General features: G+C 36.9%; 3 protein-coding genes across 6 annotated transcripts; 1 reads left to right on the forward strand and 2 right to left on the reverse strand.

Annotated features, from left to right (window-relative positions):
* The first annotated feature begins 3,259 nt into the window (after positions 1-3,259).
* LOC149776663 (transmembrane protein 106B-like) lies at positions 3,260-61,700 on the forward strand. Of its 2 annotated transcripts, XR_016416088.1 has the most exons (7): positions 3,260-3,562; positions 9,934-9,997; positions 14,478-14,643; positions 17,230-17,426; positions 19,965-20,018; positions 23,828-24,015; positions 61,189-61,700. XR_016416088.1 is itself a non-coding variant. In XM_089941204.1 (6 exons), exons 1-6 carry the CDS (start codon positions 3,376-3,378, stop codon positions 23,946-23,948), a joined length of 789 nt encoding a protein of 262 aa, XP_089797330.1. In that variant the 5' UTR covers positions 3,260-3,375; the 3' UTR covers positions 23,949-36,187. The 2 variants fall into 2 exon arrangements, 1 of the variants encoding a protein (XP_089797330.1); XM_089941204.1 differs by lacking the exon at positions 61,189-61,700 and having other exon boundaries at positions 23,828-36,187.
* LOC149776664 (sodium-dependent glucose transporter 1B-like) lies at positions 57,925-90,187 on the reverse strand. The gene is made up of 4 exons (XM_089941203.1): positions 90,044-90,187; positions 65,207-65,445; positions 64,551-64,836; positions 57,925-63,563 (listed from the first exon to the last, which is right to left on the reverse strand). The coding sequence occupies exons 1-4, from the start codon at positions 90,057-90,059 to the stop codon at positions 62,491-62,493; spliced, it is 1,614 nt and encodes a 537-aa protein (XP_089797329.1). The 5' UTR covers positions 90,060-90,187; the 3' UTR covers positions 57,925-62,490.
* Positions 90,188-110,927: 20,740 nt separating this feature from the next.
* LOC149776665 (A disintegrin and metalloproteinase with thrombospondin motifs like) lies at positions 110,928-139,690 on the reverse strand. 3 transcript variants are annotated; one of them, XM_089942506.1, is made up of 15 exons: positions 139,585-139,690; positions 137,164-137,197; positions 136,641-136,831; positions 134,534-134,611; positions 133,614-133,704; positions 132,916-133,085; positions 131,841-132,014; positions 131,213-131,296; positions 127,511-127,662; positions 121,215-121,249; positions 120,478-120,592; positions 119,205-119,348; positions 114,917-115,052; positions 112,838-112,957; positions 110,933-111,147 (listed from the first exon to the last, which is right to left on the reverse strand). In XM_089942506.1, exons 1-15 carry the CDS (start codon positions 139,630-139,632, stop codon positions 111,079-111,081), a joined length of 1,641 nt encoding a protein of 546 aa, XP_089798632.1. In that variant the 5' UTR covers positions 139,633-139,690; the 3' UTR covers positions 110,933-111,078. The 3 variants fall into 3 exon arrangements, 2 of the variants coding, with proteins under 2 accessions (XP_089798633.1, XP_089798632.1); XR_016416241.1 differs by lacking the exon at positions 114,917-115,052 and having other exon boundaries at positions 111,130-111,147; XM_089942507.1 differs by lacking the exons at positions 131,213-131,296; positions 131,841-132,014 and having other exon boundaries at positions 110,928-111,147.
* Between the last annotated feature and the right edge of the window lie 2,829 nt (positions 139,691-142,519).

The following is a 142,519-nucleotide window of genomic DNA, read 5'->3' on the forward strand; positions in this document are numbered from 1 at the left end:
CCCTGACAAATGTATTGTGTACGAAAACTGAATTTCGTTGGTCTGAAAAATGTCAGGAGGCTTTCCTGAAGTTAAAGGCCACTCTAAAGAGTGAACTAATTCTTTACGCTCCAAATTTCAGATAATCATTTTAAATGTATGCTGATACGAGTGATGTTGGATTGGTGCAGCATTGATTCAAGAAGAGAAAAAGTAATGTAGATAATCCAGTATGCAATGTTTCTAAGAAATGAAATCAGCACCAGAGAAACGAAAAAGAATTTTTGGCTTGATATTGGTTTTGCAACGTTTGGAAGTGTATATTCGTTCAGCTCCTTCTCAGATTATTGTATTTAGTGATCACAACCGACTAACTTTCATTGGCAAGATGAAAAACAAAAGTCAAAGATAGTAAAGATTGATGTTGTAAAATATACAATATTGATAGCAGGCACATCAAGTGAAAACACAATCTAATAACAGATGCGCTTTCACGTGTAAGGAAAATGTATATTGTTTCATGTATACTTTGTGTCATTCATTAGATTTAATTTTATCAAAATTGTATCACGTGTAAATTTGGCTAATAGTTAAGAAAAAATTATTGCATAAATCTTTGTTTTTCTTTATGAGGGAATATGTATTTGATGTCCATTGTTATTTATATAATGTTTTTCTAATTCTCTATATGCTATTGATCATTATGTCCAAAATCAAGTTCATTTTCTACCTGACCTGAATAATTGGTTTTGATTTTGTAAACGTGTTTTTCTCAATCTCAGTCCAGGACATTGGAAATTCCCCATGAAATGCCAGGTTCACCTGTTGTGTACCACACTTTATATTATAATATTAATAACAGACCTTTTAATTACAACTAAGAATATATTGACTAAACACCCCTAATGGGACCCCACAAGTTGATTTGACTATAAACACCTAATTGGACTCACACATTCTTTAAAAATGTTCTTTTTTATTCAATGGCTTTAGTCATATGACCAATTCATCTTCTTTTGTTCACATTGCGAAGTAGACAATTTGTTGACATTGTGCTAGGTCCGATATGTGATTGAAAAGTGAAACAATAAGGGACTGGCACTGGATAGGGTATGATTGGGATTCGGTCACCTCCTCAGATTTGTAAATGCAATGAAAGTTAACATTTCTCAATTTATTTTTAATTTACAACATTTTTTAAAATTATTTTAAAACCACGATTAGAGTTATTTTTTTTTTTAAATTGTGATCTTTACGGCTGTGTTAACGTCCTGACATCATGTGTATACGTAAATTACTAAGATGCGATACAAGATGACAGCGATGAATGACGCAGTAATATAACGTAAGCAGTATTTGAGGGTGGGTGAGGGTGGTGAGGTAACTATATATCTATTTGAAACAAGTATAGCAAATATCGTTAGACATATCAAATCTCCAGAAGAAGAAAAAAAAAAAAAACGATTTTACTAAAGGTTTTCAGATCACGTTTTGGTTGTGAGCGCTTTACACAATTTTTCCGCTCGTTGGAGGCCAGTATATCTGATGGAGGATGTACCCGAGAAGGCCAAGGAAAAGCCACCGACCCAAGGAAGCTAATGGCAAGCATACCCACATATCTACATAGACCGAACACTTAGCCTCGAACCCATGCGGACAGAGGTGAGAGGGCAGTGATCGTTAAAGTATAGCGTTTCGACCACTCGACAACCCAAATAACTTTTGTAACGTCGGGTACTTACATATCTCCAGTAATTAATTTGAAGAAAATAAAATGTATTATTTTTAGATAATTTAGTTAACAGATAAAGATATAAATATGCAGATTTAAATAAATAAATAAATAAATAAATAAATAAATAAATAAATAAATATGGTGTAAAGTTATAGATATAACCATAGTGCAAGCACATATTTATGTTATGAATGCGTGATGTAAGTGGGTGCATGTTTTTCTATTTTCTAGGTAAACTTATAGGGTATTGACCGTATTGTGACTATATCTATATCTATCTATCTATCTATCTATCTATCTATATATATATATATATATATATATATATATATATATATATATATATATATATATATATATATATATATATGTGTGTGTGTGTGTGTGTGTGTGTGTGTGTGTGTGTGTGTTATTAATAAGGGACGGGCGAATGTTCAGGGCGCAAAGCCAGGGGATGGGGACCGCTATATCGCAGATTTTTAGGTATTTAATTTTTACGTAATGGTTGACATATATAAAAGAGCAAAGTCGTTAACATGAACAGAGGGAGGGGATGCATCTTCGCTAGCCAAGGTATGTTAACCCTATCTACACCTTGGCGGATTGATCGTATATTTTCAATTCTTTGTCCTTTCGACATTTATTGGATTTCTTGAGTTGCCTCCCTTAGTATGTGATGTCAGCAAACCAATAGCGTGTAACACCGGTCAATTGTACATCGGCCGAAAATGCTGTAGGATGGAGGCAATTAACTTCAAAAGGATACATTCTAAGTTTAAGTTAGAAAGTATTACGGCATACCAGAGAGACAAAAATTGCATCTGTATTTGAGTATAAAGATATATTTTTACAAACACGGACAGGCAGTTGAAAAAATGTTAATTATGTGTCATTTAGACTTCTGCGCACACCTGGTATTGATCATGTTGGAACATTATTCAGATTTGAACAGCTTGATTTTGACTGGATGTGTGGTTTGCCGCAGCATCGAATGAAATTCACAGACCCCGAAGCACATAAACATTTGATCGATCCGCCAGTTGTAGATAAGGTTAACATATCCGAAACCTGACTGAAAGACCATTAATGCTGATCTTTAGTGCATTAGGCCCATTGATAATATCATTATCAATTGCGTATTGTTAAAAAAAAAAAAATCTTTCAGAAATTCATTAAACCTGCGATAGAAGGACCTATCTAAAATTGGAAAAAAAATAACACCTTTGGTGTCATATGGATCCCCACGTGACACTGATCCGGCTTACTATTTAACTCGTCTATTTATATATTAAAATCTCATCTTTGTGTATTAGATCTATATCAGAACACGTGTTGTTATGGTCATGGTGGTGGAAACTGTTGCAGAAGGTGGAATCAATTTTAGGGTAATTTCTTTGCAATTAAACAGATACAAAAAGATAAAAGAGTACACCCAAACGTTGATTGTCAATAATTAAAATATTCGTTTCGTAAATCAGACGATCCAACAGATGCTGAAGATAAAGTATTCGTTTCATGACACAGATCAATTTGGATATACAGACGCTCACATAAACATCAGTGACAAAGTGTCATGTGACCACGCTGGAGGCATTGACTCTGGACTGGGTTTTGCAAGCAGTCCATTTGTAAAATCTGATTAAGAATACTACTGTTTAGTTATGGGAGAAGAAAGGGACAGAGAAAGCTCCCGACTGCTGGAAGATATATCATCTGCGAGTTACGGTCCTATTAACATGTCATTTACAACGAATGGAGATAACACCAGTAATGACAGCGGGTACACGGAGTTATTACGAGGCAGTGTGCCTTGTCCCACATGCAGGGGATTGGGATACGTACCAAAAGGTACCATGCATAATATTTGATATGTTCGTAGTCACAGGTGCTCGACGCGAGCTTGAAGTTAAGAAAATAAAAATAAAAAACAATCATCTAAAGGAAAAAAATAATACAGAGTGACAAAAATACCTTTGATTACCCCGATGACCCGTTTTTGTCACTGTATGATTTTTTTCCTTTAGATGATTGTTTTTTCTTTCTTCTTAACATCAAGCTCGCATCGAGCACCTGTGTTCTTAGTCGAACACGAATTTAATCCTATGGCTTGGTCACGTTAGTCCTACAATGCAAGACATCAACCCTAATATTATGTTGTTTGTATTTTTTTGTTGGGGGTGGGGTAAATTGTAGGACTAATGGGCACATTTACTATTAAAAAAAATATTTATCCTTATTCTGAAACTTGAACGTAAAATAGTTTAACCTAGTACTAATATTAGTACCCTTACTCGTACCTCGTGGACAGGGTACTAACATGAGCATAAACGTGTTAATGGAACAAGCCGTGTGTGATTCACACCCGGCGCTCTTTTAACCTAATAATAACACTTTAAACATATTCCTTGCATATAATCCAATAAATTGGGTAGTCCTCTTATTCAATACCGGAAGTATCGAAAATCGTTCTAGAAATAGTTGTAAAATATCATTTACCTTTTTTAGCCGATATTTTTGTTTAGATTGTCCGCCATATTATTTCAAATAATGATTACTTCCATTCTCAGTCTCGTTTGTTTGTGTGCCATATAAGGACATTGATGCCTTATTTGGAAATGTAAACAAATCGTAGTAAAAATTTGGCGCCATTTGGGTCAGAAATTCAGTGCATTAAAAGTAAATACAGTTTATCTGCAACTTTGAAATTCCACCAAGAAGCGATTATTCGCACTTGATTGATAATAATATAGCGTAGAATATCCAAAATATGGTCTGGCAAGCCTTACATTAAAACGGGGTCATGGCGAGAGTCTCACGTTATCTGTCATGGCGGACAGGATACGGTTAGAGTAACCATGCCAATTTATTTTATCGTGTAAGGGCTTAATAAATTCAAAATAAGCCAAACTTCTTTCACAACATGATTATACTTATGTAGTTGATTTCTACACTGTTTGTTTTTCTCACTTTAGTGATGACTTTTTTTGCTCCATTACATGATAAGGGATCAGTTCGTAGCCTCAACCACAACAAATCAAGTTGAGGCTACGACATCGTAGCTAAGTTTAACCAGACTTAAGCCTTTTCAGTCCGCAATGTTGAATGAACTGCACTTAAATACCATCAAGTAATTTCAGGATGAAATAATTTTTTGTTGTTGCTTTTGGCTTCAGCAGTGAAGACTAGATCATATAGTATTCCCATACACTTCAGTTTCTTGTTGTTTTGGGTTTAATGTCACTTCCCAGCGCAGGATTTGTTATTCATGGCTGCTAGGATAACAGGGGGAGGAAGAAACTGCGGAAACCCCAATAAGATCTGCTGACCCATGAGAAGAAGCTTCTCACATAGTGACATACACACATTGGTCAAGCCTGAGACATGACTGATGCAGACAGGTGAGATGGCAGTTATGAATAATGGCGAGCACTTTAGACCATTCTGCCACCTGGGGCCCCTACATTTTGTACTTCTACCAATCTTAAAACCAAAGAGCATCAGGGATGTAAAAAAAATGCTCTAAACTTAGTCATTTCATTCATAACTTCTAACTTTGATTGCCTCCCGGGGGTCCCAGATGCTTTAAACTTCTTGGCATTTTGAATAAAACAGGAGATTCTTCAGTAATACTGTCATCATGTTTGAATGGATGAGTCTATGCATTCATGCAATAGACATAATATAATTCATTGTCTTGGATAATCCAAGGATGGCACTGAGCTTCACCAATGTCACAGATGACATTTTTTTAAATACTTATTGGCAAAAAATATGCCATCTGGCAATTTTTTGGGCAACAACAAAATTTGGCTGTGTAAACTAGTATAGACAAGTTTTGAGGTAGAGAAATTCAAAGGCACCATGAATGACATGACTATAAATATTGGACACATAGGTTTTTACTGAAATGGGCTGCTCTAGAAACTAATGAAACTAGTTTGTCATCTTGTTAATGACAAGAGTCTCCATTTGATTTGAAATGCTAACAAGTTAACTGCATTATAGACACCCTGGTAACAACCAGCATAAGAATTATAATTTGATGAATGAAATACGTTTTGTGATTTTTTAAAATATATTTTTGATGTTTATTTTCATTTCTTAAATCAGTATGGGGAGTACGAAGAAACTGGAGGTATGTGAATACTATAAACTATCAAGAAAAGAGGAATTAATAAATAACAGGATAGTGAGAATTTATTGCTTTCATTGTGACATCATAGCACTCAACAGTCAGTCCGGTTTGTACTGGATCACACATTTATGTTTACCTCGTACAAAATGTCCACGTAATTTAACATTGATTTTGACATTTTTTGATGTGTATGTTTACAGATATTGCTATAAAAGTCTGATAGCCCAATGCCCGGGACCCCTCTAATTTTATATCAGGCATGTCCTGTATTCTAAGTTAGGTGCCCATGAGGCTTATCAAAAACAATTTAATTTGCCTGAGGAAACTTGAGTTGCGCTGATGAAATGTGTAAATGTATTTTCAAGATGTTGACATACCTGCCATTACACGGCACAATCAAAAGCAGATAGCTGTCCTACGTGAAATTGAGATTTGATTTTAATCAATTGAAGCATCGCATGTCATGATAAAAATATGACTTTTTACTCCCAAAGCCCCTGACAGTTTTTCTTTGAGAAAACACAATTTTCAGTAATCATCATCAGAAAGAGAAAAAAGCAAAAAAAAAGACCTACCTTCATTATGTGCCTGTTACGCGTAGCATATTTAAACAGTAAACAGTTATGATTGGAGCTGAGGTAAAACTATCCGTTGGGCAGGTATAAACCACCAGTTCACATATTACTTCACTGGCTGGCTGCATTGGTGGCCTAGTTGTTAGAACATCCACTTTGGATGCACTAGGTTGCGGGCTCGTACCCTGGCCAAGTCATACTAATGACTTTAAAAAAATGGTACTAACAGCTGCCTGACTAGGTACTCAGCATTAAGTGATTACTGTTAGGACTGGTCATCCTGATGTCAGAATAATGTGACTGGGTATGATGCCCCAGTGCTAGACATCACTATAAACTGCCACACAGCAGACATCCTAGCGATATGACTGAAAAATTGTTAAAGCTCTGCTAAAAATCCAAATCACACATACACACACACACTTAATTGGCTGACAATAGCTAGTGAGATGCATTTGAAGGTTGCAGTGGGTGAGTGCATTGTGCTAATTTGCAAACATAGGATCAGTAAGTGGAACAACCCTTTATAACTAAATCAAAGAGCTGCTAGATGTGTGTACAATAACAAAAGTTATTAGATAGTGTTGCCTTGAAGGAGAATGTTTAAACCATATGTATTATATTTTTGAACAGTTTGTGAACAGTATCAGTTTTTATTATGTCAGATTATCCTGCATATATAGAATGCAAAGCATGATCATTTTAGTTGTCGGAATAGTGTTCAAGTGTAATTATTTTTTTAGGCCGTTTTAAGAAGCAATTAACTGTCAGCAGTGTCCAGCAAAATAAGATCAGAACTTTTGGAAGGTAGAGCTTTACTTTACCTTAGTCAAGTCCTACATCATTACATTTCTGATGCAGCCATTATTTGAAAAAAATTTCTAATGTGGCCATCCCATGGAAGAAATTTACCATATGTGGTTTAACTTACCATGCAAAGTTTTGTATTGTTACTTAGAACTAACCTTCAAATAATACATGCATTATATATATATATATATATATATATATATATATATATATATATATATATATATATATATATATATAAGCACTAGGGAGGACACCTACCTTTTCTCCAATGGCCTGTTTAAGACTACACGAACAACTCTAGCTACATGTATGAGGCAATCCTGTACATGTACCTTGTAATGGCACAGATAAAACTTATCAAAGACAAATAGATCACAAGTGAACTACCTAAGCAGAGTTAAGTTTTTCAGACAGTTTTGCTTATGATTAATTTACATGTACTAAGCCTCTGTGAGGTAAAATATATTCGTATGCTGACATCAATGATGACAGATAGTGCGAGATCCTCACTAATTTGATTTCCAAATAAGGCTTGCTATACCATATTTGGATAATATTTGATATGCTATTCAATACATGCCATATTTACCATGATATGTTTCATTTCTAATGAAGGATTAAATTCCTTTACACTGCATACTGAAAAACGAGGTTGAAAATGGAATTAATCATTAAACTAATATGGCAGATGATCCAACAGAAAATTTTATATGAAGAAGATAATGTTCTGTTGTGTTTCGTCATTGAAATTTGGCAATACTGGTATTAAATAAGTAGATTATTTGATTTGTTTCAGGACACATGGATTTTCTTCAAATGTTCTGACAATATACAAATACTCTTGACTGTACTTCATAATGCTTTTAGAATGAAATTTAGCATGGGTACACAAAAGATACACAATACTCATTCTATTAAACTGAATAATGTATCACTAATTCAGACTTTATGCAGATGAAGACTTCATTCGTGGTCCTCATCCTATTAAACTCACTAATATAACAATAAATCAGAATTTATTCCAATGAAGACTTAATTCGAAGTCATCGCTCTACTAAACTGAGTAATGTACATGTAACACTAATTCAAACTGAACCCACTGAACTGCGTAACAAACTGCCCAGCTCAAACCCTCCAGACTACACTCCTCATCTGATATTCCTTACTTCATCTTCACATTACCACACTGACTGATGAACAAATGGCTATCATTACATAATGAGCTATTGATCAGCTCAACATGGGAAGAAAGATTTACTCTGCTTCCTATGGGCTAGTTCCCAGTGTGTCTCCTGCCATATGCAGCCATATGACCTGAAGGTCCTGGCCAGTTCTCCACTTGCATTGTTCTGTCCTGTCTATCCCAGTGTCTCCTGCCATATGCAGCCATATGACCTGAAGGTCCTGGCCAGTTCTCCACTTGCATTGTTCTGTCCTGTCTATCCCAGTGTCTCCTGCCATATGCAGCCATATGACCTGAAGGTCCTGGCCAGTTCTCCACTTGCATTGTTCTGTCCTGTCTATCCCAGTGTCTCCTGCCATATGCAGCCATATGACCTGAAGGTCCTGGCCAGTTCTCCACTTGCATTGTTCTGTCCTGTCTATCCCAGTGTCTCCTGCCATATGCAGCCATATGACCTGAAGGTCCTGGCCAGTTCTCCACTTGCATTGTTCTGTCCTGTCTAGTACGTACACAGACACTTACATTTAGTACTGTTCTACTTGTAAGTTAGTATGGCACACATATAACACCTTATCATCTATAATACTGCATATGTAATAAGGTAGATATTTGGATCTTTATTTCCACAGGTGAAACGCATATATAAGTACCATGTAACCTGTAGCTAGAACTGCAATATTAATCATATTTTACATAACATATTTATGAATATTACTTGTATTTTGTAATTAATCATGTAGCTATGGCTTTCCCCAAAATACATTATGTGATAATTGCATTGCAATATAATTTTAAGTTTGGTTTAAATGAAAGAGGACAAACCATGGTAATGTGCAGATCAAGTTAGTCGAATAATGACATCAATAATTTATGGTGTTCTGTATAAACATTTACTCATCCTTTTATATATCTGGTATAAATCAGGCATTGTCTAGTTAATACACCTTACCATATGGTATTGTCCTGTGTCTGGTATACATCAGGCATTGTCTAGTTAGTACACATTACCATATGGTATTGTCCTGTGTCTGGTATAAATCAGGCATTGTCTAGTCAATACACCTGGCCATATGGTATCAACCTGTGTCTGGTATACATCAGGCATTTTCTAGTTAATACACCTGGCCATATGGTATCACCCTGTGTCTGGTATACATCAGGCATTTTCTAGTTAATACACCTGGCCATATGGTATCATCCTGTGTCTGGTATAAATCAGGCATTGTCTAGTTAATACACCTGGCCATATGGTATCATTCTGTGTCTTCTATACATTATGCATCATCTTGTGTCTATCTTCCATAAGCAATTTAAAATGTGCTTGTTTCTCAGAAAGCTTTTAGAGCGTATGAAAAAGATGGCCAATTTAGTTCATTAAGTAATTTGTATGGCTGTAGCAAATTGAAATGACTTGAGTCTCTATAGTTCATATTTTCACATACATGTATATAGGAATTATTATAACAGTAAGATACATTGCCATAGTTATTTCATTGTTGAATTTATATTTCAGAACAAGAGGGACAACTTATTGCATTGATTCCATTAAGAGACAAAAGACTTAAGCCCCGCAGAACGTAAGTTTGATACCTTTTTGCTAACCCCATTGGTAGATTTCCTTACTCTCAGAATGTGTCAGAGTCTGATTGGCACCTCTCAGTTACTGAATAGCACAAGAAAGTTAGAACTCTTGATGAGACTCTGTTGATGAATTCTATTTTTTTTAAATTGGTTTTTTATTTGAATAGTTTCCATCTCTCGAGTTTAATCTTCAGTCTTCAAGTGGATGACAGGTCAGATTTTATATATGAACTTTTTGCTCTTTCATTTAAGAATTTGAGAAATTAAATTTATCAATCAGCATTTCCATTCACACAAATCAGTGAAACAGCTTGTTTTATATGGTTTTTTAGTTTTCTTTTTATTGGCTTTACTGTTCTCTGTATTTGTTAGATTTTAGTTTATATTGTACAGATAAATGTATGTCATTAACAAAATATGAAAGAATTATGTTCAAGACACTTAAAATGCTTAAGTGACCCCACTGTCAGGGTTCTGAAAAGACACGCATCTTCTGGTTTTGACTCATGGAATTTAAATTTTACTCATTTGTGAAGCATGGAAAGCGTCATTTCCTGCTAAGTGTACATGACAAATTTACTGCATGCGCCAGTGACTGACATTTGCTAGACTACTGTTTACCCATTACATCCCCCCCATGTGAAATGGATATGGCCAACAGGTCACTGATGTCATGCCTAGGTGGACATAGCTGAATCAAGGTTATATTGTTTCTCATATTTGGCATTTTTGGTAGTGGAAGAGAAAATTAATTATGACTTGATTGCATTAACTTTTGAATCAAATATCGGTGTTTGTTAGATTGCCCATGAACCTGCGTGTAATTCTACCATTTTAATGGCCATCTTCTGCACGTATCATGTTTTAGTTACAATCTATCACTTTTGAAGAATAAAAAATAATTTTTCTATGACAAAAATAATCAGTATATTTGCATATCCGCTCCCCCCATATTACTGTAAAAAGTGAAAACCAGTGCTGGAGACTTGAAATATAATACCTGTGCAAATCAAATATATAGTAATTGGGTTACAAATCCTGACACGTGTACACAAAAATGTTAATTGATTGCCTGACTGTTTGACCTGGAGAGTTGAGGCCAAATACAGGATGATTTAAGAGGTGTTATAAGCAATACAGTAATCAATGGTTGTTTGTGAGGACTTTCAAGTCTTTTAATAAAAGTTAGCTTTCTTTGGTTTTGTATTGTAGAATTGCTTTTGCTTTGCTCCAGACACTTGTACAAGAATATTTAAGGGACCTGGAAGGTGATACATGTTTTAGTTCAGTTCTTTTCCAGATTCCTTAAATTATGCTTTCTCCAAATACCCAATAAAACCATTAAAAATGTAAATAAACACTACCTAAGAAATATAAAATTCAGGAATACATCTCTTGTCCAACTCCGAAATATTCACCTTAGGAGTATTAGAGAGCAGTCAGCAACTTAAAAAACCCTGCCAGAAAAACCTAGCATGGTTGTCATTGGCTTCGATGAGCATTAGAGAGCAGTCAGCAATCTAAAAACCTAGCATGGTTGTCATTACCACATTCTAATGCCGTCATTGGTCACCTGTCAATGATCTTCTGAATGAAATTTTAAAAAATTGTCGGTTATATTTAAAAAACATAGTTTGAACTACAAGATACACACTGTCCTTTATTAATATTTGTACACTGGCTCATATTAATGGATCACACTAGCCCAAGAAGTATCGGCCTCAGAAACGTCCTAACAGTGATGATCATTCCGACCCTCATGCTCCAGACAAACAGAAACTTAGTAATTATCGTGAGGACAATAAATCCCCATAAGTTGTAAGAATCCCCTAAAGTTGTAAGAATCCCCTTAAGTTGTCAGAAAACGTAACCATCATTTAAAAAATACTGTACAAGTATTTCCTTGTATTTAATGATCTTAAGCATTAACTTGTTCCATGAATAACAAACATTCCCAGCTACAAGATCATCACTCAAAACATACTGTGACTTTTTTGGTAAAGCACAAATCAAATACCTGTCAATGATCATTTGCTTACGCTCAAGATCAATGTGGGCCAACACAGTAATAAAGCAAATAACGTAATAGGTTATCAAAGTAAATATCATCACTTCCTTAAATCACTGGTCTTAAAACTGCACTCTCAGTTACTTTCTGATGACATGGCATTAACACAGTAGCTTAAAAGTTGTCAAATTCAGTTTAGATCCCTGTCAGTTTGAATGTCATTATTCCATATGTGAATCAAACACCAAACCATCTGCTCCATGCCAAATGCATTCAGCAAATAGCATCAGTATTTGAAGTGTTCAAAGCCAGTCAAAGTGCAAAGATGCTAAGGCTTCCTTGTGTACAAATCAACTTGACTCAATTACAAACATGTCTTGTGTACGAATCAACTTGACTGTATTACAAACTTCTGTATTGTGTACAAATCAACTTGACTGTATTACAAACAAGTTAATTCATGCTGAAGACAAAAGTGTGGCTCATGTAAAATGAGAGATCAGACTTAATTATATATGGTTTTGAGAATACTGGACTTGTTTGATTCAATAAATTTAGGATTATATACCTGTAAATAATTTTTCTATACCATAGGCTTGATGGAAATAATGTGGATTCAATTTTTGTCTAAGATCAGAAGTGTGTGCTTCAGTACTCTGCAGTAATTAGTGTATACAGACTGCTCTGGTGGCCTACGTGGTTAGAGCATCCACCTTGGATGTGGGAGGTCATGGGTTCAGACCCCAGCGAAGCCATACCAAAGACTTATAAAAATGGCACTATTAGCTGCCTTGCTTGGTGATCAGCATAAAGAGGTTAGTGTTAGGACTGCAGGTTGGCCTGGTGTCTGGATAATGTGACTGGGAGGGACATAATGTCACATGTCTGTGGCATGATGACCCAGCGCTAGATATCACTATAAATTGCAACACTGCAGTCATTGTAGTGATATGACTCAAATTGTTGAAAATGCTTTTAAACTCAAATTTATATACACACAGTTAGTATAAACATGGTCTTTTCATAGTAAATGTGCTTCAAGCAATAGTTTAGTATTATTTTTACTGTTCATTTGGATCAAGCAGCCATAGATAAAATGAGACATGCTTGCATGAGGATTTAAATTTCTTGACCTTTCACTTAAACAATTTTGAATAAATATTAAATATAATTTTCATATGCAGTATCATTTATTATTGTTTCCTTCATCTTCAGTTATACTAGCGTGTCAATACTTTTGTGCTCTTTAATTGGGGAGGGAGGCTTGTTTATTAAATGTGAATACATTTTACATTGGGTGTTTGAATTTGTGGTTCGAAGCAATGACAAACAACAGAATCCATGAAAATGTTTGATAGATAGTACATTATTTTGTATGCATATTTCTGTGCACTATAAAAACACATTCTTATTGTAACACCACTCATTATAAGGATGTGTTACTTATTACACTTTCTATTTGATCCCAAAAAGGGAGCACTATATATTTAGGTACATGAACACAGCAGCTAAAGTTCATATGTTACCATAGCAACTAAAACCTATTCATTACTGTACCACAGGAACCAATTCTGATACATTACTGTACCACAGCAACTAAACCAATACATTACTGTACCACAGCAACTAAAACCATTACATTACTGTACTACATCAGTTAGAACCAATACATTACCAAGGCAATTTATGCATTAACACAGCAAGTACAGCAAATACATTAACACAGCATGTAACTGCCATGTTAATGTAAATAACATGCTGTAATGCAAATACATTAACACAGCATTTAGGACAAATACATTAACTCAGCAGTTACAGCAAATGCATTACCTTCGTGTGTCAGATAGTGTTGTATTTGTTTATAAGCTTTTGCTAGATTTCATCTACCTGTACATGTATCAGGCTGTATTTCTGTGTTTGGTTTCATCTGCCTGTACATGTATCAGGTTGTATTTTTGTGTTTGGTTTCATCTGCCTGTACATGTATCAGGCTGTATTTCTGTGTTTGGTTTCATCTGCCTGTACATGTATCAGGTTGTATTTCTGTGTTTGGTTTTATCTGCCTGTACATGTATCAGGCTGAATTTCTGTTTGGTTTCATCTGCCTGTACAGGGATCAGGCTGTATTTCTGTGTTTGGTTCCTACCTGCTTATGTCAGATTGTGGTGCATTTGTTTGTCTTCTTTTGCTAAATTTCATCTACCTGTACACATGTTCCAGGCTGTATTTCTGTGTTTAGTTCCTAGTGCTACCTGCTTATGTCAGATTGTGATTGCTAAATTTCATATACCTGTAGACATGTTCCAGGCTGTATTTCTGTGTTTAGTTCCTAGTGCTACCTGCTTATGTCAGATTGTGGTTCCTAAATTTCATATACCTGTACATGTGCCAGGCTGTATTTCTGTGTTTAGGTCCTACCTGCTTATGTCAGACTGTGTTGTATTTATCAACTTCTTGTTATATTTCAGCTACCTGTACGTGTGCCTGGCAGTGTTTGTCTGTTTAGTGACAGCAGGACTACTTGTGTTTTTCATGTTTCCACGAGATGTTCAGTTGAAAAGTCAGAGTCCATACCTTCACCCAAGCCAGGTGTATGTTAATGTCTCAGAGAAATTTGTTTCCTTCTTTATAACGGTATGTACATGTAAGAACTGGTTGTAATTGTCAAACTATTGAATGTCATTAACATACATTTTCAGTCATTACAAAATAAGTACTATTTTCTTTGTCCAAATAATTTATGTGCTAATTATAATTATATTTTTACCAGAAAAATAAAATCTCTATTGTCAGGATCATGTGTTGATGTGCCAGGCAAATTAAATATGGGATGAAAATGGGCTAGGTAAGCTAGCTTGAATAAAATTCTATATTGCCAATAAAGAACACTTACATGATGGTGTTTAAATGATTTCTTTTACAAAATGAAGAGGTGAACTTGGTGGCCGAGTGGTGTAATGTGCTTGCCTTTACTGATCACTGCCATCTGATGGCAGTAAGCATGGGTTACAGTCTTTGGTTAGGCTAATGTGGGCAGTTGAGAAAACTTGCTAGTAATTTCCCATGGGTTGGTGTGTCTTACCAAGGCTTTCCTGGGTTCTTCCTCCAACAATTATTCTGGCCACCATGTATATATATCCTGTCTTGTGCTGAAAAATGACATTAAGCCCAAAATAACAACAAGAAAATCAAGAATTCTGGTTGCAGTTGTAGTAATTTTATTTTAATTTTTGTTTCTGTTGATTGGTTCATGTACAGATGTGGCAATTGATGATAACTCTCTTACATAGACCGTGTAATAAGAAAGCTGTTCTTTCTTATCCATGCCTCACATCTCTCTGATCTTTAGCAATGGTCAAAATTATGTCACATGAAATTTATGGATAAGGTTTAACTGTATGGTCAAATGTCTCCAACACAGAGAGGAACAGCTTTCATATTTTTTACTGCATACTATGGAAGCTCTGCCCTTTCACATTCATACATTCTATCCTTCCTCTGACCCATAGCAGAAGTAGTCCTTGCATTTTTACAACATTTGCCCTTGACCTTCTCAAACTTATGTCTTGCTAGCTGGAGTACATTTTCTCCATAACCCACTGTATTCATACGCAATGTTGAACCTTTGCAGTTTGTTTTTCTCCAAAACAATTTACCTGATGCATAGCCTGAACTCTTTGTAGTGAGAGTTCCTACCTTCCAGAACCTGCAATGTTTAGAGTTGTTTAAAGAAACTTTGTCCTGGACTCCCATTCTCAAATTCCTATAGAAAGTTACGCAAAGACTTTATTTCAGTTCAATATTTCTTTCTCAAACTGTAAAGTAAATGATCTAGGGGCTGGTATTGTTAGGGAATGTCCAGACTAGTTGAAAACTTTTGGCTAAGATTTTTTTTTTTTGGAGTTCTGTATGAACATCAGTCCCAACTGCTGAGCTATCCTGTTTGATTGTCAAATCAGGAAGCTCGTGCACCCCTAATGTCTAACCATTAGGCTGCAAAATCAGGAATTTCTGCATTAACATATTCATGCATCACATAATTCTAACCCAAAGTCTGGAAAATCAATACTTCTGCCTACACGTGTAACCCATCTTTGTTAGCCTTAGATCATAGAATTGGGTAGCTCTGACTTCACACATTCATGCATCCAAACTTACATACTCTTGAACTGTACAGGCAGGAAGCTCTAGCTTCACACATTCAAGTACCCACACCTTGTTAACCCTAGACTGCAGAAATAGGAAGCACCAGTTTGACACATTCAGGTACCCACACCATGTAACCCCTAGACTGTAGAAATAGGAAGATCTGCTTTTACATAAGCAAGCTAAGAAGCTATGTCTTCACACATTCATGTACCCATACCTTGTAAACTCTTATATTAGCACAATAGGAATTTCTGTCCTCACAGATTCATTGAACCATAGACTGTAGAAATAGGAAACTGTGCCTTCACACATTTATGTTCCTGTACCTTGTAACTCATAAACTGTAGAAATAGGAAGCACTAGCTTCACTTGTTCATGAATCCATACCTTCAAACCCATGGACTGTAGAAATAGGAAGCACTAGCTTCACATGTTCATGTATCCATACCTTCAAACCCATGGACTGTAGAAATAGGAAGCTCTAGCTTCACTTGTTCATGTATCCATACCTTCTAAACCATAGATTATAGAAATAGGAATCACCAGCTTCACACATTCATGTACTCATACCTTCAAACCCATGGACTGTAGAAAGTGCTTCATATGTTCACATAACCATACCTTGTAACTCTTAGATTAGGAAAACCGTCTTCATGTACTCATACCTTGTAACTCTTGGACTGTAGAAATAGGAATTTCTGCCTTCACACACTCATGTACCCATACCTTTTAACCCCTGGACTGTAGAAATAGGAAACTCTGCCTTCACACACTCATGTACCCATATCTTCAAACCCTTGGACAGAATCAAAATCATGTGAGAGTGAAAACATTTTTATCAGGCAGGAGAGCAAGCAAGATGTATGTTTCTTTTGAATTTTTTGCTGAGATGGCAAAGGCAGATTTGGAAATCATTCATCTCACTTGTAATTCTGTTTATGAATTTAAATACAATTTAAAATTCCAAAAATTGATATTTAAACCATTTCTGTTTGTGCCAGTTTTGGTGTTACTAAATATAAGTTTTTATTTAAATCAATACATGATTTGATTGCAACATTTTACTTCCAGAACTACTTCACTGTGATAAATGAGAACTACTTCCCAGTCTTGGTGACAGCTGTAGATATGTCAGTGCTGTATGACACACAGGTTATCAACTCAACAAAGAATCAGTCAAGCCTAAGTATTCCAATGCGTGAAAAGAGGGAGTATTATGTTCAAATCCAAATAACTTTCAACAACGTCGATCAGCTGGCATACATGGTGTAAGTGTTACTGATGTTTCGTTTTTGATTTTAAATCTGCAGTCCTTCCCAAACTGACTTCTTAAATAATATTTTTGTAGCAGCTAACTGTGTAAAACAATGGTCTGGCCATCAGAATCCATTAGATCATCCAGTTTGGCTTGTTTAAGGTTTATGTGACCTTCTTGATCATTACACCATGTAATTTGGCAATATGATTTCCAGTGAGCACAGCAGAAACTTCACATTGTAAGTAATTCTAAGAAGCTATGTTATAAGGGTACATGGATTGCATCAGTGTAATTACCAACAGGTATTAAATAATTAATCATCAGCCACTGGAACAAGCAGTTTATTTTTTCGCTTTCAAAAATAAACTAAAATTTGACTAAATCCAAAAGGTCAAGATTTTGATTTAAATTATCCCTGTGAACATGTTGTTAAATTGATGTTATTCATCCATAACATCATTGATCACTATTGTTTGAATGGATGAACTGTATGATGGGAAGACATCTGTGCATGTACTGTCATGCACATTTATAGGGTTTGCATTCAGATTGATTTCAAATGTGTTTGAGTGTCATTTTCTGGTAAAGTTTTAGAAAATAACAAAAGATAAACTGCTTGTTTAAGTCGTCATTGATTTAATATTTACCTATTTGTAATTTTAATACACTAATCTAGGTACTACAATCAGTTAAAACTATTTACAATGGATAATTTGATGTGCCGAATTTGAGTTATGTAAATGTTTTACTGACCAAGAAGCACACATAAAACTTAATTTATGGAAAATCCTTGTGTTGTAGTCTAAAATTAGTACTTTTTCCATGCAGTGATACAAGATTTTCATAATGAGATCAACTTTCACTACATTGTAAACAAGCACTGTGTACAGGTTGACATCTTGATATTGAATCTGTCTGCTAGATTTTATAGGTAGACCATATTTTAGATGAGGCACAACTTAACTTGACAGAGAGGTACCTGCTGTCTGTGCTTTGCTTTGCCATCCCAGGAGTTAATTATGGATTAATTGTGTATGCACCATGGCAATCTCATGACTGGTTTCTTGTCATCATAGTTTAAGTGTACAGGAACAATCTACTAGAAACATCCAACTTTGTTTGCCTGACATTTTCAGTCTCAGCTTGGATTCTCCCTTTTTCCTTGACTGTGGTGTACCTTTCTTCAAAATACTTTCATTACTGTTCATTGTGAGTTGCCATTGTTTGAATTTTCAGATTATGTTTGTGGGGAGGGCAATAAAATGCAGTTTAACACATTGCTCAGCTTCACTGTGATTATCAATGTTACGGTTTGTCTTTATTGTGATTGTCATGATAATAATAACTAAGATAATAGTCCTCGTCATCATATCATCATTGGCATCGTCCATCATCGTTATGAGTATTGAAAATCATAAAGATTGAGAGCGGTAACCAACCATTTAAGTACCATCAATTAAGTACCCTTTTATTCCATTAGAATGTCTTGTCTGGCACTGTATGCTAATTTTGATATATCAGCTACTCTCAGGTAATTATACTACTGGTCAGTGATTGTGTGTATTGCTGAGTAAGCATTTATGAAGCCATCTGTGAATCACTTGGAAATTTCTCAGGTTGCTCCTGCCTGTGGATATTTCTCAAAACAGTAACTTAAATAAAGCAGTAGGTAAAGAGTGTAAAAGTGATGTTAACTTGACTGTGGATTGTATGAGAAGAAACTAGCCTTGTTTTAACCATGAACATACTTTTAAAACTGTAAAGTATGACCCATGCATGCAGATGGATGTATGAAAAGCCATTTCTGGTTCTACTTGTCCTAGTCCAGAAAATCTTATCAGTTTATTATCACTGGATTGCCATGAAACTTTACTTACACGATCATCCCCAAGTCTGGTTTTTCCTAAATAAAAATGGTTCCTCTTGAACATATCCAACTCTGTGGTCATCTTGAAACCCATATAACTACTCCAGACTTCTAAATGGAAATCAATTCAGTATGAGGGTTTCACTAAAAGACTTTATGATATCTACAAAGCCCATTCATAAAAAATAGGCCCATTCATAAAAATGGTGCTGTCCAGACACCCATTATGGAGACCATGGCAGTGACCTTGAAAATCTCATTATTACTACTTCTTCTGAAAAGAAGGTCATCAACAGGGGATTTTCAACAGAAGACTAATTATAGTTTGTCTTGAGCAAATTCATGCCTATCCGAGCTAAAATGTGACTGCTGTGGTGAACATATTGCAAGTCATGTCATATGGTAATATGAGCATGGGCTTTTCATCAAAAATCTTTTTATCAATTAAAAATATTAGACGTGGTTCTAGCACATAGTAGTTAAAAAGAAGAAATGGTCTTTTTCTTGATCACCTGGAAATTTGTTTCAAACAGTAGAGCATCAGTTCTTTTGAATGACTTTTGTTACATGGTTCACATAGATGTCTGAATTTGAAAAACACCAGTGAATGCACAGTGGTTTAGTTATTATAAAGCAAATATGTGATTTTTAGTCTACATTGACCTTATTTTGTCATTACAGTGAAAGTTGCCTCAATCCTATAAGATGGGCCCATGAAATGGTCATGTTTTTCCAGTGAGTATAAAATATAAACAGCTGTTCGTAGCATGATTTGTCATGTTCAGATATTATTAGATTTGCTTTTAAAGGAAATATTTCTTACAGATTTAATAATTTAGGTTTTTATTGTGCATTGTACTGTTTTATTGGATATATTGTGACAAGATAAAATAAATTATGTTTTTTCATGTCCAATAACTTATGGTTAAACATCTTTTCCCCTGGATTTAATGTCCCAAAACTTACAGAAACAAAACAAAATTGTTTTTACTTTGCCACCCCCACTGCACATATTACAATAAAGTAGGTAAATGGAACATTTATTTGATAATACATTGAATGGAATTGACCTTGTACTGCTCCTATATATGTTTGTTCTTCACAAGCATTTTTTGAGCAAAAGACACAAATATATCAAAGATCCAAAATCCATGATTCATTTACATAAAGTAAAATTATTGACATTGTTCATTGATGTGAACATATATATAAACAAATCATGTTGGGTTGTCCTCACGAGTTTTAGTATTTATCGAACAGAAAATTGGATACAACAAAATCACAGATAAGATAGCAAGAGTGATAGAAAAACTGTAACAGATTACTACAAAGCACCAACAATTCATGCACAACATGGTGTGCGGTGCAAAATAACCAAGAGTGTATTATATCCAGCTTAACAAGAAAACTGTTTTAGAAATAAAAATCATCATTATTAAATACATTCACTGTGAGTGCAAATTACAGTAGTTTTGCTATCACTGTAAGTATGCTGATATTTTTATATACAAAGTAGGCAGGTTTCTTTTTACCAGTATTTACGTGGTGAATTTCAATAATAAATTAAAACAATGAAACAGTTGGGGATCTGTGAACTTGTGTGTGTGGTTTGGATTTTTTAACGTAGCTTTAACAATTTTTCAGTCATATTGCTACAATGTCTGCAGTGTGGCAGTTTATAGTGATGTCTAGCACTGCCGCAGACATGTAGTATGATGTCCCACCTAGTCACATTACCTGACACCAGCTGACCAGTCCTAACACTAACCTGTTAATGCTGAGCACCAAGCAATGCAGCTGTTAGTACCATTTTGTAAGTCTTTGGTATGACTTAGTCAGGGGATTGAACCCATGACCTCCCACATCTGAGGCGGATGCTCTAACCACTAGGCCACCAGAGCGGTACCTGTGAAATTTGTTAAAGCAAAAAATTTGTAACTGAATAGGTGTCTGTTGTGGAGCATGATCACAAGAAGTTCAATGAATATAGAACTCTGCTTAGCACTGAATAAGTATCAGACTGGTACCTCAATCAGAGGGCTGGGAAAACAAAGCAAGTGTGCTATGAAAGGCCCTTAAATTTGCATTGACGGATAACTAAGGATATATTACTTGGGAATTAGATCTGGCTAACAAAAAAGGTAATATAAATAAAATCAGAATTTTTATTGCACAAAACACAGTGTACAGCAAAACACAAATTATAATGCAAATACAAGTTCTTCTGAAAATGGAAGTAATATACTTACCATTAAACACTCAAGGGTAAACAACATTGATGGACACTTCGATCTGTGGTGAGTAATATTTAACGTAATATTTTCAGATTAATAGGGGGCCCCGAGTGGCCGAGTGGTCTAAAGTGCTCTCCGTTACAGATCACTGCCATCTCACCTCTGTCTGCGTGGGTTCGAGTCTAGGATTTGGCCAATGTGGGTATGTGAGAAAGCTTGCCAGTAGCTTCTCGTGGGTCGGTGGTTCTTCCCGGGGTTTTCCAGGGTTCTTCCTCCACCATTAATACTGGCCGCCATACATAGCCTATCATGTGCTGAAAAATGGCATTAAACCCCACAACAACAACAACAACAACAATCAAATTAATAAAAGCCCAAATGTAGATTTTAGTAGTGTGTGAAAATTCCATTATGAAACAGATAAACGCTGTGCATACTTTAACCTACATGCATTGCAGGCTTGGAATAAGGACATGAAAAGATCTATCACATTTTGTTCTTCAAAAGCTTGTAGTTAGGAAGAAATGTGTAAACAAACAACAATGTAAGGTTTTAATATTTTTAATAAAATTTGGTTTGCATGCATTTTCAGAGCTGAAAGCTTCAGATTATTCCATTTTCAAATACAACTACACATCAGTATTTTGATGGCAACGTGTACCAAAACTTATGACTCAATGTAAAGTCTTTGTCCCAAAACATCCTGTGCACAAGAAAAATACTTAAAAAATGTATTTATGGTGTCTCAATATACAAGGTAAATGCGGTATATTGAATTGTGTTATAAGTTAGAGTAAGAAAGATTAAATTTTATGCATTGTATGTCAGTTAAATCTTCCAGGAAAGGGGGATTACTCTGTCTACTGATTTGCATATCTTGAAAACATTCATTTTTAATTTTTTTAATAATATCACAGTTATTGCAAAAAAGACTCAAGTAATATTATGGTCTAGGATGACCACCTCAGAGTGGACATGGTCTTTATCAAATAGGCATGGTTGACTGTGTATGACCTTTGCAAGCATGCTCTTTAGAAGGTTCATAGGGAGAGAGAGGTGCCAATTTTGTCAGCATCATTATCAGATAAGATACATTTCCTAGTTCTAATAGATGTTATGTAATAGATATAATGCCAAATCAAATTTATATAATATTAACATAGTTGCAATGCTTCAAAAACTACTAATACTATTGCACATTTTTAATTTAGAAAAGGCTGATTGACACCTTTTGCAATAAGTTTATGCTTTTACGTTATTCAAAGAAATCTGAATAAACTTATACACTGACTTGATGAGACTTGCTGATCTTCTCTTGAACAGTGCAAAGTTATTTTACTGTTTAAACATGAAAAGTAATCCTCTGTGGTATGTACATTTAAATTCTCATTGATTGCCACGTTTGGTTTGAAAAAACCACCAACAAAACAGCAATGAATTTCAGTTCAATTCTGACTGCATTTATACTGTATATGGTGTCATTTAATTTATTCTTTCCCACTGAGGTAATTTTTATTCATTCATTCATAACAAATAAATTTGTTTCAAATAATATAACCCTTTGATAACTTAAAGGTGTTCCAAACTTTCAAAAGGATCCAGTATGTCTGTTTACTTAAAGTGTGAATAATATCCAGTAAACGTGTGCAAGAATAAAACGATGGTCAGATTTCAAGTGACTTTATGTTTGTGTGTTTATTTTCTTTGTAAGCAGGGGAGGGGGATTAATTTACACTGTTCGAGGGAACCTCAACAAGGTCACCGGGTAAGTTTTCTAAATGGACAAAATATAAAAGACTTTTAAAATTAATTTCTATTGTCCATATATATGATTGAAAGATCTCTGATTGCTTAAATCATATTTGATTGTTGATGTCAGTCTTTCCATGGTTAGTCGTCATTGAATGGCTGTTCAAAAGTCAATCAGTAATGCCGATCTGCCACTCTACAGTGGAGATGCCATCAGTATGCTGGCCAAAGAGCAGTGGTGATTTGTAAGTATTTTATTGCTCCGTCAATGAGCGAAGTGGATGGGATTAAGTTCCCACTGCGATGCATGTGAGTTGTACTGTAATAATAAATGGACTAGTATAGTACATCCTAATGTTTGGTTTTGATATACATCATGATCAGTCCTCTTGTATAGAAACCTTCAAACAAGAGCATTGAAAAACATTTCTACAGGAAGCCCCAAAAGTTAATCAAAAATGTTTTGGTCAGTCTACTTGCAACTTACTATTAGATGTCAGTCGAATGAGCCATGGGCCGTTTATCTTCTCAATTTATACATTTATGTATTTTTTAAAACAGATTAACAGCTTCATATACCTTCCTGGGACATACAGAACAGACAACCATGAATACATACCAGTTTGTCAGCTGCTACGGAGGGAATGAGTCCTACCCTGCCCTCCTGCCTGTTACTGGATAAGAAGTGTATTGCTGTGTATATCTGTCTGTGGAAGAGAAACTGACTAGAATTGTCCAAGCTCTGGCAGGTGATCAGTTGAAATACTGTGGCTGTATTTTGAGTCAATTCCTAGTTTATACCAATGGTGAGGTACCAGGAAATCACTGAAGTATCAGAATAATCTTCTTGACTACACACATTTTTGTGTTAAAATACTCGATGTTATCGAATCTGGATGATAGCAACTTTTCAGCAGGCATATATCACAAGCAACAAAGAAAAAAAAGTTTGTTACTGCATTAGATCTTTGGCTAAAATCCAAAGAAATGCTGAAATTTGAAATATGTTACTTGTATATCTGGGTTATCATGTATTTTTGTAAATATTCTTATGACTTAAGAATGTTATAGTCCAAGTCTTTGTCACAAATTAACACAAGTACAAATCAAACACTCTACACAAAAGATAATTATTAGAGGGTATGAAAAAAGAACCAGTCCAGTAATGCATCTTAATCAGTATAGAACAGTTTTTGTGAGTGCCTATTTTCTTTATAAATGTGACCAAATAATTGGCCCAGTGTGCTTTGTGTTGCTATAAATGTGACCAAATGCTTTCCAAAAATTTGATTTGTCTAGACTGAATTAACAAAAAATGAAATGGTGCTGTAATTTATACATTTGTCAAAATCGTAGAGACCCAGTAATACAGAGTGCTGTAATTTCTATAATTTATAGATTTATCCTAATGCCAGGGTGTTAGAAATTTATACATTTTTTGAAATAGGAAAAAAAAATCAAGGATATTTTCAATTTTCAGGAAAGTCAGGGAATAGCCTCGAAATTTTGATTTATATTCAAAATCATTTGAAATTTTACTCTATTTTCATGAAAGAGGGGGAATTTTGTACTCTCATTCAGGTCAGTTTTAATATAGATGAGTATGCAGGGTAACTTGTGTCCATGGTGAGGGTCATTTTCCAATTCATGATTTCAGTTTTGATTTAGTGCCCAATGTTTCAAATAACTTCTTGAGTTATTTGAAGGAAATAACACAATATTTTTTGTTTTTTTTTAAGTCCTGTTGACTTGTGATTAACTTGTACACCAATACTGCACAGTAAACAAAAAAAAACTGAACTGGGACCTTGCACCTTGCGTCTAAGCAATCATGCATAAAAGTACATGTGGATTCAGACTTAAATTTTAAACCATTTTTCACATATCTCGCATTTTTAAAATAAGGTTCAGTAAAAGTTGGGATGGGGTTTGTCTTGGGGGAGGTTGAGGGCATTTTTAATGATAGTATTTCTCCCATGATAAATACTGTATCAATAAAAGCATATTTGGGACCCAGGGAAGGCACTTTCAAGATGCATCATAGAAGTTTGTATCATTTTCATTAGACTCTTTAAGTAATCAGATTATACTGGTAGAAAACTGTTTTCCCTGATTATGTTTTATGCTTATCATTGAAGAAATATTTTCGATTTACACATGGGTTTATCATTGAAGAAATATGGTCAGTTTACACATGGGCTTATTGATATATGGTCAGTTTACACATGGACTTATTGATATGTGGTCAATTTACACATGGGTTTATAATTAAGGAAATATGGTTGGTTTACACATTGGTTATCATTGAAGAAATATGGTCAGCTTAGACATGGGTCTATCATTGAAAAATTATGGTCAGTTTGCACATGGGCTTATTGATATGTGGTCAGTTTACACATGGGCTTATTGATATATGGTCTGTTTACACATGGACTTATTGATATGTGGTCAGTTTACACATGGGCTTATAATTAAGGAAATATGGTTGGTTTACACATTGGTTATCAGGCCGAGTGGTCTAAAGCGCTCTTCGTTACGGATCACTGCCATCTCACCTCTGTCTGCGGCGGTTCGAGTCTAAGATTCAGCCAATGTGGGTATGTGAGAAAGCTTGCCAGTAGCTTCTCGAGGGTCGGTGGTTCTTTCCGGGGCTTTCCCGGGTTCTTCCTCCACCATTAATACTGGCCACCATGTATAGCCTATCGTGTGCTGAAAAATGGCGTTAAACCCCACAACAACAACAACAACAACACATTGGTTATCATTGAAGAAATATGGTCAGCTTACACATGGGTCTATCATTGAAAAATTATGGTCAGTTTGCACATGGGCTTATTGATATGTGGTCAGTTTACACATGGGCTTATTGATATATGGTCAGTTTACACATGGACTTATTGATATGTGGTCAATTTACACATGGGCTTATAATTAAGGAAATATGGTTCGTTTACACATTGGTTATCATTGAAGAAATATGGTCAGCTTAGACATGGGTCTGTCATTGAAAAAATATGGCATTTTTACACATGGGCTTATTGGTATATGGTCAGTTTACCCATAGGCTTATAATTGAAGAAATATAGTTGGTTTACACATTGGCTTATCATTGAAGAAACATGGTCAGTTTAGAGATGGGTCTGTCATTGAAAAAATATGGCCATTTTACACATGGAAATTATAATTGAAGAAATATGGACAGCATAAACATAGGCTTTTTGAAATAAGGTCAGTTTACACATGGGTTTCTCATCACAGAAGTATGGTGAGATTAGACTTGGGCTTTGAAGGAATATGATAAGTTTAGACATGGGCTTATCATTTAAGAAATATGGTCAATTTAGAACATGAGTTATCATTAAGGAAATATGATCAGATTAGAGAATGGGCTTTTCATTGAAGAAATACGGTCAGTGTAGTCCTGGGCTTATCTGCTTATGATTGAAATAATGTCAGTTTAGACATTGAATTTTCATTGAAGCAGTATGGTCAGTTTGGATGTGAGCTTATCAGTCAAGAAATATGGTCGATTTAGAGATGGGTGTTTTATTGAAGAAATATAGCCAGTTTAGACATGGGCTTTTCATTGAAGAAATATGGTCAGTTTGGATGTGGGCTTATCAGTCAAGAAATATGGTTGCTTTAGAGATGGATGTTTTATTGAAGAAATATGGCCAATTTAGACATGGACTTTTTTATTGAAGAAAGATTGTCAGTTTAGAGACAGGCTTATCATTGAAGAAATATGGTCAGTTTCTTTTGCTTTATGTGTTTAACAATGGAAAACATTTTTATGTTTGACATGAAACATATGGTTGGCAGATATTTGTCTTTGATCAGGGAAGTTGTTTTTATTAACCTTTGCGAACCTTACATCTATCCAAAAGACTTGTATCTTGCCTAACTAAAACTGTATAACTGCATTGATGAAATCTATTACATGACTTCTTTTATAGTAACAGTAAATTTGACATAGTGTACAATCAAACATTATTCAATTTTTCTGTTCTTTAATGAATTATTTACTGGTCAAAAGTTTGATACATTTTGGTGCACTGTTTGTCCCAAAAGCTGTAGGGCTACTCTTCAATATTCAGTTTAAATAAGAATTAAATTCAATCCCTCTGGCCGCACCAAATCATTCTTTGATAATCTCACTGTTACAATATGCAAGATAAGTAAAACAGTTTATAAACAGGCACACTTAATTTTTCCCATGTAGGAAGTACTAATTATTAAATATACAAAATAAAACAAAACAACCTGAAACAATTCATTGTGCCAGCACCCTCTTTTGAAGTATGGTAGGAAAACTAAACAAAATTACTGACAGTGCTAGATTAGCACTTGAGTGCTGTATACAGAACTGCCAACGCTTGCGAATTGACCACATGTTTTGCGGAAATGACCCTGAAGATACAGACTTATGAAATAGAAGAAACAATTACAGAAATGGTAATTGGTACCATTAATATCTGGATAGTGGCTTGTTTGATTTGGACCCAAGTTTCGTATTAGATTTAGTGAAGTTGGACAGTGAACCAGACTAACTTGACAGATGTACCTCATGCTTTATATTGCACATTGTTTTTCATGCAAAACATCTGAATGATTAAGCTGTTGGGTATAGAATTTTCATCTTAAGAAGCATTACAGAAGAATAAAATGGAATATTAAGATTGTTTGGAGAAAAAAGCAGGAGGGCAACTGTTATGTTTATTGGACATGTGTTGATTTTGAGTATGTCTGATTGTTGGAGATCTGATAGTCATTTTATGTGAAATTGATAAAAGCTATCCAAGAATTTTGTCAAGTTGTGAGACAGCAAGAAACTTTTAAGCTCCATAGGATCTGGAACTGCAGTTTGTGAAACTGAACTGATATTTTCATGGTCGAAGTGTAAATTACAAATGTTTCAGTTGAAAATAATGTTTATCGTCACTGCATCAATAGCAATATATGATAACAGCTTACTCAAAACTGTACTTTTGGGAAAAGATGACTGCCTTACTGAGAAGGTCTTGTTAGGATTGGCATGTCTGTTTATATACATGCTTAGAGATTGGTTCCTGCTACACAAACAACATAGAACCCGATCTGCTATCACATAATGTGCCACCAGATAATGGTCTATTCTGCTGATTAATCTTTGGGTGGCATAAACCCATGTCTGCTGGTGTGGTATGCAGCAGCAGGATCAGTGTATGTTCAGTTAGCAGTTGGATCTGACTTGTACTCCGGAATATACTGTATTTTTGACTTGTACTCAGGAATATACTGTATTTCTTGAAATTTATAAGAAAGTATGTGTGAATAATTTGCCTTGCCATACATTATGGAGGGTGGATAATAATATTGTTGATATCCATCTATCATGTCATGTCACATCCATCACAGATTTGTTTACATTTATAACGTGTGAAGAAATTCATGGATTGAAAACAACTCGTATAAATTGAATGACATAATGGATTGAACTCAGCTCTTGTAAATTGAAGGACTTGATGGATTTAAATCAACTCTTGTAAATTGAAGGATTTCTTGGATTGAAGTCAAATTTGGTATGAGGTTTTACAGTAGGAAGACCTAGGTAAAGCTCAATTTTTCCACAATTTTCTCCTTCAAATACATTCCCCAATTACAGTAATATTAATATTAGCCTGCTACCTCATGAATACTAAATGATGAAAATCATCTTTATCTCATATAGACAAAAGGCAATAACTCTTGCCTGTTACCTCCCTTTGCCACCACCAGGTGTCACATGGTTTTATTTAGCTTCACTGCTGTACTGATAACATCTGAAAATTTTTCCTCTAATAATCAAAGCCATCTTAGTGTTAAAATTGGACCATCCAACTTTAAATTTGGATTTATTGCATTGTTAGTTTTTCTTCTGCAGGTTCTATATATTCTTTTTACATTTTCTTCCAAATTTGAGTGACTTTGTCACCTTTGTGGACTTTGTCTATTTAGAACCATGTATCAACATGCTTTCGTTGAATTCATGTTGTCATTTACAAGTTAACCTAGTTATCTCCCTCTTGTATTAGGTATTTACTGCATCCGGTAGGTAATTAAGCCACTGGACAAGAAGATAGCTGCTATCATCACTAACGAATCTGTCTTTGCCAAGTGTTTTGTATTTAGTTATGTTAATCATGATGCATGAGTGATTTCTTGCCCCTCTCACAGTATACAATTACTATGGGGGAAAGGACTGGGGAACCACATCTGTATACAGTGATGAAATGAGGAAAATCTCTCTCTCTCTCTCTATATATATAATACTATGTACAAAAATGCCGGTCTCGTCACTGTTAGAAAATAATCACTAGACCAAAACTGGATAAACTTCACAACTTATGCTATTATACAACTATTATACCTTATATATTTTTTTTAACGCAAATAAACAAAGTAGAAAAAATGTAATGCAAATAAAAATATATAAAGTGGTCATTCCTAATACAAACACAGTATTACATGATTAAAACCATGTAGCATACACATATAACACACACAATACAACAGATTGATCCTCGGTCAAGATCACTAAAATTTAGGGACCATGATATAGAAACCAATTGCAAGACCTAGTGTCTGAGGAAGTATATGGCTCCAGGGACATTGTGAGTATGACGCATTGTAAAATAATAAAATGCAAATAGCAATGAGTAACCCCGGAACAAGAATAAAAAATACCTTGTTTCTTCAAAATCCTGTTTGATTTGTTACAGAAGGACAAACACCCACACTATGGGGGATACAGAAACTCATTAAAGCCTTTAAAGTGTCCACAAAAAAACAGTATACAACTCACCATTCGTAAGATAGCTCTGGTAAACGGTCTAGCTATTATGGAACATGATCAGTGGATTATAGATAGGTATGACTAAAATATGCAATCAAAATATTGAACGCAATGGAAATCAAATAAGCAATGAAAATTATTTCCAGATGCATACATATCTGTTCGAATTGCACAAGAGAAAATATAATTCATTTTCAAAACTGAAGATGATAATTGTTTGAAATGTGTGCCCTTTTGAGAAAGTATGCAATCATCGTAAACAAATGGAAGCTATCACATTAAATAATGTTCATTGCCAAATTATTTATTTTAGTTTTAAATGATTAAGGAAGGTTAACAGAATTATGTCATCATCAGGTGCAAATTCTAAACGGTTTGCATAACGTTGAACATCATCATGAATGAAGGTTCATAACTGACTTACTTAAATAAAATGCTACTTACAACATTCAGTTTAACTATTATTGGTTATTTGTTTTTATATGTTTGTGTTGTTATTGTTGTAGATTTGCCAAGTAATTGTGTGTTCATTACTTTTAATATTCCTAAATTGTCTTCATTTTTTAAAAACTTTGAGTTGCAATTACCTGCACAGGTTATCCACATACCCATTGATGTGATTTTATCCATTGTACCTAACAATTATTTGGTAATTAGTTTATCGCGCATTTATTTAGGGTGTCTAATTGGAAAGTTTGCCCAGATCTGTGCTGTTGTACATGAAGATCTGATGATGACCACTTAAGATTCATGTTCTGGTGACCTTTGAATAAGCCAATGGAAATGTGGCTTTCAGAAATCTGAAAGTGAATCAAATCATTCGGTAAAAAATTCACGCTCTTCATCCACAATGCTCTGTCTCTAAACGTGAAGATATAATACTGTGTCTGATTGGTTGATAAAATTAGTGATTATGGTAACAACAAAGGTTACCAGAACATGACCCCTGAACAGTCGCTGTCAGATCTTCATGTATAATAGTGGAGATCTGATTTTAATCAGATTGTCCTCTTGCAACAACCTGGCTTTGTAGACAGAAATAGGTTTCTGTCCATCAGCAAAGAGTCATCATTCACTCGCTCTCTTCAATAGGTCGAGAGCAGTGGCCAAGCAAGATCCTCAAGCACTACGTGAAACACACAGAGACATGACATGGCATGTGCAAGTGCCTTTTTCTTCTATTCAAAGCTGAGAAACAGGATAACACCCCTCAAGCCCTTGCTTAGTGGCTGAAATTGGTTGTATGTTCAGTGTACACAGAGGTATCACAAGATCCGAGTGGCTTTATGAAGATTACCACTCATGAGATTATAGTGATTTCTGTGAGCCTCACATTCAAACGTAATGTTTCATTCTGAGATGTAGTAGAAGCTGTGGGCTGGCTTGCACAGAGATGCCCATCATCCCGAATTTGACGTGAATATCGAGAATTAACAATCCTGTTCATGAATCATGCTACCATGTAAAAAATCATGATTTTTCATTTTAAAAAATTAGCCAAAAGAAAATTTTGGTGGAAGTTGAAGTCTTGGAAGTATTTTCGGCCCTTTCAAGTCTTTTCCATTAATTTGTAACATATCATCAGTTTGTCATACAACTTAAGTGTTTTCAGTACTTTCCGGCCTTAATGGTAATTTGCGACATAAGACCAGTTTTCGGCATATAACATGCCATTATTATGAGAACAGTTTGTTTCATTCTTTTCCACTCTTTTCTGATAACTCATATCATGATCACTTTTGCGCCATTATTCGAAACTCTTCATTTTGCTTGATTCTGTTTTCTTCATGATGTATTGTGTTATTTTTATTATACATAATTATATTTCTGTGAACTATATAATCAGCAGTGTTTCTGTAAACCTTTCGTGTGTGCCTTGACTTTAAAATGTCGGACAGTGAATTTAAGCCCATCCTGAAGGCTATATGGAATCAAATTTAATTAAATTCATTATCTTAAAGAAACAAATGTGTCTTTTATGTTTTAAAGATGCTAAAAATCCATCCAAATAATTGGAAGAGCTGAGAATGGAGCCATGTGCTGTGACACACATGGATCTGACCTTTGAATTTTGGAAGAACAATCTCTTGGCAAACCATAAAAGAACCAGTCTCAGTTTGGAGGACAGTTATAAGAACACAGAGCTGTGTACTGTAAATAGTGTTATATAACTGCTCATAGACACATTTTGTAATGTTTTTAAATGATTTTATTCTTCTGGCATCCATGTGGATTTTTTATTTGCTGTAGTAAGCATAAATTTGTTTTCTCAATAGAATCAAAATTTTACCCTTTTGTCCCTTATTTCCTTGGCTGGAAATGGGCATCTCTGCATGCAGAGTCAACCTTCACAAGTTTTTATCTCAGAAATTTAGTTTCTTAGAGGCAAACCAAACTCTGGTAGGTCCAGTGGCATCAGCCCAGATGACCACAAGACCTAATTCAAACAATTATCGCAACCTATCAGCTTTGCAGGATTTGTAGGTAAGAAAATTTCTGTAATTATTCTCTTAACCATATGTAGGGGTCACAGATCATGTGTCCCTAGGCTGTCTTGCTTATGTAATTAGGAGAATGGTTTGTCATTATCATGGGAAATCCAATCATCATTACAGTGAAGGATACCCAATATAGAGGTAGGGTGCTGAGCATTCCCTGCTCCAATTGTCTATTCTCCTAACATTAATGTGATTGGGAATTTATTTGAAGGAAAAATCAATTTTTAAGTAAATTATGTTTCTCAGAGAATACTTACCCAATCACATTACTTAAAATCCCTTCCAACCACCCTGCCATGTGAGTATTATTGTTAGCGTATCACCAAGTTAAAAAAAAATTGCATTGGCAATGGGAGGTAAGGGGCAAGAGTTAATGACATTTGTCTATATCTGATGAAAAAAGATGATTATTCAACATTTATCATGGTTGGAGGTAGCAGGCTAATATCTCTAACATTAATGTGATTGGGTAAGTATTCTCAGAGAAAAACAATTTACTGAAAAACTTGCTTTCTGTTAAAATTGTTTTGAACTTTTTTACCAGTTTAAAGATTGTATATTTTTTCCACTCAAAACTTTTGAAGGATTTTATGGATTTTAACCAACTTTGGTATTAGTCTTTACATTGTGAAAACCTGTGTCAACTTTGATTTTCACCATTTTTCTGCAAAGTTGTATAGAGTTATAGCCTGTTTGACTTTGCTGTTGTCATTCAGTTAAAAGCACAATAGCTTTTAACTTCAGTTTTCTTGACAGTATGAAAACCAAGGTCACATTTGATTTTCAGCATTTCCCTGCACAATATGAGGAGTTATGGCCTGTTTGAGCAAAAGCTTAGCACTTTGGTTTTGTGCTTAGCTTCTGCAAGGTATTTTTAATTGAAAATTTAATATAAGGCTTTTAGACTAAGCCCAAGAACAGTTTCTGTTTGTTGTTTTGTGGTAAATATTTACATAGTTATTGCCTTCTGTTTGATTTGACGCTTTGCCTTTCGATTTCTGCTAAATGTCCATTGAAAGACTTCAAGTAAAATACAGTTTTGTAGGAGGTTACTTTACAAAAATCTAGGCCAAATTTGACTTTCTTTTTCTGCTCAAAATTATATGGAGATATGGCTCCTGCTTATAACTTTGCCCATAAATATCATATTGGCAGGGGCATGCGTGTCATATGGACACATATCTGGTGTTTAAATTCTTAAAAATGATGAATTAATTTGGTCTCTGGGAAACTGTATTAGTTAACAGTCATTCTACTTTATCCAGTACAAGTTTAAATATACAACTCTATATTTGCACAATATTGAACCTACACAGCAGCAAAAAATCCACATGCAAAGTCATGAATTAGCATTCCTTAGTCATTAGTTACCCAGGAAAATAGAAATTTCAAAAGCTTTATAGTTTTTCTTGTATGTATTCAGTTCCATGCAACTCAAGATGCCAACATTTGTTTGTAAAATATATATGTACATTTCATTCACGTATTTTATGCATGTTATTCAAGACTCATCTTTAACAATTAATCTGTAACAATTATTGGTAAAATTTTCACCAGTAATAGTTATAGGTATGGGTCATCGTAAAATAATCACCTGTAAAAATTATCAGTATGGGTCAAATTTGCAGCATAATTGTTTGTCAAAGTTTACATGACCTTAAGGGGCCCCGAGTGGCAGAATGGTCTAAAGCCCTCTCCATTATGGATCACTGCCATCTCACCTCTGCCTGCGTATGTTTGAGTCTCAGATGCAGCCAATGTCGGTATGTGAGAAAGCTTGCCAGTAGCTTCTCGTGGGTCTGTGGTTCTTTCCGGTGTTTTCCCGGGTTCTTCCTCCACCATTAATACTGGCCGCCATGTATATCCTATCGTGTGCTGAAAAATGCGTTAAACACTACAACAACAACAACTACATGACCTTAGGCAACATTACTGTCAGGACACCTCTTTGATTGTCTTATTTAAATTTATCCCATGATGATCCCATGCATTGCAAGATTACCATGGATATCAAGGAAGTTATGGGGTTTCCTTATTACATGTATGTCTGTGATGCTGTAATAAAATCCTCTCTATTCAGAATACAGTAAATCATGTTTCTAAGGAAAAATTTCATCGTGTCCTTATCAGCAGGTGTCATTTGTAAATATATACAGATTCATATAGAGGAAAAATTAAATACGGTTCCTAAGTATTCTGTTAATGTCTATATCTTTTATATCAAGGTGTCTAAATTCACTTTCCATACTCTACTTTGTTTGTTATGATATAGTTTATAGTTGATAGAATCAACAAACTGAATAATAAAAACGTTGAGCAGTGTTTTTTCTAAGGAGACAAATGAGACTCCTTCACCAATCTTCAAATTTAAGTTATGATGAAAATGTAATTTTTTTGCCAATCCATACAGATTTATATTTACAAATCAGGGAGTTTACAGTCCAGTTTTCTGAAAGTCTAGTCTGTTTTCTATCACAGTTCAAAATGTTTGACATCGTTATGAAGCCTTGAGTAATCTCAGAAAAAAATAATGCATGAAAGTTGTGTATCTTTGTGTGCTGACAAAAAATAATGCCTGAAATTTACATATCATTGTGTACTCAAAAGAAATAATGCATGCAAGTTGTGTATCTTTTTGCACTCACTAGAGAGATTTGTAGTTTGTTATAAAGTTACTGTGTAATTTTTATTTTGTTATCACTTTTGGTATATGCCTTTTTATTCACAAAACTTGAAATATGTTTACTATTTAGCATCTAGTTGTGCATGAGCAATTAGCTGAGTTGTAGCCACTGATTTGTGAGAATTAGCCGAGTTGTAGCCGCTGATTTGTGAGCAATTAGCTGAGTTGTAGCATCTGATTTGTGTTGGTAATTATGAATTGTGGCTGCTGATTTGTGTGAGGAATTAGAAGAATTGTAACTGCTGATTTGTGAGGTAATTGGTGGAACTGAGGATACTGATTTGTGTAGGTAATTAGTGGAGTTGAGGATACTGATTTGTGTCAGTAATTAGAGGATGGTGGCTACTGATTTTTGTAGGTAATTATGGGAATTGTCGTTACTGTTTTGTTGGGAAATTAGGGGATTTGCAGTCACTGTTTTGCTATCCTTAATTTCGGTTAATGAGAGTGAAAGCAAGATTTATTGATGTGTGGAGTGATTGTGGTGGTGGTGGTGCTGGAACTGTATGTACAGATATAAATCACAATTAAAATAATACATTTAATCACTGGAAAACTAGTGTATACTCCTGCTGAAAATAATGTATGAAGTAGTAACTGCTTACCTATGTATATATATGTGTGTGTGTGTGTGTGTGTGTGAGTCTTGTGGAAAAATGTGATTCCTATGAATGGTACCTTTCTTTTTCATTTATATTTCTGTTTCAAGATATTATAATTAATGTGACTTAAGGGCATTATGCTAAATGTGCTTGTCTCTTTTTTTATTAATAAAAGTACATGCAACATAATGCACTTGTGCTTGATGTGGCAAAAGTTAATTGATAACTATATCAGCAATTCTTTTTTGAACAAATATTTTAAAAGCATGTTTGTGCACCACATTTATATGATGTTATTTTTCAATAAACATGAACTCATTTTAATGGTAGTTTCTCCATCATTTCAGTAGTTAGCCCTATTTGTCATATGTCAGAAATGATGGCCTGTTGTTCACAATCTGTCATCCATTCATTAAGTTAAGTTTGTCATCTCTGCTCCTTCTTTAGTTTTGAGAAAATTGTCATGGAACTCCCTAGATCTTAAATTAATGGTGTGCTTCTGAGACATATGTTGACTTTGATAAAGTCTTGTTAGTGGTACTTTTCTTAAACAGTTGTCCATCAGACCTGGAGATTTCAAACAGTCATCCCTGTAGACAAGAAGATTTAGATAAAAGACTTGATATAATGTCTCACTTTTACTAAATGAAATTGCTGCCAATATAACTCTGATGTGGCCATCTTGAAAATGTTGTTATTGCTACTTCTCTGGATAGTTATGGGCTTTCTCCCAAAAACTTAATTTGATGTCTTGTTGGCATTAAATGAAAACTGTGTTGATTGGACATCCAATATTGCTATCTCTAAAATTGGGTCATTAACACACTTGAACATATGATGATATTGACATAGTTTTCACTTAGAGTCTTCGTATAATGTCTAATTGATTGTAAATGAAAATGGTGCAGATCACACCTTCAGGACATGTTGATCATCTTGCTATTCAGTTGAACAGACTGTCATACAAAGATGGGGTTTTCACTGAAGAATTCTCAAATTTCATTAGTGCCACAAAAAAAAACTCTAGCCAATCAGCTCTTTAGTTTGGCCACCATGATAGCCATCTTGAAAATTTTGTTATAGCTTCCTCAGCTGTAAAGATGGTCAACTAAACATGATGCTTTTCATTGAAAGACTTCTTGTGATATATAATTTGCACAAATGAAATTTTCCTGATCATTTTTTTTGAAGATCCTGTCTACTTATGTAGGTACACTGGTAATTACATGGAGTTTCACAAACAATAAAAAGACATAGATATTACAGTGGTGGGGGGCAAATTGCTTAGCTACTCACCATTTGAATGTCCCTTTGTTAATATGAACACACGTTTATTTCATTTTAGAGCACTGGCACATAATCAATGAGACATCTAGCTACGACTTTTTTCATTCTTGGTCATGATTCGATGAATTGGTTAGATCTTCGGGCCACTACAATAATTTTTCTTTTACAGATTTTTTAACTTAATGCACTCTTTTGTGACAATAAAACAATGAAGCAGAAACCCGTTCAAGTAAACATGAAATTTGAGAGATATTTTTTTATTTACTGTAGATGACCTACTTCATTTTTAAGTCACAAGACTTAAGAACAATTGTTTATTTGTATCATTTTTTAAAACAAAAGTCTTATCACATTTTAACAAACCACTTGAGGAAGACTAAAATATACCTGTAATGTGCCTGCTTGTATGCATATATACATTCTTGTTGTGCAGTTTGAGATGGGGGGGGGGTGTGTTTAACAAACTCAAATCTACTTCTTTGATTATGATTGCTTCATTCCATTTGTCCACTTTTATTAAATTGGTGCTAACTGGACAGCTTGAAATGATATGATTACATTGGTTCTGCTCTAGTTATGTAGAAAATGGGTCAAGTTTAAGGTGAAGTTGTGTACATTTGCACCAGGTAAGATGGAGATCTATGCTGCTTTCATGTACTGTGACTGAAATTTCTTTACATGTGGTATCACAGAAACATTGTTCTACCTAATGCAGACAGCTGATGGAAATGGCTGCCCCATGTTCTCAAGATATGAACAAGTTCAGAGTACATTAACCTTCTCTGTTGTTAAAATAGGGAACATAGATTTTGTCAGAGTAGACAAAAATAACTTCAGAAATAGCAATAATGGAATTATAAAATGTAAAATATCAATCAATATAGCTGTCAACTAGTTTTTTTCTTCCAAATTACCTCTGATGCTCAGGATGTGAAAACATTAAACAGACAAACTGTATACTCTCTAAACCAAATTACACCTATCATACAACAAAATAAGACAAAGGTCATTTAACAATACCTAGTTTGTATACAGCTTTTAAATAAGGATACAACTTAAGGAAAGCCTCAAAATCAAACCCTGTGCTAAGTACAAAACTAGAACCAATATGAAGTCATAGATATGATGTCACTTATAATCTAAGAACATGATAGTGATATGGACTGCATGAGATTTGATGTAAAATGATGTGGCTATGATATCTGACATTTATTACATAATGTATGGCTATGAACTCTGTCTCATTACATACCGACATGGATATGAGTTCTGTCTCTTATTATATACTGACATGGGTATGAGTTGTCTCATTACATTATGACATGGATATGAGTTCTGTCTTTTATTACATAATGACATGGATGAGAATTTTATCTCTTATTACATAATGTCATGGCTATGAGTTCTGTCTCTTATTATATAATGACATGGATGAGTTCTGTCTCTTGTTATAAAATGACATGGATATGACATCTGTCTCTTATTACATAACGAAATGGATATCTGTCTCTTATTACATAATGACATGGATATGAATTCTGTCTCTTATTACATACTGACATGGATATGAGATCTGTCTCTTATTATATACTGATATGACTATGAATCATGTCTCTTGTTATGTAATGACATGGATATTAGTTGTCTCTTGTTACATAATGACATGGCTTTGAGTTCTGTCTCATTACATAATGACATGGATACGAGTTCTGTCTTATTACATAATGACATGGATATGAGATCTGTCTCTTATTATATACTGACATGACTATGAATCATGTCTCTTGTTATGTAATGACATGGATATTAGTTGTCTCTTGTTACATAATGACATGGCTATGAGTTCTGTCTTATTACATAATGACATGGATACGAGTTCTGTCTCATTACATAATGACATGGATACGAGTTCTGTCTTATTACATAATGACATGGATATGAGATCTGTCTCTTATTATATACTGACATGACTATGAATCATGTCTCTTGTTATGTAATGACATGGATATTAGTTGTCTCTTGTTACATAATGACATGGCTATGAGTTCTGTCTTATTACATAATGACATGGATACGAGTTCTGTCTCATTACATAATGACATGGATACGAGTTCTGTCTTATTACATAATGACATGGATATGAGATCTGTCTCTTATTATATTCTGACATCACCATGAATCATGTCTCTTGTCATGTAATGACATGGATATTAGTTTTGTTTCATTACATAATGTCTTTCTATGAGTTCTGTCTCTTATTACATAATGACATGGCTATGAGTTCTCGCTTATTATATGGTGCATGACCGCTCCTCTTGCCTAAGTGGTTGGAACTTAAGCCTCAGATGCAGGAGGTCGCGGGTTCGAACCCCGGCCGAGTCATACCAGAGACTTCTAAACATTCTGCCTGATGTCAGGATGATGTGACCGGGTGGGACACGATACTACATTTCTGCGGCATGATGCCCCAGTGCTAGATATCACAATAAACTGCTATACTGCAGACATATTAGCGATGTGGCTACTAATTGTTAATACGTTAAAAATAAGAAAAACACACACACATAATAACATGACTGAATCTATCTTATTACATAATGACATGGCTATGACATCTATCTCATATTGCAAATTGATATGGATATTACTTCTGTCTCTTATTACAAAATGACATGGATGAGATGTCTCTTATTACATAACGACATGGATATGACTTGTCTGTTATTACATAATGCGAAATAAGTACACATAATTTTAATAATTGCAATAACAGCCATGTGAAATAAAATTATAAACAGTGACAAGTATACAAGACTTTGTAGCCATTGACGACCACCCGTGAATAGACTATGCCAGATGCATTGCAAAACACTCATGAGACCTGAATAATGGTGTCACAATGAAAAACTGCACTCTTCAACATAACTTTTATTTGTATTTGATAAGAATACAAATTTGATGAGCTTTAAAACACTCCTCCTATGGAGCATTAGTGACACGGAAATTATTCCCATATTTATGTATGGAGTGACCCTTTTTTGGGGCAACTAATGATAAGGTACTTTTCGGATGCGGGAGGTCGTGGGTTCTATCCCCGGCCGATTGATACCAAAGACTTATTAAAATGGTACTAACAGCTGCCTCACTTGGCGCCCAGCATTAAGAGGTTAGTGTTAAGACTGGTCGGCCTGGTGTCAGGATAATGTGACTGGGTGGGACATCATGCTACATGTTTGCAGCATGATGCCCAAGTGCTAGACGTCACTATAAACTGCCACACTGCAGACATCGTAGCGATATGACTGAATTTTTTTTAAAGCTACGTTAAAAATCCAAATCACACACACACACACACATGCCATACTTTTATATGGAGTGACTCCTATTTGGGACAATAAGGTGACAGTCGCCGTTTTCCCATACTTTGCTACGGATAATTAATGACAAGGTACTTTCTACCATAAGTTTCTATGGAGTGACTCTTTTTTGGGACAATTTGTTACAGGGTACTTTATCCCATATGGATAACCCACATTGGGGACATTTTAAGACAGGCCACTTGTTCCCATACTTTTCTGTGGAATGACTCTTATTTGGGACGGTTAGTAACGGTATTTTTTCCCCCGTAGATTTCTATGGAGTGACCCTTGTTTGGCGTAATTAGTGACAGGGTATTTTCCCCCATATTTTTCCACGGAGGATTGATAACTAGGAACTTTTGCCATATATTTATATGGAGAATTAATGACAAGAGACATTCCCAATACTTTTCTGCGTAAAGGCCCTTATCTGGGACAATTAATAACAAGGAACTTTTTCTCGTACCTTTTCACGCAATGACATTTCTTTGGAGCAATTAATAACAAGGAAGGTTCTCCTATCCTTTTATACCTAATTGCCCTTATTTGGGACATTTAATGACGAGGAATTTCTTCTCATACTCTTCTAAGCAATGATCTTTTTTGGGGATGGACAATCGACTAAGAGTAGCCCAAGAAAATGTACACTAACCTATCAATTGTTAAATGGCTTTGTACTGTTGGTTTAGTATAATTGTTTCAACAAGTTAATTGCTCATTCATTTCACCATCGTTTATACCAAAAACTAAGATATTTAAAAGCTGTGATTACATATTAACTTATATTTTAGAACACTCAAAAGACCACAGAACAGTGTCCTTTACAGACGGTTAACGAGGTGAAATGTCGAGGTAAACTTAAAATCTTGGGTTTGTATAAGGTCTCCGGGGTAACCGTTATAACAAATTTCACTGTAATTCCATTCTGCTGTACATCACATTTGAACAATTTCTTTCACAGGATACTGATGTCCTCTGTTAATTTTGACTTTTCCTTTTCGTAATATTGTATCTACGCTAATAATGCTGTCAAATCCAAATATAGTCGGTTTTTAGAGTAGTTATAGAGAGTCTTCTGTATTGGATTTGTTTTTTTTGGGGGGGGGGGCGGTGTGTGGCATGCGGGTGTTTTGGGGCTTTGTTTTCTTTTTTCTTTTCCTTGAAGTAGGAGAGTTCTTCTTTGTTGGATTGTCTCTCTCAGGTTTCAGTGGATTGTTTCGTATCTTGAACCCCCTCCCCCACCCCCACCCCCATATGTAAGGTAGAAGGCATTCGTGAGAATATTTAGCATAAGCCTAGTAATTATAAATTCAAACAGAAACAAAATATGTAACATGGTTTTGCATTTACTTTGAGTTTAGGCTTGAAAATCGGTTGGCGACTGCCTGCCAAGTTATACTAGCATTGTAGATCAAAAGCGTAAATTCGGATGCAAATCAGCATCTGACTTCGTTTATATATATATGTATGTGTGCTACACAGGTGAAATCTCAAAATCATGCTGTTTAAGGGGTGATATGATGTAGGCAAATTATGTTGTAATACCCGTGAACTTTAATCACGCATAAGGCACATACTGATTCTTTTATCCACCGTGTCATTTTGATCTTTTGAAATGTGTTGATATGGACTACCAAGTGTGTGACATATTTCTGAAACTTTGGCCTCATTCCCCTGTCACTCAACGACACGCCGTTTATTAAGGTAAGACGTCGACCCAAATAACAGTATATATATATATATATATATATATATATATATATATATACAATCCCTGTACATTGAATAGAGTAGCCAACAAAAATAAAATAGCTCATCTTTTGATTCCGTTCAGCTTTCATCGAGGAATTCGAACTGCAGAGCATGCGCAATGCTCTATCTAGTGAACTGAGGCGTGATTCGGAATTAAACGTTTACAATATAGTGTACTCTCTCTCTCTCTCTCTCTCTCTCTCTCTCTCTCTCATTGCAATCCTTATTGTTTTGGCAAAGTATGGCAGACACTTTGTGTCTCTTGCAGCACAGTTTCCTTGACACTGTTACATATACAATCATGCTATTTCATGTACCGGTATGCATTCATATTGTCATGCTATTTCATGTAACGGTATGCATTCCTATTGTCTTGCTAATTCATGTAACGGTATGCATTCCTATTGTCTTGCTAATTCATGTACCGGTATGTGTTCGTATTGTCATGGCATTTCATGTACTGGTATATGTTCGTATTGTCATGCTATTGCATGTACCGGTGTGCATTCATATTGTCATGCTAATTCGTGTACCGTTATGCATTCTTATTTTCATGCTGTTTCTTGTACCGGTATGCATTTTTATTGTCATGGTATTTGAAGTACTGGTATGCATTCATATTGTAATGCTGTTTTATGTACCTGTATGCATTCATATTGTCATGCTGTTTCATGTACCGGTATGCATTCGTATTGTCATGGTATTTCATGTACCGGTATGCATTCATATTGTCTTGCTAATTCATGTACCGGTTTGCATTCATATTGTCATGGTCTTTCATGTACCCGTATACAATCATATTGTCATGGTATTTCATGTACTGGTTTGCATTCATATTGTCATGGTCTTTCATGTACCGTTATGCATTCATATTGTCATGGTGTTTCATGTACCGGTGTGCATTCATATTGCCATGCTAATTCATGTACCGTTATGCATTCTTATTTTCATGCTGTTTCTTGTACCGGTATGCATTTTTATTGTCATGGTATTTGAAGTACTGGTATGCATTCATATTGTAATGCTGTGTTATGTACCTGTATGCATTCATATTGTCATGCTGTTTCATGTACCGATATGCATTCATATTGTCATGGTATTTCATGTACCGGTATGCATTCATATTGTCATGGTCTTTCATGTAACGGTATGCATTCCTATTGTCTTGCTAATTCATGTACCGGTATGTGTTCGTATTGTCATGGCATTTCATGTACTGGTATGCATTCGTATTGTCATGGTATTTCATGTACCGGTATGCATATTGTCATGGTGTTTCATGTACCGGTTTGCATTCATATTGTCATGGTCTTTCATGTACCGTTATGCATTCATATTGTCATGGTGTTTCATGTACCGGTGTGCATTCATATTGTCATGCTAATTCATGTACCGTTATGCATTCTTATTTTCATGCTGTTTCATGTACCGGTATGCATTCGTATTGTCATGGTATTTCATGTACCGGTAAGCATTCGTATTGTCATGGTATTTCATGTACCGGTATGCATATTGTCATGGTGTTTCATGTACCGGTTTGCATTCATATTGTCATGGTCTTTCATGTACCGTTATGCACTCATATTGTCATGGTGTTTCATGTACCGGTGTACATTCATATTGTCATGCTAATTCATGTACCGTTATGCATTCTTATTTTCATGCTGTTTCATGTACCGTTATGCATTCTTATTTTCATGCTGTTTCATGTACCGGTATGCATTCGTATTGTCATGGTATTTCATGTACCGGTTTGCATTCATATTGTCATGGTATTTCATGTACCGGTTTGCATTCATATTGTCATGGTCTTTCATGTACCGGTATGCATTCATACTGTCATGGTATTTCATGTACCCGTATACATTCATATTGTCACTTATGTCAATAGACATAAAACGTAAATCCAGACCATAGTGACCTATGTTTATTACTACACGGGCTGTGCTAAGTTTTCAGATTATGCACGTTACACAGGCGAAGCAGGCAAAACATCGACGGAATTTCTTGTTAGTTCATGTTCTATTCACAGACGTTTAAATCTGTATCGAATTACATGCATGAAATGAGATAAAAATGTTTCATTTGGTTTGAATTTAGGTTTCATGCAAATGCTATACACTTACCTTCTTTTTTAAAAGTAACAATTATATTTTTGTAATCACATACATTGCAAATATTATGCAAGTCTACACCGTTGAGGACTTACTTTTCTTCATCATATGAACTTTCTGGAAAGATTTGTTCGTTGTTCAGGTTCGTCTTTGAAGATGACATTTTTGTATTGGCTACTAAAGTTGGGAATCGATTGAATTTAAAGATCGGTGATTGGTTATCATAACCGAGCAATACTTGATTTTAATCTGTTGTAATTATTTACTTATTATTTGTTAGGCTCATTGTATGTCGCAACATCGAACGGTTTATCGGTATATTTCTTTTAAGCCATATTTTTTTTTTTTTGTCACTTGGGTTGTGAGTAGTGGCTGGGAACGATTGGGTCTCGATGCATTTTCCCCCTAGGCGAAAGTGCTATGGCATCTTTGGTAATTTAAAACGGGTGATCATCACATCGCTAACGTCACCGGAGAAAAAAATGCAAAAGTATTACAAGTATCTGACCTCAAATGACCTCAGTATGCACTTCTCTGGGTAGTATGCGAAAATTCTATGTTAACTGTTTATAGGGTCAAAGATATTTATAGCGTCAAAAGTGTTTATGGGGATTAAGAAAACATAGACAAACAAATGCTTATACACCACTAAGAAAAAAAAATGGCAGGAGTGAAACATATTTTTTAGGCAAGTGAGGGGCCTTGAAAAGGGACCGTTGTGATTTGTTAACCAAAGACAGTTAACATACGGAGCATGTACATCAAGGCTCTTTTTAGACAGCATTGCCACTCCACATAAATATATCTCTTCCAAATAGCCGTATCTGTCAACTTCGTGATAGCTCATTATGATGTCACATATTTGTGGTAGTCCGGGCTGAACAGCATCTCCAAAATTAGTGTAGACGACTCAACGTTTGTCCACATATTGACATGAGAACAATTGAAACCATGATTGTTCGTTGTTTTTTTTTTTTGTTTTTTTTTATTATAGTCGTATAGACATGCACGACTCGTTAGTTTGCACGCGTTTGCGTGCTATTTAATTTGTGCGATTAGTTCATGCCACACGAGCAAGTCACATAAACTAGGGCGTCCGGAACGCCACCGTCCGTCTTCTTCTGACCAAAGCTCTGACTTCGTACACAAGCAGCAAACTCAAGTCAGACAAGTTTGTTCCAAATCTATGGCCAGTCTCCTATTTTGTTTAGACCACTCCCTAGCATAACGCCAAACATGCGAGTCATAGCCAAGTCCAATAGTCTTCTAAGCTGTGAATTTTCCTACCTTATGACAGTTACTATTTTTCGTGTACCATGTCTACTTGTGATTTTCAGTAGTTCACCGTAATGTAAAGGATTGCGGCTGCCGTTGATGTTTGCGACCTTAATCCGGGTGTTTCAGCGCCGTGAGTTGTAACAAGACAAATCGATGTCCTTTCGGGGCCACCACACAAGTTGTGTTCTGAAGAGGGCTTTCTTGGGTCCGACTGAGAGCCCCATACGATAATATTTATTTTTTTTTTTTTGGGGGGGGGGGGCAGTGAGGTGGGTGGGCGGCGTGTGAGTAGAGGTTGGAGGTAGGTGTGTGTTGTGCTTTACGTCAGTTATAGATGTTTATGTACTGTGTGTGCTAAACTGGTGGAATGATATAAGATTGTGTTTCCATTCAGGGTCGGGGGAAGGGTGTGTGGAGGAGAGATGGGTGTTAAGGTTTGACGTTGTTTTTTATTTTATTTTATTTATTTGGGGATATCAATTTCTTTTCTATGTGAAAGGTTTGGGGTGATTATTTTTCATTGTTAGGGGTAGGCCTAATTGCTTCTCAGTTTTACTGCTTTCCCTCAGTGTCCGTTATTTTCTTTGTTCTGTATTGTTTCCTTGTTGTTTTCGTTCTCTTTCTATGTTCTTTATTACTGCATTTCCCTTGTTTCTCCTGCTCGGAATCATCTTTATATCTGCTCTCACTGCCTTGTCCCTTGCCCAGCTGTAGTGTTTATTTTCTTGCTTTTCTTTATTGCTGTTGTTTTTATTCCTGTACCTGAAGCTACTTGTCATCTTCTCCCTTTACCTGCTGAGATGTTTCCTTCGTTTTGATATTTTGACTGCTTTTTACGTACTTTGTCTTTCCCTGCATTGTCGTTGTATTCTGTTTGTGCCTGATCTTCTTACTCGCCACTCTCGCTGCTGCTACCACTTCTTTGACCGCATGCCTCTGTTGCCATAGTACCCCTTACCTGACTGACCATTTGGTTAAAGGACTTTCGAAGTTTATTTGCGTATTTTTTCCCTAGTTTGGCATAGTTTGATTGAGATTTGTTTTCTTTTTTTCTCAACTTTCCTTCTGGGAGGGTGATGTAACATGAGGCGAACCGCTAGTATTTATAGTCTAAGGGCGGATCGAAACCGATTGACATGTTTCACCAATCCAATAACGCGTTACACAATTCAATCACAGCGTGGAGTCTCTCTTCCAGTTAGAAGAGAGCTGCGTCTCACGTCACATGCGGTATATAGGTGCGCTAGCTTTCATCAGCAGTGAATCGATGCGACAGTTTGAGCATGGCGGAAACTAAGAAAACGATGTATTGGCGTGCTGTGGTGGAGACGAGGAGTGATTGCATGGTAGCTACCAAAACAACCACGGTTATGCTTCCAGAAGAGAATGATTTAATTAGGATTAAGTCGATTTTCATTCCTCTTCGCAAGAATTTATACCTGTTCCAGTATATGCATTACCTTCTCCTTCCTTACCGTGGGTAGAGGATTTTAGACAGAGACGGAAAGAAGAATTGAAGAACGTTTTACAACAGCAGCAGGAAGAAGAGCAAGCCATTGTAATTAGAAAACAACAACATAAAGAGGAAAGAAGAAAACGAGACTAAGAAGAGAAGAGATAGTGTGAAGAAGATAAGAAGGACGGGTGAAAGTCAAACGTTTACAGCATTTTGGCAGAGTTAATTATCTGAGTCAAAAGTATCAGACTTCACTGACACGATCCAAGAAAAACAGACATTTCCGAGCAAAAAAATTCCAACCCAGTTATCACTACCTCTACAATGACTACCACCGAGTGACTATCACCAGCAGCAACAATCATTACCAAATCTTCTGCAGTTGCAGGTGAAGAAGTAGGACGTGGCCGTGGCAAATGTATAAGGCATTTAAAGCTTATCGTGACAAGTCTATGAGTTTGACACAAACATCCAATGGTCCTTTTCAGGTCACCCCACCTATCTAGAAAAGAGAAACAACTCAAAGATTGTCAAATGAAGCAAGACTTAAATCTTTTTTTTCACATCATGCTACAAATGTGTAGTTTGTGTGTCGAGAGAGAGCTTGTAGATCCTTCCTACCAAAATCAAGACCAAGAAACACTTCTTTTTCTGGTATATTCTCTCTTTTTAAATCACAAAGAAATTTCACATTACATCAGCGAACATCCAACTGTCCACTTTTTCCATTTGAATCTCTTCACTAGTACGCGTTTTACTTCATCGTCACTTTCTTCTCGTGGCCTGGATTTCTTATTTTTCTGGACGGGTACAAGTACTTTTCATATTCTGAAGACCTCTCCTCTTTCTCTTGTTTCTTTTGTGGGTTCACTTTTTTAGGGCACTGTAAAACTCAGTGTTCTTTCTCCTGACAACTATAACAAGTATCTTGACTTTTGTCTCTCTTCTTTGGACAAAGCGGGCATTCTGGAGACAAATGTCCCTATAACTTACAAATATAGCAAGCATCTTCACTTTTAAACTTTCGTATGACGCCCATCAAATATCTGACCATAAGGTTACTTTGTTGACTCTTCCATCTTGACTGCGTGAGAACTGAATAAATACTCTGACTCTAAGGCACTAATCCTATAAAAATATAGGGACCCTGCGTGTAGAATATGGTCAAATAAAATTTTCAAACAAGATGAAATGATCGCACGATTTCAATGAGTAGAATTCTTGGTTCAAATCCATGCCAGCCTGAAGAAGATATTGAGTGGCCGCGACGAGATATATCGCATCGCACACGAGCAGAAGTGTTGGCTCATATCCATGCCAGCCATTTCGATGACGACAGGAGCTTAGCTCGAGTCTGCACCTTCCAAATCAGTGCCCAGACCAAGAGAGTATACCGCCAACGAAGGTAAACTTGTAGCACCCAAAATGTATTACCACATTCGAGAGACGGAAAAACGCTCCCCCAAAAAGTTTGAACTACGGCTTACACTTAATGAAGTTTAAAGAGTTAAAGTCCCGCGTACCGCTCGAGAAAGCAGAAAGTTGTATCACCGATTTGTGGGATTCCTTGTTAGCCACACTGAAATGACGGTTCCAAGCCAAAGAAGACAATCGTTTGAGACTTTAAAACTCTTCATTTATCAAGACAGTTTGAAGTCACCCGTGTGGATCGAGTTTAGTGGCCTGGTAGAAATGACACCTTTCGAAGTCATTGACACGTTCAGCAATCCAACGACCAATTTCACATCACCGATGGCAAAGCCACTCTTTACATAACCCACGAATCCCCCTCCGAAAGGGAGCGGGAAACGCAGAAAAGTGGACGACCATCGCAGCACCAAACGCAGCATTGTTCAAATTAACAACGATCAAATCCAGATGTGCTTAGCCTGTGTTATCGTCGTGAGATGAACGTATGCCGACAAGAATGATACGGCGGGATAGAAAAGAGCCTGGAAAGGTATTCGACGATCGGACCGAGCCAAACAACGAAGAGAAGCAGAACTATTGTTACCGCAAGCCGGCTTCACCAAAGACACGACCTGTGGCATTCCTGAAATGAACCGACTGCAAGACGTCTTAGTAACTCGTTAAAAGTATAGCCTCAAGTGGTGTGCGGGTCTCTGATGTTTCGAGGGCCCGATGTCCCAGATGGAAAATACATTTTATCATTACGAAGGGCATTTCGATGCCATTACAAGTATCACTGTATTTCTCGGATAAGCTTATTTTGTGACAAATATGCTAAGGAGTTAACAGTCGGTAGCAACATTATGAAGAGAGAGAGATTGAGGTTGTTTAGCCTCTTAACCCTGCCTCACAAAGGACAAGAACGAATTCATTGTTCAGTTTGACAGCGAATTTTTGTCAGCTCTACGTGTTACGAACAAGATCGCATAGTTCAAAGTTCACAGCAAAAAAGTGCTTGCCAACTAATGAGATCCTACTCGGCTTTTAGAGATTTCATATGCGCCAATAACAATACAGCTCACGTTTATTGAGGAAAAAAAAACGATGTCATACTTGTCAGCAAATCGCTGACTTGGAACATGATTGTGCATTCAAAATATAAATCGAACCAGGAAGATGAAAAGAAGAAATTGGCTGTCATATTTTCATAATTTTCGAATGTATTATAGAAACAGGCATTCACATTCCTAATTTCTGCGAGGTTCATCGAACGTGCGAAAAGTGCACCCAAGATCCTATCCTGCTGTAGCAAGATTCCAGAGGGACGTGAAAAAATCTTCCGAGGACCTAACACGCTTCCCAATTTCGCCCAATTGATCTTGAGAGCCTATAGTTGACACGTGGAGCCAAGAGGACATTGAACGTTACGGAGACTGCCATCGTTTTGCTACGGTGATGGTTCACAATTTCTTGCGATACAATGGACAATTTCTTCTGTAATACTATTTAGACAAGGCAGTGAATGCCCTAAAGTCACCATGAACGGAACCAAACTTATCAACATGGGACAAGTACAATTTAAAAATTCTTTGAGTTATTTGGTCACGTCTTTGAGTCGAATGCCTAAAACATTTGGAATGACAAAAATTGTATTTTCCGCACTTTTTCAATACCGAAGCTACTCAACACTGTTATGTATATTTAATTGTTTGTTTTTACTTTTTTTGAAGATAAAAATACAATAATTTAATTTAATGCTAATGTAATGTAACATTGTATGCTGGACTTGACCTTGTCCAAAACTGAGTTCATTTCTGCTTGACCTGATAGACATTTGTTATTTCATTTTATGCAAACAACTAATACATAGCTAAATTATTCTCTCTGTATATGGACTTAATATCAGGATCATTTATAAAAGAAGTAAATATGTTTATTTGGGTCTAAGTATTGGAATTTCCTGAGTGTACTCCAGGTTTTGATTTGATACTGTAAACATCAGGATCATTTTAGAACGGTTTTTTTCCATTAGGTAATGGTAATTTTTAGAAAATGCTAATTTTGACCAGAGGTCAAGTAGAGAACTATATGATTTTGTAAATGTGAGGACTTGGTCATTTGTGCTTTAACATTTAGCACTTTAAGTTGTATATTATATGTTGTGACCAGTAGTTTTGGGCTGGAATATTTTTTTGTTCCAATTATTGAATTCAGGTGATTATTTTCTCTGGAAATACAAAAGTGCTCTGATAAAATTCTTGGATAAAGACATTCACTGGAATTTATACTGAATTCAAACCTCGAATTATATTACTGTGATTCAACAAAAGACTGTTGACACATCAACATTCTATAAGCTATAACACACGTCATCGCTTTCAGTTTTTGGAGAAAAAAAATTCGGGACTTGTACTGAGTATTTTTTCAGGACTTTAAATTACCTGGACTTATGTCTGTAATTCTTGGATTATTTTGGGATTTAATCCGCAATACTGTAAGTTCTTTTTTTCTCAGTTTCACTCTGCAGTCTAGGGAAAAAAGTCATACTTGTTAAATTTTACAAGCTTGTTGACCTTTACTCTTTTCTGTTACTTATTTTAAGAGCATACACTCGTAACATCACGGAGTCCTACTGCATTTACCTGAGGCATTACGACACCGACAATAAGAGCACCGAAGAACGTGAACTTTCCACGCTTGCTACCGCTTTCATGCTTTTGATCCCTTCGAAATGTTACAGTATTGTCTAAATGACGTCGACATTTTACGTCGTTGTTGTGGAAATATCAACAACTGTTTATGGTGCACAAATGGATCGATCCTTTGAAGGAAGCCTGTACCATCACCAAAGCGTGCCCCTTAGTGTACCGCAATCGATTCCTGCTAAAGCGCACCCTAGCTGCCATACGCCCTCTTAGTAAGGAATTCATCAACCGTTGAGTCTCGACATAATATGTGCGCTGGTTATATTGCTTCTTCGAAAAGGAAGACAAATGTATCTAACATGCCCGAAACGGAGGCGAAAAGACTATTGGAAAATATTCGATGGAAGGGTAGGACATGGAAGACTACAAGATCGTCTATGAACTTAATGGATGCTTATTTCACGGATGCTCGACCCGTTATCCTCAACGTTAAAGGAAAAACGAATCAATAGTCTGTACTATGGAAGAATTGTACGGAATTTTGTTTACAAAGTCAACTAATGCTATTGCAAGAAGGATATCAAGGGGTTGAAATGTGCGAGCTCGAGTATGATCAACATTTGAAAACCGATCATGAGTTTAAGAGCATCGTGGAAAGTTACAAAGTGGTAGACCCTCTTGACACAAACGACAACCTAAATGGAGGATGATCGAATGCTACATGCTTGATGTGCAACGCAGACGAGGAGAAAGGTGAAGACTGCAAAGTCAAAGGATTAACGCTCAAGCATCAAACGAGTCAAGTGTTCACTTTGGCTTGCTGAAAGAAGCAATACAGACTGAAGAGGATCAACACTTTACAGTGACTACGTACTAATCGCACAAAATTTTACGGTTACCGACTTACGTTATGATCATTCGCCATTTGGATAAAATGTATCAAATCATCTATCAAAAGAGAGCGCGACCTCCTACCTACTTAACGTTATCATACGGACATGCTGATTAGGACAGCATATAAATACGCAGTCTCCCGAGACCGACACTTCTTTACGAAAAGAAAATCAGAGCTAGGAAACGATGGACCATTTCATACAACCACAAGCGAACGATAGGTTCAGCGTTTAGCCAGCATCAAAAATAAGTAGGAGGAAGAAGGTAAAAAGGACACCTCTTCTGAAAGAGGTTCATGTATGTACTTCGGAATCTTATGGAAGGACGAAAGCTGACTCTATTGGCCTACAAACGGTGGATGGAATTCCATTGTTGGCAACAACAACGGAGCTCTCATTGACCTGCCAGTCCTGATCTGGCCAAGATATCAGTTACAACAAGAATTACAATCATTGATGGATCGCACCGTTTTGTCAGAAATGGAAAAAATCTCAACGGTACGGTTAACTCTTGCAGCGTATTCAACTCTTTCGCCAGAAAGCTTTAGATGAATCAGCTAAACCGACTCTGAAAGATTTCAAAGCCATAATGGAAAGCCAAACACCACCCCCAGTGACCAAGACAGACGCAACCACACGGTTGCCTAAAGAAGACGCCGCACGAGACGTTTCTCAAACGTCGGCACCCATCCCTAGCAAGATTATTGCGTCCTTGTTGACCCCTTTCCACACACCTTAACTTGAAGAATATAAAGTTTGGGTTAAAAGGTTGATGTCGAACCCTTTTTTGGCAGAAGGTAAAGAGAAAGAAGGGAAACCAGAAGTGAAAAAAGAAAGCAAGAAAATAGTGATACCTTTACCACTACCAACACCCTCGGCTCCTAATCATGTGGTACGTCGGACACGCCAAGCAGTTTCCAAACCCCAGAAAACTAATAGTACCATCTGTGAACAGAGGGTGATTTATTGAAGAGAACCTTCATGCTGAACATTTTAGCAAGCATTTACTACAACCCTGTCCATCCTGCGGGTTACGGATTTCAAATATTTTTATCGTGCTGCTAAAATCTCAGCGAAAAGTGTACGTTTACTCCAGGTGCAACGATGATTACAAAAACAAGCCACGTACACGCTACACAAACCCATTCGACGAACAGTTTCCAGAAGTCGAATCCAAGTGGAAGGCAACAATCATCAATGGTAAGCCGATTTAGCTGATGTCTCTCATTTGGCCAATTACAATCGCGGCTACAAATATTTGTTTCGTGTCATCGACATATTTTCCAAATTTGCCTGGGTCTTACCTTTGACTTCCAAAACGAGCTCCGAGTTAGTGCCAGCCTTTAAACCGGTGCTGAAACAAAGCGGTCTTCGCCCTCACTGATGGCAAGCATATAAAAGCACAGAATTTCTAAACCATATATTCAAAAGGAATGTAAGAAAAGAGACATACATTTGTCACCACCAGAATCCCGAAACCAAAGACAGCGTCGTGTAAAATTTTCAACGTAATTATAGGAAATATGCTCAAATATGTGTTTCGTTCGGTTGCCTCAGTTTTAAAACCGATGGGGACACGTGGACTGTACATTTTGATAGATGCCGCTCGGACGCAAGGAAACGAATTTCTCCAAAATGGCATCATCAACAAACAATATTCCAAAGAAGCCTTCTTGTGAGCAGGCAAAAATTTGACTTTTTGGCACCCCGAGAGGCTCCTTTAAATGCGCTGCACGCTGCTGACCAAGGCTGGCCTTCTTCATTCACGCCACAGCAAGGACAGGACAGAAGGAGACGCAGACACCCCTCTAGAGCTCATAAACATGTTGCGAGAAAGACTAAGAAAAGAACCCCCAGAAAATTAGACGTCTTTGATAACTAAGATAATGATACACAGAGATTCTTGAGAATGTTCCAAGTCAGAACTGGATATGTTTGCCATGCTATTCATCTAGATTACGATGCACGAGTCGCAATGGGTAGAATTTTATCTCATCTCGCCTTTGACGGCTGCAGTCTTAGTCGAATTTGAAATCAAAGGCCAGACCTAAGAGTCCATCAATCTGAATAGGAGCTACTTGTATTTTAAAGTTGAATTGGTCGAATCGGACGACTTCAATCAAGCCAACGATGAGAAAGTGTCTGCTGATAACAATGTCATGCATTCGTTGTTCAGAGAAGTGGATCGTACTTAAATAACAAACTGTTCAAGCAGCAGCATATACTTACCCTTACCAAGCGTACCAATAATGTCTTGACGTAGAGAAAAGGAGCCAAGAACACCCATCTGGATGATTGCTCGGTATGAAAACCTAACAGGGCGATCGAGTTCGACAAGGTGACGGATAAAGATGGTCCCAATGAGGGACTCAGCGACAGTCAAAGTAAACTCAAATTAGTCCGTAGTTTTTATTTGGACATGTGGTTGGTGTCCAAGATAGAAGTAAGTCGAGATAGCAAGACGTTATGTACCTGACACTTCGAACCTAACTTTAAACAGGACTTTCTTGAGATCTTACTTGTCCCTGCATGACGCCAATGGACAGTTATGCACCAATATCTATTAGGACATTTTGTACGACGATTATGCAGGAAGTTATGCTTTGTGGGCTTTTGATTTCACTCCTACCCAAGACAGCACCAGGGACATTTTAACCCTATAAAATCCGGCCAACTTGGTGTGCAGAATCTCTGACATAAACGTTGAACGTCATCTTGTATACCTAATTTGATAATAATTTGTAAATCGACAGCTTTAAAAAAGTGATTCTAGACTATTAAAAGCTATGGAAGAGTAGTAGAGCTCTTTAGAATGAGGAATGAGGAGCTAACTTGCAGATGCGGAACGAGGATGATTTTGCCAGAGCAAGAAAAGAAAACGCTACAGAAGAAAAAAAGCAACATCTTGGAGTCTGAGAGCCGGAACAAAACAAACAACTTTATTACTTGTCTGGCATGAAAGTGAGGTGACGAACCAGGGCATTGATCCACATGAATATAATGAATGCAGAAGGAATAGGAATATAAAAAAAAAACGCAAGGAGAGGAGGAAGGCAGCCCTGCTACGGGATACTAGCCACTCAACTTCAGTGACTGGACCTCTAATGGAAAAGCCAAGATCCTTGGAACATTGCATGGTTCGTCAGTTGACTACTACCTCTATTGCGACCCAGACCCTAACAATTCAACGGCAGGAAAACATCAGGAACGTGGAAGCCCAAAAAGAAATGTCCCCCCTTGACATCACACAGGCAAGGAAGGGTACCAAAGCGGAAGCGGAAGCTTCGGAAAAAGCTATAGCTGAGGCACAAACCCTTACACAACAAGAATCGGAAACAGATGAAGAGGAAAGTGAGAATGGAGAAGAAGATAGTAATTCTGATGGTGAAGTCGCAAAAAGGATATTGACCCAAATAAACAATGACTGATGGATCTCTTGAATGTGCAATTGATGATACCCCAGAAGACTATCCACTTTATTAGTGCAGTGAAATACATCACCTGGAGACAACTAAAAACCAGGAAACCGAGACCCCAGCAGTGATAGTTTGGAGAACGTATCCTCACCCAATTCTACAACAATGCGTTCGACCAAAATCCGATACCCACCCTGATAGAGGCAGCCGAACAACTCACTAAACTTCATGGGATTGAGGCATTCCCTGAGCAGCGTTAGGACGTACCACGAATTGCGGCGGGAATTAAGGAAGATGAAGACCGCCACCATACATTTGAACTGCCGTCATAAAGCCCATTTTAGGGCTAATAAATTATTGCCTCGTTACCAAGGAATCTGAGTTTGGCTTGAAATCCCAATTCGATAATTATTTATACTCAAATATGACCATTTTATTCACCGTTCCAAATTTATAACCAATTTCCCTAATATGGTTGTACAAAATACAATTGGTCTCTTAAATCTATGTTTTAAATTCTAAATTAAATGATCATAGGTACACTCTGTACTTTTGGATTTAAAAATTTAATAATAGGAAAATTTATAACTAATTAGCGTTACTCTAATTACTATTGTGGCTTACAAATAATTGGTAGTAGGATTTACCCATTATGTAGATAACTGGGCATAATTTGATAGTTAAAATTTTATGGCGTTTTAGGAACGTTCCGGCTTGTGTTTGGTGTCCTCCTCCGGGTCCCTCTCCTCCTTGCCAACTCGGAGATTCAAACAAACGAGTGTGTCGGCCGATTCCCGCTCGTCTAGAAATCAGATGCCCCGAAGAGCGTGTACGCCCAAAACCGAAATGAGTCATATGAGAATTCCCAATCAAACTCGACGTCTCCCACTGCGATAAACAGGAATTTAATTTCAACTGAGTGTGTGTTGGGTCTATTCCCACTCATTATAGCAAACAGGCAAGTCGATTGGAACTTACTGTACCTCAACTTGTCAGCTAAACTTATTATTACACGGCGTGTGCATTAATCGGGAAAAGGTATGGCTCTTTTTACCCTCTCACGAGAAACTAATGATCCCGCGGTGCGGGCATTAACTCTTGGGATTGAATAGTGGATTTGGAGTATATTGTAGAAAAGATATCAACCTATTGGAGGTACGCAGTCACACTAGACTATCTGGAAAGACAAGCGAAAGCTCTAAAATCAGCCATGGGACATGTCAAAGAGGTGATGGAGGGAAACAGAAGAATATGAAACGGCTGTTGACATTAAACATTGTAAATTGGGTAAATTGATATATTTAAATATTTTTGACCCTATAAACATTTAACATGGAATTTTCCCTTATTTACCTAAAGTAGAGCTTATTGAGGTCAATTGAGGTCAGCCGCTTCAAACACTTTTACCATTTTTCCCAGTGACGTTAGAGCCGTGACTTCACCCGTCTTATTTTCCCGTTGAGATCATAGGGTCCTCGCACTTCGTGCTATGGGGAAAATGCATTGAAACTCAATTGCCCCCAACCGGCAAACCAAGTCTCTATTAACTGAAAGCTGTTATTTATATATTTAACTTTTTGTCCAAATTGAATTTTTCTAAACAAGTGTAACAGTTACAAATATGAAAACTGAAATCTTGTATACATTATTATTGTTAATTACAACTATTTTGATTCAATGTCACACAAGCACAGGCTATCTCATTCTAAGATCGGTGTACAACGTAATCAGCTATACAAAATAGAACCTGACTAACAATGAGACAAATAGACGGGTTATCGAATCGTTAGATCGGTGCATGATCACAAATGATAAATACTTTGAAACGAGAATTTATGTACAGTGCTGAGTAAATCATTGAAAGTGACAATATCCAAATTACTAACCTTGTGGAGTATTTTAACAGTACGTAAAGCTAATTAGCACCACCAGCATCACAATTTGAACCTGTTGTCATGTTGGTTGTAATTAACATATGAGATTCATTATACATGTATTTGATAAATAGCGAAACTTTAAGTATTTCACAACTGTATATTATACCATTTGTTTTAAGCTATCTTCCAATTTCAAATGCACATTTCTTAGTGTAACAATGTAACGAGTTACATGCAGTTCCAAGTAGGCTGTTGTTTGCAAACATATTAGCCAGTGCTAGGCAGTGTGGCTTTCTAAATATGAACCCAAATACGGCTACGACCGAAAGATGTTTGCAAATATCAAACCGTCATCAAGAAATGATATGGATATTATTTTACAATCTTATCGGCATGTGCGAATATTCAAAGATCCATTTTATGGCGACTTCATAATGTTCGTAAACCATGAAATCATGGTGCAGCTGCGTAACTCTGAATTGCAAAGCAAAAACTTCAAGAACAAGGATGCCATGTCCACTGATTAGCACGGATGGAACGCAAGAACCACTGGACAGAAACAAATGACACGTGATGCATAATTATTTTTAATACAGTACAAATGATGATTACTGTACATAGGAGTCACTCGCAAAGTAAAGCTAATGCGAAGCATTTTAAAATTAATCAGGAGCTGACTTTATTTGACACGTGAATAACTTGTGTGTAGCCAACCATGTTTTTGCGGGTTAACAGCTGTTTGTAAACCAGTCTAAAGCATGAAAATCTATGGGTCAGTACTTGCATCAAGGGATGTACACGATAATCTAAGACAATGTCCAATAATCGTATGAAAAACGTGTAGGCAATACTTAGGTGGGGTGGGATGGAGGTTGTGAGAGGAGGACGGGACGTTATCGTGCACTGCAGGACTAATAAACACCAAATAGTCACTGAAATTTAATTTTGCTTTTTATTTTCGGGGTTGGGGGATTTTGCACTAAAATCAAGTCGTATTTGATATCATTAAAAATCTAAGTTGTCGGTTGGTCGCACTCACTATATGAAAGATAATTTTAATTTTGAAAGTCACGTCGAAAGTTTAAGCATGAGAATAAATTTGTCTCTTTGAAATAGTATGTTCCTCTTTTCCGTTGCAACCGACAAATACATATCGATCGCTCTTTTGTATGCATTTCGTCATCTTTCATTCAATTAAGTCATAGTTGATATCACGTAAAACTAAATAAATATCCCGATGATTATACAAGGTTTAGAAAGCCAATTTTAAGAACCATATCCAAGGCTTAAGACAATATTTGGGATCGAAGTATAAGCAAAATCATCAGTTCGTTGATAATAATGAAATATTTCACGCAGATCCGTTGAACTGTGCCAGAATATATCCTCCACAATCTTCATCAACTGTTTTACATTACTGTGGAAATGTTAACACAATTATTTTTTTGGTACAAAAACCCATTACTTGTCTCTCTTAAAACAACCTCGGCTAGCGTGGGTACGTGGGAAAGCCTGCCAGTAGCTTCTCGTGGGTCGGTGGTTCTTCCCTGGGTTTTCCAGGGTTCTTCCTCCACCAGTTATACTGGCCGCCATGTATAGCCTATCTTGTGCTGAAAATGGCGTTAAACCTTAGAACAACAACAACAACTCTTAAAACAACCGGGTAAAGTGTCGTCACATGTTTGCTACTGTACATACTATTTCCATTAGATTCATTCTCTGACTTGGTCGCCACCGCGGAAGCACACACGGAACTTTACCCGACATTGTCTATGTCGACATTCTCATTTGCACATGAAATAGGGTACGCATAGACTGTACAAAGACAATGGGAGAACTGCCGATCTCTGCGCATTAAATTTCTCTGCAATAACTGTAAAACTCCAATAGCCTCTAGCCATGCAACAGTGTGATATACATGCATACAAGGTGCTTTTGTTTCGTCCATTTCTTCAACGGCTATCTGAATTTTCGCGACCTGAACGAATACATAGTGATGACTCGGTACACTGTACTTCAAAGAAACGTGTGAATATAGTTTGAAGGAAATACAAGAAAATCTATTATAAATCTCTTACCACTTGGAAATAATAAATAAGAAGTTTATCTAGCTACACCGATACTATTGCGGGACACAGTTTTAATGTCACTGTGATCGGAACAACTCAGCTCACTAGATGCAGAGTGCATGCTCAGGAATTCGCATTCAGAAAAGAAAGCAGAAAGGACGTTGGTTGTTTAACACCCTCGGAGATGACTCATTTAATATCTACGTCACTCTAATAAAGTTATGGACTGTGTAATGGGTGCACTTTTCTTTCATTACAATATATATTTCCGTGTGCGACTGTTCAGTTTGTCAAAAATTGAAATCCACCTAATCCGACAGAGATAAGGCCACACAGTGCTGACATTCAGTGGCCACAATAACGTTAATACAGTTATCAAAATGCAAGCAAGATAGGGTGCTTATAAAAATACATTATATGCTTTGCTAAAAATTTCTCTTTCAGGCTGTGAGAAGGGAATAATTAAAAACCATCTTTAACTACATGTGTCCTCTTTAACAAATGATAGCGTGATCCCAGCAAATGCTAACGTGATCATAGCGAATGCTAACGTGATTATAGCAAATGCTAACGTGATCCTAGCAAATGCTAACGGGATCACAGCAAATAGAAGCATCATCCTAGCAAAAGCTAACGTGGTCCTAGCAAATGCTAACGTGACCATAGCAACTTCTAACGTGATCATAGCAAATGCCAATGTGATTCTAGCAAAAATCAAGGTGATCATAGCAAAATGCTAACGCGATCATAGCAAATAGTAGCATCATCCTAGAAAATGCTACTGTGATCCTAGCAAAGCCTAACGTGATCATAGCAAATGGTAACGTGATCCTAGCAAATACCAACGTGATCCTAGCAGATGCTAACGTGATCATGGCAAATAGTAACATCATCCTAGAAAATGCTACCGTGATCCTAGCAATACTAACATGATCATAGCAAATAGTAGCATCAGCCTAGCAAATGCTAACGTGATCCTAGCAAATATTAACGTCATCTAGCAAATACTAAAGTCATCTAGCAAATACTAACGTGATCCTAGCAAATTCTAACGTGATCCTAGCAAATATTAACGTCATCTAGCAAATACTAACGTGATCCTAGCAAATACTATTGTCATCCAGAATAGTTAGACTTCCAACAAACTTTACTGGCTGCTTCATATGAAAAAGTTAGGATTGCATAAGAAAGAAATAATCTTATCACCAAGTTTCAAAGTTAATCATCAATCATTATTTGCATAGAACGAACCTTCCTTTATGGCTTTCGTAAACTTCAAATGTTTAACATTTTAGAGTCTTTTATTCAAACTGAGATTAGATTTAAGTATGCAGGCCAAATACAACAATCTCTTGATGACCTCAGTAATGTTAATACTTAAAAATCAGAATTATGTTCTATCCTGAGACTAGACTTTATCAATGTCAGCCAACAAACCCGTTAATGGTAACTAACGTCATTTTATTTAACATATAGCCCAATATTTTTCAGTTTCTACAACAATAATTACATTCATTCAAGTCTGTTACTGACATATATTAAAGTGCGGGTGTAAACGGAACTGTTATATCCCCACAAAAGTGTGTAATGCCTGCGAACATTTTTGTTCTTGTTTAGAAGTGGATGTAGTTTGTTCGTTTCTCTGTAACCAGTGATGCGCTCTCATAGCCTGAACATAGTCATTTGCGTTCACGTGTCAAATCTGCTTATACAAACAAGCACTTGATACCACTGGTTTTAAAAACATTTTTTTTTTCTTCTTTTATCAGGCAGTTCAGCCAAGAGGTTATGCGTCCGACTGCCTTCCCTGCATCTTAACTGCTCACCATGTGGCGTTCTTGCTTCTTTCGACAACATGTGGATCTACCTCGGCTATTTCTGATAGAATAAATTATGCCTCGAATATATGTCGGCGCTGTAATTTACAGAAACATCATACATTTTGTTCGCCAAAAATACCTCCGCGATAAAAGAAATCTTAATCGTCTCATACTTTTTAAGTTACTTTTCTGCGATTGGATAGACTGTAGGATTGTCCGAAATGTTATGCATGAAAACATAGTTCGTGTTTTGTAAATCGGTCAATCCTTGTCTCGTAAAAAGCCAGAGTGGTAGATATGGGAACCTTTGAAATACACTCGAAGTATGATCCGTAGGACTGACCTCGAGGTTGCGAATGTTTCGAAACTCTACTGTCACCACTAGTTGATATCTGAAATTTTCTGGCAGAAATCCCTGCTCTTGTTCTTACTTCGTTCTTCACAGGATTCGCAAAAATAACGGAACATATACAAATTTCATTCCTTGAATCATTAACACAAGAACTGTAGTTGTTTTTTTTTTTTTGCCACCAACATTCTACTATTAAATCACTGAAATCAGCAATAAAATCAACTCTTTGACATCAGACAATCTGTATATGTACATGGAGAACATCCGTCGTCACTTCCTGTACATTCTTTGGAAATAAACCATCAACAAAATTGCATACATTAGCAAAATTTCAGATGTTGCTGCGAGAAAAAAAAACTATGCCACGAGAGTATGTTGGCATTGTAATTTAGAAAAAAATATGCATTTTGTTTCCAGGAAATTTCTTCCAAAAAAATCCCAAGTTAATCCATTATGTCTATCCCGACCTCCACTATTTCTACTCGTGGAATGATTTTTGGACTCACCGAGACGTTAGGGAGAGAAATAACGTTTGATGCATTCGCATCTTCTGTGTTACTCATATTTGGTAAATAACTGAGGTGGTCGGAATGGCAAATATCTTCTTGCATTCGAAGCATGATCCATCCGCAGGCTTGATCTTGAACTTGCGAATTCACTGGCATCTCTGCTACATGCACGCTTTCTAGTTGCAGTCAAATAGAGCGAAAACCATTCAAGAATGTGTTTAGGACGGAGTCTGTCATGTTGATAATAATTTTGAGCTAATCTCGAAATGTTCCATGAATGTCAGCATCAACGCTTAAAGATAATATTATTACACAGAAACGGCTCCTTTAGATCATTCTCCATGTTAGTTACATCCTAAGGCTTTAAAAATAACCAATCAAAATTCAGAATTATGAAATAGCTCCTTCTTGTACATGTACATCGGCTGTAATGACTGTCTTTATCGTTCGTGTTTGTCTGTTGATGCACGTCCTACTGAACACAAAGATAATAGTTAGTACAATGAAACAAAGTACGCTCTGACCTAGCAATAGGTACAAATACCACATGGGTGTATATGTTTCCATTAGATACCCAAAATACAATGGGTTCAACATCTGACCACTTGCCGCTGCAATGAAAAACAAGGACGTGATTTTTCCAGTGACTGGGAGAAGACTTTCATCCGCCCAAGTGAACATAGTTGGAAATATTATCGACAAGGCTAATCCACATAAGATGCTGAATATCCAGATAAGAATATCTGTAAAGAAAAGTCCCCCAAGAACCATCCCGATCAGCGATATCACAACCGCTGTGTAGAACAGAAAGAGAAGGGTGACTGGTTGAAGAAGGTACACGATGAAGATACCCAGGAATCGACCCACACTAAATGCAGCCCAGTATACTGATGTCAGGACGGATCCTTGTGACTTGCTCCACCCTAGGTACATCACGCAGAAGGTCATCAGATACGACGAGAACGTCTCCTCCACGGCGTTATACAGATGAAACATCACCATGAGCATTATAACTATTACTACCTTGACCGTCAGGGACAAAGAGACCGACCTTCTGTCTTCTTTGTCCTCGTTGGAAGTCTTGCTTGACTTTGAATCGGATCGGTATTTGAGATAGATTAAAAAGAAAGGAACAGAGAAGGCGATACCCAGTGTCATGCTTATTATGTAAGAGTAATGCACCCTGGTATCTGCCCAGATTTCGATGAGGTGTTGAGAAATATTTACAGAATACGAGTGTCCTTGGTCACGATCTAGTGTCTCATTAAGACCTCTCAGATTCACAGTTGTGTTGGCGTCCGCTGTTGTGTTAAAATCCTCAAAAGGAATTGTGATTTTAGGGGCCAAGAAAGGTTCAGTAATGAATGGAGCGATGATGGCTCCTGCGGCATACGTAAAATTTAATGCCTGCATGTAATGTCTTCCTTCGGGACCCCAAGTAGATACTACCTGTGTATTACCTCCTAAAAAGTGAGAGAAAGAAATCTAAAAATTTTAATGAGTAATCTCTCTCTCTCTCTCTCTCTCTCTCTCTCATGTACCGATTTGAATTCATCATCAGAATATTTGGGTAAAGGAAATGTTCGTTGGTTTTGGAATTAAACCGAATCAGTATCAGAGTGTAGTAGTGGATTTTATTTATAATGTACAGTTGTTCCTATTAACGCCATAAAAAGTATTAATAGTTATAACATCATGTAGCTCTTGTAAGTGCAATATATAGATTTACAGCCAGATATACACAACCATGCCATGGCAGGACGACAAGTTACTTTTCTCTGCTCATAGGCGAAATTGCCATATTTTATAAACGGAGTGTATTGCTAAAATATATGGAGAAAGTAATTGTTATTGGCTTTTAAATTCTGTAATCTGAAATTTCTATATATTCAAGTAATTACGTCAAAACATTGTTTGTAAATTTCACTGGATTGGTTTCCGAATGTCTGGAAATTTTCACTTTGCAAAAGATTCAAATTACCACCGCAGTTCCGCCAGCGCCCTGAATATTCGGGGAGTAAGACCTTTTAGAATGAACATACTACAACCTTTTACAACGCCAATAAGTTTTTTTTTAAGCACAGCTAAAAATCCCAGATAAGTAGGTTGCAACTGACCCTTGATAAGCTCAACTGGCATTTGTAATTTTTGTGTCAGTATATGAATAAGTCATCTTAAAAGGTTATTTATAAACAATTTGAAATAAATCTAAAAAGTACTGTACAAATACATATTTTAGGTGAACCATGCTGTCATCACAAAATCCACTTACACTGCAGATTTATCTAAAAGCTGTATTTTAAAAAAATAATTACACGAAAGACATATGCGGTATACAGACAGGTCAAAATCTCTTTATACCTCTGAAAGTTCTCTAGAGTGCGTGTGTTTGGGGATAGGGAGGTGAAGATAAAATGATGTTCACGAATAAATGAAGCATGTATATTTACCAGTGTCAAATGCTCCTAGAAAACACCCGGCAAGGAACCGCACGGCCATCATCAAGTAAAGTGAAGAGCACCATGGAATGGATCCGCTGACTATAGCACCCCCAAGCAGTGCGCAAAAGAGGTAAATAACTTTGTTGTAGCGGTCGTACAATATTCCACCAATCAGGGCGCCGAATAGATAGCCACCTGTGCCAGCTGTTAGTAGCCATGACGATGTAGCTAAATCCTCGCCGATGATTAGTCGGAGATCTAGGAAGGCGGGGCCAGTCTGTCCAACCAGCAAACCCTGTGTCAATATAAAACATGTATTTTTCATTGATGGCCAAAAGTAAATATATCCTCCGGGAAAAGTTTTCCTTTTTATTATTGGACTCTAAACATACAGGTAGAGAAAGGTAAAGAGATTTATTACACTAAGACAATATGATCGAATTAATCTTGCCTTAAAAAATGTTCAACATCGCATTTGAATTTGTTTCTTAAAACAATGATACTATATGTTTGCATTCTTGTTAAGTTTTAATTGCATCGTAATTCCGTCACTAAGCAAACTATATTTTCTTGTGTATTAAATAATATTTATCCATGAAAAGGTATGAATATATAATGGTATAAATGTAGGCTATCTCAAACTACTGTGTAAAGATTTAATATACCAGTAAAGCAAATGAAACGCAGATCCAAACTGTGGTTATAAATTTATTTCTGTAAGCTGTCTCTGATTTTATCCGTGCCCAAACTCCTTTTCGCTGTAATATAGAATGTTTGCCGTCTACTGCAATTTGTCCTGGCCCTTTCGTCTTGCCATCTAGGAAAGCCTGGCTTTCATCCAACTCTGGGACCGTTTTCGCATCGTTTATACATGACACATCCATCATTGCTGTATTGGCACTGCCTAGTAGATGCAAAACTTAAAATGAAGTTGTATTCTTGTGTTGCTTTGTATTGTATGCGTCTTTATATTTTAGTCTTTATTCAGACTTTTATTAAGTTTATAATGTAATTTTAGATAGCAGACGAGATTAGTACATTAGTAACTGAAAAGAGCTAGAAAGTATCTCGTTCTCGCTGTACAATTTTCTTTACCAAATAAGCAGCCAATCTCGTTTTCGCTGTACATCTTCCATTACCAAGTCAACAGCCAATCTCGTTTTCGCTGTACATCTTCCATTACCAAGTCAACAGCCAATCTCGTTTTCGCTGTACAACTTTCATTACCAAGTAAGCAGCCAATCTCGTTTTCGCTGTACATCTTCCATTACCAAGTTAACAGCCAATCTCGTTTTCGCTGTACATCTTCCATTACCAAGTTAACAGCCAATCTCGTTCTCGCTGTACAACTTTCATTACCAAGTAAGCAGCCAATCTCGTTTTCGCTGTACATCTTCCATTACCAAGTTAACAGCCAATCTCGTTTTCGCTGTACATCTTCCATTACCAAATTAACATCCAATCTCGTTTTCGCTATACATCTTCCATTACCAAGTAAACAGCAAATTTCGTTATCGCTCTAAAACAAGCATCACCAAGTAAACAGCCAATCTAGTTCTCGCCGTTAAACGTGCATTACCAAGTTAACAGACAATCTCGTCCTTACTGTATCACTTTCATTCCCAAGTTAACAGCCAATCTCGTTTTCGCTGTACATCTTCCATTACCAAGTAAACAGCCAATATCGTTATCGCTCTATAAACCTGCATCACCAAGTAAACAGCCAATCTCGTTCTCGCTGTTAAACGTGCATTACCAAGTTAACTGACAATCTCGTTCTCGCTGTACAGCTTCCATTACCAAGTAAACAGCCAATTTCGTTATAGTTCTACACCATGCATCACCAATTTAACAGACAATATCGTTATTGTGCGTTACCAAGTTAACAGACAATCTATTTCTTGTTGTACAACTTCCATTACGAAGTACATTTAATCAAAGTAACCTGACAAATAAGGGATGGTTAAAGCAAAACTCGGATTTCCTTACAGAACCAGCGCAATCATCAAACAATCGCACATTATTGAGACTTAGTACAACGCGTGCAGTCAGGTAGCAACCACCGTTGGCATAGTGGATTAGAGATCTGGATAAGACTAGTAAAATGAATGTTGGGGTTTACACTAAAACAAGGAAATCCCATGTCAAATTATTTGTCTCTCAGCAACTCTCTGCCGAGCGGAAAGACAAATAATGTATCCCGTGACTGAGACTTCCATGCCCCGGTGCAAACCTCAATGCATATTGTTTTTCTCATCCAATTTATCCTTCAAGTTTCCAATACAATTTAGCGTAGTCAACACATAAAATATTCATCAGGTACTGTTATTTCCTCACAAATTTCTATAATTCATTCGGTCTTATAATGTCTTATGAAAATCTAAATAATCATCTCAGTAGAATCCAACTTCATTCTGCCTCTTGTACCCCCTCAAAAAAAAAATTCTTCACAGTTATAATCGGTACATGTTGTAAGAATTGCATCATAAGGTCTCGAACCGCGTGCATTAGTCTTAAGAACACATCGCAATAATAAAAATATGCAATGAGAATTGTAGCGCACCTGTCGATCCGAAGAGCAAATGTTATATGCGTGAGAAAATAACAAGATAAAAGCATCGGAGAGTACTAATGTATTATCCTTCTTAATCCCATGGGACAAATGAAGATAGTAATAAATAATATTTTTTTCCTAAGAATAGCTTTTAATAGTCATCGATTTAAATTTGGAAACGTTCGGTGGTATCGAATGTTCCGTTTCTGAATACACACCTCTGTTGAAGAGTGTAATGTATAACTATTGATTATGTGTTGTATTATTCGTGGATGATTAGAGTTGTGCGTCGCTATCGTATATAACTCTTATTTTCATTGAAAGAGGTGAAACTGTTTGTGACATACTGGTGTTTTAATTTATATTTATTGTCAAATTTGCCCGTGTGTGAAAAAGACTTCGAGCCATTTACGCAATTCATATCGAAGTGAGGAGCTTTCGACTTCATCGATGCACCGGAAATTGATAGTTTCTGTCCTGAACAATATATATGATATTACTATTACATGTGCATGGATCTGCTGCAGGAAAATCGTGTGGAATAACGTATGAACAGATAAATTATCACCTCTGATTGGTAAGTGCAGGGTTTATCATTTCTGATTGCATGTTCATGTTTGATTCAGTCAGGGCAAAACGATCGAGGGTGTTTGGCAAATAGCGGCTAGCAAGTCTGACACGTCTGGTTGTTACCAAGTTTGCATTGTTCCTGGACTATTGTTTGTGACTGGTTTCTGACATAAAATATTTTAAAGTATCGGTATGCACTTTATTTAAGCTCCTTTATTTATAACAGATGGCAAAAAGTGTTGCTTTCTTTATAGAATTAGTATTTAGCATTCTGATACCAGCAAAGACCCAACATGGTTGAGACAGCAGAACGGAGAAAAGTTACGTAAGGTTAGCAAATCAGCTAGATGTTCCTATTTCACGGATGAGAAAACGTAGCTCTGAGGAGAGTCATTGTAGATCCCATCCTGATTAACAGATTTTGTTTTCATATTGTTTAAAATGTATGTTCTAAGGTCAACAACAACAACATCATCAGCAGCAGCATTAGTATCAACAACATTAATGATCAGTAAAAACAAGATTATCAACAACAACAAAATGCAACAACACTAATTGGTTCGTAGAGGATATTATCGATGCATGTAACACAAGAGTCCCAAATGGTTCAGATGTTGTTTAGACTGCGAACATCTTCCCAATAGCCATCAGAGAACAGGTGCCAACCAAATAATCTGAATCAGTGAGTTAATTACTGTTCAAATTGATTCAATGACGGTGATTGCATATATATTGTAAACTATTGTTCAAGGTTTTCTAATTATTGCATTTTCATCCGTGTTTGAAGTTACATCAAGGTTTTCGAATTACTATCTTCATCCAGGTGTGAAGTTGCATCAAGGTTTTTGAATTATTGTATCTTCATTCAGGTTTGAAGGTACATCAAAGTTTTCGAGTTATTATATCTTCATGTTTGACGGAAAATCAAGATTTTCGAAATATTGTATCTTCATCCATGTTCACGTTCAAAGATACATCGAAGTTATTTATTCAGTATTGAAAAGGCTTATTCTAGAATGAGTTCTTTCAAAATTGGTCAAATTTATTATGTGGAACGTGGCTTTCAGAAAAAGTACTTAAATGTTTATCTCTTAAAATTTGAAGTTATTGCGTTCATATCTGTAGGCGAATTGGCACATTTGATATAAATAAATTAAATGGTCTTTGGTCACATTCAGTTCATTTTTTAAACTTCGTTTAGAAAATGTCGTTTAAAAATGTATACATCTTTGTAACAGCGGCCATATCTGACGGGAGATCGGTATCGTTTGTACCAGTTTTAATGACCGCAATACCAGAATGGCCGTATTAACATTATGAGCGTAATACCAAAATGACCGTAATGCCAGAATGACCGTAATAACAGAATATTTTCTGTTAAATGTGTTCAAGTTAGTCTGAACTGAGTTTGAGAAGCCATCTACAGATTTATTCTTCTTTTCGTAACGGTTGACATGTTATTTATGCAAATATGAAGTCTTTCCCGCCAGAATGCCTTCTATTAAATTTAGCACAATTATGCTGGGTGTACGTTTCTTAAAAAAATAAAATGATGTTTAAGTTTTGTCTGTATTCAGTAAGGCGGCCCTATCTGATGGCGGATCATCATCCTTTGTGTATATTTAAAAGCCAGTATGGTAGGATGTCTTCTACCAAATATGCTCAAATTCTTTTGAGTGGCTTTTATAGAAGATGTCGTTTAAATGTTTTATTTTTTGTAATGGCGACCATATTTTATGGCATTAATACAAACTAAACGCACTTAATGCAGATTGATTGTATTGAAATTTTGCAATCTCTTGCTAAGCGGTTTGTAAAAAAAGATTTAAAGATATTGCATTTTTAAAAGCAACAGTAACATGATGGATCGACATCAATTGTATAGATTTAAGAAGAACTTAAAATCTACCAACACGCAGATGACTGCAGTTTTTAAAAAATATAACAGATGTGTTTTTGTTCTTCATATAGACACTTAGAACTTTTTTATAGACTTGGGAATGCGTCATTTTCCATACCTAGTCACAATAAAACTACAATACTCCTCATTGGAAACTGGATGGGAAACCATCCAGGTGTTACTTCTAAACCTCATAGAAGTAACGTTAAAGCCTTGAGAATAATATAAAGCAAAATGTAATACAAATTAACTACAAACTAATTTTGTAAAAATTAAACAATCAGATGGAAATTTTGGTCATATTCACCGCTTAACCAAAACTGAAAGAGTACAAGTCGCTAAGTCATCTATATCCAGATGTAGTATATAACCAAAATAATAAATTGGTGAAATTCTGTTGAGTACTTGTGGCTCATTCATTAAACCAGTTTTTATAATTATTTCATTTTATTCTAGTAACGGCAAGTATATTTGATGGTGGATAGAACTAACTGATAGCAACGTATTAGCCCTTTATGCTAAGATCGTATCTACCAACTTTCTGGAAATTTATCCGGTGGATTTTGAGAAGTTCAAATAGCAAACATGGAATGGACGCGATACGGTCACGGATCAATATATTCAGTTAGGATGAGACAACGAGTGCTTTCCCGTACCCTGCTCTTTGATCGAGCAAACGACTCTCAGTCGGTTCCGGGATTACGCACCCTCTAGTTGAGCCAACCCATTAACGTTCTCAGCCCATAATGTTTTACCCAAATCGGCTAATAACGAACTAGTTAACGTGCTCAACCCATTATATATTATGCCTTTTGATCCACATTGTCAGAATAGTAATGGGATGTAATGACCTTTCGTCAAAGGTCGTTTCGTTGTTTCTTTGTACGTTTCTTTCAAAGGTCATTTATTTTGCAATAGAAATTTAGTGGAAAAAATATAATCCCATATTAATTAATATACTTCAGAATCAACATTTTGAAACTGTCCTTGTCCTAACAGTAGTTAAGTGGGATACCCTACGTACAATGGGAATTAGCATTACAGGGACCCCTGGGACACCCTACGTACAATGGAAATTTAACATGGCGAAAAATCGTGGGACACTCTACGTACAAGGGGAATTTAACATGGCGAAAAATCGTGGGTCACTCTACGTACAAGGGGAATTTAACATGGGGGAATAGAGTTTGGGTTTGTTTAGGGACAAGGGGAATTGAACATGGGATTTTTTTTAATTTTTTTTTTTAAATTTTTTAAATTTAAATTTAAATTTAGGCAATTGAAAGGCTATCTCTTTTCGAGAAATATGGCTGGCCCTGAAAAGGGCCTTTGGGTTTTTTCTTCTTTTAACTTCTTAACTTTTTCCACCATCCTCTTATTTTGTCCATCATTCCTTTCTTTTTCTTCTTTTCTGTTTCCGGCATCCAGTCCGGGTGGCCTATGGCCCGGAACTTCTCTTGGATTTTCATCCAGTTTGTGTTCAGTTTTTCTAGTTCTTCCTTTTTTTCTATTTTCTTCTTCTTTTCTTTCCTTTGACCACTTTTCTTTGATCTTCTTGACCTCTTCGGTCAGCACATTCCTCATTAGTTCTTCAGCTTTCTTAAGTTTTTCTAACCCCCACTTCGCGAAACACCAATCTGTCCATTCTGCAATGTCTTCTAGAAAGCACCTTGCACTCGTCACATGCTCTATTGCTTCTTTTAACTTACCCACTTTCACATACGGTAGGTTAATTAAACCTCTGATTCTCTTCTCCTCGTCCTCTATCATTTCTTTTACAATATTTACTGATAAGTGTAGGCTGGTTACTTGTCTTGAGACGAAGTCTTTTGTCACTGCATACCTCCATTCCTGTTCAACCCTTTCTGCTACACTCAATCCATCTACCATCCAATACCAACTTCCCATAAGATCGTTGTATAAAGCTGAAGCTGCTGGCATCTTCTTGTTTGCTTATTCCGTAGAATGGGCTCCAATGACCAACACTGTTAGTTTTATAGTGAAAGCGCGTACGTGATGGAAAACATCCCCTAAAAAACATAAAATTGATCTTACCTAGATCATGACCAAACAACGCGCGGACGTGAAGGAAAACATCCCCCTACTTTCTCATTTCATATAATAAAAACCCAAACTATACTCTCCACATACGCTAAGAAACAATAAACAAAATCCATAATCTACTATCCACACAATCGTACGTGAGCGCTTACAAAACCCTAACTATACTCTTCACCTACGCTAAGAAACAATAAAGAAACCCATAATCTAATATTCACACAATCGTACGTGAGCGGGTACAAACACAAACACACAAACACATACCCTCACACTATCTTAAAAAAGAGTTAGTGTTTATATTCACACTACTCTACCTACACATTGGCAAATTGATGGTTATTTCTTTTCTAGAGTATTGGGTAGCCCTGAAAAGGGCTGTTTTTTGTTTGGAACTTCATGGACACCTGGTTAATGGTGGCACCTTCCAGGCCTGGCGCCGCATACACATCTTATCCCCCAGTTACTTTTTACCTTTTGGGGAGAGAGAGCAGAGGCAGGATATGTCGCTTCAGAATCCCAATTTTCGCTCTCTGGGATTCTGAAATTTCTTCTTCTTCTCTCCTTTTCCTCCTCCTCCTCTTCTTTGTATCTTCTCTCCTCCTCTTTGTATCTTCTTTCCTCTTCTTTATATCTTCTCTCCTCCTCTTCTTTGTTTCTTCTTTCCTCCTCCTCTCTTATCCTTCCCTCCTCCACAATGGCTTCCGCGGCCAGTTCATTTAATATGCGCCTGGCATATTCCAGATGCACATGAAGTTCCAACAGTTTCTCCAGTCTCGTGTTCATTTTTGGTGTTGATCAATCAACAAGGGTAGCTAGACTGCCGAACGAGTTTCAATTTATAGTGAAAGCGCGGACGTGAACGAAAACATCCCCTAAAAACATAAAATTTATCTTACCTAGATCATGACCATAAAACAACGCGCCGACCTAAAAGAAACACTCACTCACTTTTTTATGCTACCAATCACTATTTTAAAATTTTTTATAAATCACTTCAATAGACCATCCACATACGCAAAGCAATCCAATCTAACTCCAAATATACACCTCAAACACCAAAAAAGACATCATTTTAATCTACTATCCATACCAACTTACTTAACCACTTACAAACACAAACACACAAACACATACCCTCACATTTTTTTAAAAAAGAGTTCGTGTTTATTTTCACACTACTCTACCTACACAAATTGGCAAATCGATTGTTATTTCTTTTCTAGAGTATTAGGTAGCCCTGAAAAGGGCTGTTTTTTTGTTTGCTATGGCATTCTTTTTAGTTTCTAAGAATGCGATGTCCTCTGAGGATAGACTTTCTGGCGATAGGTCTGCTTCTTCGGAAAGAGAAGAAGAACTCTTTGGTGTCGATACGACAATCGACAAAGCCTCTGTAAGCTTCAGGTTGCTGCTGCTGCTCTTGTTGTTGTTGTTGCTGCTGTCTCTGAAGTCTGTACTTCTCTGTCCATTCTTCTTTTTCCCTGTTCATTTCTTCTCTGAAGAGCTCTTCTATCAGGTCTTCAGTGATTTTTAACATTCTCACATTCTCTATTTCTTCTGGCTTCGGTATCAGACTGTGTCTGACCCTATGCAAATTCACGTAGGCTTCGTTGAGTTTAGCTAGTTTGGAGCACATCTTCTTAGGAGGATAAGTCGACAATGGATGGTTAGACTGGAAACAACCCGGTTCTTAAAGTCAAAGCGCGGACGTGAAGGAAAACATCCCCCACACGGTTTTTGAGTCGCAACGTTTAGTGAGTGTCATGAGAGGGATAGTAAGAAATGAAAGAGCATCAATCCAACATTCTTATAGCCAAACAAAAGACAAAGGCATTTTTTTCAAAACACAACATTTTTTATTCAAAAATCACTTAACACTAAACAACAACTCTAACATTTTTAACAATAATCCAACATCATAACATCAAACAATTTTTTTCAAAACACAACATTTTTTCCACAGTCTCATCACATTCCATCTTTAAAGTTTCTCCACTAGGTAAAGAGGGATAACAGTCTTCCATGGTTTCTAGTAATCTAGGATGACTTCTCTCAAACTGTTGATTTCTATGGTATTATCGAATTCTGCATACAGGATGACGTTCACCGTTTCATCAGGGTCTCGGTCTTTAAACTGAATTTCCACACGAATCTGGCCGGATTTTATAGGGTGGAAATGTCCCTCGTCGCTGCCTTGGTCTGGAGTGAAATCGAAAGCCCACAAAGCGTAGCCTCCTGCATAATCCTCGTACGTAATACCGTGACTGGTATTGGTTCCTAACTGTCCGGTGGCTTCGTACAGGGACAAGTACGATCTCAAGTAATTCTTCTTGGTAAAGTCAGGTTCGAAAGGTCGGGTACACAAGGTCTTGCCATCGCGACTGACTTCGATTTTGGACACGCAAAAGTGTTGAAAGTAGAAAGGATTTTTTTCAGCAGCTCCGTTGAAGGCTGTATTCTCGACGATACCAACGATCAAACGTTTGGGTAACTGTCCTTGGAACAGATGATCTTCGATCATGGATCGCTGTCCCTTGGGAATTGTGAAGGTTTTCACTTCCACGCGTCGTATGGGATACTTGGCGGTCGTTCTGCTCAACGTCTGACTGATGTCGTTTCCCACTTTAGGTAACACTTCCACACGGCGTACGTAGAGTCTGGCTTCTAGGATTTTGGTTTTGTAACCGTCACTATCAGCCATCAAATGGAAAGCGGCACTGCTACGATTCAGTCTCAGGCGGACATCCACCCCGTTCAGCAAATACTTTTCTTGCAACCACATGTTCAAATGCAAACAATCCATCAGTTCTAAACTTGTGTCGGCTCCCGTGATTCTCTTTCTTCGTTCTAGAAATCCATCATTGTTGTCTTTCTTTTCATCAGTTTCCAATATTTCAAACTTGGTAGGTTCGTCAGCTTCCCATACCACACAGGCATTGAGATGAGTGTTCTTGGCATCTATTCCGTACGTCAAGAGATTTTCCAGGTAGGCACGATAAGGGTAAGTATCCATGCTGCTACTGACCAGTTTGTTATTCAAGTACAAGTCCACTCCACTGAACAAGGAATGCATGAAATTGTTGACGGGAGCTACTGCTTCATCGTCTATAGCACCTCCAGTCTTATCTAGAATTTTGACTTTCAGGTACAAGTAACTGCTATTCAGATCGATGTAATCTTCGGGCTGTCCTTTGATTTCAAACTCGATGGGAGCGGAATCGGTCAGTGAGGAGACGGGGTGAAATTCCACCCACTGGCATTCTTGCATGGTCATCATGGTGGGGGGCATGGCAAACAGATCCAGTTCCGTCTTGGAACAAGCGCAAGATTCTCGGTGCATCATTTTTTTGTCTCTTTTCTCAATAATCGAAAACGTCTAAGTCTCGAACGGTTCTTCTTTTCTTGGCCTTTCTAGCTTGAAGTCTGGTGAAAGGGTGTTTTCTTCGTCGTCTCTTTCAGTCTTGTCCTTGCTGAATGCCTGACTCGGTAGCGTGCAGGGCATTTATAGGTGTTTCTCGTTGGCCTAAAATGTCTTTGCCCGTTTGCAGCAAGACATTTTTGCCTGCCCTCATGAAGGCTTCTTTAGGGTTTTGTTTGTCGATGATGACATTTTGGAGAAATTCTTTGCCTTGCGTCAGTGCCGCATCTTTCAAGGCGTGCACTCCGCGTGTCACCATCAGTTTCAACACCGGGGCCACCGAACGAAAGGCCGATTTTAACATGTCTCCTAAGCCGTGTCCTCACTGTCGAGCAACCCCTCGGTACACTGGATACATGACTTACGAGTCGTGAGAGAACCGTTTTCGAAAATGGAGTTTCACCGTGACTTTTCCTTTGGTGAATGGAATATTTTGTCCCAGATCTCCTTTTATAGCAATGTTGACCGTGTCCAAATACGACTTGCTGACAGGCAAATAGTGAGGATGGACAAATTCGCGGTGGACGTGGTAAGTGTTTCCACCTTCCTCGTCAGCATCTGCGGCAGAATCCACTTTGAAAGGAATGACACGCAGTAACGGTACGGAGGTGTGTCCCACCACGTTGTACTCCACCACATCGGAATACACAAACATCAAATTCAGTCCTTGGTTCAGTTCTACCGGGGCACGAAATAACTTGCTAAAAGACTCGTTGTCGTAAACGATGGGTAATTCGTTTTTCTTGAGCATTGTCTTTCTCATGTCCATGTCTCCGCCCAACATGTCAAACAATTCAGGACAAAATAAAATGGACACGATTTTACTTCGTTCAAATTTCATCAAGAAGCGACGAGCTGCTTTGTGGTACTCCATGGTGACACTTTTGTTGACATGCTCCAAAGCTTTCAGAAACACGACATTAAACCTGGAGGTTATGGTGCTGACCAAATGTTGACCACTAAAATAATAGCCTGGGGGAATGAACAAGTGATAGGTGGTGTACTTTTGTGTACGGGTTTTCTTGTCATATTTGACATTGCTATCCATCCACTGTTGCATTTGCTCGTCATGAACTTCCACATCAAAAAAATTTTGATTGGGAAGGACATTGAGGACTTGGGTCGGGTGAATCATTTCTACTAAAGCCACTTCCCAATGGCCTTCGTGATCTAACTGGATGGCTTGAGGTAATTTGGCCGTGTAACAGCACAACGTGTTCTTGGGAAACACCTCCATGGAACTGTCACTGGGTAAAGTTAAGTAAAATTGGTTTTGGTGACTCATAATTCCAGAGTTCTGTGGCTGTCCGAGGGGTTACTGGACGTCAGAGGCGTGTCTCCGCCCAAAATGGGGTTCTGGTTGTGATTGAAGTGGTGACTGGCACTGGCACTGGACACAAGGTTCCCGGGGTTCTCGTTCGAGGTGAATTTCAGGGAGGGATTAGGAAGCAGGTAACCGATGCAACTGCTCAATAAAATGGTCCACAATTGTTTGTCTCCTTGTTGCAAACTCAAATTGGCGATGGCTGCCCCGATGACACAATACACCACGAAGATTTGGCAGAAAAAGACGATTTGCGTTTTAGGCACACGTTCTCCACACCACACCCACAAGGGTTGTTTTTGTAAATCTTGCACAGAAGAACTAGGTGAAGGAGGAGTGGTCGACGTAGCTGCGTCTGCTGTGTGAAAGGGCATGATGGTCACTTCTTTTTATAGTCGATGACTTGCGAAGCGTCGATCCAAGAATCGAAACTGGGTGGATATCCTTTCCAACGTACTTTGACTTCTTTGACACGTCGTTTGCCCACTTTACGGGTTCTGCGTTCGAGAATGCTTTCGATGTCGTACACGTCGTCTTCTTTTTTGGTCACACGTTGTAACTCGGGCAAATAAAACGTTCCTTTGAGCACTTCTCCGTTCATGTCTTCCAATTTATAGACGGCAGGATGACGGCCATGCACTCGTCCAGTGACGCGAAACAATTCGGTCGTCCAGTTAGGTAAGTAACCTTTGTCGAAAGTGCGTTTGGTTTTGCCAATGCGCACCCAATCTCCTACGGCCAACATTCCACTTTTCTCGGGGACAGCCCTCGTCGGGGACGTACCAAACAGACGCTCAAACACCAACACTTCGTTGTCGGGAGTCACGTCTTGCGGGGCACGTCCGATGCTTCGATGGTAAGATTGGTTGTATGCTTGCACCAGGTGCGGTAAGATGTCGATGTACTTCAGAGTGTGGTGATGCGTAAAATATTTCCACATGCGTTCTTTCAAAGTGCGTTGAAAACGTTCCACGATGCTGGCTTTGGTTTCGGGATTCTCGGTGGTAAAAAAATGAATGTCACGTTTCTTTAATTCTTTTTGGAAAGCTTGGTTCAGAAATTCGGTGCCTTTGTCCGTTTGCCATCGAAGAGGGTGACGACCGCTTTGTTTCAACACCCGTTGCAGGGCTCGCACTAACTCGCTGCTCGATTTGGAAGTCAAGGGCACGACCCAGGCAAATTTGGAAAAGACGTCGATGACACAAAACAAATATTTGTAGCCACGATTGTAGCTGGCCAAATGAGAGACATCGGCTAAATCGGCTTGCCATTGATGATCGATGCCTTCCACTCGGGTGCGACTTCTGGCAAACTTGCGTCGAATGGGTTTGTGTAAAGTGTAGGTAGCTTGTTCTTGTAACCATCGTTGCACTTGAGGTAAACGGAGACTTTTCAGTCGCGTTTTGGCAGCACGATACAATTTTTGAACTCCTGCGTAACCTGCAGGATGGGAGGGATCGTAGTAAATGCTGGCTAAGACTTTTTCCATTTTTTTGTGTTGGTTGGTGTGTTAATAAGACACCCACTCTTAGAGGATGCTACTCTTTTTCTCTTGGGGTATTTTCTTGTATTGCAATGCTTTGCGTGTGCGACCAGCAATAGGTGTCGAAGAGGAGAAGGATGTCTGAGCGGGGGATATCGGTTCTTCTTTCACTTCTGTCTTCACTTCTGTCTTCACTTTCTTTTTCTCTTGTGAGGAAGAAGGGGTGGCCATCATCTTTTTAATCCATCCAATTCTGGAGGTAAGTGGTGTTGTTAACTTGCGTACTTTTTCTGGTGGAGGTTGAAACCCTTCCTCTTCTTCTCCTTTTTCTGTCTTGGTCACGGGTACTGGTGGTACTGGTACTGGTACTGGTGATGGTGCTGGACTTTTCATCAAGGTCTTAAAATCTTTCAGAGTGGGTAGAGCTGTTTCGTCTAAAGCTTTCTGGTGAAAGAGTTGCAGTCGTTGCAAGAGTTGACCGTACTTTTGCGATTTTTCTGTTTCGGACAAATCTTGGCGATCCATCAAGGACTGCAATTCGTGTTGTAACTGGGACATCTCGCTCAAATGAGGATTGGGAGGTAAATGCGGAGTGTGTTGTTCTTGCCACCGATGGTATTCCATCCATCGTTTGTAAGGTACTAAAGCTAGTTTTCGTCCTTCCATGGGGTTGTCAGGGGTCGATTCTGAGATCTTGGAACTTCCGAGGCCCTTTTATCTTGCTCCCACCAGTCCTCCCAACATGGTTCCCAAGACTCCTTTCAGTATGGGGCCTAACAAGAGAGGTAAAATACCTCCACGTTGCACTAACATCTTCTTTTTTTGACGAATGGGAATTTTCTTTTGAACCATTTGGCGAAGAACGTGACGATGTTTGCCTAAGCATTGTTTCTGGTGTTTGGACAAAGGGATCGTGCCTTTCAAAACGTTCAAACAACATTCGCACACGGTATCGATGACCTCTTTGGAGGCTGTTTGAATGAGTTTTTTTCGTAGGGGTGGAGAAGCTTTGGACAGGACAGATAACATGTCCCCATGTTTGGCTAAACGTGGTGGCAGTCCTTTCCTTTTCTTTCCTTGGGGTTTTCTGGAGGGTGACATCTTTGAGTCTTCAGGAGCACCAAAAAAACACTGATACCCGACTTGGTCACAGGCCTTTTTTATACTGGAACGCGTCGCCACTGATTGTCTTTACGTCGTATTAGTTTGAGGACAGGCATGACACGTCGTGCAGGGGTACGTAACCGACTAAATCGAGCCAGTTCTTGCTTGGACAAATCGAGAAAACTTTGTAACATGCCCGATCTTTCTTGAACTTTGATTTTGGGAGAAGGTACTTTGTGAGCAGCAGCCACTGCCACTAAATTGGAAGGTCCTGCCACCGGGGAAGTTCTTTTGGGGGTCATCAACGGAGAAGTTCTTGGTGTGATCAACGTCTCCATGTACTCTTCAGTTCTGGGTGTCATTAACGGAGAAGTGGACAAACGTGAAGCTGCCGGAGACGCAGTCACCGCCGTGGCAGGTCGTGGTTTGCGAGTGTAAGGTTGCGTCCTGGCCGAAGTGCCTCTCTTGCGACTAGTTTTCTGTGGACTTGTCTTTTTCTGGGGGCTTCTTTTCTTTTTCCGGGGTGGTGGTGGTGTCTGGTCAGAGGAGGGTCCTGCCACTGGAGAAGTTCTCCGTGGGGACCTGGTCTTTTTCTTCTTGGGGCTTCGTTGGACTTTTGTCTTGGGGATAACTTTGGGGGCATTAGGATCCCATCTTAAGAGTGAGCGAATGATGACCCCTCCTAGAGTACCGCTCCCTCCAGGTTTCAAAATGATTTGTTTTTTGGTTTGAGTGTCGATGCGGGGATCGGCCAGTTGGACCAAAGCGACTTTGTTTCGATCGAAAAAGCGTTTGGTTTGATGAGGAATCTGAATGATTCCTTGGAGTAATTGACGTGCCGTCACCGTGAACCATCGTAAGACTTCTTTGAGACTAGCTTCTAAGACACGAGCTCGTGTTTGTGGATCTTTTTCTCGACTGATGCCATACAAGGCACGAATCAATTTGACGGGAAGATGCGACTGAAGGGACGTCATGTTCGCACTGAGAGTGAGACAGACGAAAAAGGGTCAGGTTTTTATAGATTTTTTATGGGGAGTGAAATGAAGTCGAGGAAGGAGACGTGTACAGGACAGGCCCTCCGTCTTGGCACCAGTGGTGAAACAAGTGGGTACGAAATCGCAAATCCTCGGGGGTCGTAGGTTTCAAATCGACGAGTAAATAGGCGTGTGGAGTTTGAGTGGCATCGTCGTACGCCTGAGTCAGCCAAGGCGTTCCTAACTGTTTGGCTAAGACTTGCACTTGCGATTTATCTCGAGGGCTTTTAAACAAGACCACGTAATGCGCATTGAGACTGATGGTGCGATGGGCTTTACTTTGTTGAAACAAATTTTGGGTGATGTAAACGACACTGGCATTACGGTGATGCCCTTTGCGCGTGAACCACAGTTTAATTTCTTCTTCGTCTTCTCCTAACATGTCGTCGAAAATGACCAAATGGGTTAGACGGGAGTCAGAGACGATGCCATCGTCTTCTTTAGGAATGCCTTCCACAAACACGATGGAATCGCCTTGACTTTCTCGCAAGAGGTTGCACGCCGATTGCCACTCTTTGTAACACCACACGATTCGTTGAGGTCGATCGATCAAATGATGTTTATGTTCGATCAAACGTTTGACGAATTCGGTTTTGCCTGAACCGCTAGGTCCAGCAATGAGCATGTTAAAGGGATGGCGAAGATACAAAGCCTCCCAACTGGCACGATCTAAGTGTTCGTCGATGACTTTGACAGTAGAGGAAGAGGGAGCAGAGACAGCAGAGGTAGCCATGGTGTGAGAAATGTCACTTGTGACACGAAAAACAAACAAGACAAGAGTTTATATACTTTTTCCAGAACACGTTTATTGAATGTTTTTTTCAAACATGAATACGAAAGACAAAAAATACATAAAAGCCTAAGGCTTAAGTACAAGAATAAAAGGCACATGATAACCATGAACGTGGAATAAACACAAGTGTCTGTACAACATGTTTTGGGTAAAGTTCTAAGCAGTTCTATAGTAGGGGTAAGGTCACACAAGTGTCCTCCCGAAAGGGTCTTTCAGGCCTGTCCACGACAGTCCTGTCCTGGGTGACGGGTTCTTCTGGCACCGTCACTAACACAGGTTGAAAAGTAACTTTTTTCCTTGAATAACTCTCGTGCATACTAGGCCACCTCTTGTGTCCAAGCCTCAAAACCCTGGTCTCGGTGATGTCCAACATTTGACTCCTAACCAATCTGGTTTCTTCTTCTTCGTCAACGACATGGTAAGTTACTTCAATGAACAATGAACTATCGATCTTGCCTAGGGTTCCTTTTCATATACAGACCAATACCGACGTGACCGTACGGTAAGGTGAAGTGATTGGGAAGTCGCACTCGCTTCTGGTATACAATTTGATAGACTTTTTCCAAGGGTCGACTGACGATGTGGTGAGTGGGTAAACGTACAATCTTGTTCGGTTGATAGGTGGTCACTTTAAAGTTTCCATCCTCTCCCGATTGCAAGGCTTCTTTCAATACCCCAAAGTTGACCACTCGACTGGTACGATGATTCAGAGTCAGTCCTTTCACTTTGCACGTCGTGTGCACTTCTCCTTGTTTGTCCCGGTATTCGTAGCCGTAATTTTTGGGACCACCACTGACGAAACTTAGAATCTTGTCGTCGGGATGCTCGTCTGTCCAGGCTCCTAAACGGTCTCCTTCGATGTCAGGGTGCTGTTGAATCGGGTGATGGATGTAAATGCAACTGTCCGTGTCAAAGTACAGGACGCGTTCTTCTAACAGTTCTAAAGCTTCGTACAATTTTAAGCGAGCATGAGCTGTCACGTAAGCCGCAATGATGACATTTCCAAAAGGGTCGTCTTGTACAAAGTCCAGATCTTCTTCGTAATTGACCAAGATCAAATCCTCTCGAACGACGTCCACGTGTTTCATGTATTTGGTTTTGTCGTGAATCATCTGGAAGTAGCGGGAAGGTTCTGTCAAATATTCCGTCTTGGGTAAACACGGTCGTTGTGCCATTTTACCCCACAAGCAATTTAACATCACTTTGGCAAACGATCGCCTGCCTTCGTTTTTTTCGATGTGGTCTAAAGAGATGCCTTCTTGTTCATAGTATTTCTCTTTGAATTGTATTTGGTCTTCGGGAGTGTGACACCAGGAAGGATAGCCGCTGGCTTCTTGTTTCAGTTTCAAAAAGGCATCCACGTAGTCGGCGAAAATGCCTTTCTGAGTAGGGTCACCCTTGTGGTACTGTTGTGTCTTGGGAAAGTGGCAACTTTCGTACACTTCTAACAGTTGGTATCCCATGTCCAGAGCTTTGAACAATTCCACGCTGACCCAGGTTCCCGTCAAGGCCCGTTCTTCCTGGCTGTGATGGCAAGGTTGGTCCTGGTTGCACGTTTCGGCACAAGTACGGCACAAGGGAAACATCAGTTTGCCTTGACAATGGTGAGGTAAGACGGGATGGTATAGGTTCGTGGGAGGCAAAACTTTACACTTGATCAAGCCTTCGTATTGTCGAATGTTTTTCAGGTCGATGAGTTCCGTCAGCAATTGCGGGTGCCCTACAGGAAAGCGACAATATTTGCACACGTAGGGATACAGCGAACACACATCCAAGTATTTGATTTCTTCTCCTTTCTCTTCGTCGGCTTGGTACAGCAAACAGGTGGCATTGGTCCTTCCTCCGTACAAACTATCCCTCGGGTTCAGCGGGTCCATGAACTGGTAACTTTCCACGAGGCGTTTAAACTCGGGATCGGTTTTCATACGGTGATCGTATTCGTGTTCCCACATTTCCACCACTTGGTATCCTTGCTGTTCTAGCTTTAGGCGTCGCTGACAAGTGTCCTGGTACAGGTCTCCCATGGTCCGTTGTAAAAACTGATTTTTAGTGTCACGGTCAGGGTAGCAGACGGGACATCCGTGAAATAAGCAACCGTTAAACTCGTACACGATCTTGGGGTTTTCTAAGTCCCAGCCATCGACCGAATACGTTCCGATGGTCTTTTCGCCCCCTCCGTTGCGGGCATGCTGAATCCATTTGTCTTCCTTGTCGCACAAGTAATGTAACCAACGTAGGGCTTTGACCGAGTATTGACGCTTGACATAGTGGGTCGTTTGAGGACTGATGACAGCCACGGTGTTTTCAGGCATGAATCGTTGGCGGTACACTAAGGAACACGCTTTGGCAATGGTGCAAGCTTCTTTCAAAGGATCGACCCCTCCGTGTTCCTTGAACAGTTCTCGAAATTTTCCACAGCAACGCCGTAAAATGTCCACGTCGGAACGACAATACTTTAACATTTCTTCCTGAAAGTCGAAAGGGTCCGAGGCGTGAGCTTGGTACCAAGCGTAGAAAGCTTCTCGTTGTTCGGTACGCATGTTGTCGGGGTCGTAATAGTGAGCCTCAGGCAAATGGGGTAGAACAGCATGTTGATTGGCTTCCGTATTGAAAAAGTGTGGAAAGTACCCTTTAGCCATTTCTGTCATTCCAAACGTTTTAGGCATTCGGCTCAAAGGCATGGCCAAGTAACTCATCGAATCTCTAAACTGTACTTGTCCCACTTGCATGAAAATGATTTTGGCTCCGTTCAAAATCACTTTAGGACGTTCGGTGCCATGTTCCGTATAGTACCTCAAAAGAAACTGTCCATCGTATCCGGAGAAATTGTGAGCCATCACTGTGGCATGACGATGACAATCTCCGTAACGTTCGATGTCCTCTTGGCTCCACGTCTTGTCGATGGGGTCTAAGACCCATTGGGCAAAATCGGCTAACGTGTTTGGTCCCCGAAAGATTTTTTCACGCCCTCCGGGAATCTTGCTGCAGTGAGGGCAATGACTGAAGATAGGTTCTTGAATGCACTTCTCGCACGCTCGATGAGCCACGCAGAAATTAGGAATGTGAATGCCGGTCTCTTGCATGCATTCGAAATCGAAAAAGATGAAACTGCCTTTCTTCTTGTGACCGTCCTCTTTCTCTGGTGGGGGTTGGTATTTTTGCACGTAGCATTCGTGTTCCAAGTCCACGATGTGGTGACAAATGTGACATTTTTTCTTTCCTCGACATACGTGTGCCTTGGCATTGTTGGTAAGTATGCCTTGTCCACAGGTAGGGCACAATCTCAAGAGTTGACAAGCACATTTCTGCTGTGAACCTTGCGTCTTCAGATGTTGCTGGTAACAGGCATGGCTGACAAACGTACGCAGACAAGTTGAACAAGGCACTGGTTCTTCGCTCAGACAGGGTGGAGAGGCCAAACATCCTGGGCATTTCAATCCACAATGCTTGTGTTGCTCTCGATTGTTATAACCATAATCACATTTCTCACAATAATAACCGTATCCCAGGAATCCAGTGATACTGGTAATGGTATCGAAATGGTCATCGTGATGATAGACATGAATGTATTTTCCGTCCTTAAAATATTGGCCTCGAAACAACAGAGGCCCGCGCATTTCTTGAGGGTGCACTTTCAAGGTGTAGCGTGGAGCTAGGGCATCTTGCAATTTTTGCATCTCAGGAATGCCACAGGGTGTGTCTTTGGACAGTCCGGCTTGTTGTAACAGGAGTTCTGCTTCGTTTCGTTGTTTGGCTCGATAGGAACGTTGAATAGTGTTCCAGGTTCTTTTCCATTCTACCGTGTCGTTCTTGTTGGCATAGGTTCGTCCCACCACGACGGCTCGAGCTAAACACATCTGGTCTTGAGGGTTGTTAATTCGGACGAGACTTGTTTTGGTGTTGCGAAGGTCGTCCACCAATAACATCTTTTTGCGTCCTGTCCCTTGAGGAAGAGAGACGTGAGCCATTTTCAGTGTGGCTTTACCATCGGTGATGTCAAACTGGTCATTAGATTGTTGTACGTGTTGAATCTTGTCCATGACTTTGGAAGGGGTCAGTTCTGCGGGTCTGCTAAACTCGATCCAAACAGGGGATTTCAAACCGTCGTGATCTATGGATAGTGTCAAGCGATCGTCTTCTTTGGGTTGACATTGTCGCTTGAGTGCAGTGAGCAAAGAATCCCACATCTCGGTGATAAACCCTTCTGCTTTCTCTAAGGGTACGTCGGCCTTGAAATCTTTAAACTTCACCGTGTAGGTGTAAGCCGTGGTTCTAAATTTTCTAGAGGAGCGCTTTTCCGTCTCTCGAATGGAATAGTATTTTTCAGGGTTGACTAAGGGTGACGAACTTGGTTTAGAGGGTTCGGATTCTGGTTCACTCATGTCCTCTTCAAAATCACTGGCATGAATTTGTGCCAAGATTTCATCCCTGGTACGAGGCGATAGATCACGTTTCTGCCTCTTACTTTCTTCTTCTTCTTCTTTCTTCTCGAATGAATAGGATCGTTTCATCTTGAGTGCAAAACGTCAAATGACTCAAGTTCAAACACCATAGACTAATTTATAGTCATGGCAAACCAGCGTATATAAAAAAGGTGTGTCTTGTCCTTTCACTATTCATTTCACTCTCAAACCGAGGAGAACGATGGAAGAGACTACCCAGATGGAACGTTTCGTCAGAGCTTTGCGAGGGGTCATTAGAAAATTCTCTTCAGACCAGCCGACGGACTACTCTCCTTCCTTTCGAGATAAGAGTCAGGATACTTGCTATATCTGTCAGAAGAAAGGGCATTGGTCTTCAGAGTGTCCAGACCGTCAAAAAAGAAAAAAACAGGGGCTAAAAAAGACAAAAGTCAAGATACCTGTTATTATTGTAAAGAAAAAGGACATTGGTCTCCAGATTGCCCAAAAAAGAAACAAGAGGAGTCAGAAGAAAAGAAGGATTCTTCAGAAGAAGAGAGGGATTCTTCGAAAGAAGAGAGGGATTCTTCAGAGGAAGAAGAGGAAGAAAGAAGACAATTCTATTTAAAAGAAGCAAAGAAACAGGAGAAGAAAAGAAGAAGGGAAGAAAATGAGGAAAAAACGGTGAAGAAATTCAAAAAACAGAGAGACTAAACAAGGAGAAAGAAGAAGTCAATGAACTTTTAATTAAAGTGTTCTGTGGTGAATTGTGAATTGGATTGTAAAAAAATGGATAAAAGAATACATGAATGATATAAGGTAAGTGTCTTTGAGTTTTGATTTTAAAATAAGAAGCTACACTCACGCACTCATACACAGACACGTACTATAAGGGTAAAATGGGTGGGGTTTATTTTTGAGTTATTGGCAAATTGAAATTGTATTTCTTTTCGAGAAATGTGGGTGGCCCTGAAAAGGGTCTTTTTATTTTGGTGTAGGGGTGAGTTTAACCAATCAACTTTAACTGCCTTAAGCCTTTGCCACGGCCAAGGCCTACTTCTGATGATTGGGTTGAAATCACTAAGGGTGGTACGACAGGCTTAGTCACAGGGTTGGCGTGTTTAGCTCGGGAAGGTCGTATTCTCTTCGGTCGTGATAAAGAAGTCTGATACATTTGTTTCAGACTTCTTAACTCCGCTAAAATGTCCAACAGTACCGTAGCCGTTTGATTTTCACCCTCTTGTTTCTTTGCTGCTACTTCTTCTTGCTGTTGTTGCTGTTGTTTTTTTCTTACCTCTTCTTGTTGCTGTTGCTGTTGCTGTAGGAGAAAAGCTTGTTCCGCTTCCTTTTGTCGTTGCATAAATTTCTCCAATTTTTCTTTCTGTCTCTGTCTAAAATTCTCCACTTGCGGTAATGAAGAAGGTAACGAAGGTTCCGGAACAAATTCTTGCGAGGTAAGAAAATCCACAAAATCCCAATGTACCTCTTCTGAAAGTAAGTCCGGGTTCCCTTGGGCAGTCTCCCCTGCTGGTGCACCCCAATGGATCGTTTTCTGAGTTTCCGTCATGTTGAATCACTGTCGCATAGATTGACTGCACACAAGCGCTAGCGAATCTATATAGACCAACTGACGTCACAGACTGCTCTCTTCGGATTGGATGCGGGCTGACTGAATTTTGTAACGCGTGTTCGGATTGGTGAATGAACTCAATCCGTTTCAATCCTACCTCTACCTATAAATAAGCGCAGTTCAGTGCATTGATTCACTTGTTCTCGTCGCTTCAAGATGTGGACCGATGTGCAATCTTCTACGCTTGTGTCTTCCATGATGTTCCGGACGGACATACCCATGTATGTCCGATCCAAGTGGACCTTTGTCCACAGGACAATCACCAGCCTGTGGATACGTAGGATCTACGTTGAAAGACAAGGATGCCTGAAAAGAGTGCTGATTTACGGACCAACAGTGAGACGCAGCCTAAGAACAAAAAGAAGACCAATGCGGTACCCTTTATGTTAATGAATACATTAACATAAACCCAAAGGCCCTTTTCAGGGCCAACCATATTTCTCGAAAAGAGATAGCCTTTCAATTGCCTAAATTTAAATTTAAATTTAAAAACTTTTTTAAAAAAAAAAAAAAAAAAAAATCCCATGTTCAATTCCCCTTGTCCCTAAACAAACCCAAACTCTATTCCCCCATGTTAAATTCCCCTTGTACGTAGAGTGACCCACGATTTTTCGCCATGTTAAATTCCCCTTGTACGTAGAGTGTCCCACGATTTTTCGCCATGTTAAATTTCCATTGTACGTAGAGTGTCCCAGGGGTCCCTGTAATGCTAATTCCCATTGTACGTAGGGTATCCCACTTAACTACTCCTAACTCTGTTACATAATTGTTAATTGAGATAAAGGTATCACGTGTCTAGTCTACTATTTATCATCATAAACATGTATTGACGCATGTAATCTGATTACAGTCGCACTTCTCATCCGTATAACGTCCATTTTGTATCAACAGTATGAGCTAAAGGAACCACAAGTACATGCATCTTTGCAGTTACAACTTTTGAACACTTCAACGGTCAGTACCCATGGATGCGTTGATATATGATCATTTAATTTTGGGGATATACATATAGGGGTAAATCACGTATTGTACCTGATATTCACGTACTACAATCTGGACCAGGAGGTCTAATTACATATCAGATTTGCAATTAATAGGTAAAGCTGCGCAAAGAAATTTTATTGTAAACTAACAGTAAAGTATTGAATTCCTCAGGTTTGTTTTCAATACGCGATCTGATAAAGCAGAGATCTAAAAATAGCTATCTACTAAATGACCATTTTTAACATCCGTAATGTTTTATCATACTCAATACCATACGTTGCTGATTACTTACGGATTCGCGCGATCGGCAACTACTTCTAATCTAAACAGCACGAATTTGAGAATTGTCACGCATCGTCATAAACGTCAAAGAATAAAGTGTTCCTAGACAGATGGCTGCTGAAATTTTTCTGGCTATGTCTAGCGGTAGAGCGGGTAAAAAGTGAAGCACTATTCAAACGAATGGTATTAAATCAAACTTCGTGATGGCATACAAAGTCGAAAGCCTGGGCTAAACCTCTGTAACAAACTTTTTTTACGATACGTAAATTCTAGCTTGAAATATCGGCGTTCATTCTTCATCGAATTGAATGCTATGCATGTTATGCATAGGCCACATATGGTTCAATTTAATTTCATTATTACATTATGTAATATAATATATTTCATGACATCGTACACATTTACACCGGTAACTTACTGTTATACCATTTCCCTGTAGTCACAAAGGATATGAATACCCCTTACACACACACACACACACACTCTCTCTCTACGGAGTTTCGAACCCAGGTCCGCGGGTAAACGGCACCCATCGCCTTGCCTGCACACACGAGCCCATACTCCCTCACGACTAAGCACCCATCAAACACACACACGTGATTCGATTAAATATTTCTTGTTCAGTAATAACCAGTGTTACAAAACCACACAAAATCACAAACAATACAAACAATACAACGTACATTGTTTGCTATCTATTGTTCAACAGCAACAACGTGTTACGAAGCCAACAGGGTTCAAACATAATTCTAAATGATAAATTCAAAGACTTTTCCCAAACTTTCAAGACCAAAAACATAGATTTCCAAGATCTATTTTTGCTAATATTTTGTACAGAAGTTATGTTATATGAGAAAACAACGAATGCAAAACACTACAAAATTGTTTAATGATGAAATTCAAACTATACTTAATTTCCTAAAATTGTTTTATAATGATATGGAAGATAGGTTAATATTCATTGTTATTTCATAAATATGTAACTTATGCATCCCATTTAATACAAAATAAATTGTTCTCTTAACAGACATCAGCACTGTTTTAAATGCATTATTATAGTTGGTTTTCTTTCTTCTCTTCAATCATTTTGGAAACAGACGACACCGCTGTGATTATGTAAAGAAATTACAATACTTGGGTTTATTTCAATTTTCAAAGACGTTTAAAGACCTCAGGGTAATCTGCTCGATTTTCCCACACTTTCAAGGCCTGGAAAATGCTACCACATTTTTTTCCAAACTGCCAAAGACCGTAAGAACCCTGTCCAAACAAGATCAAGGTTAAGGCCGACTTCGTTTTAGGCGAACTCTCTTACGTGCCTTGTATGTTAATGGAAAAATTCCTTATTCAATTTGTATCGGCTCAATCTATACTGGAACGATTCCCGTTATGGACCGAAATCTCCAATTACCCTCTCAATCTACTGTTTTATTTAAGGAAACAAAATATATTATCAGTGTTGTAGTGCTAAATAAATGAGAGAAAGCAAAACAATGAGGGAATGCATGTTACTCAGATGCGGGGGTGGTGGTGGGAGGCAATAACAAGTGCAAAAAAGTAAGAAGCCGTTCTCACGCGTTCCAACAATAGGTCTAAAACTCAAGACCTGTATAGTGTGCTACTCGGCGTGTACCTCCAACCGCGAAAATTAAATGCTAATATTTTCATACAGTTAGCTAGATTAAAACATTGTGCTTAATCCGGATGGACTGTAACAATTTGGCCAAAATAACGTACCTCACACACAATACATCAGGTTTATGAATCCATAGCTCCCAATTCTCCCGTTGCATTTTACAGTCGGCCAGATTAGCGTTGAATTGAGGACACGTGTTACATAGTACCAAGGTACACACGCCCTATGATCCGGATTAAACACTGTTAACCCCTTTCGTTCAAAACTTACGTGCCAGAAATTTTTTTTAACTTATCACATAGCGTTTGTAAGATTAAACTACGACTTACCTAAAGTGCTCCGCATTAGTCCAATACATACAAAATGTAAAAATTTCCGGTTTAGGAGGTTCCAGTACAACTAGGACAGCTGTAATCTCTGGCGATAACTTGTTATAATAGAGGGCAGTATAGGGACCAACACATGTACGAAATACGATATCGTGACAGCAAGCTGACACGTGATGTGGTTATACAAATTGGGTGATAAAAACAGTTGCCAGTTACAACGGTTTGAAGCTGTAAAATGATTATTTATGTTGGTTTACTTGGTGAATACATTCATTGCAAAACAATTGTTTACATCTATCCTTAAATATTCATGACTATGAATTATTCTGGATAATAACTGCAAAATGTTATACGGTATAGGGATGGGCATATACTGAAAGCATTCTTCCATTTTAAAAAAACATTGTAAGGCATTACACCAAACAATTTCTTCTCAGGTATTCACGAACGCTAGTAGAACATGTAGTATGTTATTCGGAACTACCAATATGCATATTTTAACTCCCCTTCCCAGCTCAGTTTGTCTCTTTGGTTAGTTTGAAGGACAAGTGCTCGATGCGAGCTTGATATTGAAAAAAGCAACAATCTGAAGGGGAAGGAAACCATCTTACCGAGTGACAAAATTACCTCCGATTACCCCCATGGCCGTTCTGACATAGGACTAAGTAAAATTTATTTCCCTTCAGATTATTGCTTTTTTCAACATTACGCTCGCATCGATCATCTATGGTGTCAAGCATATGCATTTTAAACTGACATTCGTTTATACACAATAAATAGTAGAATAGTCCTATAAGGATACAAAATCAGCACATAAATAGCAGATGGTGACATACATGAGTATTGTTACAGCATGGGATACTGAATGAGCTCAGTTTACCGTAAACACATTTTAAAGTGCAACATCAATTAGTAACCAATATGTCCATTCACACGTTAGTGGCATAGTTTAAGAGTATCGACCGAGAAATTTAACAAAAGGTTCTTTCATTAAGTAAACGTGTTGTACTAACTTGAATCAGTAAGGAAATATGAACTGAGTAGAACCTGGATTAAACAGTAACCTGTCTAAACCGGGTTTTAAAATTGCTCCGAGACTGAAGTAATTTAGAAGATTTCACTGTATATAATGCCTGCTGTTAGCGATTGGGGTTAATACGAGTTTGACATAGGTACATATTTCATTGAGAGTTTTTATTTCCCTTCAAGTACAGGGTGTATCTCTACTGACTTTAATGGGTGTTTATATACATCCGTCTGCTGACCGTATGTCCTCTCTCTTTTATGGGCTTTTATATACCTCCAACTGCAGGCCGTATCTCCACTCACACGGACGGGTTAGCATATACCTCCAACTGCAGGCCGTATCTCCACTCATACTGATGGGCTTTTATATACCTCCACCATCAGCCTGTGTCTCCACTCACATTGATGGGTGTTTATATACATCCAAGTGCAGGCCGTATCTCCACTCACACGGACGGGTTAGCATATACATCCAAGTGCAGGCCGTATCTCCACTCATATTGATGGGTTTTTATATACCTCCACTATCAACATGTGTCTCCACTCACAGTGATGGGTGTTTATATACATCCAACTGCAGCCGTATCTCCACTCACACGGACGGGTTAGCATATACCTCCAAGTGCAGGCCGTATCTCCGCCTACATTGATGGGTGCTTATATACCTCCACCATCAGCCTTTCTCTCCACTCACATTGATGGGTGTTTATATGCATCCAACTGCAGCCGTATCTCCACTCACATTGACGGGTTAGCATATACCTCCAACTGCAGGCCGAATTTCCGCATATATTGATGGGTGTTTATATACCTCCATCTGCAGGCCGTATCTCCACCCACTTTGATGGGCTATTATATACCTCAACGTTCAGGCCGTATATCCACACGCATTGATGGGTGTTTATTTACTTCCATCTGCAAGCCGTATCTCAACTCACTCTGACTCGCTTTTATAAACCTCAACGTGCAGGCCGAATCTACACACACAATGATGGGTGTTTATATACTTCCATCCTCTAGCCGTATCTCAACTCACTTTGATGAGGTTTAATATACCTCCAAGTGCAGACCGTATCTCCACTCATATTGATGGCTTTTTATATACCTCCACCATCAGCCTGTGTCTCCATTCACAATGATGGGTGTTTATATACATCCAACTGCAGTCGTATCTCCACTCACATTTACGCGTTAGCATATACCTCCAAGTGCATGCCGTATCTCCGCATACATTGATGGGTGTTTATATACCTCCATCTGCAGGCCGTATCTCCACTCACTTTGATGGGCTATTTTATACATCAACGTGCAGTCCGTATCTTCACACGCATTGATGGGTGTTTATATACTTCCATCTGCAAGCCGTTTCTCAATTCACTCTGACTCGCTTTTATAAACCTCAACGTGCAGGCCGTATCTCCACGTACAATGATGCGTGTTTATGTACTTCCATCTTCTAGCCGTATCTCCACTCACTTTGATGAGATTTAATATACCTCCAACTGCTGACTGTATCTCCACTCATATTGATGGGTGTTTATATACTTCCAACTGCAGGCCGTACCTCCACTCACATTGGTGGGTTTTTATATACCTCCAAGTGCAAGCCGTATCAAGCCGTATCTCTGCACACACACATTGATGGGTAATTATGTACTTTCCTCTGCCAGCCGTATCTCCACTCACTTTGATGGGCTTTCATGTAAGTCAAGTGCAGGTCGTATCTGCATCTTCATCTGGCATTATTGCGGATCTGAGAGAGCATAATTGGCCAAGATAAGCCTGTTATCTTATCACGGCCACCAATCTCGCATGTACAATGTGTGTGTGTGTGTGTGTGTGTGTGTGTGTGATATAAGGTACTAAATGTCGACTAGAGCAGACAGTACTTTTGTAATAATGTACTTCATCACGTAAAATGGTAAAATGGAATCTCTCTCTCTCTCTCTCTCTCTCTCAAACATTAATAAAAACTAATTGACTCTAGGGGAAAGGAAGATAGAGAAATTGACTTATGCTTTTATGAAACAGCAGGAACAGCTACAACTATTACTAGTACTGCAGGAAACATTTAGTTCTTCCAGTACGATCTCAACTAAACATGCAACATGACCTGTGTTAGACATGCAATATGACATGTTCCGGACAAACAAGATGGCATGTACTACACAAGCGAGATGGTATGTACTAGATACGCAAGATGGTATGTTCTACACAAGCAAGACGGTATGTACTAGACAAGCAAGGTGTCATGTGCTAGACAAGCAAAATGACATGTACTAGAAAAGCAAGATCCTGTACTCGACATGCAAGTTGGTATGTACTAAACAAGCAAGATGGCATGTACTAGACAAGCGAGATAATATGTACTAGACAAGCACTATGACATCTACTAGACAAGCGAGATGGTATGTACTAGATACGCAAGATGGTATGTACTAGACATGCAAGATGGTATGTACTAAACAAACAAGATGACATGTACTAGATAAGCGAGATGGTATGCAATAGACATGCAATATGTCTTTGTACTAAACAAGCAATATGTTATGTTCTAGACAATCAAGATGACATGTACTAAACAGGCAAGATGGTATGTACTAGACAAGCAAGATGGTATGTACTAGACATGCAAGATGGTATGAACTAAACAAGCAATATGTCATGTACTAGGCATGCAAGATGGTATGTACCAGACAAGCAAGATGACATGTACTAGACATGCAAGATGGTATGCACTAGACATGCATGATGGTATGTACTAGACATGCAATATGTCATTGTACTAAACAAGCAATATGTTATGTTCTAGACAATCAAGATGACATGTACTAAACAAGCAAGATGGTATGTACTAGACAAGCAAGATGGTATGTACTAGACATGCAAGATGGTATGTACTAAACAAGCAATATGTCATATACTAGACATGCTAGATGGTATGTACCAGACAAGCAAGATGACGTGTACTAGACATGCAAGATGGTATGTACTAGACATGCAAGATGACATGTACTAGACATACAAGATGGTATGTACCGGACAAGTAAGATGACATGTACTAGACATGCGAGACGGTATGTACTAGACATGCATGATGGTATGTACTAGACATGCTATTTGTCATTGTACTAAACAAGCAATATGTTATGTTCTAGACAATCAAGATGACATGTACTAAACAAGCAAGATGGTATGTACTAGACAAGCAAGATGGTATGTACTAGACATGCAAGATGGTATGTACTAAACAAGCAATATGTCATATACTAGACATGCAAGATGGTATGTACCAGACAAGCAAGATGACGTGTGCTAGACATGCAAGATGGTATGTACTAGACATGCAAGATGACATGTACTAGACATGCAAGATGGTATGTACCGGACAAGTAAGATGACATGTACTAGACATGCGAGACGGTATGTACTAGACATGCATGATGGTATGTACTAGACATGCTATTTGTCATTGTACTAAACAAGCAATATGTTATGTTCTAGACAATCAAGATGACATGTACTAAACAAGCAAGATGGTATGTACTAGACAAGCAAGATGGTATGTACTAGACATGCAAGATGGTATGTACTAAACAAGCAATATGTCATATACTAGACATGCAAGATGGTATGTACCAGACAAGCAAGATGACGTGTGCTAGACATGCAAGATGGTATGTACTAGACATGCAAGATGACATGTACTAGACATGCAAAATGGTATGTACCGGACAAGTAAGATGACATGTACTAGACATGCGAGACGGTATGTACTAGACATGCATGATGTTATGTACTAGACATGCTATTTGTCATTGTACTAAACAAGCAATATGTTATGTTCTAGACAATCAAGATGACATGTACTAAACAAGCAAAATAGTATGTACTAAACAAGCAATATGTCATGCACTAGACATGCAAGATGGTATGTACTAGACAAGCAATATTTCATGTACTGGACATGCAAGATGGTATGTACTAGACATGGAAGATGGTATGTACTAGACAAGCAAGATGGTATGTACTAGAAAAGCAATAAGACATGTACCAGAAAATCAAGATGACCTGTTCTAGACATGCAAGATGGCATGTACTAGACAAGCAATATGTCATGTACTAGACATGCAATATGTTATATACTAGAAAAACAAGATTGTTTGTACTAGACACGCACGATGACCTGTATTAGATATGCAAGATAGTATGTGCTAGACAAGCAATGTCGTGTACTAGACAGACCATATGTCATGCACTAGACAAGCAAGATGACATGTACGAAACGAGCAAGATTGTATGTGCTAGACATGCAAGATGGTATGTACTAGACAAGCAAGATGGTATGTATTAAACAAGCAATATGTCATGTACTAGACCAGTGAGATGACATGTACCAGACAAGCAAAATGTCATGTACTAGACATGCAAGATGACATGTACTATACAAGCAAGATGACATGTACTAGACATGCAAGATGACTTGTACTAAACAAGCAAGAGAGCATGTACAAAACAAGCAACATGTCATGTGCAAGACAAGCAAGATGGTATGTGCCAGATAAGCACAATGCCATGTATTAGACAAGCTACTAGACTGCTACTATTTCTACTACTGCTGTTCAGTATTTTTACCTGTGCTGCTGATGCTTTTATTCTACTATCTCGTTTCTTCCCTATTTCCCATGGCTGATGAAAGTTGTTGGGTCCGTTTTTATATTACTATCTCGTTACTTCCCTATTTCTCATGACTCGCTGGAGTTGTAAAGTCCGTTTTTTTGTTACTATCTCGTTAGTCCCCTATTTTACATGACTGGCTAAAGTTGTTAGATCTTTTTTCCGGTCTGTTTGCTTGGTACTCTATATGATAGGTAGAATTGTGCTGACCTGTCAACAAACGACAGTCTACATTGGTCCGATATTTTCCTCTCTGTAGATTTGAATCGGGATCTTTTGGATAAATATGAGTTATAATATATGTTATTAGAGACAATATTCTTCGGAAAATAGTTATAATAACATGCTTTATATATTCATAACGCTCGACAATACTGAAGTATGCCATACTAAAATGATTTCTCCATTGAGAACGAGAGAGACTCGACAATACAGAAGTATGCCATACTAAAATGATTTTTCTATTGAGAACGAGAGATACTCGACAATACAGGAGTATGCCATACTAAAATGATTTCTCTATTGAGATCGTGGCAACCTCGAAAAAACAAAAGTATGCCATAACTAAAAATGATTTCTCTATTGAGAACGAGGCAACCTCGACAATATAAAAGTATGCCATAATACAATGATTTCTCTATTGAGAACGAGGCAGCCTCGACAAAACAGAAGTATGCCATGATAAAATCATTTCTCCATTGAGAACGAGGCAGCCTGACAATATAGAAGTATGCCATAATGAAATGATGTCTCCACTGAGAAAAAGAGAGCCTCAATAATAACAAAGTATGCCATAATAAAATGATTTCTCTATTGAGAACAAGGCAGCCTCGACAAAACAGAAGTTCGTCATAACTAAAATTGCTTTCTCTATGGAGAGCGAGGCAGCCTCGACAAAACAGAAGTTCGTCATAACTAAAATTGCTTTCTCTATGGAGAACGAGGCAGCCTCGACAACAGAGATATATGCTATAATAAAACGATTGCTAAATTTATCCAAGCCCTTACTGCTGTTTCAAATACGTCCTATATCAGCTGTTATAAATTTCGTCTGATCAGCAAATTGAAATTGTAAACTGTTGGAGTTGTAAATGATAAAAGGATATAGAAGAGGTAGAAAAGCGTGTAGAAACGTACCAACAATGTTAGCAGTATACATATACACATCGGTGTGGTTGTGGAATGTGTATGTCTCATTATTACATATAGGAAATCATTTATGATAAAGTACTTAAATAAAATTATGGAAAGGCGATAAAATAACTGTGAAAGAAGTGAGATGAAAAGAAAGAACAAATCGGAAGTAAGCTAGAGAGTGTGTTACATATTACGATTAGAGGAGGTATATCAGTTTGTGGCTATTAAGTGATGGACAATAGGGTTTAAAAATTGACATACAGTACAACTTACTCTTAATCTTCAACTCGATTTAATACTACACGTAACATAGACTTTACACACAAATTTATGGAAGAAAGTCTAATACACGGAACCTTTTTAAAATTCAATCCATTAAACAGTTCGATAATAAAACTTAGATTATGATAGCAATGATTCTGCTAATACCTGCAAAACACTGTGCACAGGCTAAAATGGATGGGGGTGCAATTCTCCCAGATCTCTGGACCACCCGTACAAAGCTAACAAAACAAGGCACACACACACACACTTATACACACACACACACACACACACACACACACACACACACACACACACAGACACACACTTGTCACTTGAAATTGTTACCATTGCTTTATTTTTGTGCGCGTTTATTGGATAGTATGCACATTTGAGCAAATAGACACATAGACGTTTGATTTGGTGCCTTTCGAGGTAAGTCAGGTAACTTTGAAAGTTTGGACAACCCGCGCCCCCTCCCTCAACACTTTACATCATCCGGCCCTGGTGTGATATTAAATTCTGTCAAAATCAGTTTAAGAAATTTGGATATTATCAGTAGGATGCGGAAAATCTCCCTGGCTTTTAACATGTCAGAGTGTGCTGGAATTATTAAATCGGAATGCAGGTTTCATGATTACCTTCAAAAACGAAAACATTTGTCTAAACATGCGATATCATTACATGTAGTAAACGTTTATAATACAGCAAATAACAACATAAATCTGAAACAATTTAAGATAATGAGTAATATCCCTAGTATTCAATCAATTCATGATTGGGGATATTTAAATAAAAAATAAACAACATAAATACTTGATTGATAATGAAATGTACGAACATTAAACGATACAACAAGGCTTTCGAGAGTATACACCTGCGCAACGTGTTAAAAAATTATAAACGTCATTATTTCTACGGAGCTGTTACATTTGAATAATATTATGCAAATTTAGTTTGTACTGTTTGATTGATGTTTGTCCATAATTGACGGTAGGTGTTTAGGTCTACCTGGCTAATGTAATGTTTTATAAAACATGTTTACTTGGATCTGAGTTCAGGAAATTAGTTTTCGCCTTGTAAATTCCTGGTCTATCTGATAGTTATCATCTTCTTTAGTAAAAGTTAGTAAAAGACCTGATCTTGGTTACAGCTTATAATATTCTGGAAATGAACGTTTGGTCCTCATCCTGGATCTTTTATTGTGTTTTAGGTTTTGATATTAAGGCTGTTTGCTTCAGAATTATTAATTCACTTCTTAACATCTGTAGTGGAAATAAACTTTTAGTTATGTCCAGTTATAAATTGAGATAATTTGTTAATTAAAATTAGTCACTGGAATTCTTATGAATTCATTAAAAGACATTATGGATTATATGATTGTAATTCATCAAGACCATAAGCACATCATCACATTTCAAGCTAATGGTACAATAGCATATTCAAGATTGGACATCACTCGGAACACCACTGCAATTCATTCGGAACGGCTATACGATTGGAGTTGAGGTAGAATTTTACGTACTATATGGGATTTAATTCAAAATACTATAAGTTATTTATTTTTTTAAATCTTCACTTCGCATTCATGGGAACTAAATTATTTATGAATTTGTCTAAACGTGTTGGATTTTTCTCTTTTCTGTTACTTAGTTTAGAACCAAACAGTCGCAACATTACTTTATTAAACATTTTCCGCCGTTAAAGTTATTAGATGGCATCAAGTAGGAGAAACAGGATGGACTTATTTCTTGCTTTACCGTAGTACTGTTTGACATGGGGAGGAATAGACAGTCTGATTCATTGTAATGGGTCGTATGTGAGATATAGTTCAAGTGCTCAAAACTGGAAACAACACATCTGATACACACACTATTTCAAATGGGCAGGACATAATTATATCTTTATTTGAGAAATTAAGCTTGGGTAAACAAAGCTATGACCAAAATGAAAGCAAAGATTCGCCGATATAATGAAGATTGAAAAGAATAGAATATTATGTTGGTGGCGATGGGTGCGTGTGTGTGTGTGTGTGTGTGTGGTGTGTGATTTGGATTGTTAACCTAGCTTTGAAACATTTTCAGTCACATCGCTACCATATATGTTGTGCTGCAGGTTATAGTGATGTCAATCAGTGGGGCATCATGCAGCTAACATGTAGCATCATAGCCCACCCAGTCACATTGTCATGACACCAAACCGACCAGTCCTAACTAATACTGACCTCTTAATGGCGAGCGCTAAGCGAGACATCTGCTAGTACCATTTTTATAAGTCTTTGATATGACTCGGCCGGGGTTTGAACCCGCGACCTCCCGCATCCGAGTCAGACGATCTAACCACTTAAGCAACATAAGCGGTCTATATGCTCATTACCTATTGCAATGGTGATGAAAACAACGTCAATATGATTGCAGTCATCAGAGAGAAACGAACACTGTGATAGATAAACACTAGGCAAAATATTACTTCCTATCCCTGACAAAATATCATGAACACGTCATCCAAAGATAGATACCAACATAAGAAAAGGTGGATGAAAACTGTGTAAACAAGAAGCAGAAACATGCTAACAATCTCGTACTTGCAACTGCGCATGACTGAAAACAGAAGCCACCCGCCACCCCGCACAAAATCGAAGCTTATGAAAGGAACACATAAGAATTAACAATCATGACGGTTATTGTTGTACGTTTTGAAATGGACTATGTTTTCTACTGTGTTATTGTATTTACACCTCTAATAATGCAAGTAACAGGCGAACTAATGATACTATAATAAACAAACTGCCAGTTATTACGTTTTCAATAGACCGCTCCGGTGGCCTAGTGGTTAGAGCGTGCGCCTCGGCCGAGTCATACCCAAAAAATGGTACTAACAGCTGCCTCACTTGGCGCTCAGCATTAAGATGTTAGTGTTAGGACTGGTCAGCCTGGTGTCAGGATAATGTGACTGGGTTGGACATCATGCTACATGTCTACGGTATGATGCCCCTGTGCTAGGCATCACTATCAACTGCCACACTGCATACATCGTAGCGATATGACTGAAAAATTGTTAAAGCTACGTTAAAAATCAAAATCACACACACACACACACACACACACACACACACGTTTTCAATAATATCAGGCAATATCACCACTACTTTCTGGGATAGTTTGAACAATACCTGGAAATACATTCCATGCCATATGCGACTTTGTCCACAAATGACTGTGCTACATTTTCTTTACCACTACGAAAAAAACACCCATTACGATATTACCTCGTGTTAAACAATTTACAAACTTTGTTAGATGCAGACCTGGAGTTGATACATCACACCTCAAGCCGTCGTGGTCGTACCAGTTGTTACATCTTGCTCATTAGACACTCACTGTGGCCTTTCGCTAAATGTTACCTTTCTTTGACTATATTTGTACATTTATCGCTAAGGTTATGCTCAAGATAGGTTCACTATCCATCTAACTGTACGCGTTTAGTTAAATATATTTCAAAAGTTTTTTCAATTTGACTTTGTCGTCCCATTTGTGTATTTGTTTGTATAATAATGAATGACATCTAACAGCTTGTCATACGTCAGAAGAACCGATTTCCTAATTTCTGTCACCAAGTGACTGTTATAATATCTACTTAACATAATTATCTTTTTTTTCTTGAAGTTTTCCACTTTGAATTCAGTTATCTAATATATTCTCTGAACCCCAAACTTGCCAGTCAAATGGCTCATTTGTATTAATTATTTGCACTTCTATTTCGTCTGGAAAAATTTGACGGCTGCCTTTTACGTGTAGCCTGCTATAACGTAATCAATGTAATTAGTTGCTCTAGTAGCAACACAGATAGTCCACCTTGTCACCACCTGCTGCAAGATCACACGTGGTTATATGTAATCAAATGGCATGCCTGAAAAGCAATTTGCAAACACGTGTGTGGGTGGATCTGTGGGTTCCTTACTGTGATTGCAGGCATATTCACACGCGCGGTGGAGTATATTTCTGAAGAAAAAAGAAATGATCAAGGCGATCCCATCTTTCGACCACCAATGGAGGGTGTCGAGCAACCCAAGGTTGCCCCTCGCGCGGTTATGTGCCTGCTTAACAATATCGTGACATTCGTAAGAGACTGGTGTGTCCTCAAGTGTGGGAGTATGGTAAAAAGAAATTAAAACACATAACGATTTGGCATGAATTGATACCCCCAAAAAATTTGCGTGAAAGGATCTGAGAGAAAATATCTAATCTGGCAAATCAAACAGTTCTCGATACTAAAAACAATCTGGGGTGAGTTAAGTGCAAAGAAAGGATTTGGCATAAATTAACGCTATGTATTAGTGACACCAACCATGCTAAATGGAACAACGTACGGGATTACATACATCACGTGATAATACTTTTCCACGGTACAAAAGATGATGTGGATTTTCGTAATTATATAAAAATAATGGATATCGCTGTAATAAATGAACAACAGTGGTTAGAATATAACCATGTGCCTAATCAAAAAGACAAAATAGACCAGCAACGTAAACTAACAGACGACACTGCTATCCACTCCCCGTTAGAGCCTCATATTATCGATTGTAAAACTTTATTAGACCAGTCAGCCCGTGACCACACAGGTTCGGCATCTGTTCAATGCACATACCTTAGTACAACAAAGACATGTTTCCGCGTTGATTTTTGTTTTCCTTTTTTTTTTAAATCTCAAAACAGGATAACATTTGATACGCTGAGGTGTCCTAGACAACAGTCAAACTTAACACAGCCAGCAATATATATATATATATATATATATATATATATATATATATATATATATATATATATATATATATTATTTTTCTTTTGTTGGCACACTGATGTGATTATAATGTTTTTGTGTACTAGCGCGATTAACTTAGTAGATGAATTTAATGTTGATAATATGTGTTATTGGCTTAGTTGCCTTGAGTGCTCACTACTGATCGGGATATATTGGGTCGCAATACAAATGTTTTTCCTTTTTAATTAAGGAGACAGTTGGACTCCGATTTATTGCACCGAGAGTAAAAATATTTATTTCCCCCCCCCCCCCCCGAAAATAGTTCGCCAACGTGCTTTATCAACGCTTATTGAAACCTCACCTTCCTATTTTCAGGCGCGTAAAGGAATAACGTGAATCAATTTTTGGAAGTATCGAAGTATTCTTGCCTGTCGCCGCTTATCTGGTGTGAACCAAACGTGTACGTAAAACATATTTTTCATATATGTGTGACGGAAATGACAACATGGTAATTCGGTGATTCCTGCGCGTGGCGTCTTGTATATAACGCTGTAGTCCGAGTTTCCTTTGACCCTTGTCACCCTTTTTTTGATATTTGGACATTTATGTTGGGGAGTAGGGTCAGAGTCCATTCCCTATCGAAAAGTTGGAACTCGGCGACACCATTTGGTGTCGGCATGGGGTCAGGGCCGGCGCCAGACTATCTGGCGCCCTAGGCAAGGTTAGATTATGGCGCCACCCCCCCCCCCCATTTGTCAGCTCAATTATTTCCTTCTTTATACCATTAAAATAAGGAGTTACCCCCCCCCCCAATTTGGTTACTGCGGCAAACTGAAGGTTTCGTATACGCGTGAGGAAAAACTCGTGGCCTATAAAAACACGCGAACGTAATTACGTCCTGAAAGTTTTGTATACGCGCGATTTTCACTCACTCATTTTGCTTGTTCCGGTCAGCCTGGTGTTTCGGTCAGACTGAATCTACCCGATTATTTGTCCCTCTATGAAATAAACCAGGGTAAAAAACGACCCTCAATAAAACTGAAATTTATTTATTTATTAAAACTGTTGTTGATTTGGAGAAATGCGCCCCCTGAAATCAGCGCCCTAGGCGGCTGCCTAGTTTGCCTATATGGTAGCGCCGGCCCTGCATGGGGTAGCCGCTTACAAGCTGGCCCTGCAAACTTGAATGATCTTTCATCGAGATATACCTGCATGAAATTGATAGGAATATGACTTATTTTCTCAAATATTGTGAGCACAGCATGCGTAATGTCTTTTATCCGCTGACAGACGAAAGTACATCGTTGCTGAAATTTGACCTGGATCTGGCCATTTGCATTCCGAGTCACAAGACTATATAAATCTCGCAACCTACATGTCAGTGCCATCAGAGGTTATATAGTCACGTGATTTCGACAAATAAACAAATTTCCAAAGTTGTTGTACATAGAATTTTGGACATAGTATATAGAAGTCACTTACTGTTTGTAAATAAATATAATGCTCACTTAATTCTCAACATATGCATTTTGAGAACAACGACCGGAAATGACCGCTCCGGTGGCCTAGCGGTTAGAGCGTCCGCCTCGGACGCGAAAGTTCGTGGGTTCGATCCCCGGCCAAGTCATGCCAAAGACTTACAAAAAATGATACTAACAGCTGCTTCGCTTGGCGCTCAGCATTAAGAGGTTAGTGTTAGGATTGATGCCCCAGTGCTAGACATCACTATAAACTGCCACACTGCAGACATCGTAGCGATATGACTGAAAAGTTGTTAAAGCTACGTTAAAAATCAAAATCACACACACACACACATACACACACATGACCAGAAACCGGTCGATATCGCAGCAGGATGGAGAAAACTATTTTCAAGAAGTACCGAGGCCGTGTCAGCGATGGTTTTGTTTGTGTCACGTGACTAGCACACTGACATGTACTCTTTGCGTAGTGAATCTGGTTTTCTTCAAATTGCTGCAACATTTACAGATTTTCGGTCTTTTTTTCACAATAAATAGGTTGAGAAGTTTATGATTTGTTTCATTTTTCTATAAACATTACGTGATTTTCATTTTTATGTTCGATTTGCTTTCCTACAACAACACTAGAAATGGCGTCTTGTTGATATCAAGTGACTGTATGACCTCTGATGTCATTGACATGTAGATTGCGAGAGTTGTGTAGTCGCGTGACTAGGCATGCTAATGGCCAGATCCAGGTCAAATTTCAGCAACGACGCACTTTCGTCTCGTCTGTCAACGGATTAAAGACATAACGAATGCTATGATCGTAATTTCTGAGAAAATAAATCACATTCCTATCGATTTCATGCAAGTATATCTCGATGAAAGGTTCAAGTTTGCTGTGCCAGCTTGTAAGCGGCTTCACCATGCCGACACCAAATGGTGTCGGCGAATTCCAACGTTTCGATAAGCATTGGAATCTGACCCTGCACCCCAACATAACTGTCCAAAGATCAAAAATGGGGTGGTAAGGGTCAGATGAAACTCGGACTAACAACGCTTTTGTGCTTGACTGTACCCAGGTCAAACTTAATTACATCTGCTTCTCGTTTAATCATCATATTCACTGGGTCATCTGACAGCGGTCTCGGATCCACAGTTACCTCGAATGACCCTATGGCTTCACATCCACAGTTTGGCGGATCCTTGCGCTTCTATGTCGATAATGTCGGGGAGGATAAGGGTGCATTAATTACGTTTAAATATACGGGAAATTCAATTAGAGGTGCTGAAATGTATGAAAAGGAAATCAAATCGTACGTGCATTAATCGAGCATGCCACACAGTGTGTACCAAGACCTTCACGCGAATCAAGATTGATTAGTCCGGAATAGCTTTGTTGATTGTCGACGGTCAAATTTCGCATGATTAATTCGTCGATCATAAAATCACCAAGAATATGTTTTGGATTTTAAGTACCTGCCTTGGATAATATGAATTATTAGGTATAAATGTAATTATGAAGATTGTAAATTAAATCTGCTCGCATATCGAGTTGGTACTGGTGCTCCACTATGTCATGTGGCATTGGAGTCATCTCATTTAATCTGTTACACCAGCCATGCGGATCTGTTCACGAGTTTTATGGCGTTAGTAAAAATATATATGCTGCACCTGTGATTTCACAAACACATGACACTATTGATGAAATACCCGAAGTTGCTGATCAAACAGACACATGAGTGAATGCAATAATAGCTAGGACTGAAGTGATTGCAATTTCTAATCTTGGTAAAGTAGAAAAATTAAAACAAGTTACTGACAGACTTCTTAGAGAACGTTGTCCCTTATGTATAAGCATGCCCACTCTGCATTAGCTAAAATGGACCTCACGACAGCTTGGATTGCTAATACCAAGTCTTATGCGAAAGGCCAACATACGTGAATTGCTGGATTTCAAAATGATCCACAGCCAAATGTAAACCAGTTACTGCCTGCAAATATAAAATTACAACTTTTGAAACAATGTGCACGTGAGCGTAATATACAAATACAAAGAGATTAAAGAAAAGCTGACTACTTTTATTATTATGTGTGTTTGTGCATGAATAAAAACACCGTCTATCATTGCAAAAACAATTACGTGTTACACGTACAAAATGTGCAGTTGTACTTGCGATTAAGAATGAAAGTAAGTAAAGTCCATCGAATGCTTGGATTTGGCCAACAAACCAGGATGGCCACATACATTTAAATGGATACGAATTTGAAAGCAAAGGCTTCCAACAACGTTTGACAATAGATTTCTTTAAACTCAAAAACAATTCCGTATTTGGTAAATACGATAGAGAATTTACGAAAACTAATTCGAGTCGACATTGTTAATGATAGTGAACTCGATCAGCTTCGAAGGCCTAATACTGATCCGCCATTTGAATACCCCGACAGATTTTTGATGGTGGACTTATTGCTGTTCATAGCACAAAAAAAAAAAATCAAAACACAAGTTGGCAAAACCTATCTATATTAATTCATCAGTACTTGACTTCTCAAAAGTGCTCATGTATCAATTTTATTACGATAAAATAAAACCGTTTTACCAGGATCGTGTCAAGATGCTTTATGCCGACACCAACACGTTGCTGATCCATATAACCACCGATGATGTTCATTCAAATATGGCATCAAGCGCACTCGCTAAGAAATTTGACAGTATAGAGAATCGAAAATAACACCAATTATAGTTTGTTAGCAAATCCAAAGACGAAACAAACAATCGAATATGTTGGACTACTACGTAAAATGTATTTAATTGTGGATGGATCCAAGGACATTAAAAAGTCCAAAGGTGTTCCACGGCTTATGGTGCAAATGATCTCATGCCTGATATGTCTGGGGTGTCTTCGAGAGCGACGTGAATTCGCAAAAAAACTGCAAAATTGATTAGTTCAAGGAAAAATCAAATGGGTGAATGCCCATACACCAAAGTGAGTTTGCGATATTTCCGGACGAAATTACCAATTACGTATTTGTCCATCATGCGAGTACGAATCACCTTGTGATAGATACACACTGATGCACGTTAAAGCATTAAAAAGACCTTGATGTTAATTTCGTATTAGCAGGAACGATGTACAATTCCTAACACACAAATGCACCGCTAGAAGGCTATGCTGCTTTCTAATTAACAGGGATCTTTTGATAAAGTGTTAGTTGTCTTTGAGTATCATCCGTTTCGAGATAATAAATACATCGACGGACCATACCACCTTCTAACTTTCCAGGTGCATACAGATAAGGAAGAAATTGTTTATGAGTGTTTATACTTTTGGTGGTTGTGAATTCTTATTCTGAGTGACCGTAATTTTTTTTTACTGAATCGCCAACAGTAGTTTGTAATACAATTTTACACGTGGTTACATTATGTAACGCACGTATGACTAATGGAAGCCATATTACTCATTCGTGTCATGGATCTGTAATTGATCTGCGATTTGACATCATTATAATAGCCCCATGCATCTGAGACCTCGTTATTAATCTTTTCGTACTGGTGTCCAAACAACCGTTCGGTACGTGTACTGTTGAATCGTTCCACAGCAGCCTGGTCACGATGTATATAAACATGTATAATTCGATCAAACGCACGGTGTTTCAGCAACAGTGCCGCAACGGATCCAATAAATTCTTTACCAGGATCAATTTGGAATGATGGCTAGTTTAACGGTCAATGTACATAAATGTACTTAATTGCATTTGCGACATTTGCAGAATTGTTTAACGTCAACGACTCCGCTTCTTTATATCTGTTTTTAACATGAACAATTGTTAACTCATGCTTGTCTGTGGGAAAATGACTTCGTCGATCACGATGCAGTTGATCAATGACACGATCATGTGTAAGAAAAAGGATATCATCCTGATGAACCTCATATGGTATTTGAACATCAAACCAACCACGTGAAATTTGTCTTGGCACTGGTAGCTAAAGTTGCCACATTTCCTGTTTGGCCAGCCACGCTCTAGCAAAATCAATGGTACCTTTTTCGCAAGGTACCCTAATGGCTTGTCAGTTAGTCAACGGCTGCTTCTCTTTTCCAATATCCGTGAGAACTATAACATATTTTTGATAAAATCCGCTCAAAAACGGTTATATCAATATATTTTACCCTCGATAGCCACAAGAAACAATTTTGGTCTTCATACCTCTAGTGTTTATCCATCTTGCGATTCGTACTCCTAGTGTTGCATTGATCGCATTCAAGTCTTTAATGAAATCCACGTCGGCAAGGTGCCATACAGGGATATCATCTAAGTTATTACAAACACGATCATCGACATAACACGCATCATCAACACAATTTACGGGTGCTTCACCAATCTTTGGTTGATTGTTAGACTGTATATAAAGCCGTGTACCAGGACCATAGTAATTGTATCCTTGAATGTGTTTTTCGTCAGGGTATTTGCTTTATGGTGTTCCTGGTAATTCTGCCGATGTAGCAGCAACTTCACCGCCAACATTCCTATTAAAACTAATGTTTGCGTCAGCCGATAAACGTAAATTATTTGCCCCACATCTAAACACGTTCCAGTAATCGCTGCCCTGATATTCTGATTAAACCAACTACGCACAAAATCAAACCGCATCTGCACATCAAAATATCGACTCTGGTTTGCCAATTTTGACTTTATAACACTGTACCCGATATATTGCTTTTCACTGGAACTCCTAGAGGTATTGTAGACTATTCGTTGTCCATTTTTATTTGTATGCACATGTCAGTGGGCTTGTTATTGCCGATAATGCGGGCAACGATCACCGTATCACAGGTAGTCACAAACATATTCACGTGATTCGTTCGGACAAGACTCTGTTGTTAGAGGGCGCTGGTGGTTTAATGAGGTTTTTTATGAGTGTCATTTATGCGCCTGAAAAGATTTCATAAAACGATTAATAAAATTATTTTCAAATTCACAATTGAACCTGGCAGGTCTTTGAATAATATTGCCCTATCATGACGTTAATGTCGTACTTAGTTAAAATTAGATGAAAAATAAAACTTGCAATGAAGAAAACAATTGTGGTTTTACAATGAATCTTTCTCCAAGAAAATTAACTAGTGTGGTTAACCCAAAACCAACTTAATCATTTTAATGCCGCCAAACCAAATAAAACCTCGCTGACATTAAAATTATGCAAGTCAAAGTTGATTTAATTACAGAAGACCGGTGGAATTTTTCCATTCCTTGTAACAATTGAAAAAGAGGCGGCAATAGAGGCCGTCGGAACTACGTCTGTGTGACTTTGAAGATGGCAGGTGGTGCACGCATGGCGCATTGTAGACGATTAAAAAGGAAAATGCCGTCGATTACCAGGAACAAGTCATCGAACTCCACCAGGCCGAGGTCTCTGATGCAGAGGACATTGATTATCCAGCACAGCCCGCGGAAGGCCACGCGTCCATTACCAGTTTTTATTAACTTGCAATAGTAAAATAAGTCAAACAAAACAATATGTGGATGGGACATTCGCTGACGTGCCACCGCCACCACTCGTGGTAACTTTAGGGGGTGTATTTGCAAGCATAGTAACATTGAAGGAAAGGAAGAAAGGACTGGTATAGTAAATAGCCGACTTATTTTCAGTTACGTCGGAAATGACGTCGATTCACCTAAACCTCACTTCTTAAAGATGCACAAATCTGGATCATGTTTATTCATCGTTGCCGATTTTTGTGACAAATGGGGTGCAATTGCAATAGTTATAAATACTATTCATACTGGTGAGCCATCATTATCAATAAAGACGATAATATCGAATAATCGTTCATATACACAATATCGACGTCTCTGGTCGGTGGATATGAAATTCGGTTTGAAGGACTCAACTTTTATCCGAAAGGGTTCTTAACTGTCTTTGGTGTTGTGTTTAAGATTAGAGTTATCATTATATACATAATGAATTCTGGCTACTGTAATAAGGTTGCATAATTTGCCGACCAAGTGATTGATGGCCTAACAAAAGATGTTAAAATCGATAGTGATTTCGTACCACTCTTCTACGAATATCTGCTTCAAATCGGTGTTAACAAACCCTCGTATACACTCAATATAATCGTGTTAAATGTCAACTATAATACAACCGTTGGGATGACTCTGGTGTATTAATACCAAGTAGAAGTCAGCTTGGTGTTATAGCATTTGCACGTCCGATCCTTGGCGGCACCACCAGGTGCGAAACCACTCAGGGATTGCTTCTACAACGAGGAAGTGGAATTCACCGCGGAACTCATTCCGTTTGCATATATCAATGAATATGTTGTACCACCAATGACTCATATGAGAGAAATAAAGTATCGACTCTTCTTCAGCAAGGACGCATCTGTTCGGTAACACATTTTGTGCTAAGACGAGAAAGATCGTTTTAAACGTTATTCAGTGGTGTAATCGGTATGGTCTTCAATGACAACGGTGCTAGGCTACATGAATACACATTCGCCGGAATTTAGATATTCCCCAAGCATATTTTTACGATTGTATGACAGTGTACAAGTAATAATGGGTAATGGGTTAGAAGTGCGCGTACATGTTGCACCTGATCTATGTCGGCCTGTATACTATACGATTATATTGTCAAACGAGAACAATTGATAGACCTCAATGTTATCAATGTGAAAACATAATCGAAGTGGAGCAACAACTACAAAATGAGTCAAGAATAGATTAAAGTTACTCGTAAAATATAAACCTGGATGTGTTGCACCCAGTGCTATTTGCGAAAATCCGCTGCGACAAACGCTGGTCTGAGTGGGGCAGGAATCAGAACTACATCAACCATTATAAGCACAATAGTCAGAAATGTTGTTGTTGGGGCTATATCGATAGTAACTGGTGTTTTGATTGGTGCTGGCAAAATAATTTCAGTACGATTATAGTTACAATTACGTATCTATTCGGAAATCCTCTCGGTAAGAGAGACTAGTATCAATACGTTCAGCAAACTGTATTCGTTTGCTGTCGAGGATACACTAATTAGCATGGAAAAGTTCGTGACTATGCTGGAGGTAACGGAAAATCCCTGTCAACTCCAAATTGCAAATAAGAAAGCATTGGGTAACGGATTTACAGAAAATGAAAGTCGAGTAAAATTATCACAAATGCTGTAACCATAGTGTGTTAATCGGCGTTTCTTTGGTTACTGATCTAGGTAAGTGTCTCTAACCCCATGTCTCTGCTCTCCTTTGTGTGGCCACATTCGCGTTTCACTGATTATAATCAGTTGGTTGTACATATATATGTAATAATAAAACAATTGTTTACCCGTGAGCAAAGGTAATGGGATATAGATACAGTGACATAGGAGCATGCATATATATATATGCCTCGGTGTTCTCAGTGTTTCCTTGGGAAAGGCACTTTGTTACTGTTTCCTCAGCATGATATGGCTAACTCTATATTTAAAGTGCCATTAAAAACACAAAACAAACAACTAAGCAAACAAGCCATTTATTTAAAGATACTTTGAATGATTAGTTCACTGGTTTTAAAAGAAATATTCATTATTCTGAACAATGTACATGAGCTAAAAGCATACAATACAATTTTCGAAATTTAGTATATTTCAGAATGAAGAACAGAAAAAAATGGAATCAGGTTTTCAGTTCGTTACATTTAACAGCTCCGAAAATTTGCTGTTATTCATCCTACTATTTCACTTGGTATATTAGGGGCTCGGTTGTCATGAACGCATTCTCCTCCGACACACCACTGGAAAAGAAATTTAAAAAAACACAGGGATAAGATGAGTTCCCCAATAGATACACGGTAAAATATCATCTACCACGAGTACTGTACTTTCCATTCATCAGTAGATAGACAGTTTAATATCATCTACCTCGAGTACTGTACTTTCCATAGAAGGTAAAATATCATCTACCTCCAGTACTGTACTTTCCATAGAAGGTAAAATATCATCTACCTCGAGTACTGTACTTTCCATAGAAGGTAAAATATCATCTACCTCGAGTAGAGTACTTTCCATAGAAGGTAAAATATAATTTACCTCGAGTACTGTATTTTCCATAGAAGGTAAAATATCGTCTACCTCGAGTACTGTACTGTCCATAGAAAGTAAAATATCATCTACCTCGAGTGCTGTACTTTCCATAGAAGGTAAAATATCATCTACCTCGAGTACTGTACCTTTAATGCATCATAGACCAAGACCGTTGCAAGTTCTTAAATTCTTAATGACTTTTCTAAAATTGTGTTTTAAATTTACGTATTTCAATCGGTTAATATAATTAGTCGTATTATGCTTTAACAGAATGAATTTTAAAAATAAATGAGGGACACATGTCACATATTATAGTGACCGATACAAACAAAAATGAAAAGGTTAGAGAAAATTAAAGATTCTGGGAGCTTATGCAGTTTTCCTTATTTTGATTAAAACACGTTAACCTATTACAAATATATAAAAAATGAAGAGTTTTAGGTATATAAAGTGGCATTTCAAAGGCCCTACCAAGGTAGCCAACAACAAGCCGCCGATTTGGTAGCATCTAAACCTATTCCCTTTCGGTCACTAGTTCGGCCCAACGACTGAGCCAACGCGGCTTTCAATATGTCGCCCTGAATAAAAAATAAGGAGGGTGAATCAGGCCTATTCTACATTTCTGACCCGGCTGGCGTGTTATTCTTATGGACATGCTCTCAGTCTTACTTATACATCATGTCTTCAGCAGAGGTGTTCTTACTAAGAAGATTTCTCAGGCCTATACTACGTCCCGGCATGGGTGTTCGTATTAGGGGGATGTTCGCAGCGTTATTACACATCCCGTATTCGGCCTGGATATTCTTATTGTAATGAATCTAAGGTATGCGTCATTCGTATTTCCGTCTCCATTTGAATAATTTATAAGATTTTAGTGATTAATTGTTTGATTATGGGAATTAGTTAATATATAGGAGCAAAGCTGTGATGCAAATGTGAAGTTGGGACATCTGTGATCATTGATTGATTAGAGGAAAATTAGTTACGGTCTTTGAGCATTATGTGAACTTTCAGTTGACAATGACTTATGTCTGAAAGTCCTTGGATATATTGGAAAACAAGGGACTTGGAAAATAAATCATGGAAGTGTTTGATTCGCTCGGTAAAGAGACCCATTGCATATAACATTAGTATGATGTCCCCAGGCTTATTACAGATCCTGTACTGAACAGGGCTGTTTTTCTTATAGAGATGATGTCAGTCAGCCTTATTACACATTTTGTATTCGGCAGAGGTGTTCTCTTTATGGAGATGTTTTCAGCCTTATTACACATCTTGTATTCGACAGGGCTTCTGATCTTATGGACATTGTGTCAGCCATTTTACACATTTTGTATTCGGCAGTAGTGTTCTTGTTATGGAGATGTTCGGAAAGAGTTACCTACAACACAGTGTTCATACCTTGTTAGGTCCACATGACGTCCCTAAAGCAGCTGGAAATCTTGCTGAGCAAACGTTTGGCAAAATGGGATCCCAGCAGTACATTTTATAACAGATGTCTTCTAGTTTTGTGCCTACACTCTGAAATCGAAAAATAATTCAACATAAGGATATCTAAATGTAATAAATTCAGGCAATATAAGGGACTAGTAGCCTTTGAAAGATAATTCAACATAAAGATATCTAAATATAATAAATTCACGCAATATAAGGAACTAAGTAGCCTTTGAAAGATAATTCAACATAAAGATATCTAAATGTAATAAATTCACGCAATATAAGGGACTAAGTAGCCTTTGAAAGATAATTCAACATAAGGATATCTAAATGTAATAAATTCACGAAATATATGGGACTAAGTAACCTTTGAAAGATAATTCAACATAAAAATATATAAATGTAACAAATTTACGAAATATATGGGACTAAGTAACCTTTGAAAGATAATTCAACATAAAGATATATAAATGTAATAAATTCACGCAATATAATGAACTAAGTAACCTTTGAAAGATAATTCAACATTGGGGACGTCCATTAATTATGTCAACAATTTTTAGGCACTTTTTTTTATTCCCCCTCCCTTGTCAACAAATGTCAAACTTTCAGTGACCTCCCTAATAAAATTATGTCAAAATGTCCCCCCCCCACAAACTAACAATATTTTATACGGCTGGCTTTTATGCTAAAAATAGAATTATGGAAACTAAAAGGTCTACAAATAAATTTTAATACATTTTTTTTAACTTGTTTAATAGATTTCAATTTGACTATAACACTTTGAATTCATGAAAAAATCGAGACTTTATATTCTAGCTTTTATCATCTTCCCATGGGGAAGCCAAATATTCCTCAATTGTTATAATGGGCATAGTGGCTGATTCATTAATTTCTTCAGATTAATGCCATATGTGGTTAATCTGTCTACAGTCTACAATCTACACTGAATAAATACAAAATATGATGATGCAAGACTATGACTACCTTGGCAAGAGCTCAACCGGTTTAGGATTAAACTGGCGGGCTGTTGACGGGCGAGCGAGTGTGTGCCATACCAACGCAAAGACTAATTTCCTATTTTTTGATTTATTAAATTTATTGTAAAAAATAAAATTGTTGACGTCAATTTATCTTGAACTCCCCCTCCCCCATGTCAACAATTGTCAAACTTCTTCAAACCCCCTCCCCCCATTTTGTTGTCATAATTAATGGACGACCCCATAAGGATATCTAAATGTAACAAATTCACGCAATATAAGGGACTAAGTAGCCTTTGAAAAATAATTCAACATAAAGATATCTAAATGTAATAAATTTACGCTATATAAGGGACTAAGTAACCTTTGAAAGATAATTCAACATAAAGATATCTAAATGTAATAAATTTACGCAATATAAGGGACTAAGTAACCTTTGAAAGATAATTCAACATAAAGATATCTAAATGTAATAAATTTACGCAGTATAAGGGACTAAGTAACCTTTGAGCATCGAATATAAAAGCACGTAGGCCTAAGTGCAGGTATATTTTCTTCCATGACCTACAATACAGCTTTCTGTTATTACCCACTATTCATCCATCCATTCACTGATCCACGGACCCACCTATCTATCTATCTATCTATCTATCTATCTATCACTCTCTCTTTATATATATCCAACCATCCAATCATGCGCCAATCTATGTATGTATGTGTGTGTTTATTTGTCCATCTTTTCTCCATGTATGTGTGTGTTTATTTGTCCATCTTTTCTCCAATCTATATATGTAAGGACGAACGGTCCAGTTAAGTGTAAATCAGAACTGGGTATGAAATACATGTATATAGATGACCAAAGAAAAATTCGTACAACTGACCATCACGTGGTCTAATGTTACTAGTTATTCTGACACCCATCTTGGAAGTACATGCACATTACCAATTTAAAAGTATATATATCCTTTAAGCTTCTTTTTTTAATAAAGAATTTCAAGGTTGCGTTCTGTGTGTGTGTGTGTGTGTGTGTGTGTGTGTGTGTGTGTGTGATAATTAGACATACCAAGCAGAATCTTGTTCCATACACTTGTTTACATTGCTGTGTTCTATTGTATATTTGCCCAGGGAGTAAAGATGTTAAGTTTTTGTCAAGACTATATGGTTGTGGAGGATCAAACAAGCAAGAAGCGTTTGGCTGTCTACTCAAAGAGAAAAAGAGGAAAACGAAGCATTTTATCGAATAAGGAACAACGATTGGCTGTGTATTGAGAGAGAGAGAGAGAGAGAGAGAGAGAGAGAGAGAGAGAGAGGAAAATGAAACATTGCATCAAATAAGGAAACACAGTTCATGCTTCAACATAAGCTAGCAAAAGAATCGTAATGAATGAACACACAGTATACATACATAGTTAGGCACTGAAAACGCACAAGCACACGACACGCAATATAGACAGAAACATGGAATAATACACAAATATAATCAATCGCCAGAAATGCAGGCATAATAATAGAATGTACAATGACAATCATTAACTAACACAATTCGTTTACCATTGTTGAGATGAGATAGAGAGAGAGAGCAAGAGAGAGAGAGAGAGAGAGAGAGAATGTATCGAATGATAGCAAATGTACAAAGACATACCAAAGAGGAGAGAGAGGATGGAGAGAGTCTAACGGAGAAAATCTACACAAAGACATATGTACAAAAAGGCCAAACAAAACGAGAGTCGAATGGGAGCTTATGTACAAATACATTACAATGAAAGAGTCAATTGGGATTATTTGTATAATTTTTGGATTTTTGAGAGAAACAACTGTGCACCAGAAGCATATACTTTAAAAAAAAAATCAGTATAAACTGCACCATTTATCATGTATATTTAATTTACATTATGTACTTATATTTTATCCGTGACTTTAAGTGGTAAACATAAAGCGTTCATGCTAGACTTGTGAATTATTTATTCACAATATTCATTAGAATTTTTTAAAGTGCTCATTGACGTTTGGATTTATACACACTACTATAAGAATTGTATGAATTCATTCGAAGATATTCTGGAGTGCGTCATTGTGTTACCCCAGTCTATACGAGACTCTTGGAATTCATTCGGAACATTCTGTTCTTTTGGAGTTGTGATATGGCATTTAGGATAATTGGAATTTAATTAACAGTACTTTAAGTGTCTTTTGAATTCTTATTTTGTATTGTAAGGAAATAATTTTGGGATTTTATTTACACTGCGGCTTCACTTTTTCTCTGTTACATGTATTAGGACCTAGAATCGTAACATAATAATATCGCCTTGATCTGTATAGATTACATATTCCTCTATTTGCTTAATGCAATTGGAACCAGGAACACGAATATGAGGATTTATAATTGTCTGTAACTAGAGGGCTCTTTTGTTGCCACCTTTATGTCTGAGGCTGACTTAGCTAGTTGGAACAATTGCGGGAAGACTCCGGTTGAGATATTATGGTACATTCCTTTAGTAATAGATTCAGCCATTACACTGGCCCGTATTTGTATGCTTAATTCATCAGTACCAGCAGATACATTCGGATTCAAGAAAGGAAGCAATACAACCACTTCATCTTTAGGTCGGAATCGACACGTAAGTAGTTATTATAGCGTACCCCTTTCATTTAGAGTTGAAGAGACACAGAAGTAGTTATTAGAGAGTATCCTTTCATGTTGGTTGTAATGGACACATAAGTGGTTATAAGATGGTACTTTTTAATTTGGATTTTAATGAACATAGAAGTGAGTATTACGGGGTTCCCTTCCATTTGAATTTTGAACGGCATAAAATTAGTTATATATTTGTATGGGGTACACTTTCTTTTGGATTTGAATTGAAACAAAAGTAGTTATTAAGGGGTAGCCTTTCATGGATTAGAATTGACACAGAAATATATATTATGGTGTACCCTGAGATGGATTAGAATGGACACAGAAATAGTTTCTAGGAGGTACACATACACGGATTGGAATGGACACAAAAGAAGGTTTTTGGTTATGTGATATCCTTTCCTAGATTAAAATGGACACAAAGTCGGTGTTAGCGTATACCTTTTCATGCATGAGAATGGACATAAAAGTAGGCATTAGGTGATACCCTTTCATGGATTTGAATCGACACAAAATAGGTTTTGGTGATGTGATACCCTTTCATGGATTTCAATGGACACAAAATAGGTTATGGTGATGTGATACCCTGTCATGGATTTGAATGGACACAAAGTAGGTTTTTGGTGATGTGATACCCTGACATGGATTTGAATGGACACCAAAATAGATATATGGGGATCCTTATCAAGTGTTGAGGCTACCGATGTGATTCGAAACATTACTGAGGTGGAGTTTATTGAGAATGTTAGCTTTGTGTCCAGTGTTGAGTCTACCGGTGTCATCCGAGAACGGTTTGTGATCTCTATGTGGGAACATTAGTTTAAAAAAGTATTGTATTCAGCTTGTGTAAGAAGTCTTGGTTTATTTCAAAAGTACTTACGTTATCATCAGTCAAAGAAACATTTACCGAAAAATGGGTCTTCTACAGAACAAATAGGATCCCGTCTACATTGCATACATCTTAGTTACTGATTCAAATGCACTTCTTTGCTAAATGAATAGCCTCAGAAATCAATTAATCTACAAACGTTTATAGGATTTCAAAAGTATAATCTCAGAAATCAGTTAATCTATAAACATCTCAAAGGATTTCGAATGAATAACAATGTTTTATAGGCTTTCAAATGTATTGTCTCAGACATTTAATTAATCTGCCAAATTGTCATAGAATTTTAAACTTTTACCCTCAGACATGAACAAATCTACCAAGGCCTTATACAATTTCAAATGTATACCATCATAATAAATTAATCTACAAAAATGGCGTAGGATCTCAAACGTGTAGCATCAGAAATAAATTAATCTACAAACATTTCATGGGATTTCAAATTCATCAATAGGGACAACCATGTCTCCTTCGTTTTTAAAAGATAGCAAACCATACAATCCTAAATATAAATCAAAAGGAAAATAAATAATTTCATTTTCTAATTAAGAACCATATCAATATTTTGTTCACATATAGCATTGAAGTTTCCAAATGACTATATGATTGACTGTATTGTTTTAATGATATGTAACATGAATGTCAACTTATGTATTGCCCTAATAATTAAAACGATGCACATATTTCTTCAAGAATGTTCCCTTTGGGACATTTTATTCTAGAATGTTAACTTTAAGACACTTGATTCCAGAAGATTCCCCTTAGGCAATTTATTCCATAAAGTTCCCTTTGGGCCATTTGATTCTAGAAGGTTCCCTTTGGGACATTTGATTCCAGAAGGTTCTCTTTGGGACATTTGATTCCAGCATGTTTCCTTTGAGACATTTGATTGTAGGATTTTCCTATTAGGCACTTGGCTGCATATGTCGAGAAGTTTAAATCATGCAGTGGCTACATGTATATAAACTTACAAATCTTATCAGCCAGTTTTCCAGAGCAACTGATTGAACAAAAATGAAAAGTCCAATCATGCTATATAAGCTAATGTAGCTTTCATACTATAAGTACGAAGTAGAACTAATATCAGAGTGAACTGAATCTGTACAATCAAGTGTTAATAGAACTAATATCAGAGTGAACTGAATCTGTACAATCAAGTGACAATATGTTTTAGAGAAATTCATATATTAATTTGATTAACGCAGAATACAAAAACTTGACATTATATTTGCTACTTCATAGGTATCCTATCATTATAAAATTACAAACCGATATCATGGAGCGTTATTTAAAAGTAATAGGAGCCAGATGAATAAAAAAAGATGATATAGGAACTAAACACATTAACACACCTGTTCATTCACACTGTTATACTTCTTGGATTCAGATACATTCACACACCTGTACTTCATGGATTCGAACACATTCACGCACATATGCTCGTGCATTTAAATAAATTGACACACATACTTCGTGGATTCAAACACATTCACATACATATACTTCGTGGATTCAAACACATTCACACACCTGTACCTCGTGAACTTAAACCCATACCTCATGCATTCGACACATGTGACAAATTATGTCAATCATAGAACATTTGGAAAACAAAATCAAAAAATTTTAAGAGGCAAATACGGATAATGACATCGATACACCTAAGTCCACGTCCCAAAAATTACTAATATTAAAAGTAGCAATATACACATATGTAACTTGGACCCGCTCATTATCCACTTTTCGGATCACAATATGTTGTCACTATTATCTTAAATATCAACATCTTAAAGAGGGGTAGAGAAAATCGGAAAATCGAACAAATCTTACATAAGGTTTTCTTTGATGGATTTTATAGAACATGGTGAAAAGTAGAATCCATTTGGTGACAGCGGTGATACTGTAGACATAATATATCCGTCTTCTGAGGAACAGTTTTCTGAACGAAACCATCCATCGTGGTCTGAACCTAAACTGAAATGTCAAAGAAGATTGGTGACGATGTCGTTAAAAGATAGGTAGTACTTATGTATTAAATAGTCACATACATAATTTGTAAATAAAGCCAGCTATGCAGAAAATAGCAATTCACATTGTTTCACTGAGGGACAAACAGACAGAAGTAAGCAAACTTGTATACCCTTTCGCTCGATTCTCGTTGTATGTTATATTTAATTAGGAACATAAGAAGAATGGGCAGGTGATTACTGTCGAGCAATACACCTAAACTCGAACTTTGTATTTACTTGCCTTATTGTGGAGCAATACAACTAAACTAGAACTTTGTATGCAATTGCCTTATTGTGGAGTAATACAAATAACAACTCGAACATTGTATGCACTTGACTTATTGTCGAGCAATACAACTAAAAACTCGAACTTCGTATGCACTTGCCTTATTGTGGAGCAATAGAACTAAAACCTCGAACTTTGTATGATTTTGCAACCAACTAGTCGGTGTTGTCCTTGCCTCACAAAATCATAATACAATATATAGGATATATTTACTAACAGGTGGTCATACTATATTTTGATTCTTTCACCTTCTGTGAACCTAATGGAGTCTATAATGAAATGTTGCAGTTACCAATGAGTTTTCACTCCCATTCAGTTTGAATTCCATATGATCCAATTGTCGCCAAAATTCTTGCACAGTCAAGAAATCTTTCCATGTCAGTTCTGACTTGTATCCGTGATAAAACGTCTTCTTAATAAAGTAAAAATTAAAACTAAATGGAAGAATTACACGATGTTGTATCAAAGTCCAAAGCAATGTACTCTATGCACATACTAATGTTATTTCTTATGGTTAAAGGCAACTTAGAAAAGTCCGAGGAAATCTACGAAGGAAATGAGGCCAAGCTTTAGGCTAGTTCGTTGTCAACTTTTAGTCTTACGAAAATTGCCACCAAAAGAAAAACGGTGCATTATTTGCCACAATAATTAATTATAATAGCTGACTCTTTATATTCCTGCTTCATTAAGAAAATATGTAAAACATTCAGTGGAAATATAATTTAACACTAAAATGTACATGTACATCAAAATATCTTAGAAAGGGGTTTCATCGATATTTCGGATTATTTACGGTCTATCCACTTACGTATGTGCCAGCTCATGGACAAGAGTTCCCACAGAACTAAACGCCCCTTGGTCTTCAATAACTGCTGACGATTCTCCCTCTTTCAAGTGGCATATATCGTCGGTATTCGCCACTCCTGAATATTACAGTTACAAACTCTATCAACAATATGCTAATTAGGCGCTTACTTTCATTTAAATTTGCATATGTTGGACATCCTTTTGCTTAGGATGATTAGGTAATATTTCAACACCGTCATAATTCATGCAGGCATTTCAATTTGTACGAATTTGGGTACTTTTCCCTCAAAAATCGTCCTGTGTATAAAGAGACGTAACATGATAACCTGAAGTCATTACTCATAGAAATAATTCCCCCATCTGAAAATTATGTCACATGCATGCCACATGCGCATGCTGTGTATTTTTACCATGGTGTTCTGCTTACTGTATTTTTTGAAGAAGCACATACAAACCTATTTAAATATATTTAAATTATGATTAGTTGTTGGTAATAGCAGGTATACAAAAGAAGCAATCGACAGTTACTTAAAAGCAAGAAGAGAAACACAGCGAGTAACTAAACATAAATGCTCGTACCTGCTTAACTTTTATTATTCGGAAGGGTCAACAGGAACCATAGGCATTTACTTTTAAACATCTCACAAAGTAAGCATTACTAGAAGCGTAGGTAAATACGCTTAAATATATAAGGTTTTAAGTACTGAAAGTAAATAAACAAATAAAATAACGTTTCACCTATTGGAACTCCATTTGGGTCTGTTAAATCTAGCCTGAAAGTGAAAAGAAAATATATGGATAGAGATTTGTTTTTGGCGTAGGGTATTTTAGCATTTTTAATTAATTTCAACAGTGGGATACAATTATTATCTTGTACACGCACACACACAGATATATATATATATATATATATATATATATATATATATATATATATATATATATATATATGTATATATATATATATATATATATATATATATATATATATATATATATATATATATATATATATAGCAAGAACTATGAGTTGTATCTATCTATCTATCTATCTATCTATCTATCTATCTATCTATATATATATATATATATATATATATATATATATATACTGTTACGATTCATAGGTCTTACAAGACGTAAAAGAAAGAAGCAAAACCAACAAGTTTAGTAAAATTCAACATCATAATTCAACAGACACAGTATTGTGAATAAAACCGTAAATAATCCTCAGTGTTCTGTTACAAATCCAAACGTATAGAATGATCCGAATGAATTCAAATTATATTGAATATTTGGCTGTACCGACGGTCTTGAATGTCATGATTTACCACATCTTGAATGTCTTTGAATGAGTTCTCAATAATCTCAAAGTAGTGTTTTAGTCCCAAAAGTCGACTAGCACCTTGTAATTTCAGTGAATAATTTAAAGAGATAATTCCTCTCTAATTATATATAAGCACAACAGCAAATGATTCGACAGGCTGAACTTAAAATAGGAATGAATAATTGTTGACTAAATTCTTTTTAAATACATCCCCACTTGACCTATATTGCAATACAATAACAATTGCTCAAGAAGTAATGAAAAAGTGCACTAATTCGTAAACAAGGTCAGGTCTTGTACTTAAATTAAAGTAAACATCATCACAAAAAACATTACATTAGTCAGGTAGGCCAAAACTCTACCTTCACTTACCAAGGTCAAGCACAGAACATACAGTGTGTGTGTGTAGTATCAACATGGTGGGTGGATCATAGGGGTAAATTTAACAGTACCAAAGTCGTTATTCTGAAAATTTCGTATTTAATTTAACTGGATGGAGATAAATAAAAGTATGTCACTACAGACCAATACATAGTTTCCACAAATGAGAAAACAGTATATATAATGAGGTATTACTATATTTTAGAGAATAATTCTAAAACTTGGAAAGTACCATGGACATTATGATTTTAGTTCAAATATTCATTATTAAGGTTGACCTTGTTCCTGTATATTAATCGTGTCCAACAACAATGAGATCTTACTATTCAGTGTGTGTGTGTGTGTGTGTGTGTGTGTGTGTGTGTGTATGTGTGTGTGTGAGAGAGAGAGAGAGAGAGAGAGAGAGAGATTTATATAATAGACAATATTGTTTAATAAAAATAGCGACTAACACTTGAATATGTTACGCTGATCCAACTCATTATACTGAAAATAAAAGTGCACGCTTTTAAATGTAACATCACGCGGTTCTAAATGTGACATCGTCCGCTTCTAAACTTAACATTAAGGGCTTCTTAACGTAACATTATGACTAACGTCTGCTTTGCTTTTATGCAAAATATTTTCAGTGATCTTATATTCTCGAGTTCTTCGTTCCTACATTTCCTTACCTTCTTGTCTGTAATGTTTTAGACGTATAACTTAATAATGAAATAAGTTGTAAATATGCTTAAATATTAGTTTCTTTTAATGAATGTCTTTATTTCATGGATCTATATATCACATTTGAACCTGTTTTCCTTTATGTTTTATACACGTCCATGCACATTACATACTATTGCATTTCGCATTGATAAATGTTTATTAAAGCGATAGGTACAAGGTATTGTCGACATTGATGCATTATTCTGAATGGTCCACAAGCATCGTACGTTACTGATAAATAGTATAGGGACATATTGTTCTTGACTTTGTTGCAATAAACTCATTTACCACTCAAAATTATACTTTATTGATAAACTTTTGCCAAAGTCATAGGTACATATCGTTAACAACTTCATTGCAATGCAGTGAGTTATCAAGCGACGTTGATAAACTGTTATTAACAGCGACAGGTATAGATCGGCATAGATTGTTTGGAATACATTTGGTGACACCGCCACATTAAACCATGTTGATACATGTTTTTTTGAAGCTATAAATACAAATCGCCGTCTGTCGGCCATGTTCCACTGCAGTTACAAATATGTTCTCAATGACCCTGCAGAAACATGCACCAGATACAACATGCCGTATTCATAAATGTATATATTAGTGTACCAGATACAGTGCTGTACACTATACTAACAACATGCCGTATTCATAAATGTATATATTAATGTACTAGATACAGTACTGTACACTATACTAACAACATGCCGTATTCATAAATGTATATATTAATGTACTAGATACAGTGCTGTACACTATACTAACAGCATGCCGTATTCATAAATGTATATATTAATGTACTAGATACAGTGCTGTACACTATACTAACAGCATGCCGTATTCATAAATGTATATATTAATGTACTAGATACAGTACTGTACACTATACTAACAGCATGCCGTATTCATAAATGTATATATTAATGTACTAGATACAGTACTGTACACTATACTAACAACATGCCGTATTCATAAATGTATATATTAATGTACTAGATACAGTACTGTACACTATACTAACAACATGCTGCATTCATAAATGTATATATTAATGTACTAGATACAGTACTGTACACTATACTAACAATATGCCGTATTCATAAATGTATATATTAATGTACTAGATACAATGCTGTACACTATACTAACAATATGCCGTATTCATAAATGTATATATTAATGTACTAGATACAATGCTGTACACTTTACTAATGTGGTGCTTGGCAAGGTGATTTCTAATTGTCGGGTGGTCTCTCCTGTGGGTGATAAGGTGGTAAAAAAATACCATTGTAATGGTATATAACACTGTGAGATTCAAGATCGTCCAAGAGTAAAGCTCGCTCAGTAGACCAGGTTTATTTCAACATCCAATCTTATAACAGCAAGTTAACGTCCGTGAAATTTAGAGAGACAGCGTATGCTCTGTCATGTTCAGAGTTTTAAAGTCTAAAGTCCTAGCAGAGAAAGCGGTCAAATTTACCGACCTATCGGATCCTTTGCGTGATGAGCAGAATAAAGAACGCATAGTTGACGATCAAAGTCGTTTTAGACTTTCTATCACGCATGGCTGGTTGAAATCACTCTTATGGGTCATGTTTGGCAGACGTACAGAATGATCGGCTTCCAAAATCACCGATAAATTTCAAATCCAACGACTAATTCAACGTCATTGTTGGAAATGCGACCGTGTGTATGACTCACTTTTCAATTCATTCTGGCAGCGGACAACGTTGGAAAGTTGTATACATGGAGCAACAAGTAATACCTCTTAGTTATATATGAGGTGCCGTAGCGGACAAAAGCTGGTCTAATCAGAAAGTTACCATTGAAATTTTAATGTCATATGTCCAGAATTCCAATTTCACGTGTTGTATCAAAACTGCTTGTCCTTCAACTTTCATTTTTTTGGTCGAGATTTTAGATTGTATCATTAACATTAGTTGTTGTACGTTATATTTTCTATGTCGAGGTTTTAGATTGTGTCTTTTGAATTACACGGCGGTGGTTGAAATTTCAATGTCATACGTCGAGAATTTCTTATTTACGTATTGGTTCAAAGAGTTTACGTTGAAAGTTCCATTTCATATGTTGAGTATTTAGATTTCATCTGTTGAATTACACAGCACTGGTTGAAATTTTAATGTCTAATATGTCGAAATTTAGAATGTATCTTCTTAATTACCCGGCGGATGTTGACATTTTAAATTCATATACCGAGAGTTTCAGTTTAACGTGTTGAATCACATTATTTGTGTTGAAAATTCCATTTCGGATGCTGAGTTTTTATATTGTATCTGTTGAATTACACAGCGGTGATTGGACATTAGATTATTTATGTCAGAATTCTTCTTTTTCTATGGTGAAATGATGTGTTGGAGTTTAAAGTAACATTACACAATGTCCACTTTAACAATTCAAAATAATATCGAGTATTTTGATACATCATTCATGTATTCAATTATGAGGCACCATTACATTTCATGCATTTACATTTTGAAAGTACCAGGTCGGGAATTACTATGAATATCTTCGCTAGAGGTAGCTGTCATGAACGGACCGTGTTATTTTAAACAAGGAGGTTGCTTCTCTTTGCTGTGAAATTGAACATATGAGATATAAATAATCGCCATATGAAATTGAACTTTCATCACAAACAGTTGCATACAACGTATGAATTAGGGATTCTCGACATGTGATATTGAAATTTCGACCACCACTGTGTTATTCCAAATATACACTGTAAAACGCCGACATAGGAAATAGAACTTTAAACCATTACTGTATAATTCAACATATAAATTCTAAACTCACGATCTAGAAAATGGAACTTTACGGACATGCAATTTGATCCAACACGTGATATTGGATTTCTCGACATACGACATCGAAATTTCAACTGCAAGTTTCCGACTGGACCAGCGTTTGTCCGCTACGGCGCCTCCTATATATATATTCTGAAATTTCACCAGCAAGTCATAAAGGTTGACCAGTTTCAAGGACGTCGTTTTCCTGACTGTAAATATATTTTATCGCCAAAGTTACTTTTTTACATTACTAATATATTCTGAGCCAGGATTTAACATTAAGGAACAAAATTTACTTTGTGAAGAGAAGTCGTTACTGATATGCTTTGGTTCTTCGTATTTTCAAGCAAAGACGTATTATTCTGTTATAGAAAAAATGACGCACATTTAGGATGATAACTTATTTCAATCAACACTGTATGTAACGGTTGGAACATAAGAAAATCCCTCATCAAATACTAGTAGCGTGTTAAACATGCAGAGAGAATATCCATTCCAGTTCGAAAGACTTTCACTGTTGTCTAGAAAAGATAAGTCCTAAGTCTTATCACGTTAGCAATACTTCCACAAACACGACCAGGGATTGGGCATCCAAAACAAGAAGCGATACGTCCACAAACAAGACAAAGGGACTGACGTCCAAAACAAGAAGAACAATAAACCTAATCGCAAAGTAGATTTGATCTTTGTTTTACTTTTAGGGTTTCTTAAAATTTTCGCATCTTTAAATCTACCTTTTGTGTGAAACATGAACCTGCAGTGTAAATTTTCAGGAATAACCCTTAAGTTACCAACAGAACTGAAATATACTCCCAGTCGGACGGCCACATATGTATAATGTAGACCCAATACCCTTCCAGATTTCGCTAAGTGGGTTTAGAACCCACTGATGACTATGGTCAAGAAGATTTAGACGGTTACAGAAACTGTCTCACTATCCGTATTTCTGGGTACGACGTAGACTTTCTTTCGAAAGTTTTGGCAGATTTTCCTCTGCTTACCCAGTTTCGGAATGTATATGCCAGTCATTAAGTGTATTCGTTTATATTTCCATCCTGTTCAAATTCTCATAGAGGGTAATACCGTCCCAATGGCAGTGATTAATTCCTATAACTCACATACCTTTATATTACATTTCTATAGAGACCATAGTGCTATCCATGATGTAAAATTCCGATAAGACGTTATAGCCCCTTAAACCTAATGTTTAATTCCCCTTTCAGCCCAAAGTGACACACAAATTGTACATACTGAGTGTTTAAAACTTTACTTTGTGTTGGTCTTGGCAAACTTTTAATGAGGGACTATGTTAGTTTAGGCAGATATTCAAGTTAAGAAGTTGCATGCATGGATGTCAGACTATATTTGCTATCGCATAATGTATCAAATTATTAAGGAGTTCGATGTTCATTTGCCAAACATTCCAAGCGAACAGAGTACACACTTTTCTACTGTCATATAATGCGCATGCAAATCAAGGTTAAGGCCAATAAGAATGGTATACTCTATATTGATAAATTTATATATATGCACTACAACAGGCTTGACTCCCGGTTCCTGTGGGAGAAAATGTGTGGTTTACACATGTCTAATCCTTCGTCTTGCCATACAAGTATTTAAGCTTGGGTTTTTATAACAAAAATAGCTGACTAGAAGAAATGTCTATGCTATTAAAGACAAAGGTCTAATAGGACGAAAAGCGAGCCAATCACCAATTCAAATGAGTCAGATAGCGGTGTTTGGTTTGTGTTTGCCAGGAATAATGTCATGTGAAATTACCAATACAGATAAATATGTAACTGTGTCCATACTTAGTGAGAGCGGCTGCAAAATCATATCGAAAATGGAGCTTGTTGGTTTCATAATTTGACTGCAGGGTCTCAGCAAAATGATCCAGAGCTACGTGGTTGTCGACAGTGTCGTTTATCTTGAAGTCATCAATAAACCATGAACAATTACTGGTCTGTAAAAGGAACCGACAAATGTAAACAAAAGCGAACATAAATCATATATCTTAAGATATGTAGAAACGATTCTATATGTACGGATATGTATGCGAATACGGATATGGCAGAAGGTAAGATAAATGTAAAATTATTATGATTCATATGTGTAGATAGAGATGCAATTTTACATTCTTATGCATATACGATTGTATTTTTCAATTACTCCATGTAGGGATTCCAATGGTATTTGCAGACAAATCGAATAGGAAAATCCCTCACATGACGTTATAAATTACTATTTCTCAGATATGTAACCACGTGTAGCCTAGTGTCAGAAGTGGAAAGATACTCTGGGTCAGCGAAACTCATAATAAATGCACCAAGATAAGCAGCTAAAAGCAATCGCTGAGGGTACCATCCGTGCTGTACGACCCTTGTCTGTACGAAGCCAGATCACCAGAGCATAATGATGACCGAAACTAAAGAATATTTGGTAAAATATTGCCAACGTAAATGGATAAAAGAACATGCATTGGTTGTAACAACATCGAACTAGTCTTTAGACGTGCCAGTTAATCATGGGACAAATAAAAGTAAAATGTTTAAGTTTGTATGTCTGTGTAGATTGAAAATAAAAGTAAAATGTTTAGGTTTGTATGTGTGTGTACATTGATAACAAAATTAAAATGTTAAGTTTGTATGTATGTGTACATTGACAATGAAAGTAAAATGTTTAGTTTGTATGTTGTGTACACTGATAATACAAGTAAAATGTTTAAATTTGTATGTATGTAAAAGTATTCCACAACGTAGATATGGAATCGTATGCACAAATTTCAATAAACATGTATTTTTCATATTTAATTGTCATAACAATATAAAATGCGCAAACAAATCTCACAGATTATTGCTTAATTTATTATGAAAGTATCAGAAATATAAAGATGGCTACAAGTACCAGGGCACAGATACCATATAGATTACTCGGACAGACATCACCGAATTCGTATGTATAATACCTCAGTAGACGCAAGGAAATCAATTAAACTTATACTCCTAAGAAGTCGTATACTGATCTGATTGTCTACATTTTAAATTCGTCTACCATCAACCTTCCACCAAGATCCCAAAGGACTAGAAACATAATGTCCAATGAACTTATGTACAGCATAATAAAACATGCATTTTTCCATGGATACTGTACATTTCTTTTGCACTTGATGCACCAATTTAATTACAACCCTTTTATTCTATTTTTAAACCTTGTTTCACAATATTCAAATGTAGAGGAACGTATTACAACGGCATGCTCTTTCCCGAAGTTTTAATTGCTTTATGCTTCATTGATCTAAAGAATGGTTACTATAGACTGCAATGTCATTATCATAAATGGGTCCTGCTGACTTCATTGATCTAAGCAATGGTGACTATAAACTGCTATGCCATTGTCATGAATGGGCCCTGCTAATTTGCACTGAAAACTTAAATTAGACACAGACGAATGTCACACATTCTTGCGGAATTTCAGATTAATTTGGTTTCATTTTTCATTTAAAATTTCCCCTTCCCATATTTTAGTCTCCTCACTTTCATTTCATTCCGGCATGCACTCGTGTTTGGTTTTCATTCTTTTACATATAATATCAGTTAATTCATTCGAGTTATATTATATTATATTTATTAAATTATAGTATATTATACTATGTTATGTTATGTTATGTTATATTATGTTATGTTATGCTATGTTATGTTATATTATATTATATTATATTATATTATATTATATTATATTATATTATATTATATTATATGCTCATTTATTTCCCCATTAACTTTACATTGTCAGAATCGTTCAAGTGACAAGGCATATACTGTTTTATTTATCTGGTGATAAGAATGGTAAAATAATATATACTTACAGTTTTACATCCTGAATTTCTTCAAAATGTTTTTTCGTAATTCTGCAAATCCGAATTACATGAGCCATGTCATAGGTTTTCAATCTTGATTACACATTTCGAAAGTGTGCTGTAATTTCGATGATAAGTGCAATTACATCCTCCTTACTGCACTCAAAATGAAATACACATTAAATTCCATAGCGTCTTTTTGAAAATTGCAATTGAAACACTTCATATTTTTCCCACGTTATGATTTCAAACATTCAATGACAGAAACAGAAACACATTTGCAGACGTAAGTAAACACGCTTCTCCCGCGCCACTTCAATCTGATGTATTTCATGTATAATTTGCACAGATGAATCCAGTCCAAAATCACAAACTTTTTGGAAAAGTCGTTGCAATGCGCATTCATTCACAATATGACTGCAAATTTCAATTTTAATTAGACACGCCATTTTCTTTCGAAAGTTATGTCGACCGCGCGACTAAGTTCAAATTTATCTGGGCGGAGCTATGTGCGCATTAATAATGATATCATTTTGTAATGTCAAATCTGCGCTTGTGTATTTAGTTTGGAATACTGCATTCATTCATTTACGTTGTTTCTTGTAGTGTATTTTGTTTATATAATTAAACCTTAGGTAGAATAAAAAAATGAGCACATAATAAAAAGGTTACTGCATTTGCATGGGAAAATATGAGCTCGTTTTGTCGGAAGGATATACTGCACTCACAAGTTCGTGCAGTATTCCATCCGAAAACTCGTTCATATTTTCCCATACAAATGCAGTAACCTATAAGTATTATATAATAATATTGAAATTCTGTGAAACTTGTTGATAATGATGAATAAAACATGGTCAAAGTTATGAAAAGAACACCGAAAGGAAAAGATGATCGTACTTTGCTTGTATCTATTTGACCTTGAACGTTGCATATATCAACCAAAATGTCATGTAAGCTTGAGTTTTTGAATGGAACAATCAAGATGACCAAGACCATTAATACAATAAGTATTGTGTCCTGATTGCATGGTTTGAACTTTTATGTTGGATATCCTGCTGGCATAAAGCATGTATAACTATACCTTTGCTTTTCTGATGGATATCCAGCTGGCATAATGCGTACTACACTTTTAACTATTCTGATGGATATCCAGCTGGCATAATGCGTACTACACTTTTAACTATTCTAATGGATATCCAACATTGCGTTTATACCACAATACCTTTCATTTACATCACGGACGGCCAGCTTACATAATGTGTGTATACCAGTGTACAACTGACTTTTCTGATGGATATACATCTTGCATGATGCATTTATACCACTATTTATTTCACTTTTCTCACGGACATTCAGCTTGCATAATGCGTTTATACCACTTTCCTTTCACTTTTCTCACGGACAGTCAGCTTGCATAATGCCTATTTACCACTGTATCTTTTCTTTAGCTGAATGAAATATTTAAGCTGTTCTAATGAAATGTCATACCAACACGTCATGATAATTGAGATAACATAGTTCAGATGTGCCTTGGAAACAACAACACCGGATAACACGATCATGCTGGTCGAGACAATAGAGTGCAGACGTACCTTGCAAAAATAACAGTACTGGATAACACGACCATGCTGGTAAAGACAACATAGTGCAGACGTACCTTGCAAACAACAACACCGCTTAACACGATGGAGATCTTTAATGACGGGTCGCGTGATAAACCTTTCTTCATCCGTACGTCTGCCTGTTTGTAGTTGAGGTATAAAAATGTCATATGAAGAACAAAATCTAGCCAATATTAACATTGCAACATTATAACACAAGAGTATAGCACTGGACGAATACGTTATATTGATTGAGGTTAGTTTTCAAAGAACAAATAAGTTTGTATATAAGTACATAACACTAAAGATGGCTTTTAGATTTAAAAAGTAACGACGACTTGAAAACTATTATCTCAACAAAATACGATCCATGTCCAGGAAAATGAAAAATCGGAAAACACATCATCTCTTCCGCAGAAAGAAATGAAATAAGACACTAACATAACAAACCAATTTGTTTATTTTTTGTTGAATTTATATATTTACTCATTCTTGCGATACTCTAAGTTTAGTGAGGTTACAAGTTTCAGATTATTCAAATGTTAAAAGACAATAACAATCGTATAACGTGATCTTCCTAGTATGAACGTATTAAATGTGCGACTTTATTAAAAAGTGTTTTTTATTCCTCAATGACTCGGTTTAAGACAATACAAAATACAAAGTGGAATTAGGGCAACTCACAGCATTCACTAGCGTGGCTACATAACGTAAGATATCGTAGTCAACGTGATCATTTCCTGGCTCTAGAGCGGTAAAGTATTCATAAAATGAATAATCAGCCCAGACAAGGATCTCCACCGTAGCATTGATGGAGTTACTGTTTCTTGCTGTACGATTCATAGACGGGGATGATGGCTAAAATAAATACCTCGCGGTTTAGTTTCATTATGTACACTGCATGACAAGGAACATTTCATTGTATACACTGCAAGACAAAGAACATTTCATTATTTACACTGCATGACAATGAACAATAATTATTCATCTTCAGAGTGATTGCAAATATACAGGTAAGTAAGTATACAGAGTGCGAAAATTATACATGTAAACATCTAGTTTTTCAAACAGTAATAATGTTAAATTGTAATAGCAGATCTCCACTGAAAAAGATAATATGATCAAAGAAAGATAACATTTTTTTTTTCTCCTCATAAGTGTCTTTAGTTCTAACAGGTACATATATTTTTGCAACATAAAAGAAAAACGTGATTGTCAATCTATACAACACTGGAACAACCAAAAAATGCACATCAACATTGTAATATCGTCTCTTGCATTAGTAACATTGTATTTTCGTTGCTGACATCGAAGAGTTATTTCATATAGCTCCGATATTCGTTTATGACCAACACCAAACTAAGTACAGAATCCTTCGATCTACTGTCGTGTAATTCACCAATTCTGAGCTTGACTTTTACCATCAGACAATCAATGAATGGTGTTACAAAAGTAAGGTCTGTTGTAATGCCTGAAAACAAGTCGGAGTTCAAACTAAAGCTAAAGAGTTCTGTGATCGTCAGGCCTGATTTCGTGCCAACATGGTGGTCCCTGATTTACCAGCGTGTTGGAGGGCGTTTTAGTCGTGTAAAAAACAGAGGACGAGACAGTGACTATAAGCCTGAAAGCTTTGCAATGACGGTGATGTCATTACTTCAAACAAACGTCAGGAAGAGCAATAATGAAGGTAGAGTACAAGAGACATCTAAACGAAAAGGCATATACACGCACGCATAGGAATGCATTTGTGAAAGATTACCAATGTTGGATCCAAATACAACATTTTAGGTATTTCCTGTTGACTGCTAGCTTTCATTCGATTCTTTTGTGATATTCCCTGGTTCTTTTGAAATTTCGAGTAATTTCCTGACAGGTGATCACTTAGGTCAAAGCTGTTTTCCCCAATGCCATTATCTCTATCTTTGTGTTCTGCAAAGTGAATTAAGCATGCATACGTAAAATATAAATAAAAGTCAAAGTTTCGAAATGCATTTTTATTTCTTTAGACAGGTATGTCTTATATTTAGAGCTAGTATCCCTCGTCAGTATTATTCGAATGTAACGAATACATGTTCCAATTGTCATGCAAGACGATAAGGTATATAGTTTCAAATATCTTTGAAGAACTAGAATAAGTTTCTTTAAAGTATAATTCACAGTTTAAATCATTCATAGACAAGTAGTCCGATTTTAGTTATTTAACAATTTTAGATTATATTTCATTTAAACGCTGTTTTTCCATGATCATCGATAATTTAAAACGCTCGTCACTATTTCAAACATACAGACCGATAATGCTACTGTTAGGAGCACATCCTTTACAACTGCATCGCAATGACTCTTTTTTAGAGAGCATTTTTATTTCTTCAATAAAGTGGCGCGTTAAGAACAGACCTTTTGCAAAAGAAACTTTTCCTTATATTTGTTGTTGTAGTAAACGAATACAAATACACTAACTTTGCTTATCGTTTCTGAACACTTGGTATTTTCTTCTAACTTGCTGACTCCGAATAATTATGTCGTACGTTTCGTGCATAACGATACCATCCTGAAAAGAATATTTTATAAATTATCACAGATAAGAATTTTTTAAATATAAATTATCACATTAGACATTTTAATCATCAGACGCATAATATTCTAACCGCAAAAAATAACGAAAACATGGCTACAAATGTAATTTGCTAATAGTTGTACACATGCTCAAAGGTTTTTGCAAAGGTTTGTGAAAATGACATTTTAGAATAAATGGATTTCTAAAGTCCACTCTTAAAATGCCGTGGCTTTAATCATTTTATTATCCCTGGCTATTTAAATCTGTATCTATATAATTCGTGTCATGGCATGGTTACACATGGTAACTCAGTTAGAAATATGCTTATCTCCCTTGAGACCTTGCGCTGCAAAAGCCCCCTGTAAATTAATACTCAACATCTACATAACCAAACTGACGATATATCATACTGTGTTATGACAAGTTGATGTAGACACAGATTTAAATGACTAAAAGTTCACTTCCTACTGGAATAAAGTTAAAATAAATTCATCTGAAAACATCAATACGGACAATATTAGACTGTCTTCTATGACAAGAGACCTTCGAGAGGATACATTTTGGAGATCCCCCAAATTGGAAAATATGCAATACTGAATTGATAATGCAAACATTTACAATATATAAAACAAAGTAACAATACCATAAAAAAGAGATGATATGTATATTTATGTAACAATGCACACGACGAGTAGAATATGTAAAATAAATGCACAAAAAACACCTAAAAAAACAACAACAATAAAGGTCCTAATTGAAAGAGCGTAAGTGTGTCACGAATCGTAAATCAGCGAATAGATAGCGAGGGTTTCTCTGTACTCACCATTAATACTTCTTCCTGGTAGTTGTGAACACAAAGGGCCCCATTTCTGTGAAGGTCATAAAAGCATCGAAGATTCCTCTACAACAAAGAACTAATATATATATATATATATATATATATATATATATATATATATATATATATATATATATATATATATATATATATATATACATACCACGTGCATTAAAAATGACCTAGCTTTTGAAGAGTTGGTATAAAGCAATTTGATATTGGTATATCAATTTGTGATCCGCCCATTTCGCAATAATACTCATATATAAACATTATTGCAAAGGTGCCCTTAGTGACGTATGAAAATAACAATAAAAGGTAATAATAAATGAATTTAATATGGTACACTTTTTTGTCGCAATCCTTTCTGCTTTCCGTTCCTCTTCCCCTCTCATGCGCAAGGGACAAAATACGCAAAAATCTGGAGTGTGAGAGAAAAAGAGTTGGGTTGGATTAAAACCTTGAAACTGAATTTACACCAAGTAACCTGCAAGAATACGGCTCGTCGTAACGGTATGTGTGCTCTTTCTTGGGATTTATTTACAGTTTTTATATAATTAATTCTTACAAAATTGACAACCCTGTCGACATTATACGGTAACTTTCTCGGTTACGTGATACACATACAGTGATGTATTTAATGCTTTGTTGTTGGTTTTGTTGTTGTCGTTTCTAATACCTATTATAAGGTTCTAAAAATCGATTATTATTAATCAAATATAAAAATATCCACCTTCTCTCTCTCTCTCTCTCTCTCTCTCTCTCTCTCTCTTTCTGGACCATCGCAGCAAAATACGTGCGAAAATCAATGAAGAGACCAGCGTAGAGGATTTTCGCATATGTAATCTCACGATGTCTCTGGAGTAAAGAGAGAGAGAGAGAGAGAGAGAGAGAGAGAGAGAGAGAGAGAGAGAGACAGAGAGCTATATGTATGGTTGATTGTACTGTTATTAAAGCAGAAGAAAGACCTAGATCAACTGTTAATATATAAAAATATTTCAGTTACCTCTTTTTTCTTAGTTTCTATTCCGCACTAATTGACATGCGCTGGTATGTGAATGCCTGAGCATTCACAAGAATAATTTAGTTAGCCATGTGTTTGTAGTGCTCTACGATCTTCAAGAAAACCATCTTTTATGTTTAAATCATTAATGTTTCTTATATTGATGTAATCAATGTGAATAATGATCGAAATGTAAAAAAAAACAAAAAACAAATTATCAATATGCAAATGTGATTGAAAATAGCAGCAAAATTCACAGAACTACATTTTGTAGCGGACACACTCGGAAGGAGTATGAGGAGTTCAATCACGTGGTCAATACCCTGTTCCCTGTAGTCAGTCTTAAACTCCGTTCAAAAGGCAAATTTACGTATTTGTATTTGATATAAACAAAATGTATGTACAGCATGTACGGTGTATCAATAGTATACCACTAGTTGTAAAACTGTTTATTGAAAGGAAACTTGCAAGCATCGTTTCCTTTTATTGAAAAAATGTATACAAATCCTATTATATAATTGATACAGCGTACAAACAATATATCTAGAGAGATGGGTGATTATAAAATAAACAGATTGATTGATCTTGATGTTATATTTTTATCGATACAATCATTATTGCACACACCGTTACGACTTTCTAAATAATGCAATTATCAGCATCAGCTAAAATCACAGGTATATTGTTTGAAGATTTAAACGCAAGGGTTATTAAGGTGTTACCATTTAATTACTTGAATTATCGTTTTCTAATTAGAACATATGATAACTACACACATTATCTAATTAGTTACTCCTTGTAATATTATGAGAGAAATGTAGTACGTACTTTTTAAATATTTAAACACCACTGGTAAATATGTGCTTGGATTAGTACGCCATTATTGGTACATAAAATATGATCTAAATAAATTAGCGATCCATATGCAAGAATTCAAAATAAAAGTTTGGTAAGATAAAGGAAATATGCGATAAGGAATAGTAAAGTACATGGTATATAGACAGTAAGATATATATGTATATAAGCACCATCATCAATGTATAGACACCAATCTGTATATCATTGCATTCTATCATTGTAAATACATACCTTGCTTATAACATTGTAGACAGATCTTGTATCTTCCACCAGGACAAAGGGAATACCAATATCACCATAAGACGAAAGAACATCACTTTCAGCAAGTTGCAGATTTAGAAACTCGCTAGCTGTTAATTGGTCTTCACGGTTTACCTCACTGAGCAGGTCGGACATATTGGGGTATAAGGATTTCAATTCACCTGCGGATATCGAAAATTCGACATATGAACAATTAAAGGACGAAACAAAAATAAAAATATACGAAGACTGGTGGCATTGAGAACAAGGAGCGTCACCCGTTTTGCTACATAGGAATTAGCAATAGTTTTTATCGTAACACTACAAAAGTTTCCATTACAAAAATGGAATGTAATATGTTCAGATGAACAATAACAATAGCTACCCGTGAATCAAATATTTCAGTTTCACACACTCACTCACGCACGCACGCACGCACGCACACACATACACACACATTTATATGCCTCTATTCCTATTAAAGAAGAAAATATAGCAAAGCGGAAAGCTGTACCTTTTTGTAACATTACTGGTGTCATTGGTCGAACCTTTAAAAAAGAAATAAGAACTAAAAATGAACATCTAAAACAAAACGAAAATATAGTTTTTAATAGCATGGGGAGCTAGTTAAACAAGGGATTTGTTAATATATAGTTTCAAATAGCCAGGGATAATTAAATGACAAATGGCTATAATAATAAATAGTTAATAAAAGCCATGGCTAATTAAATTACTAAGGGCTTTGATAATGTACAGCTTACAGATGGTTACTTAGGCGTGGAAAGGGGGATACATACTTTACTAAGCACAGATAAATATATCAGTAATGGTTTTGTGTGCTCGAGGCTTCGTTCTGAATAATACTTAGAAATTGAAAGATCTTAAATTTTCAATATGATGGTATTTCTTAGCTTAATTTATATGAGTTGAATTAGCACCGTGTTTCCAATAAAAGAATCGTCTTACAGTGGTTCTACACGAGTATTTCAATTTATATAACAAATTGTGCAATATTTAACTCCATTTGTAGATCATTGATAAAACTGATAAATTTTGTCCATGTCTAAAACATTTTCAAGCAGAAATGAGACAAACTTTCAGACATGATCGCTGTTGCCATTTAAAACCATGGGTAAGATGGCGGGAGACAGAAGGCTGGCTAAAGTGTATTGATTGATTTGGATTTGAACATGCACAGAGCGCATGCGTATTGTACAATGTCCACATTGTACAATGTCCATATTGTACAATGTCCCATATTACCAAATATGTTAATTTCATACAGATTACCATTAGAGAGAAATTATTTTCACTAAGTCGATATTTCTGTGTTGACTTGAAACAGTATACTTTATTTTAGATAACAGTTTTTTAACACCAGGCTTGATGTTGATAATGCATCATATTTTTGCCCATCCCACCCCGCCAAATATGTTACATTTACATTGATGTATAAATAGCTTGATTTATTTCTAAATTATATTTGCCTAGAAGAGTTTTGAAGTAAAATCTGAAGTGTAACAATCCGTTACCGAAATAATGAATGCACGTATGCATAATAAAACGACTCTATGATGTTAAACTAAGTCACAGAAAAAAGTAAAACTAACAAGTTCAAAAACCTCAACAAATGATTTATTTTCATAGAATACAAAGTTAAAATTCGAAATACACTTACAGTAATGTAAATCTTTAATGGGTTGATGTACTACCACTAGTATTGATGTATCTTAATGATATAATTCAAAATGTCTTTTGCATGAATTTAGAATAATCCCAAAATTGTGTTATAATCAAAATGTCAATGAGCATTTTAAATATGTGATTCCTCTCAAATAGTATCTGAACACAGTTATAATCTTTAATCATATAATCCGAGAGACGGATATGAAACAGGAATTAAGACTTTATTTACGAAAACCCTTATATAATAATTTCCCTTGACCTAAGACAGTAGAATTTCATAGGAGAAAACCGAGATCTTGAACTTAAAGTTTAGTAAAAGTCAATAAAACACAACAAACATGCAGTAAAGTAAAAATCTACCCTCAAGCACACAAGGTATATTATACATACGTAAACAATAATCGCAATTAATTTAATTTTACACATGCATTAGACAAACCTTAAAATTAAGAGAGATAGATGATTGTATAAAAGATAAAGGAACTTTTGATTGGGCATTTTCAGTTCAATATGCTTCAAATATTCTCTTATTTAAGTTCAAATGCTCATATATTATACCAGAGACAAGCGATTGTTAAAGATATTCACATATACCTCTGATCTGCTACAACATTCAACAATGTGTTATTTGACAAGCAGACCTGTGTACACTTTTTATTTATGCACTCTGCTATGGAATACGTGTGTGAGCATATAATATAAGGCATACTTGCTTTGGAATCCATGACTGGTTCAGAATGATTATAAAAATTAAGTATATTATCGTTTCAAAACCACTCGTAACATTAAGTAAACTGTGATGGGGCAAACGTTGTTAGTCTTTGTATTTTACCAGTATACGAATCCTCAAATTGAAAGAAAATGTTTATTGTGAAATGTTTAATAGAATTTTCAAGCACGTATAGTCATCTATGTTTGGCTGTGAACAACTTAAGTTTGAACGTAGGTTTATAACATGAAAAGAATTTCAACCGTTTGCCCAACAACGTCCAAAAAAGTGTCCCCCCCCTCCGGTGTCAGCCGTCAACTTTCAAAATGAGTATGAACCTCGGTTAATCACTGAAACAATAACGTCACACGACCAAATGCAACTGAGCCATAGTGACCGATCATAGTCAATGGCAAAAAGTATTCCAGGTCAGAGCAAGTACCGGACAAACGCATTAATTATATTCATACACAAAATGAGATTTTTAGTAAGGTGTCATAGGTTGTTTGACTAATAGAAGATTAAGACTCGAAAACTTACCAGATAAATGCAGGCCATTATGAAGAGTACAGCTCTGAGAGGTGACATTTTCAATAGCGCTATCTAGGACCTTCTATTACGTGCAAGTGTCCTACAACTGGGTCAGTTGAACGTTCTACGTAATGATTGCAATAGATAAGAACTCTAAGAGATAAGGTTATCATTTTGTACCGAATGTATAACAATGGGGGAAGGCAGCATTACAATTCAATGTGGAAAATATAAATACGTGTACAACAAGATAGTGTCACTAATGCATTATAGAACAACAAGCGTTTCAGTTTTCAATTTTGAATTTGAATTAGTTTTACAGTGCGACACAATAACCTCTCCACACCCATCACATAACTATTTGCCCACGATAAGATTATTTACTAGATCATAAGAATTGGGAATTTTCCACGACTGACCTTTAGGCAGAAGGCCTGTTACACACTCTGACTTGTGACAGAGCGACGAGATTTCGTAATACGAACCCATCTGATATTGCCTGTTTTACAATTTCAACTGTTTTTGTATCTGACGCATTCTTTTTTGAGCTGCCTATGGAATGTTATCCACTCTTTGTATGTTTTACGTTTTTCGGTTAACAAAGTTGAGATATCATTTTTCCTCCAAAAATCAGCCTGCAGTACAGAGTGTAAGCTATTATTTGTACTTAAAATTTGAAGGAAAAAGAAAATCACCCCGATCTAAGGGTATAACTTGCTTGGACACAAAATTAATAGTTGTATTTTGTGTTATACACCGGTATTGTGGTAATTCCAGAGTTGCAAGGTTTATCTGCATACTTGTACACTGGTAGTTCAACAGCGAATGTGTTCAAAACGGATGTTATATATCAAGGACTTTTCAAAAAATGAGATTGGTCATAATTTGTGTGTATTGAAATTTAGATTGGTTATAATTTGTGTGTATTGAGATTGGTTATAATTCGTGTGTGTTGAGATTGGTTATAATTTGTATGTGTTGAGATTGGTTATAATTTGTGTGTATTGAGATTGGTTATTATTTGTGTGTATTGAGAGTGGCTCCATTTTGTCTTCATGACTCTTTGGGATTGCAAAATGTTGATATACCCACACAGAGAATCAGTAATATTTATGTTTCCCCAATACAACTGCTGCAAGTATATATTTGATTTTTTTAAACATCGGACGAGAAATATGATTTCTACCGCGGTAATAAGCTCAGACATTCATATGCTAGATCAAATTCTTAATACTCATGGATTCGATCATTATCGAAATTATCAATGCCACTGATGAGACAAGCAAATATTCCAAATTTGGGGTCAAAACCAGATAAAAAATATGCCTTCCAGGGTGGTAAAAAATATAGGTTAATGAAATGCAAGATTTATATAAATAATATACAAGTGTCTCGCTAATCATCGAACTCATCTATGACTCTGATGATAAAAGCCCGTAAATCACGTTTGAAGAAAACTGGATCAAAAATGAATTGTTCAGAGTGGCAGCAAACTTGGAGAGTATGGTGTAATATTTCTTCAATAATATGTGTGCATATCACTCATTGTGGAACTTGTGCAAGATAGTAAATAAAAGATTATTTATTACAAATCAAACAAAATCATACTGTCTGCAGAATGGTAACATGGTCACCTTGTCTGATGCAAGATTACATTATTAAAAAGTTTGGCACCATCTATTATCAAGCCGATTAAAGATCTTGATTATTTTAGTCTATATTTAAATTTTGATCACATCAAAAATATGGTTATAGGTGGATAACTAAGCAGACTCAAATTCACTTAAGGACTATCTATGGACCTTGGTCATGATCTGACTCTACCGATATCTCTGTGATATAATCACATCAGTCAGGTTTGATCTGATTCTACCGATATCTCTGTGATATAATCACATCAGTCAGATTTGATGAAAGTCTGATTTTTAAAAAGTCTACTGCTTCTCGAGCGGTAACACACTTATACAATCTGATGCAAAGTAGGCTCATTGATTAGCCTCGATCTCACTCGTCATGAAACTCGGCTGTGGCCCAAAATGATTTAAACATTGATTCCACGTTTGATCAAACTAGTATCCGAATACGACCCCCAGAGTCGTAACAAGGTTAGCGAGTCAAATACAATATCACTTTTTTAACATAAATGGACCTGCCTCATAATAAATGGATATTGCAAATGTGTGTGGGTCAAAACTATGAACTCCAGACTGGTGAGAGGTTATTTTTTGACGGAGACACTATGCACGACTGACCGACGACAGCCTACACATGACGAATGCAGGGCCTTATCTTGAGTTCACTTGCCCTAATGGCTAGGTGAACTAAATATGTTAACGAGAGTAAAAGGTTGAAAACCGCAGTTTACGTTATCTCTGAAATGTCAGAACAAACTTGGCTGTTCTTGTCGCAGTTTCTGTTTTTTAACTGCTGTGGATATATTGCGAAGTGCAATGTATAATGAGTTGCATTAATACATCTTTTCATGTTGGATGTATTGCATTGATACATCGTCTCAATTTGGATGCATTGCATTAATACGTCGTCTCATTTTGGAGGTATTGCATTGATATACATCGTCTCATTTTGGATGGATTGCATTAATACATCGTCTCATTTTGGAGGTATTGCATTGATATACATCGTCTCATTTTGGATGGATTGCATTAATACATCGTCTCATTTTGAATGTATTGCATTAATACATCGTCTCGTTTGGGGTGTATTGCATTGATACATCGTCTCATTTCGGACATATTTCATTGATATATCGTCTCCTTTTGGAGGTATTGCATTCATACATCGTCTCATTTTGGATATATTGCATTGATAGATTGTTTCGCTTGAGATGTATTGCATTGATACATCGTTTCAGTTTGGATGTATTGCATTGCAATGAAACAGAACTTCATGACTACAGCCGCTACCTGCATTAGCAGAAACACAT

Source organism: Sinohyriopsis cumingii, chromosome 18 (genome assembly GCF_028554795.1).
Source record: "Sinohyriopsis cumingii isolate HCF-2022 chromosome 18, ASM2855479v2, whole genome shotgun sequence".
Taxonomy (NCBI): Eukaryota; Metazoa; Mollusca; class Bivalvia; order Unionida; family Unionidae; genus Sinohyriopsis; species Sinohyriopsis cumingii.

Excerpts from the sequence above, each read along its gene's own strand:
- LOC149776663 (XM_089941204.1), top strand. The coding sequence starts at position 3,376 with ATGGGAGAAGAAAGGGACAGAGAAAGCTCCCGACTGCTGGAAGATATA. Across the intron at positions 3,563-9,933 it reads ATTGGGATACGTACCAAAAG|AACAAGAGGGACAACTTATT; the intron begins GTACCATGCATA and ends TTTATATTTCAG. Across the intron at positions 9,998-14,477 it reads AGACTTAAGCCCCGCAGAAC|CTACCTGTACGTGTGCCTGG; the intron begins GTAAGTTTGATA and ends GTTATATTTCAG.
- LOC149776664 (XM_089941203.1), bottom strand. Across the intron at positions 64,837-65,206 it reads GCGTTTCATTTGCTTTACTG|GGTTTGCTGGTTGGACAGAC; the intron begins GTATATTAAATC and ends ATATTGACACAG. Across the intron at positions 63,564-64,550 it reads TCTAGGAGCATTTGACACTG|GAGGTAATACACAGGTAGTA; the intron begins GTAAATATACAT and ends CTCACTTTTTAG.
- LOC149776665 (XM_089942506.1), bottom strand. The coding sequence starts at position 139,632 with ATGTCACCTCTCAGAGCTGTACTCTTCATAATGGCCTGCATTTATCTG. Across the intron at positions 136,832-137,163 it reads ACCAGTAATGTTACAAAAAG|GTGAATTGAAATCCTTATAC; the intron begins GTACAGCTTTCC and ends CGATATCCGCAG. Across the intron at positions 119,349-120,477 it reads GTCCATGAGCTGGCACATAC|TTTAGGTTCAGACCACGATG; the intron begins GTAAGTGGATAG and ends TTGACATTTCAG.